The following is a 144,179-nucleotide window of genomic DNA, read 5'->3' on the forward strand; positions in this document are numbered from 1 at the left end:
ACAACACTGGCTATCATCCAGTAAAGGTATTTTCCCATATTTCTCCCGCATTTTTTAGTCTTTCTCTGAAGGATGGTGATAAACCATAAAGAGACGATCCTCCCTATATGCAACCCATACCGCCAAACCACCAGGGGCCGAACCTTGCTCTTAAATGTGAGTCTGTTCTGTGGTTTCGCTTTATTTAGGCATTAAAACACTTTGAATTTGAACTTTGAACACTTTGATTGCCTTTCCTTTTCATTAGAGGTACCGTCACTCCTCCTATGCAGTCCTCAAAACAGTCATGTAGCAGTGCGTGACTGTCAGCTGACACACTCCATAGTGATAAATAGACGCTGTTTCCCAAACAGATTCTGTACACGTGATTTGAAGCGGAGTGAAAGTCTGGGTTTTGGGTGGGTGTTTGAACAGACATATACACATACTTAATAATAACAGCAACATCTAAGCATGTCGATCTTGGTGGGGTTTTTTTTCAAACACGTTAAGATGTGTGTTCAAACGTTGGATGTGTATATATTTTTTTATCTTTAATCTTTAATCAGAATGTGTAAGCTATACAGTAAAGAAACTATGATTTTAATAAACTGAACTATTTGCAAATTTATTTGCTGCTAATGTATACTATTTATTTTTTGTTTTGTAAATAATAACAATAATAAATAAAACATATTACTGATCATTTAACTGTTTATTTACAATTAATAGATCTGTTTGAGATTTTTATTTTTTTAATTGTTTGAAGAAAGCTGAAAACCTGTAACCATTGACTTCCATAGTATGTATTTTACTATGGAAGTCAGTGATTACCAGTTTTCCGGTTTCTTCAAAAGATATTTTGTGTTCAACAGAACTCATAAAGTAGTAGCTTAGTTTAGTAAGCAAGTATTTTGGCCTGAACTATCCCTTTAAATTTATATGCGACACAATTATAATAGAACTATGTCTTATTATACACCTGTCATTTTATCTCAGTCTTCCTTAATACACACAAAGTGCTAATTTGCATGTGAAAGGTGGCATTTTAAGTTAAACAAATAAAGACATTTACATAAAGCTAGGCTAATAAAATCTTGCTTTGTTTCTGAGGCCTCTTTTCCCTTTGTTTCTGTCGAACATTCTTTCCACCTCCTGTCGGCCAGCTTCCGCTCATAGCCTTAAGGAACATCTATATTGTCTCTCTGTCTCAATCATGCACACAGTCTCTTTGTCTCTCTGTCCATCAGGTTCAATTCTGTAGTGAGTGGTACTGACATCTCTGTCTCTCTCTCTCTCTCTCAAAAAAAAAAAAAAAAAACACACACACGCACTCACACTCACAGGTCCTGTCACACTCTAGTGATTCCAAGGAACTGGTTGCAATAAAACTGTCTAAGAGCTCACATATTAATCACTTGTCTTATTTGGGCTTGCTGATTCCTACATCAGTGTAATGAAAAATCAACAATCAGAAATGTATTACATCAGGTAGAATCCAAATAATAAAGATTGAAAAAAACTATTGCTCCTTTTTTATTTTCTAACTCTCATTATTAATATTGTTAAACAGCAAAATCCTCAGACTAAAATTTATTCAGTTTAGATAGTATTTGGTCCCTCTCTAAGTTGAGTTAAAGTTACTCAACAGCAGGGTTAAAGGTGCAGTATGTAAGTTTTTGACTCTTCTAAAGCATAAAAACTCCATAATATGTTTGCAGATATTTAAGAAACATGCCAAGTGAACATTCTTGTTCATCTGAAAAACAATGCTGAAGTCAGATAGTCTGCTTTGCAAATGTGTGTACCGTGCGTTTATGTTCTTTTAACCTGTCCAATGCAACTTTATTTTATTTCTGTCAGATGTCCACAAATGTCAATATGGGATTTATTGATAATTAATTATTTTAGCTAATTACATTTTACAAAAAACAAAACAAAAGACAATGTTTTTTCCCGATTTTAAATTTTTTTTGCCTACTATGACAAGAAAAAAGAGAAATAGGATCAGATTGATTGATACTATATTACAGTAAATAAGTTTAACTTTGCATTTGTTTAAATTATGGTTTATTATATCAGAGAGACATTTCAGTGTTTTTCAAGACAATGGACTTCAGCTGTGGTTTTATAATTATTTTAAACACACTGACTCTGAGCATCTGAATCACTTCACAAATACATACATCAATAATCAGTATATGCATCTCAACAGTGGTTAGAGTTTTTTTTATTTTATTTTGTGAATCATATAACATTCATCCATTGTTCCCAGCATGCACTGCAGCAAAAAAAAAAAAAAACTCACCATGGTTGAGAAGCATACGCTGAATCTTTATGTCTGTGTGTTTTAGATGTTCAATGTGTTTTTTAATAACACGATAAAAGTATTGCTGAGTTCCATTTTTACATGCACAGTGTTACTATTGTTATAAAGCATTATTTAAACTTCATTCATTCATTCAATTATTTTCGTCTTAGTCCCTTTATTAACCCGGGGTCGCCACAGCGGAATGAACCGCCAACTTATATAGCACATATTTACGCAGCGGCTGCCCTACCTATCTCTGGGAAACATCCATGCACACTCATTTACACTCATACACTATCGACAATTTAGCTTACCCAATTCACCTGTACCGCATGTCTTTGGACTGTGGGGGAAACCGAAGCACCTGGAGGAAACCCACGCAAACGCAGGGAGTCCATGCAAACTCCGAGGCTCAAACCAGCGACCTTCTTGCTGTGAGGCCACAGCACTACCTACTGCGCCACTGCGTCTCCCTATTATTCAAACTTAATAGAACAAAATGAATTTTACTGAAGTGACCAGTGACTAAATCACCACAGAATCAATTAGCCTAAGCACAATTGCTCTCTTTATGCAGTTTTTGCTACAACACACTATTTGGCAAACAAAGACAAATTAACATTAGAAATGGAGTCAAAGAGCTAAGCACAGCAACCTAGTTGTAGTTAAACAACTGGGTTGTGTCTTACTAATATCACTATATGGAATTTTGTAGGCACCTCATACGACGTGGTTGGGCAGTGAGTGGCACGTTCGCCAGAAGGTCGCTGCTTCGAGCCTCGATTGGGTCAGTTGGCATTGTCTGTGTGGAGTTTGCATGTTCTCCCCGTGTTTGCCATGGTTTCCTCCGGTTGCTCCGGTTTCCCCCGCATGTCCAAAGACATGAGGTACAGATGAATTGGGTAGGCTAAATTGTCCATAGTGTGTGTGTGTGTGTGTGTGTGTGTGTGTGTGTGTGTGTGTGTGTGTGCGTGTGTGTGTGAGTGAATGAGTGTGTATGGGTGTTTCCCAGTGATGGGTTGCAGCTGGAAGGGCATCCGCTGTGTAAATCATCCGTCTTTCGGATGATACGTTAAAACGAGGTCCTGACTCTCTGTGGTTGTTGAAAATCCCAGGATGTGCTTCGAAAAAGAGTAGGGGTTTCACCCTGGCATCCTGGCCAAATTTGCCCACTGGCCTCTGTCCATCATGGCCTCCTAACCATCCCCATATCATAATTGGCTTCATCACTCTGTCTTGTATCCATCAATCAGCTGGTGTGTGGTGTGCGATCTGGTGCAAAATGGCTGCCGTCGCATCATCCAGGTGGATGCTGCACATTGGTGGTGGATGAGGAGATTCCCCCCTATGTGTAAAGTGCTTTGAGGGGCCAGAAAAGCACTATATAAATGTAAGGAATTATTATTATTATTAAATCATGTGCTGGATAAGTTGGCGGTTCATTCCGCTGTGGCGACCTCAGATTAATCAAGTGACTAAGCCGAAAAGAAAATTAAGGAATGAATTAATTAATTAATAGTGCCTCATAGTAGAAAATGAAAACATAAACATACTGTGAATTTTGTTAACTGAAATAACTATAATTGAATTCTGCTAACCAAAGTGATCACTGATCAGTTCTTTGTCAGAATTCCTGAATCACAAGGTGATTATTGACAAATCATAATGAACAACATGGGTTTTACACAAATGAGTAGAGTTTACCCAGGACGACTTAGCAAACGAAATGAAATCTAAAGCTGAACCCCATAAACGGTGGGAAGGAAGAGGCTCTCACCAGCATCAGATCGTGACCCGCACCAGCGAGGAGCCCTAAACCCTCTACTGTCTCATCAACAGCTATATGACAGGCCTCATCCCACAGAACCACGATTCAGATTGACATCTCAATGAGGGGGCCGGTGCCAGTCTTTTACAAACGCCATTTCACGGCTGTGCTCTTTGTCCTGTCCCCCCACTCCACCCCACCGGGTAGAGCCCAGCCCTTTCTTTTTTCGGAGCAGAGAGAGCTGCAGCGGGCAGATATGGGGAGGGCCTCTCGTCATGCCCCACTGCCCCTCAATCGGTGTCTGAGTCATTGCCCACAAAAACTGGCTTGCTCCATATACCTCGCTTTTGCATATGAATGAACGGCCCATTGTCCGGCCTTAAATGCACATTAAACCTGTCTGGAAACAACCGAGAGGAGGCGCACACTTTTCCCTCATCTTAATAAACTAATTAATTGGACATATGAGATTTAGGAGAGGAAGAACATCTTGGCGCTGTTTATTCCAGCGCTTCCTTAAGCAACGGCAAGTGTCCCTCATAAAGGAAAGGATGTTTATAGTTCTGCCAAGAGTAGCTCAGAGTCTTTGTACGGAGGCCAAACGGAGACCTCTGGCTTTTGTCTGTGAAAGAGGGTTTGAACAGACTCATCCCGCCAGACAGACCGTTGCCGAGGCTAGTCCGTTCCATCTTGCCCTGCAGGTTTGCCCTTTGCTCTGGCCTGGTGTGGAAACACTGGAGATGGGCCGAGTTCAGGCGAACCAGGTCAGCTGAGATCTGAGAGAGAGCAAAGTGCATGTCCAAAAAAGAGTGATTAGAGAGATCAATAGGCATTTCCATTGACTCACGCCATTGACAGCTTGCTTGTGAGTCTTGTTTGACTATGTTGAGCATTGTTGGTTCGCAGAATCTTGTAAGATAGATTATGATTGATGCAAAGGAGTGAAGTTCTACAATCTGTAGTAGAAAAGGCATATGTGATTTGCTTGTTGTTCAAAACTCATTTGTTGTTGTATTGTCTTACAAAAAGGTATGTGAACTGTTTTGTTTGCACATGGAAAGCCAATGTGGTTCAAACGTTTAAACTCCAAACATCCAATCAAATGTGAGCATTGATCAGCATCAGCAAATGGGTCTGTGGTATGCACGTGTCAAACCTCATGGGTATTCACAAGTCACGACATCTGAGGTTTATGTTGCAATTTCAGAAGATGTACAAAACACCAGCTAGTTCATGCTGCATTATACTTAAGAGAGCTTGGATGCTTTAGATGTTATTGTCTTTAATAAAATAGACTAAAAAGCTGAAAGATTCTGTTTTTTTTCTGCAGAATAAAGAAAATCATTTGACATGAGTCAAATCAGAGTGAGAAAATTGTGGAAAGAGTTCTACTTTCGGGTGAACCAACTTTTAAAACATGGTTTCTGAATTATATATCTGTCCTTGACGTGGAAAATGACATGGAAAAGGAATGCTTCAGATTCTTCTGCATACAGTACAAAGCTAAAAAGAGGAACGAGTCTGAAACCATCTAATCTCTGGTTTTCCTGGACCTTTTCTAGGAGTTAGTGGTTTTGCTAAACTGCAGGGACTGTGATGTGACTAGCGAAATAACAGTGCAGTGTGGACATAAAGAATAAAGGTATATTTTGAAAGTGGTTTTGCATCTAAAAATCCAACAAATAGACATTAACCCTGCATTTTTCACCACCTACAGTGCTAAACCTCACTAAAGTCTGCAAAAAACACTCTATGAAGAGATTTCTGTAAAAATGTAAATTGCTAGAGTTGCTAGTCTCCAGCTAATTTTTCTGGCATGCCCCATGTTGGGCTTTGTGTCCTGGCTCCAACTGCTTGGCTCCAACCCACATGCAGAGGTCCTTCAGGGCCAGCGCCCCAGAGGGGGACTCCGTCCTCGGCCTCAAACAGCCGTCAACGGCCCAGTGGGGTTTGTTTGTACTTGGTCCGTGCATGAGCTCCGTAGTTCTACTCACACAATGTCCAGCCCTGCTGATTTGGGGCTCGGGCCAAGGCGCCCTCAGCGTCGTATGGTAAGCAAGTAAGGAGCCCCAGGGCCTCTTCGCTGAGCTCCCGGTGGCCCAGCTGCGCATAAGGTCCCTCATCTTTCGTGCTTATTCTTTTAATTAGAATTAGCTCTCAGAGGGACACCTCCACCTTTTCAAAAAGCCTCCGTTTCTCCCCCTCCACACATGCTTGGAGAGGTGGCAGTCTGCATGTGAGCCCCAAGCTCATATACATAATCTCACCACATACCTCCACCCCCCCACCCTTCCTCATCTCAATAGCGCTCCCCTCCTTTACCCCACAGATACTCAAAAGGAGCCCACACCTCCCATTTCCAGGAGCCTGTGGGCGCAGTGAGAAAATGAAGACCTCTGCGCCCCTCCAAATCCCCAGGAATTTCTCATTAAGAGCAGGTCCTGGGCTCCTGAGGACCCCCGGGTTCCCCTTGCACCCCCTACTCCCTCAAGAAGTCGACCCTCTTGCCCGACTAGAATGAACTACTCCAGTCCACTTTGTGTCGGGCGGCTGTTTCCCAGTACGTGTTATTCATCTTGCTTCCATTCTCCAGGCACAAGAGGCTTTCCCTGCCAATGGTGCTTTGAAAGTCCTCAAGACTTCCTCTTCTTTTCACCACATTTTTTATGTGTGTGCATGTGCGCAAGTCAGTGTCCATAATGAAAGGCCCAAGCTGTGGATAGCACAGAATAGGGGTAATTGAAATGACATTTTTTTAATGGTCTCCCATGACAGGAAGCGGGAGTTGGTTCATCGGGATGGTTGTGTGGTTTTGTGCCTTGCATTCAGCTACAAGCATGTTTTATTGATGGATGAGTGCTTGAGTGATGAGAACAGAAGTGTACTCTAGTGTTCGTAGGACACAGTCAAGAACTGTTACGTTTTTATTGCTCTAGGGCTTACAATCATATTAGTGTTGAATCACAGTACAAGAACAATAGGGTTTAGCATAATATGCTAAGATAAAAGTGGAGATTTCGCTATCAGTAATACAATTTTGAAACACCTTGCCTTGAAAATAATCCTACCCCAGTAACTGTTACCAACTCCTCTTAGTACTATATTGAACACAAACATCACACCTCTTTAAACAAAATGTTCTTTAAAAGAGTTTACATGTAAATCATACTTTATTATCCGAAAAAAAAAAACATTTTTTGCTGTAATTATTTTTTGTGATAGAGTTTCAAGTTTTTGTTTTCCCGTCTTATTATTTCCAATCTGTAACTGAAAAAGCACCTCATTACTGTTTTTTCTGGAGATTAATCATCTACCCAGCAGCCACATGGATATTAACATGACGTCACATTGACGTTGTACCTTGTTGTACGTTGTATCATTTTGTTTGGAAATAAAAATTGGGTTGACATCAGAACCCAACGTCAGGCCAATGTCAATTTCCAACATCCAACCTAAAATCAACCAAATATCAACATCTAATTATGTTGCTGCTTGACATTGTGTGGACGCTACCACTATGATGTTGGATGTAATGTTGGATTTTAGATGGCATACCTGACAAATAAATGTCAGTATTTGATGTCAATATGACGTTAGTTTAAGATGTTGGCTCGAAATTGGATTTTGGTCACTTTCCAACACAACCTAAAATCAACCAAATATCAATGTCATTTAACCTCATTATTGAACGTCAATATAATTTTGTCCTTAGATTCTGACACTGAATTTTGGTCACCTGACGTCACAACCTAAATCTAACCTAATATTAATGTCTTATGATATTGTAAATCTGCTGGGTAATTACACAGACGGTCAACACTCTCATCAAGTAAATAAGTTGTTTCTTAAAAGGTTTATACATCTTAATGTTCAAATTGTAATTTGTTTAATTCTAATTAAGCTCAATTTTGTTTCTAGTTTAACAGAACAAGTGTTACCAGCTCTTTCCAGTTGAAGATGCCTCCACTGGCTGCACAGTACCTTGCCACAGAGATATTACATTTATACGCATTAACAGTCACAAAAAAATATGAAAGTGCAATTAACTGCTACACTCAAAAATATAACTCATTGGATTAACTCAATTTAATTGAGGGCAGGATTTCCTAATAAATTTGTTTAGCACCAACTAAAATAAAAACTATTTACACAAATTAAATTGAGTTGGTCCAACATGATTTTATGAAATAAAAGTTTAAATACATTTGTATTTTTATTTAACTTAAACTCAAAGGTCTGATAACATCAAGTATGTCTTTTATGTGTCATACATTTCAGAGTCTCTTAGTTTTTTTGAAGTAATCCTACATTTTTAAGCACATCACATATACAGTTGATTGAAACTGATCTCAGAACTAATTTTAGGACAGTTATTGCTCACTGAGCAAAGCAACAAACTTCATTAATGCTAATTAAGCTGCTAACACCCAAAGCATGAGTGCTTCTATAAGGTAATAATCTCAAAACTCAAAGCATTACATGAAAATCTTGTAAATTTTCAAACTAAAGTGAAGATTAAACTCTAACAAGTCTTTCTATTAACTTTAAACACCTAAGATTACTTTTATTGTCAACATTTTCCTCTCTTAATTAAATGCCACGCAAAGCTTGCTGGAAACTATAAATCCCTCAACCAGGTAGTTGGACCAACACAATTCTTTCATGTTGTCCTAACACAAAATGCTTAAATTAACTTAATGGTTTACAAATTTAGGTGGACTGAACATAAAACAAATAAATTGGCCAAAGAAATGACATGAATTGTGTTGTTTCGTCTTAATTTAAACAAGTAGTTTGAACAACCAGCAGTAATCTTTTTTCGTGTAGTTTTGGCCTTCATAATCATACTAATGGATGAGGGACATATGTAAGTATAATCTTATTAGCTGTGCATTTCAGATGGTGTTCCACAGGTTCATCATCTGCAGACATAAAAATTCATCTTAGTTAAACAAAAGTTTTTTTTTTTAAAACATCAATATGCATTGATAGTTTATTTAAACACAAAACAGTAGTTATTCACTGCAGAATGATCTTCATAGTGTGTCTATAAATGAAAGAGCAATTGACTCCATCTAGTGGAGAGAATGACTCTCTGCCTCAATGTAAATCCACAGATGGCAGCAGTTTGAAACACATTCTGAATCATAACCCAAGACAAAACAGGACGTAACCCTTCATAATGACCTTAAGACGTCATTCGTCACAGTCTTTTGAATCAAGTGTAGCATGCAAAATACAATTTCCTTATCCACATGAAGTCAAATTACAGGCCTGAACTTGAAATATATCATTAACTATGTATTTTTTTGCTTTAAAACCTACTGTTTACGTTCCTTGGCCACAAAAAGTGAACAGTTTGCTGTGCATTTAGTTTCTGTTAGCTTTTGTGCTGTAAATATACAGTCTTTGTTTGTACAATAAAACTCTGAATGACTCGTTTATTTCTTTAAGTCTTTCTCAGCCACTCATGGTTTTACTTGCCAGTTCATGCTATCATTTCATGACTATTTAAAAGGCTGAGTATAAAGGAGGATGTGGAAAAGGAAGGAAGCGGTGAGCCAGATAGAAAGCAGGAGAGAGCTGTCACAAATGAAGACAGCTGTCAGCTGGGATGGCGAGGGTCAGAGGTTAAGGAGGAAAACAACGGGGGTGGAGAGTGGAATCTCAAACAACAGGAAAAGACTTCTACACACAGACTCAGACATGCAGGCCTCCGGAACTCTCTTTGAGAGATGGTGACAACCAGACTCCTTTGGCAGATTAGCTGCTCTGTATTAGCGTATGGCACTGTGTAGCCTTTACTGAGAACACTCCATAGCCCTTTGCTAAATATTTTTGATTAAAAATTGTACATACACTGTTTAGAGGTAGTCCTGACTTTACATAAAGAATCAGAAAATATGATAAATGTAATGATATGGTGCTTTAAACATGGACACGCATGAGTGAATTCAAATCCTAGTCTGGGACAGGCCCTAGGCAGTGTGGGCTCCCCTGCCTTGTGCTGCCCTCTGCCTGTACTATATGTTACTACATTTCATAGTTTTAAGTTTTAGTAGGCTTATAATTTCATAGTGGGTTCAATTCAGAAGGGCTCATGCTGATCCTTGTACCCTAGTCTCTCCGAAGGGTCCCTCTGAAGGGATTAGAGCAAAGGAATGAGCACCTCCGTATTTAATGCAGTGTGTAACTCCGAACAACTACCTGCAAAAAGGATGATGGTCTGAAGTGTTTATCAGTTGTATCTTTCAAAAATCTTCATTCCAAAGAAACCTTCGAAATTTGCCGGTTTTGAGCACTTCAATAAGGTGGCCATGATTGTTTTTTTTAAATCCAAAGTGCCCTTCAGAGGGCGATATATATAAGCAATATCACACTCATAGCAGTGCGATATGGCTGTATATTAGCACTGGTGAGAGGCGTGCGTTGGCTCAAGGCCACAGGCTGAGTGCCTTAGTGGCCCCCACCAGTGACGATATCCAGCCTTATCACACTGCTATGAGTGTGATATTGCTTCATACAACAGTTCGACAGCATAATCATGTGTATAAAAAAAAATCAAACAAGGTGAGCCTCAAAAACCATTTTGTACGAGGAACTACTTTCTTCCGCCACTCAATTCAATTCAATTCACCTTTATTTGTATAGCGTTTTTACAATGTAGATTGTGTCAAAGCAGCTTCACATAAAAGGTCATAGTAAATTGGAACAGTGTAGTTCAGTTAGTAGTGTTTAAGATCAGTTCAGTTAAGCTCAGTTGAGTGTGGTTTAAAAATCTTACTGAGAGTCCAAACACTGAAGAGCAAATCCAACGATGTGTAGCTCTACCGATCCCAAACCATGCAAGCTAGAGGCGACAGCGGAGAGGGAAAAAAACCTTCACTAATTGGCGAAAGTGAAGAATTAAAAAACCTTGAGAGAAACCAGACTCGGTTGGACACAACCATTTTAATTTCTCCGCTGGCCAAACGTCTTGTGCAAAGCTGCAGTCTCAGCGGCGGAGGCTGGAAGCTGGTCTCAGCGAAGACTCGTCTGTCCCTGGAGCGTCACAGGAATCAGTCTCAGTCTCCACTCCTCCATGACCACCACAGTAGCTGCTCAGGATACGGCCTGGTCCAGGATGTGGAAACCTTCGGATCATCTCGTCGCTGGTCTTGGATCGAATCAGTAACTCTGCATAGTCTGAGGGCCTCGGGAAAAGTATACCCAGGTGAAAATGGAGGATAAAGAGAATAATTAGCGTAGCTGCTGTTCATAGTGTGCATAAACAAGATGCAGAAACGTGTGGAAACCCGCTAAGTCATACACTGAGTGTATGCTTTACTAAACAGATAAGTCTTTAATCTAGTTTTGAATTGGGAGAGTGTGTCTGAGCCTCTGACATTTTCCGGAAGGCTATTCCAGAGATTAGGAGCCATAAATGAGAAGGCTCTACCTCCTTTACTCGACTTTGCTATTCTAGGTACTACCAGAAGCCCTGAGTTTTGAGATCTTAAAGAGCGAGTTGGCATGTAGCGAGACAGAAGGTTGGTTAGATAAACAGGAGCTAAATTATTTAAAGCTTTATGGGTAAGAAGCAATATTTTAAATTTAATACGAAACTTAACAGGCAGCCAGTGTAAGGAGGATAAAATTGGGGTGATATGATCATATTTTCTAGACCTGGTAAGAACCCTGGCTGCAGCATTTTGTACTAATTGAAGTTTGTTGATAGAGGATGCTGGGCAGTCAGCAAACAGAGCATTACAGTAGTCCAGCCTAGAAGTCATAAAAGCATAGACTAGCTTTTCTGCATCTGAGATGGATAGCATACTTCGTAACTTAGCGATATTTCTCAGATGAAAGAAAGCAGTTTTTGTGACATGGGATATATGGTTTTCAAAAGTTAAATTGCTGTCTAATATGACACCCAGATCTTTTATAGTAGAGCTAACGCTAACTTTGTATCCCTCTAATTGTAGATTGAGTTGCGAGATCTTCTGTGTACAGGATTTAGGCCCAATAAGTAATAATTCTGTTTTGTCTGAGTTTAAGAGAAGAAAATTGTTGGTCATCCAGTCTTTAACATCTTTAATACACTCAGTTAGCTTAGATAGTTCAGACATCTCATCAGGTTTAGTTGAAATATATAATTGAGTATCATCTGCATAGCAGTGAAAGCTGATCCCATGTCTTCTAACAATGTCTCCCAGGGGTAGCATGTAAATTGTAAACAGCAAAGGGCCTAAAACTGATCCTTGAGGCACCCCATACTTTACTGGGCTGACTTGTGAAGGCTGTCCATTAATATTCACAAACTGGTAACTGTCAGTTAAGCATGACTTAAATCATTGTAGAGCCTGTCCCTAGACACCTGTAGACTTTAAGCGACTGTGGTCAATGGTGTCAAATGCCGCACTAAGATCGAGTAAAACTAATAGCGAGATGCATCCTTGGTCAGCAGCTAGGAGTAGATCATTGGTTATTTTCACTAATGCAGTTTCTGTACCGTGATGAGCCCTGAAACCTGACTGAAACACTTTAAAAACATTGTTTGTTTGCAGAAAGGAGCATAATTGGGTAGAAACAACTTTTTCTAGCATTTTAAACATAAATGGAAGATTTGAAATAGGCCTATAATTAGCTAAGTTGCTAGGGTCGAGTTGCGGTTTCATAATAATAGGCTTAATAACAGCTAGCTTGTAAGGATTTGGAACATGGCCTAAAGATAAAGAAGAGTTGATAACGTTAAGAAGAGGTTCTCCTCTAACAGGTAGCAGTTCTTTCAGTAATTTTGTTGGAATTGAATCCAACATACACATAGCTGGTTTAGAACTATTTATAATTTTATCTAGCTCTTCCTGTTCTATGATTTTGAAGCACTGTAGGTTATTTTGATTCAGTGGGATGTTTACTGGATCTGAAGTATAGGGTCGTGCAGAAAGTTTAATATCTCCTATTTTCTGTCTGAAGCCTTCTATTTTATCACTGAAAAAATTAATTCACATGCAGCTGACGTCAAAACCGCAGAAGCCGTTACTAATTCACCAACGTCACTTTAGAGCTAGTGTTTGAATGATTTTCTAGCGTAATGTCTAAAGTGATGACAAAACAGGTGATTTTGCTCACATTTTAAGATTTCCCTGTATTTCTCTGTTGCAACCAGGATATCACAATAGTTAACCCCAAAAAAGTCAAAGCAAAGCAAACACTACCAGATTACTATGGTATAAATACAGCACTACAAAATACAAAAGAGAGAGATTGACTCAGAGTCAGCCGTCCCTTTCATTGGTCCTCTTCTCAGACATGCTGATGGCGGCTGATGCACTGAATCTGATGCTCCAAAATTATGAATATTTAAAATAGGCACTATCCTTATAAATGAACTGCAGTTGCAATCTAAACAACTACATTCTCGACTAAAAAAGCCTCAAAAGTACATCATGTTTGTTACGGGAAGCAGACGGACAAACAGGGGTATAAGTATAAATGATGTTTATTACAACAGATGAGCAAATTGGATAATAATTGAGAGTTGAATGGAGTTTGGAAGAAACTGATGATCCTCTTTGCCAGGTGAGAGGATAGACACTGAAGGATGACCGAATGCACACACCAGAGGACTTGCAGGGAAGACAGACTGACGAGACACACAACGCTGACAGGACACCGGGAACACTGGACAGACTGTAAGGAAACAGAGTTAAGGTAAGTATCTTTGATGAGATCGTAGGGGAGTGAAACCTAGGAAGTGGTTCACTCAGAGTCCGCTTCGTAGGAACGAGACCGGACAATGAGTGAAGTGAGGTGTGTGCTTATATAGTGAATGGGAGTGATTGGGTGCAGCTGTGCGTGGTTAATACTCAGGTGAAGGTGCTCGATGCGTGATGTTGGTGGAAGAGCCTGGCAAATCCGTGACATTACCCCCCTCCCCAGGGCCCGCTCCTGAGGGCCTGAACCTCCGACGTCGTGGTGGTCTACCTCGTCCTCGAGGTGCTGGAAATTCTGGGTGATTGGAGTGGAACTCTTCCATAAGTGCGGGATCTAATATATCGGATCTGGGGACCCATGACCTTTCTTCGGGACCGTATCCTTCCCAGTCGACGAGGTATTCAAGCAGACCACCACGACGCCGGGACCGTAGGATGTCCTTGACTTGGTAGATGGCCCTTTCTTCTAACATCAGTGGGGGAGGAGGTTCCTCTTCATGACCAGGCTCTGTGGAGGGAATCAGAGGATCGTGAAAGGGTTTTAGAAGGGACACGTGGAATGTGGGGTGGATTCTGTACTGTGGAGGTAACTGTAGTTTATATGTGACGGGGTTGACCTGTTCCAGGATGGTGAAGGGACCAACAAATCTGGGACTTAGTTTTCGGGAGGGCAGTCGCAAACGGATATCTCGAGTGGAAAGCCAGACCTTCTGCCCTGGAGTATAGATGGGACCTGGAATCCTCCTCTTATCGGATACCTCCTTTGTTCTGCGTACTGCCCTCTGAAGATGGTGATGAGCATCGTCCCAGACTCTCTCGCTCTCCCGGAACCAGTAATCCACTGCGGGGACATCAGATGGTGCGCCATCCCATGGAAAGAGTGGAGGTTGAAACCCTAGGATACATTGGAATGGCGTAAGTCCGGTGGTAGATTGCCGCAGGGAATTCTGGGCGTATTCCGCCCAGCCCAGAAACTGGCTCCAGGAGTTTTGGTGACCGTGACAGAAGGTCCTGAGGAACCGCCCCACTTCCTGAATTTTCCTCTCTGTCTGGCCGTTGGTTTGAGGGTGATAGCCAGACGAGAGGCTTACGGTCACACCTAGGAGTCTGAAGAATGCTTTCCATAGTCTGGATATAAATTGGGGTCCTCGGTCCGAGACTATATCTTCTGGTAACCCAAAATTTCGAAAGACGTGGTTGAACAGGTTTTCGGCGGTCTCTAGGGCTGTGGGTAGACCTTTCAAAGGAATCAAACGACAGAATTTAGAGAATCGATCTATGATGACTAAAATGCAGGTGTTACCTTCAGACAATGGGAGGTCTGTCATGAAGTCAACTCCTAGGTGTGACCAGGGGCGGTTTGGGATGGGCAAGGGATGGAGTTTACCAGTAGGTAGATGGCGAGGACTCTTCGCCATAGCGCATTCTCTGCAGCCTTGGACATATCTTCTCACATCCCTCGCCATGTTCGGCCACCAAAAGCGTTGGGATAGCAGCGAGAGGGTGTTGTTGGCCCCAGGATGTCCTGTGCCCAGAGATGTATGGCTGGAATGAATGAGATCTACCCGTTGATTTTCAGGGATGAAACGTTGATTGGGGGGACAGCCCGGCGGAGTTCTGGATTCTGGAGTGGCGGTTACTGTAGGAGCGGACCATTGGATGGGACAGATAGTGATCTGATCGGGAAGGATCTTGGCCGGTGTCTCAATCTCATGCTGGTCGTGGATTCTGGAAAGTGCGTCTGCTCGGATATTCTTTGATCCTGGTCGATATGAGATAGAGAACTGAAATCTGGAGAAGAACAATGACCAACGGGCCTGACGAGGACAGAGTCTTTTAGCATCTTTTAGGTATTGGAGATTTTTATGATCTGTGATCACCTGGAATGAATGTTTGGCCCCCTCCAACCAGTGTCGCCACTCCTCCAGGGCGAGCTTGATGGCCAGAAGTTCTCGATTTCCGATGTCGTAGTTCCTTTCCGCCGGGCTGAGCTTCCGGGAGAAATAGGCACATGGATGGAGTAATGGAGGAGTACCGTGGTACTGGGACAGAATGGCTCCCACTCCGGTGGTCGATGCATCCACTTCGACTACAAACGGTAATTCAGGATCGGGATGAGTCAGGAGTGGAGCTTGAGTGAAGGAGTCTTTGAGGTTTTGGAAGGCTGCGGCGGCTTCGGGAGGCCAGGGTAGTGTTTTGGGTTTGTTTTTTAACAGGTTGGTGAGTGGGGCGGTGATGAGACTGTAATTATGGATGAAACGTCGATAGAAATTGGCAAATCCTAGGAAACGTTGAAGTTCCTTTATGGTTCTGGGTTCTGGCCAGGAGATGACGGAGGTAACCTTCCCCTCGTCCATACGAACCCCTCTCTGATCTATGATGTACCCCAAGAACTGAACAGATGGTAAGTGGAAGGAGCATTTTTCAGCCTTGAGATACAGATGATGTCTCCTGAGGGTTTTCAGGACCTCCGCAACGTGGTGGCGATGTTCGGCCTCACTCCGGGAGTAAATCAGGATATCATCGATATAGACTATGACGAAGAGATGGAGGAACTCCCGGAGGACTTCGTGGATGAAGTTTTGGAATACGGAGGGGGTGTTAACCAGACCATAGGGCATGACCAGATACTCGTAGTGTCCAGTAGGGGTCACAAACCCAGTCTTCCACTCGTCCCCCTCACGTATTCTCACCAGGTTGTAGGCGCTGCGGAGGTCCAACTTGGTGAAAATTTTGGCGGATCTGAGTTGTTCCAGGGCCGCCGGGACGAGAGGAAGGGGATAGCGGAATTTGACAGTACCTTGGTTAAGGATTCGGTAGTCAATACATGGCCGCAGCCCTCCATCCTTCTTAGCCACGAAGAAGAAACTTGAGGCAGCGGGTGACGTGGAAGGGCGGATATACCCCTGACTCAGAGCCTCCTGAATGTACTCCTCCATGGCCTTTGTTTCCGGAAGGGACAACGGGTAGATCCTACCTCTGGGCATAGGAGCATCTGGAAGCAGGTCAATGGCGCAGTCCCATGGCCGATGTGGAGGTAGCTGGGAAGCTCTCTTGGGGCAAAATACGTCCTCGTATGAGGAGTAGATCTTCGGGATCTGAATGGATCGTTTCTCGACTGGACTTTCGACAGACGTGACGTAGACAGTAAGGGGTCTTTGAATTTGTAAGGGTAGATCGGGAAAACAGCTGGATCTGCATTCTTCACCCCATCTCCTTATTTCTCCTGTGCCCCAAGAGAGGATGGGATCGTGCTTCACCAGCCACGGGCGCCCTAAGATGATATCCATCGATGCACCCTCCAGAACCAGAAATTGAATCTCCTCTTTGTGGAGCAGTCCTACTTGGAGATTGACGGATTCACATTTTCGATGGATACGTGCCTGAGAATGGATATCGTTGGTTATGGGTTGAATCTGGTAGACGTGCGTCGAGGCTTCGGTGTTAAGCTGGAGTCGACGACAGAGGGCGTGCGAGATGAAATTTCCAGCTGACCCGGAGTCGATGAGGGCCGTGACTGAAACTGAGACAGAAGGGGTAGTTAACTGGACATTAGTGGTGAGAGGATGCATTTTTTCAATGGGAGAACTGAACAAACTCACCACAGAGCGTACTGGACGAATGGGACAGTCCAGCCTTCGGCACCACAGTACATGCATAGACCCCGGGTCAGCCTCCTCTGTCGCTCAGTGATCGTGAGTCTACCAGATTCTATGATCATTGGTTCTGGTTCTGGAGGGACGGCTGGCTCTGGCGAACGGAGGAGTGCTTGGGATACTGGTGGAGTATCATGCTGGTAGACCCTCAGACGATCGGAACAGCGTAGAGAGTGTTGGATGAACTTCTCCAACCCCATCGTGTCGTTGAGGGCGGCCAACTGTAACCGGAGGCTGGGCTCTAGTCCGAGCCGGTAGGTTGTGAGGAGGGATCGCTCATTCCATCCGCTCGCAGCAGCCAGAGTTCGGAATCTGAGAGCATACTCCTGAGTGGACATGGCTCCCTGTTTGAGATGGTATAACTGTTCTCCGGCTGCTACTTCAGTATCCGCGCGACCAAAAACCTCCTTGAAATACTGGGTGAATGACTGAATGGAAGTTGTTACCGGCCCAGACTGTTGCCAGATGGTTTCAGCCCACCGAAGAGCCGATCCAGAGAGAAGGGAGATGATGAGAGCGATTTTGGACCGATCTGTAGGGTATAACTCGGGTTGCATAGTGAATACCAGAGAACATTGTAAGAGAAATCCATTGCACTCCTCCGCCCCGCCAGAGTAGGGCGCTGGTCGAGCCATGGGACTGGATGAGTGGGTGGACGGTGAAGAAGTGCTCGGTGCTGGTGGTGCTTCGGGAAGTGGAGCAGATGGTAGTAGCACTCTCTTCAAAGAATCCACCAACTCCTGAAGGGGATCGTGAGTGCTCATGCTGTTGATAGTTGTAGGTCCGGTCTTCTGTTACGGGAAGCAGACGGACAAACAGGGGTATAAGTATAAATGATGTTTATTACAACAGATGAGCAAATTGGATAATAATTGAGAGTTGAATGGAGTTTGGAAGGAACTGATGATCCTCTTTGCCAGGTGAGAGGATAGACACTGAAGGATGACCGAATGCACACACCAGAGGACTTGCAGGGAAGACAGACTGACGAGACACACAACGCTGACAGGACACCGGGAACACTGGACAGACTGGAAGGAAACAGAGTTAAGGTAAGTATCTTTGATGAGATCGTAGGGGAGTGAAACCTAGGAAGTGGTTCACTCAGAGTCCGCTTCGTAGGAACGAGACCGGACAATGAGTGAAGTGAGGTGTGTGCTTATATAGTGAATGGGAGTGATTGGGTGCAGCTGTGCGTGGTTAATACTCAGGTGAAGGTGCTCGATGCGTGATGTTGGTGGAAGAGCCTGGCCAATCCGTGACAATGTTGTCCAACAGGAGCAATAGTTGTCAAACTGTAATGTCCTCTGCTTGTTGCTGTATGTGGGAGGAGGAATACACAAGGGTAAAGGGTGAAGAGGCTGGACGAGTGCCGTTATTTGCAGAATATCACACGGCTATAAGCCAATCAGATTCAAGAACCAGACAGAACTGTTGTATATATATATATATATATATATATATATATATATATATCCCATTTGGAAAACATATAGAATAACACTTTCATATAACAAATAAAAAAATGTAATAATTTGTTTAATCTAAGAGAATAGTCATTCATTCATTCATTCATTCATTCATTTTCTTTTCGGCTTAGCCCCTTTATTAATCTGAGGTCGTCACAGCTGAATGAACCGCCTCTAATGGAATAGTACCGTATAATAAAAAATTGCTTTCAGATTAATTTCAGAGTAAAATTATTTAACCATTATTTAATCACATTTATGCTTGAAATATCGAAGCAATAGTTTTTGTTTACTGTTGTAGCTGAACGCAAAAAAAAGTCTACTAAGTGATTAACAGAAATCTTGTAATCTAATTACTAAATGACAAATAGTCTACTGAACAACTGTTGAAGGGTTAATAGGTCAAGGTTGAAATAAATTTCCACTAGGGGGCGTAAGAAAAAACAGCATGCGATCTGCTGGACATTAGAACATATTACGTAACTTTGGCCCAATCCTAGTTCTACCCCTTAGCCCTTCCCCTTACCCCTACCCCTCGTTTTGTGCATTCGCATGAAGAGGTATGGGGATGTCCCAATTCTCTTTAGCTTGAAGGAGTAGGGCTAAGGGAAAGGGGTAGATACCCCTTTGAATGGAGATTTTCAGGATCACACTCGAAATCAAGGGGTAAGAAAATTTCCCAGAATACAACAGCATAGCAGCACCCTGAAGTAAGCAGATCCACAAATTAGTATTTTCTTTTGTCATTATTGTACATTTTTACAACAAACAAGCAAATGTTTTAATACATTCATAACCATGTTCGTGTTTTTTATCGTCATGCTTTAAAAAAAAAAAAACGCTAAAATAAAAACAGCTAAATTTCACTATCTATAATCCATATTAATAACTCTTGTACAGCAGTCCCACAACATTCTGACACTTAAATACCCTGTCAGAAAAGTCTGGTGGCTGGGAATGCCCTTTTTACAGTGTCTGCTATAATGTTGTTTTCGTGTGTTTACATAGATGAATATGGCCACTGTGTAAAAGCACAGTACAGTTATGAGCTTATTGCCACACTAGATTGTTATGATAACATAATATATGCCTTCAGTGATTTCCTCAGAATAAAAGCAAAAAAATAACAACTGGAATAACTACAGCAGTCGTGATCCTCTGATCTCATATGAAGCAAGAGATCGCGATGACATATGATGATATGTGCAGGTGCTGTAGTGGTGTCCCATTCCCCTTCGCACTCTGTTTCAAGGACCAAGGGAAAAGGAAAAGGGGTAGGGAGACAAAAATAGAATTGGGATTGGGCTTTGTGTAGGCCTAAAATAAGCCTTTACATTAGGATTACATTATGTTTTTTGGCTAAAATGTCATTTTTGCATGTAATTGTGTAACTGTTAATATTGTTGCTTTTGGATAAATCATTTGAATCTGGTTGTATGGATTGTTGACATGATGTTTCATTTTAACTGTCACACATGATAAAAATTAATATAATTAGTATTATCATAATTAAAAATGTAGTAAATGGTTATACATTTCTTCCACTAAGTTCTTATAAACACTGCAGTGTTATTATTTTTACCAATTTTTGAGCCATATCTCAAACCTGTTCTAAGGTGTGACTGACACAAGCATAGTTCAGTAAATTACAGCTCTTATAATTTGAAAAGCAATCTACAAAATCATCGATAAAAAATACATAAGACATAATTTTACAAGTTTTAATAAATTGCAATCTTTTTTTTAATCCATATATTTCTAAAAACATAGGAAATTGATAAATTTTGTCAGTGAAAACAATGCCCTCTGGTGTGACACTATATGCTCATTTTAAATCACATATTCCACTGAAAAATGTTATTATTTGAAGGAACCCTTTCAAGATCATGTGAATGAAGCCCATGATATGTTCACTTTTCATCTCAGAATTTTTCACTTATTTAACTTTTTTGAAACCCCTTCAAAGTTTTGTTGTCCCTTGGTGTGACACCCATATTCAATGAAAATGTTCAACAAGTAATGGAGAAATATATATGATTCTTATATTTTCTCAAACATCTGACTTCAAACTACATAAATATATCAATATTTTACTTTAAAAATTAAAATAAAAAAGTTGGGCTTCAACAACGAATCGATTAAATCGATTACCTCGAACCAGGCTTGAGCTTCTGCAGATTTTGTGTGATTTGGACATTTAGAAATGAAACTTAAGAGACAGTTGTTTAATTTTATTGATGATTACTAATATGAAATTCAATCGTAAGCTTAGGAACGTTTTGGGGAATTTGATGTTTCCCCATTCAAACAGAATGCCTGGGCATACTGCCCTAAGGCATTTCAAAGATGGCCACCGAGTGAATTTACTTGCCTTAAAGGGACTTTGACAAAACTCACTCGATTCAAGATAGAATGTTTTAAACTCAAACTTAAAACGAGTGAAAGGGTTAATACCAGTAGTAGAGCAGCGGTGGTATAGTTGCTTTGCACTTTGCATTGAAGACTAAAGAGTTTTTATTTACTCTCCTTTTTTGGATCATTCATTTTTCCATCTGTTGTCATGTATAGCCGCACTGCAAAAACTTTTTTTACTTAGTCATTTCGTCTCATTTCCAGTCCAAATATCTAAAAAGAATCTTAAATCAAGACAATAAAACTTGTCTTTACTAGACAAGAAAAATGGCAAGAGAAAATTAAGTGATGCTTAAAACTCTTTAATAATCTCATTAAGATTATTTTTCTGACCCCATTGGCAAATAATTTAGCTTGTTTTAGGCAAACAATCGTTTCATTTTGAGGTGTTTTTGAGAAAACAAGACATAATTTCTTATGCATGTGTCTAGTATGTATCTTGATTTAAGATTTTTTATAAAAAAACGAAAAAAAAGATTTGTAACAGGACAAAACTACTAAGTTATTTTTATTATTATTATTATTATTATTATTATTATTATTATAACAGCTCAGGGATGTTCAATGACAACATATTTGTGCACTTTCTAAAGGTTTTAGTTCTGAATAAATTTAGTTCTGTTTTCGAATAAAGGGTTGGGAATTAATACCTTTATTTTTTTTTATTCGATTCATTGATTAATCGGTTGTTAAAATAATCGTTGGTTGCAGGCCTACAGAAAAAGGCATTTTAGTGCCTAGAAGTCAACTACCTATATTTCTCAAGCCTAAATCGCATTCTGTTGTATCTTACGCCCTCTTGTGGCGAGTGATTTCTTTCTTGACCTATCGCCCTTCATTTCTCATCATCATCTGTGTTGTGTCCTGCGCTGTTATACTGTGGAACATCTGTCATGAAAACAAATTCCTTGTATGTGTTGCAGCCCCATGCAATACCTATTCCAACATTTATTTTCCAAAATAAAACTGAATCTAGTGTGTTTGCTTCCCAAAATCGAATTTAATTGTTTCATCTGACCATAGATTCATACCATTTGAAGGTGCAGTAGTGTCTGTCTAGCACCATAATGTGTTGGAGTTTTATGGAGCTAATAACATGCCAAAACAACCTGAATTTGAATTAAGTTAAATTGAATTATTGACAATTGTAATTTAATAAATCTGAATTTTTATATGCTGGGATAGTTTAAAACTTGTTTTGAATTTCATGAAGAAGTGTGTGCATGCAAATATATAATTTACTACAGTTGTAAAATGCTGAGATAGTTTAAAATGCACCTGGAAAGAGCTTGAAAAGTTCTTAAATGTAACTTTGGTAAAGGTGTAAGAGCCCTGTGATTGGCAAAAATGATTAGTTTGACTTTTTAGTGATCGTCTACTCTTCCCTGTTGACCCCTGGCCTACTTTCTGCTGAATCTGAATTTTGCGATCTGAATTTCTGGTTGAATTTTAGAATATTGAATTTGATGATCTGAATTTCTTCATTTGAAAATTTTAAACAGTATTTTTACAAACCCAATATCTGCAGTCTGTGAATTCAGAACACAAAAAACCTGAAGTTTAAAAATACGTCGATAAAAATTCAACATCTAAATAAATTTCAGATGTTCAATATTCAAGTTATGAAATTCAAAACAAGTTTTAACAGCATATAAAAAAATTCAGATTTGTTAAATTACAATTGTCAATAAGTCAAATTAACACAATTCAAATTCAGATTGTTTTGGCATATTATTAGCTCCATAGTGTTTGTTTATGAAGTTGATTTGAAGCAAGATTTTGATTTTTGAATGAAAGATAAAAAGGGTTAACAAAGCAGGTTATGTTTACAGCCATACTTAACATATTAAAGAGTACAAATAATTTTGTCCATGATTTTATGTGCTGTTTAAATAGACTTAGGGTTATATTTTTAATTTCAATATTTTTGTTGTATTGTTTTAAACTTTTAAAATAGCATGCATGTTTTAAAAGTATATATAACAGTAATGATCAATAGTATGCATGATTATAGCATTAGGGAGGCACGATCGCCTCACAGCAAGAGGGTTGCTGGTTTGAGCCTCAGCTGGGTCAGTTGGCATTTCTGTGTGGAGTTTACATGTTCTCCCCGTGTTGGCGTGGATTTCCTCTGGGTGCTCTGGTTTCCCCCACAAGTCCAAACACATGCGCTATAGGTGAATTGAGTAAGCTAAATTGGCTGTAGTGTATGTGTGTGAATGAGTGTGTATTGATGTTGGATGGGTTGCTGCTGGAAGGGGATCTGCTGTGTTAAACATCTGCTGGATGAATTGGCAGTTCATTCTGCTGTGGCGACCCCTGATTACTAAAAGGACTAAGCCGAAAATAAAATTAATTAATTAAAGCATTAATAAAATGCTTTGTAAAAAAATATATATTTGCAGTGAAAATTAAATATTATATTGCCAGCTTTATTTTATTTATCAATTTGACAGGGATGATGCATTGTCACAGTGAAAATGCAAATTAAATCATTTAAATTTATTTTCAATTTTGGCAGATATTTTGCTATTTTTCTTTTATAATAGAAATGATAATCTAAAAATAATGAAGTTGCTAATAAAATAATTTTTATTTTCATAATTTAATAGAATTATTTAAAATTGGCAAAAAAGTACAACAGCACTTTCGTTTAACACCTCACAAATTGTTCTTTATTACACAGTAGGCCAACATTAGATATTCAGTGTTAAAAGTGATTTAAAGTAGAAACAAGGAGACATTATATGACACAAACATTCATTCATTTTCTTTTCGGCTTAGTCTCTATTAATATGGGGTCGCCACAGCGGAATGAACCGCCAACTTATCCAGCGTATGTTTCCCCTCCAGCTGCAACATCACTGGGAAACATCCATACACACTCATACACTACAGACAATTTAGCGGCTCGAACCAGTGACCTTCTTGCTGTGAGGTGATTGTGCTACCCACTACGCCACCGTGCTGCAAGTCATGTTGTTTTTTAAATTAGTACAAAATTAGGTTAAATGTGCTGACATATTTGATTAAAAATTATTTTGCTTTATTTAAATTGAACAGAAACAAAATATTAAGAGTAGCACATGTTTCCATGAGAATATTTAGGTTATAAGTGAGGATGAGTATGTTTCCTACTGTAGCCTTAACTCGGGTGTGTTTTTTTCTGTCAGGTGCGGCGCTGTTCAGGCGAAGCAGAAAGCAGCTGCAGCAGCAGGCCCACAGACAGCGCTGAAACACTTTCTCTCTCAGCTCAACGCCAGTGTTGACATCTTTCGCAGATTTACTTTAAAGATGACAGAGAGAAACATCTTTAACTGCGTAGAGTGGATACGACTACAGTCCCCAAGCCCAAACACGCCCTCCCCTAAAAATAACCCTCACCGGACGCGTAACAGTAAGGTTTTGAGTTATGCAGGATTTGAAACAGACATGTTGCAAACCACCTCAAATACCTGTTATCGCTGTCACTTATTGAAATAGGATCTAAATTAATCTGTCCGTCGCTTTAAATCGCTCAAATGCCAAACTCTCACGATATTAATCCCTGGCACAGTCGTCGGCATAATGTCCGACTCCTCCATTTTCTCTCTCACCAGAATGGTTTTAATAACGGCAGAAGCAGAAAAACAAACACGCGATATACATGTTCACACGTCCAAATATAGTATAACTCGAATGAACAGATTCGATGCCATTTTCGTATGAAGATGTGACTTAATGAGACGGAGAAGCTGCGTTGCTGGCGGTGTTCGTGTTTGTGACTTGTTTATTACACACATCCTGTATTAATGCATAAATATATGCACAAATTTGCCATCATAGCGCAACACTGTAGAACGCATAGCACACGTTGAACGCGAGGCTTGTTATCATTAACACAATGTGAAAAGCGTCGTTGAAAGACGAGTCACAACTTCTTGGATGTATAAAGACTTATTTCAAAATCGAAATTTAACACTTTGTGGCCTGTGCCAGCACACAGACTCCATCTTGAATGACAAAGAGCGCTGAACGTAGAATTAAAAAACGTATTTTAATAATGCTCCGAAGGTTTGTTTTAAATATTTGCGTTTGTTTCAGAATTTTCTCTCCTATCACTTCAATGAAAGATGCTGTCAATTATGAGCAGAAACATCAGCTCGTTATAAAAACACAGTTTCTACCATGTAACTGGGGAAAATGTTAAAAAAGACGCCGAAATACTCGTTTAAAACGGCATTTGAGCGTTTATTGAGATGTGTATTAGGGATAAAGTGAAGCACAGGAGTTGAGGAGAGCTCCTCTCACAGGGGGCTGGGTTGCTGTGCCGATTGGCTGCTGTTCATAGACACATAGTCACGGGCTTGAAACAGAACCAGGGGCAGGTCGACAGCAAAGGAAACCATAATCACTGAAAATGAAAAGTACAACGTCCATATCGTAAAGCGGAGGTACGCTGTGACTCAGACATCGCGCACTGGGAAGCCTGCTCTGTGCGTGAGTGTTTTAATGCATGTCTTTGCTGTGTTTTTATACTGTAGGGCTGGAGAGTGATGGTAGCATGAATGTGTTCTCAGGTTCTCTGGCCTACTACTGCAGCTGCGGCTGGGATTTTCTTGATCCACTTTCACAATTTGGGAAAAGGGGTCATTTCACGCGCACAAACAAAGTGTTTTCAGTATGAATGACACTGGTCAACATGCAAATGGTAAGATTTCAGCGGTGTTTCCTTGGGTATCACATTCTGTCTGTTTTTTTAAACGAAATGTTAGGCGTAACTGTGTGAACTCGCTTATTTACCGGGAGATACATAGTATTAAAATACGAGGATATACTATTTAGATTAGCACGCGTGACAATTAACCCAGCGCTGGGAGTTGCACATGTCATTTCTGAATCTCATACTTCTTCACGTGAATTGTGAAGAATAGTCAGTCAGAGTTCATGCTCGGCTCTGTCATATATGTGCGCCCGCTTTCATTGATTCGCCCCTGTGTTTTGGAGTAAAGCTCGAAATGGCTCTCCATACTGGCCTACTGTAAACCCTCCGAACCTAGTCGTGCAGAAAACTTTGAGGAATTTAGTTTAATTTTTGTGTAAAATTCAGCTACATTGTTAATACATTTCCATACAATTTAATAACTAGATTGAAATGTATAATTAAAAATATTTATAGACAAATTCATTTAGTAGCTTAGTTTATAAAATATTTCACATCCCTACTGAAAAAAAAGCTCAAACCAGCCTAGGCTGGTTGGCTGGTTTTAGCTGGTTGACCAGCCTGGTTTTGGAGGGGTTTTGGCCATTTCCAGCCTGGTCTTAGCTGGTCAGGCTGAAAAATGACCAGCTAAAACCAGCTTGACCAACCTAGCCAGGATGAGAGCCCAGCCAAAACCAGCTAAGTCCAGCTTAAACCAGGCTGGTCAAGCTGAATTTAGCTGGTCATTTTCCAGCCTGACCAGCTAAGACCAGGCTGGAAATGGCTGTAAACCAGCCTGGAAATGGCCAAAACCCCTCTAAAACCAGGCTGGTCAACAAGCCAACCAGCCTAGGCTGGTTTAAGCTGTATTTTTTAGCAGGGAAATGTATCTTTTCAAGTATATAAATGCCAAAGAACACCAGATCATAACAGTTATACAGAGAGTAATTTGAGCGGGTGTTTTAAATAATGAGATGACAATCAGGTGGAATGTTTACCAATGAGAGATTTCTGAGAACATCTGGAAGAACTTGATGTTTGGCAGGTTGGAAAAGGATATGATATTGTTAATATGCAGTCTGGATTTTTTAAAATCTACAAAATACAACTTACAGTAACTTTTAAAGATTTTCAGGACATTGGCTTTAGGCGGGACAGCAAAAAAGGATGCTACTGCTCTTCCAAGAAGAGCATTTCTACCTGTCTAAAATTTGAGATCTTATGGATGTGCAAGAAGACTAATAATGTATTATGGACTAATTTGCTTTTAAATTCGAGATTTAATTCAAGTAAAACAGTTTAATAGTATGGGGGCTCTTTTTTCTGGTCCTAAAATAGTTAAGTCCTGACCTTAGCTCAGCAGAAATGTTAACATTTTTCCTTGTAGAAACATGTACTATTGAATAACTTGGTTTGGTCTTTTTATGTAGTTAAAAGTAAATCTTCATCTAAATAAAAGTATGATCGCAAAATAGGTCAAAGTTGTGTATGACTGCTAACCACAGTTCTGGATGAGTCTTGGCCGCTTTCCTGTATTACTACAACTGAAGAGTTCTAATGCAAAAACCTTTTAAGTGATAACTAAAATTTTCATCTAAAATTTGCTTTTGTCTCAGGCTTCTGTGTGTAGGTTTAGTTATTTCTCTTTTAGGGCAAAGATTTGGTTCTTTTCCCTTTAAAGTGAAATAACTGAACGTAAAGATAGGAGGCTGAGAAAACATGAAGAAAATTTCAGATGGCATAGAAGGTTTTGCATCTGAACTATTATTTACTTCATGAAATTATAAACCAATAATAAAGGATTCAGTCATAAACACAATTTATATATTTGTCTTTCAATATTATTAGCATAAACCTTTAAATCTGATCCTAAAATGGGTATTTTTATCCTTTTACTGGTGTTGCATACTGTTATTAGCATTTAGGTGAATGCTTATATTTCTTTACATTTGTTTTTCAGAAAATGGAACAATGCCAGTGTGATTAGGCAATATGTCCTTACTCTCAGTAAACTCATCCACAGGTGCCAGATTTGCTAGAAAGTAGATGGAAAAGCATCACCTGTCAACAGACAGACACTTGGCTTTGACCCTGACTCCTCCTGTCTCATCTTTCTGTGGGTTAAAATCTAAGCACCGCAGTTACTCACTTATCATTCCTAGAGACGCCTTAGAGATCTGACCCTGGAGGATCAGGACCTGCCTCTGCCTGACAGGGACCCACGAGGCTTATGGAACAATGTGTGTACGAGAAACTCAGATTGGTGTGTGGTAGCCAGAGTTATTGACACATCTGTCTCAAAATGGATGCAGGTCTGTCTGACATCTGCACATCCCCACCAAGCCCTGATTTTAGTCTGGATTCATCCAGTCCGTTTGCAAACGGACTACACTTTGAGTCCATTCTGTTTGAAGATGAGGAAGAGGATGAAGATCCGGTGCCAGTGTCTCAGCCAGAAAGAGACTTGTGTGGGTCCACGAGCGACCTTACAACAAATACAAATTTAAAGACAAAATTGGATGGCAAGTCTAGAAGTAAAAATTCAAAGGCTCACTCATCCCTGGAGCAAGATGTGGTCCTTCAGGATAAGACTAAAAGTGATAGTGGGCTCTCTACTCTTGTGAGCAGGCCTGGTGGGATATTAATGGCAAGTTTTGGTTCTGTTTCTCCATTTCCGTCAAACCATTCTTACTGTTTCACACTGGGTGTCGTAGTTAACGCTTTTTATTTAAACTTCTCGTTGAATTCTGGATCTGTCCAGTTGCATTGGATCCATTGCTTACGGCAGAAGTTGAAAAAGCACCAATGTAGGCCTCAGCCAATCAGATGCTAGTTCAATTCAATTTATATTTTTTGTATAGCACTTTTACAATGCAGATTGTGTCAAAGCAGCTTCACATTGAAGATTATAGTGAATTGAAACAGTGTCAGTTCAGTTTTCAGAGTTTAAGTTCAGTTCAGTTCTAGTCAATCAAGTTCATGCAACACCAGAGAGTAGCAGTATTTCAAAATGGAGGAAAAAAGTATTATAACAGTTTAAATCACCTAGTGCTTTATAATCAATCTTACTATTACTAATATACTACTACTACTTCTGTGTCTTTTTTGTGCTGCAGTCTAAGCTGGATGGGATTGGCTGTCATCAATATGTCAGTTGCGTCAGTCAAGCGTTACCGCCGACACCCCATGTGAATTAGAGTTACATATTCCAATTAAATGTTTATGTAGCTTTAAAAATAAGTCTAAGTTTTAGAAAGTGATGCACTTTAGCAATTTTGAAACTGCACTTATGCTTGTGAAATAATATTGTGTGGTTTTTGTATTTTACAGTAAAAGATTTTTGACTCATGAATGTATAACTATCAGTAATTAATTGTTAAATTATACAAAAATTTATGACATTATCCGTTTAAATGTTAAAACATCGAACCAATTCACATAAAACACAGAATTACCAAAAACATTCATTTGTATTTTAAGCAAAACTCATTTATATGTCTAGAAGCAGAGGAAAAAATCAAAAACAAAGACTCTACCGCCAGTGAAATATTTAGAGGGTGAAGTAATATGGGCTAAATTTAACCGAAGACCATGGTGGCCATGTCAGGTGATTGTTCACCCACTTGAGGGAGTTTATCACAAAATGAAAGGTAAGAACACAGCAACAAAAACATAAATTTCTGCATAATCCACCTGCAAATCTATTGTCCTACCTTAAATTTTAAAAAATGTGTGTTACAGAGCCACCGGATAGGACAACTCGTCAGTATTTCCTCAAGACATTTGGGGAACCTGAAGAACAGGCATGGGTTCCCGAGCGATCTACTCATATATTTGTTGGTGGTTACCAGTTTAACAATCTCCCTTTTGTGAAAGGAAGTGGACACCAAAGAGACAAAAACACCAGGCACTCTGTAATTTTCAAAAAAATCCTTTCAGTTAAATGGATATTGTGACACTTTATAAAAACCCTTGTGAAATTGTTACTCTTGGGTTGCTTTGCAGATACCCAAGCGTTTTCTGAACTCTTGGAGTGTTAGTGTGGTTGCAGCAGAAGCACTTCTACTAGAGAAACCAAGAGTCACTTCTCCATCCCCAGCCTTCAAAACAATTTCAGAAGAAACCATAAATAACACTGAAGTCAAAGTGTCTTTACCAGTGGATTTACCCAACAGCAGTTCTCTTATCAATGGACCAGTTATACAAAAAGACCACTTGAACAACTTACCACATAATCGCAAGTCTAAAAACAAAAAGAAACCAACTATAACACACTTCAGAATATCTGAGGAACTTAATTGCGAAAAGGGTACGATTATGGATGCCCTGGACAGTCCATACTCTGACATTGATTCTGTGCCACAGATCCGCAGATTCCCCAAAAGCAACGAACAGATATCCAATCACTACATTATTAATAGTAAACAATCAAGCTCAACCCCAACTTTGCTTCCCAGTACAAATGACAAAGAAATAAAGAAGAATGTGGAGAACCAAGGTGGCCTTTGGTTCAGCAAAACTGGTAAAGGTCAAGTTAATGGTATTAGTCGTGCTGGAATTAAATCTGTGAATTGTTCTTTTGGGAAGGTATCTTGTAAAATTAAGATGCCAGATTCCGCAAGCATGAAACCCAAGGACAATCACAACACCGGCTTTGAACATCTGTCTACCGAAGCCAAGAAAGCTTTAGATAGGAGAGTGAAGTGCCTTCCAGCAAGTAGTCGCCTTATGACAAGAGCACTGAAGGCAATGGAGGACGCAGACTGGATGAAGAAAGAGTCAAGCTCAGATCTTGAAACAAAAAATTGTGTATCTTGTTTTGATTCTCCATTACTTGAAACATCTGATGTAGACAACAGTATCCCTTTACAGAAGATGCCAACTGCTGCAATCCATGATCTGAGAGAAGACTCCAAAATTAGCACACACGCCAAGCTGTCTTCAGAACTTTTATGTTGTAAAGATGATGAGCATTCAGTCAAATCTGAAGATGAATCTTCTTTAGTATCTCAAGCACCCGTTGCCTTTCATTCATCCAAAAGCAAACAAAAGAGTCACGTTAATGATTTATCCTCCAGTCCTACTCCATCTTTGCACTTAAATCTGGAAGATATGGACGACATGAATGAAATATCCTTCAAGTCACTAGCAAATGAACACAGTGGCCAGCCATTGTCATTTCATCCTGATTCAAACTATAAGTTCAGTACATTCCTGATGATGCTTAAGGATATGCATGATAGCCGGGAAAAAGATGGAACTGCTTTAGTAATAGAACCATTACCCACAACTGAACTTATCAAAGAGGAGCCGTTGCTGAATTCAGATGTGAAGGATGAGAAAGCAACATCCAAGCAGAAGAAGGTAAAACCGAAGACAAATGTGATGCCAGAAAATCACCTAGCCTCTACTAGTTCGAAAACCGCTCAAAGATCTAGCAAAAAAATAAGTTTGAAAAAGAAAACCACTGATGTAAAAGCAAACATCGACTCCAAATCATTTGGCAAACTGATATCTGAACACAGACTTCCTTCAAAAGAAGCAGAAACCAATTTCACAGCCAACGTGCCCAAAAAGCGTTGGCAGAAGTTTGACCAAGTTTGTGAAAAAACGGTACACATTGTCGAAGGTAACTGTGTTCACAAGACAGAAAGAGTATCCTCAGAAAATTGTAACGTTTCAGTGGATGGTACAAACAAGTCTTGTTTTCTTGGACCTGAAACTACAAGCAATGCATTGGAAAGCAATCAAGGCAACTGTCAAAACACTGACGCCCCAGCAGGTAAGGTTGTCAAAGTAATTAATGCTAATGTCATCTAATATTGTCTTTTTATATGGGCTAAAAATTGTTATGCTTTTCACAGAATGCAAACGAATTAGAAAACCTAGTAAACGACTCATTGAATGGACAGAAGAATACGATCAGTTGTTTTCTGCTAAGAAGAAAGCAAAAAAGAAACCTGAGTCAGTTACTAAGGTAGCTCAGTTTATGCTAATCAAGTTTTAATTTTTTCCATAATCTGCTTTTACTTTATGACAAGGATTTTTTTATACTTATGAACAGGTTGAAAACCACAACTGCAGTGCACCAGTGGAGAAAACATATGATGAAGGTATACAGAAGCCTCAGGTAACAGAACAAGATGTTTCAAGACCTCTGCAAGAATTACAAACTCCTCCTCCAGAAGACCAGTCCCAGAGCACTTCTTCAATAAATGGCGCACCATGTCAAGAGAGTCAAGTGTTGTCTGTAGAAACACTGACTCCACCTCCTGAAATAATCCCATCACCATGTGATGATATTTCCAATAGGGACCAGCTTCCAAGACCAAATCCTGTAGCCATTGGTGAGTATTTTTTTCTCAAGTTTTAATTGATGATGATGATGATGCATTTTTTGAAAACAAATAAATAAAAACATAATAAATCACATTGTTTTGCCATATGTGTCCCTGGACCACAAAACAACAAAGTCATAATTGTTTTATATTGAGATTTATACATCACATATGAGCTAAATAAATACACTTTCCATTGATGGATTGTTTGTTGGGATAGGACAATATTTGCAATTAGCAATTAGAAAATCTGAAAATCTGGAAAGGCAGGGGCAACGTGGTGGCGCAGTAGGTAGTGCTGTCACCTCACAGCAAGAAGGTCGCTGTTCGAGTCTCGGCTGGGTCAATTGGCATTTCTGTGTGGAGTTTGCATGTTCTTCCGCATTCGCGTGGGTTGTCTCCGGGTGCTCTGGTTACCCCCATAGTCCAAAGACATGCGATACAGGTGAATTGTGTTAGCTAAATTGTTCTTAGTGTGTGAATGTTTGTGTGAATAGATGTTTTCCAGTGCTGGGTTGTGGCTGGAGAGGCATCCGCTGCGTAAAAACGTGCTGGATAAGTTGGCGGTTCATTCCGCTGTGGCGACCTCAGATTAATAACGGGACTAAGCCGAAAAGAAAATGAATGAAACTAAAGGCTTGTACTCACTGGGACACTTTTCGTTTGCGTTTATCATCAGTGTTTTCCCGAGACGTTTTTCCGGATTCAAACCCAAGTGACTTTCACTGGCGTCTAGCAGAAGAGTATGCAAAATTCCTCCTTAATGTTAGATTGCGCTACACAACTTTAAACTTCTGACACCCGCTTGTAACACAGAAGACGAGAGAAAGTTGACACGCTTGTTGTTAAAGTTACTGGCGATTCGAACAAGCATGGATAGTTCAAGTTGCAGCTCTAGCGATGAAGAAATTATTATTTTTCAGCAGTGCAATAAGCAGCTCCATGTTCATATCGCCTCTGGGGATCTTCTTCAATGTGCGCTTGCATTGACAGTTTTGCGCTCGAGCACCTCCAAGTGCTGTTTACTATAACTTCAGCAACTCCGTGCATGTCAACAAAAGTGCCAATCTGATTGGTGGAGAAGGAAAAAACAAGCATGAGGTGTTTCTTTAAAAATGACGCTTTTACGCCTGTCATTTTGTGCGTTGGGTGTGCACGATCACATTGGCGCCCTTAATTTAGTCAAGAGGCGTTAAACGTCAACGGAAAAAGCAAGCAAAAAGCATCCCGGTGTGCACGGGCCTTAAGGGTTCAAAAAAATCATAATACTGAGAAAATTACTTTGAAAGACCACCTATTTTACCTCTTTTTCAAGATTTAAGAGAAGTCTTTTGTGTCTCAAGAATGTGTCTGTAACAACACTGTAGCTGTTTTTGATGCCTGTGCCTTTAATGCAAATGAGCTGGTTCTCCTATTTCTGCTCACTATTCCGACATGTGTATCAGAGCTATAGAGATCGCTTTGATGGGTGTAGCCTACACCTGCAGTATCTCACGTAGATAAACAGCACAGTGACAGACAAGAATGAAGCAGATCTCCCTTACTACAGTAAGAAGTTTCCCAATGGTTATTTGATGTGTTTGTTGTTGAGTTAATTCAAGCCTTTCTGCCACGATGAGTCAAACACAATGTCTTTATAAAGTTTGTGCACATGCGCGCGCGCGCACACACACACACACACACACACGTTTAGCTTTACACTGTTTACTGACTTTGTTACAAAAGTGCTTACCAATACACATTACTATTTCAAAATGGAGTTTGAGTATATTTACAGTAAGAAATTTACCAAATATAACCAAGAAAAGTGATCTTTACTTAATTTTATAATGTTTTTGGGGAGGCATTTTGACTTCAACATAAAGCTTGTGCAACAAAGGTTTTGTGGTCCAGGGTCCCATATGCGGTGATTATATGAAGATGTACTGCAGAATACCACTAATTTATTTTGTTTGTATTTCATGATCATATTCAATACTTTTAGTATCAGATAAATAACAGTCGAAAGTGATTGATTTTTAATGATTTTTGAATAGGTGACAGTGTGTGTCTAAGCTCAAAAAGACAGCGCAAACCCACAAAAAAGATTCTAGAAAGCTCCATTGAAGCGGAACCAATTCTCGTTCCTAAAAGAAAGGTATTTGCTTAAATTATGACTTCACTTTGGTAGATAACTAGATAAAGAATATTTGTTACCAGAAAAAAATATATTTATTTTAATTCACGTTTGACCTAAAGGATTTTAGCACAAAGCAATATTGGGATAACTGCATTATCATTCACAGATGAAGTCAATGAAGACTTGCTCATCTGGACATTCTACAAATTCAGGTTTGGCAATTGAGAGCTTTCAAAACTATATTTTCTTTTCAATAAAATCTAGTTAAAATTCAGAATGTTTATTTTAGGGACAATGCAAGGTTGCTTTAAAGGTTCTTCTCAGATATTACAGCCACCAACATGACATGTCTGGCACTTAATAACAGATTTTATACAATGCGATGGTTTTATTCAGCACAATATTTATGCTGGGTAGGTACTGATTACATGTATTCTGGTTATCTGTCACACTTTACAATAAGGTTTCATTAGTTGATATTAGTAAATGTATTTACTAGCATGAAGTATTAATAAACAATACTTGAACAGCATTTTTTAATCATATTTTAACAATTACTGATGCATTATTTAAATCCTAATCCATGCTTGTTAACATTAGTAATGCACTGTGAGTTAACATTAGAGGTGTGAACCTACACTGGTCTCACGGTTCGGTTTGGTTACTGTTATCATGCCTTCAATTCGATATCTCGATGCATCAAGGTGCATTGACAATGCTTTCCACACACAATTATATTTTGCTTCACAGCACAACGATTCTTGCATTAAAATGTATAAATATATTAATATATTATTTGTAATACAATTTTGTATTTTAAAACAGTCAGATTTCTCAACTGTACCTTTAAAACGCAAGTACATGCACAGAACGACTAATGTAAATATCCCACTTGCTTTCTGAGTGTTGTCGAGCAAGTTCTTACACCCTTATGATTGGTCACGCGCTCAACAGAAAGGGCTGCTATAGGCTCTAACGCCCCATTCACACGGGGCTTCAGCGTCAACGCTTGACAAAGGGCGTGTCTGAAGTTGGGGCTGACGCGATCGTCGGCTGTCGCTTCCGTCTGCGCTTGAAAAGTTAAGCAAGTCTCAACTTCTGCAGCAAGCAATGCCTCTGTAGCGGCGCCGATGGATCCACAATGCAGTTCAGCAGTGCCTGACGTCACCCATTCAAAGTGAATGGGAAGCGTTGAAGCTAACGCCCCGTGTGAATGGGGCGTAACGCTCTGGCACTGTTCACCGATGAGTGACACTGATAAACGGCAATCACAGCTCATGCATGCTAGACGCAGTGGAGAAAACTCGCTCTGCAGACACATGCTCATGTCTGTATGCAGAAGTATCGATGTAACAGACGAGAAGAGAGGAAAAATTACCTCACATCAGCAGGTCAAATGTCCACAGTGAGAGAGAGAAGCAGAAATGGAGTTTACTTTCACAGGGTGTCCGCGGGGTCTTAAAAAGTATTAAAAGTTGGTAAATCAATTATGAGAAAATGAAGGCCCTTAAAAAATATTTTAAAAAGTCTTATTCCATTTTTACGAGGTCTTAAATTTTGTTCAAGTGTTGTCCAAAGTGTTTGACTCCAAAAAAGCATAAATATATTTATTTTCCTCCTAATATTAACAACGGTGTGCTCAATCCACGCGATAGGTTCGGGCTGGGGTGCGTCCGGCCAAGCTCCTCCATCCGGGTGATGTCACGTTTTTTGCAACAAATGCGGGAAGGTGATGTGACGCTCTCCACATGAAGCGTAACCATAGAGCGAAACAGAAAGCAAAATGGGAAAATGTAAGTTTGCGTACTTCTGGTTGAAGACCAGAAAGACTATTTTACACAGTGGCTGAAGTCTGTTAATGAAAACAGCCACGTAATTTATTATTTCAAGCTTTGTTTCTTCCGAGCTTATCTGAGTTCTGTTGCATGGTTGTGCTCCATTGATTCATTTAACGACGATTGTTTATTAACAACTGTTCATTAGGTTAAAGGTTTGATACTGATTAGAACCTGAAGTGGCGATGAGGTCTTAAAATATTCTGAGAACATCTTAAAAAGGTATTAAAATTACCTTTAGGATTCCTGCATATACCCTGTTTCAGCAGGGGCTTCTGCTGTAACTTCACTATCAGTGAAAGATTGTTCGGCAAACACACACACAAATGAATTGCGCTTAGTTTCTGTGTTAATTAGTAGGAGCATTTTAATCACTCGCCTTCCTTGCCATAGTAAGCTACCTTCATAGTAAGCTGACTTCAGAACGTAATAACCGGTTATCGATACTGAATTGTCCATGTCCAGATCGCGATACACCGAAGAAACAATTCATTTTGACATCCCTAGTTAACATCGTCATCATTTTCATCAACTAATGTTAAAATATACTATAATTAAAGTATTATTCTTTGTTTATGCTAGTAAATACATTAGCTAATGAAATGCAATACTTCACCAAAGTGTTACCGCATTATCTAATCAGATTCCAAAAATTAAGTACTTTAAATTATATTACATTTTAAAATTACTCTCATTTTAAGCTTTTTTTCTGATTTAAAATGATCTGATTCCATTTACTTTTTTTCATTACATGATTACAAACAGCAGTGGGTAGCACGTTTGCCTCACATCAAGAAGGTGGCTGGTTCGAGCCTTGGCATTTCTGTGTGGAGTTTGCATGTTCTCCCCGTGTTCACGTAGATGTCCTCCGTGTGCTCCGGTTTGCCCCACAGACATGTGGGGCAGGTGAATTGGGCATGCTAAAATTGACCATGGTGTGAATGAGCGTGTATGGGTGTTTTCCAGTGATGGGTTGCAGCTGGAAGGGCATCCGCTGCATAAAACATATGCTGGATAAGTTGGGAGTTCATTCCGCAGTGGCGAACCCAGATTAATAAAGGGACTAAGCCAAAAAGAAAATGAATAAATAAATGAATAATTGCAAACCATGATTTATATCATGTCTTCATCATATCTAGTGGTATTTACTAATTAGGGATTATAAACAATTTGACAATCCGGAGGCCTTTGGCCTTGTAATGCTATTTTCATGTTTATTAATCCGTTAATTCCCAAACATGAACTCAAAAACTCCTAGTTTGGGAAAACTTGACAATGTACTGTTTAATATGTTACATGTACATGTTATATAACAAAGAATGATTTTAGATTAATATGGTACAAAATAATGAACCTGAAAGAAAAATTAAACGATGGAATTCATTCATTCATTCATTTTCTTTTTATCTTAGTCCCTTTATTAATCTGGGATTGTCCCAGCGGAATGAACCACCAACTTATCCAGCACATATTTTACGCAACCCATCACTGAGAAACACCCAAACACTCTCATTCACACTCATACACTACGGACAATTTAGTCTACCCAATTCACCTGTACTGCATGTCTTTGGACTATGGGGGAAACCGGAGCACCCCGAGGCAACCCACGCGAACATGGGAAAAACATGCAAACTCCATACAGAAATGACAACTGACCCAGCCGAGGCTTAACTTAAAAGATAAAACTAAAACTTAAAAAAAAATTTTTTTTTTTCTAGATTGTTACCAAATCCAATTGACCCTTAGCTAAGCCATACCTGAAAACCGACACACACCAGTCGTGGCTTAGCAACTGTAGCTACACGCAGGAGGTCTGTCAAGCTTTCGAGCGAGGGAACAAGCCAAAGCGTTGTGCATATGGATTGTGCAAATCTAATACCCGATATGCTAAAAGTTTGGACAGGGTGGTGGAATTTTTTCCCTTTTCAAAACCTAAAACCCAAGGGGATGCCAGTGTGGATCAAGCTCTGTGAGTGGCACTAAAAGAGCGGAGTTAAGCTAGTTTTTTTTTTCGATATTGCTGACACATTCAGTGATAGACAGCAATAACTCAAACACCTCTTACCCTTAAAAGATCTAAACTGTGTTTCCTACAAAAATACAAAGCAGGTTATGTTTCCCAGTTGTCTTTTTATTTTTCGCTCGATATTGTGAGCACTGCTCAGTTTAAGCCCTCGCAATAGTAGTCATACTAATAGCAATCATATTTCCATCTGTTTCAAGCTACAAAAATTTTAAATTGCATATCAACAGAACAAAACTGAGATCTAATCCCAATCTTAGCACTTACAATCAATATAATTCACCCACAGCTGTTTTTCAGTATTTTTTATCCCTCATGTCCATGTCAGAGCCACAATTCACAGATGTTTTCGTCAGTCTTTTGGAGATTTGGTCATTGGTGATGGCGTTATAGCAGGGTAAGTGTCTGCTTTTATATATGGTAACTGATTAATAATTGATGGTAGGGAAAATCTATTTTTTCACATCTGCTATTTATACTTTGATTTACATTTCAATTAATTTATTTTTTCCACTTAACAGCAAATTAGAATAGAAACTGTATAAACAGCACACAAACATACTGATAGTTATAGGTACTGCTCATTGTTATGGGTCAATGATGCTGATATTTGGCACAAATCCATCAATTTCCCCTTTCTGACTGTTCTTCCTATGAATGAATTATGTAGAAGCACTGTCCATGGCTAAAAAAGGGAAATCACGTTTTTTTTTTTATTAAAAATTAACATTTTTAATTTACATTTCACCTCTCCTGCTGTGCATGAACTAAGCTGTTGAATGGTCAGCGTATGAGGCGGCTAGGCTTTAGCTTCAATTTTAATTTATTTTCTAATCGGTTGCGTCTTAAGTCATGAATATATCCCTGTAATGCATACTGCAGTTCTTTTTTTTGTCTGGCTTTTTCAGATATCTCTTCTGTTAACCAAAAATGATTATTTATGTCCCTGGGAATGTCTGACACCGGCACTTACATAATGTAATAGACATGGCAGGCACGAAGGCTTGACAGGCGTAGCAACAGTAACTAAGGAGGGCAGGCAGGCTCAGCGAAGGGTCAATTGTCATTAAGTATTAAACAGTGAATTACATTTTTTATGTAAACTACCAAGCACTGTCAATACTGAAAGTTGCAACAGGCTATAATCAAAAACCTGATCAGTGAGTTATCATAAATTACTGTAAATCCCGTGTTTACCTTCCGTTAATTTTCTGAAGCATGATTCTCCAGCAATATTTGGAAACAAGGTGTTTCAAATCTGTCACTGAACATTTTTGAGAACTGCCATTTGTTTTAGTTTTTATTTGAGTTTAATTGAAGTTCTGTTAATTTCGTCCTGAAAGGAGTGGAACAGCAATCATCGAAAAGTAAGAATAAACTGAGTTCTGAGTCCAGTGATCCACCTTCTGACCCAATGCTAAAAAGCCCAGAGATGGAGATAGAAGTTTCCCCTGCAGTGCCGCAAACAATCAATGCAGAATCAGCAGATGATGGTTCAGATACTCTCAGATGCTCAGGTTCAGAGGTCAGTGAAATGAACTCTTGAAAACAGACACAAACTCTTTAATGGCCACTTTATTAGGTACAGTTAAGGTAGTCTCGCAAATCAGACTGACGGCTGAATCACTGGGAACTTTTGTGAGTTTCCACAATTCTGTATATTTAAGAAAATCAGAGGACAATTCCAAACTTTAAAAATAGATGGTAGGTTGTTGGTGTTTGCCTATAGTTCTTGATGATGTAATCCTTTCTGTGCAAAATGGGTTGTGACGAGGTGTTCTATTAGGTAATATGATGTTCGAATCGAACATTTTATGTGCATGAATGTTTCTTTGTCCTACACCTTCTACAGAATATTAAAATACATATAAATACATTTAATGTAATGATAGCTATCAGGATGTGAGGAGTACGGTTGCCAGAAAGTGCAAAACAACATTACAAACTTTGAAACACTTTAACGAAACTTCAAACACAGACCACACGTAAAGCAAAACCACGTTATGCTGTTCACGTGTTTGCCACAAAACGGACAAAACATCCCTTGACCGCAGTCCATGTTTGGTCACCATAAACCTTATTTATGTCATGTACTCCACAACACGATTTTATCGCGCTCACCACCATTGACAACAGCACTTTTTACTGCGTCACTTCTGGTGATTTTGGTACATTCCCTTTCTGTAAAGAATCTGTCATTGTAAATTTATTTCCGGACTTGTAAAAGTGTTTTACATCTTGTTTTTTTTTCTTTCTAAAAAGTAAATTTGTTTCATCCTTAGTAAAATCTTTTTTTATATATAATTGTGTCTTATAATAGGTAAAAATGTTTTCCAAAATGTAAATTTGTCTTGAGCTTCGTAAAAGTGTTTCACACTTTGTAATGTTGTTTTGCACGTCCCGGCCACCGTAGAAGAGATTTACATCCAGGATAACAAAAATTGTTTCTGAAGACAATCACCTATTTGGACCTGTTGGCCCATTCACACCCCACCAACTAGCTTTTGCAGATTACTGGAGAACACTATCATTCACCCAAACTATGCAACTGCCACTGAACTGAACTACATATCCCATTATGCACTTTACTCACACACAAGTTTCCAGATCAGTCCTCATTACGCTCACACACCTGAAGCTGTTCAGGACTAATTACATGGACTACAGTGCATTCGGAAAGTATTCATAGCGCTTCACTTTTTCCACATTTTTTTGTTACAACCTTCCAAAATGGAATAATAAATTTATTTTCTCAAAATTCTACACACAATACCCCATAATGACAGTGTGAAAAAAGATTTTTTGAAATTGTTGCAAATTTATTAAAAATAAAAAATCTGAAAAATCACATGTACATAAGTATTCACAGTCTTTGCCATGAAGCTCTAAATTGAGTTCAGGTACATTCTGTTTCCACTGATCATTCTTGAGATCAGCTTTATTGAAGTTCACCTGTGGTAAATTCAGTTGATTGGACATGATTTGAAAAGGCATACACCTGTCTATATAAGGTCCCAGGGTTGACAGTGCATGTCAAAACACAAACCAAACATGAAGACAAAGGAATTGTCTGTAGACCTCCGAGACAGGATTGTCTCGAGGCACAAGGCTGGGGAAGGTTGCAGAAAAATTTCTGCTGCTCCGTAAGTGGAAGATGTTTGGAACCACCAGGACACTTCCTAAGGCTGGTCGGCCATCTAAGCTGAGTGATCGGGGGCCTTAGTCAGGGAGGTGATCAATAACCCAATGGTCACTCTGTCTGTGCAGCAATCCACCAATCAGGCCTGTATGGTAGAGTGGCCAGAGGGAAGCCACTCTCCACCTGGAATTTGCCAAAAGGCATCTGAAGGACTCCCAGACCATAAGAAACAAAATTCTCAGGTCTGAGGATACTAAAATTTTACTCTTTGGAGTAAATGCCAGGCATTACAATTGGAGAAAATCAAGCACTGCTCATCACCAGGCTAATACCATGGGGATGTTTTTCAGCAGCAGGAACTGGAAGACTAGTCAGGATAGAGGGAAAGATGAATGCAGCAATGTACAGAGACAACCTGAAGGAAAACCTGCTTCAGAGTACTCTTGACCTCAGACTGGGGCGACGGTTCATCTTCCAGCAGGACAATGACCCGAAACACACAGCCAAAATATCAATTGAGTGGCTTCACAACAACTTGGTGAATGTCCTTGAGTGGCCCAGCCAGAACCCAGACATAAATCATATTGAACATCTCTAGAGAGATCTGAAAATGGCTGTACCCATCCAACCCGATAGAGCTTGAGAGGTATTACAAAGAGGAATGGGCAAAAATTCCCAAAGACAGGTGTGCCAAGCTTGTGGCATCATGTTCAAAAAGACTCGAGGCTGCAATTACTGCCAAAGGTGCATCAACAAAGTATTGAGCAAAGGCTGTGAATACTTATGTTGTACATGTGATTTTTCAGGTTTTTAATTTTAATAAATTTGCAACAGTTTAAAAAAATATTTTTTCACAGTGTCATTATGGGGTATTGTGTGTAGAATTTTGAGGAAATACATTAATTTAGTCCATTTTGGAATAAGGCTGTAACATTAAAAAAATGTGGAAAAAGTGAAGCACTATAAATACTTTCCGAATGCACCATATATACACACCACACACACATCTTGGTTGTGTTTCCCTGTAGTGAGCATCACAAAGCGTTTTTGGATTGTCTAACCATGTTTTAACCTTTGTTTATTGTCTTGTTAATGTGAATTTTGCCACCTACCTTGACCTTTCGCCTGTATCTCTGATTACATTTTGGATCAACTACATGCTCCTGTCTGTTCCTGATCGAACCTTGCCTGTAAAATCTGCAAATTTGGATCCAACCCTTGTTGTCACACCAAGTCATTACAACAGCAAGTCACTTTTCAAACATTTTAGAAATGTAACGGTTTACTCAACACACGATTTTGATTTCAAGATTTGATTTTCTCACAATTTTGTTTTTAACAAAATGAGGTTGAAGATATATACAGTAAATGAAGTCTTCTTTTATAGGCTATTACTGCACATTTTTTCAAAATATAAAATATAACGACTCAATTTGAAAATTTGAAACCCAAATCAAACAAGTTACACAAATTAAACGGCAAACATTAGGTGTTTGCTTGGTTACCGCTGTTAACGAAGTAGCTCTGCGCTTATATGCACTAATGGAATATGTATCTTTAAGAGGCGAGGTGAACAGAAAATACCACATAGCTTGTCTAAAGACAGTTGGCCTCAAAGATTCATTCATATAAACTTCAATTCTAATTGTATCATGATTTGTTTGGCATCTCAACTGATTCGAATTGTCACATATTTAAATTGATCTTCAGCCAGCTTTATACATTCTCCCAAGTGCCTATCAAACAAGTTCACTCTGCAAAAACAAGCAGGGTCATAGTGATCTGTGGTCACAAGTGCCGTTGTAGAAAGTTTTATGCAATAAAGTGGCCACTGATCTAGCTCTGCTTGCCACAGTCTTTTTACTGTACATGTCAGCAATGTGAAATCTGATGAAGTATTTACTACAACGCATTCAGTGAAGACATTTAATTAAACTATAAAAGCTCATTTAATTAACTAACTTGAATTCCTGGCATTTCATTCAGATGACTGAATCGAGTGGCTTGGGTTCTGAAAGAGAAGAAAGTTCACAATCTGACGAAAGACTCTCGGATAGTAAAAGGCTCTCAGAAAAGAAAGGTGGCAGCACTTCAGTCAAGGAAAATGTGTGTCCGGTAGGTGTGTTAAGACTTGCTTACACCAACTTTCATGCTGCTTAAAATGTTTTAGCTGTTTGAAGTCCTGATGCAATCGTGCCACTGTGTTGTTATTATTTACCAATTATTGCTTCCCCCCTCTTTTTTATAAAACATTTATTGTCCCATTTTGGATATTTTATTTGACAATTTAAAAAAACACCGCTATATGAGAAAGAATGAGACTATAAATGAGCCTCTGTTATGAGTTTTTGAAAAATACCTTTCATTCAGTGTGTTACAGTGCATCCAGAAAGTATTCACAGCGCTTCACTTTTTTCCACATTTTTTGTTACAGCCTTATTCCAAAATGGATTAAATTCATTTATCTCCTCAAAATTCTACACACAATACCCCATAATGACAATGTGAATTTAGATTTTTTTAAATTGTTGCAAATTTATTAAAAATAAAAAACCTGAAAAATTACATGTACAAAAGTATTCACAGCCTTTGCTCAATACTTTGTTGATACACCTTCGGCAGCAATTACAGCCTCAAGTCTTTTTAAATATGATGCCACAAGCTTGGCACACCTGTCTTTGGGAATTTTTGCCCATTCCTCTTTGCAATACCTCTCAAGCTCTATCAGGTTGGATGGGTACAGCCATTTTCAGATCTCTCTAGAGATGTTCAATAGGATTTAGGTCTGGGCTCTGGCTGGGCCACTCAAGGATATTCATCAAGTTGTTGTGAAGCCTCTCAATTGATATTTTGGTGGTGTGCTTTGTGTCATTGTCCTGCTGGAAGATGAACCGTCACTCCAGTCTGAGGTCAAGAGCACTCTGAAGAAGCAGGTTTTCCTTCAGGTTGTCTCTCTGTACAGTGCTGAATTCATCTTTCCCTCTATCCTGACTAGTCTTCCAGTTCCTGCTGCTGAAAAACATCCCCACAGCATGATGCTGCCACCATCATGCTTCACTGTAGGGATGGTATTAGCCTGGTGATAAGCGGTGCCTGGTTTTTTCCAAACGTGAGCGTTTTTTCCAAACGCCTGGCATTCACTCCACAGAGTTAAATTTTAGTCTCATCAGACCAGAGAATTTTGTTTCTTATGGTCTGAGAGCCCTTCAGATGCCTTTTGGCAAATTCCAGGCGGACAGTGGCTTCCGTCTGGCCACTATACCATACAAGCCTGATTGGTGGATTGCTGGACAGATGGTTGTCCTTCTGTAAGGTTTTCCTCTCTCCACAGAAGAACGCTGGAGCTCAGACAGAGTGACCATCAGGTTATTGATCACCTCCCTGACTAAGGCTCTTCTTTCCAATCACTCAGCTTAGATGGCCGGCCAGCTCTAGGAAGAGTTCTGGTGGTTTCAAACATCTTACGGATTATGGAGGCCACTGAGCTCATTGGAACTTTCAGAGCAGCAGAACATTTTCTGTGAACTTTCCTAGCCTTGCGCTTCCTATCTCGGAGGTCTACAGAGAATTCTTTTGTCTTCATGCTTGGTTTGTGCTTTGACATGCACTGTCAACCATTATATAGGGACCTTATATAGACAGGTGTATGCCTTTTCAAATCATGTCCAATCAACTGAATTTACCACAGTAAACTCTAATTAAGCTGCTGAAACATCTCAAGAATGATCAGTGGAAACAATGTACCTCAGCTCAATTTAGAGTTTCGCGGCCAAGGCTGTGAATACCTATGTACATGTGATTTTACAGGTTTTTTATTTTTAATAAATTTGCAACAATTTCAAAAAATCCTTTTTCACATTGTCATTATGGGGTATTGTGTGTAGGATTTAGAAGAAATAAATGAACTTATTCCATTTTGGAAAAATGTAACATAAAAAAAATGTGGAAAAGTGAAGCGCTATGAATACTTTGCGGATGCACTGTAGCCCTGCTCTAAGTAAAAGTGCAGTGTATATAAATATATTGTTTCCAAAAGAGTCAACTCACAGATTCAGATTGACAGGATATCAATCTATCCACAACACAAATAGAATTTTTAGTCTGTAAAGGGATCTCTCTCACTGACTTCTCCATCCTGAGATTCAAAATGGTAAAAACATGAGTCAGTCCATCAATATCTTCCTGTTAAGCTGTATAGCTTTTCATTTTTGCATGTGATCAGATCACTTACATTTTTATATGCGAGCTGATCTACACTGATTGTCTTTGTATTTTGCTCTTGGGATCATCCACAAGTCCCGTAACTCATTCAGGATATGCAGCAGGACTTTCCTTAACCTAATGCCCCTAAAAACATGAATTGGCATAAAAACGTGCTATGCATTGTCTCCTAATTGACTAAATATCTCGTCAATGACAGGGAAAGTGTTAATATGTACATTCACTGAATTCATTCGTTGACAGTAGTGTTATTTTAAAAAATAGCCCAATGACCTCTCTTGTTTCTAAAGATGTGTGAGAAGCAGGGAGATCTCCTCTTGTGTGAAGGCCAATGCTGTGAAGCGTTTCACCCACAATGCACTGGCCTAAATGAGGCTCCTGTAGGGAAGTTTTTGTGTCAGGAGTGCACGTCTGGTGAGTGCCGGCATTGTAATTTACACACCAACAGCCAGTAATTTTATATCTTTGACAGCTGGTTTTCTGAATATTTTACTAGGTGTACACTCATGCTTTGCTTGTAAGCGACTGGGTGAAGACGTCAGACGCTGTATGCTTTCCGGATGTGGAAAGTTCTATCATGGGGAGTGTGCTGCCAGCCACGCACCTACAGTACCTCTAAACCGAGCCTTTCGTTGCCCTCTTCATGCCTGCCTGTCATGTTTTATCCTAAACCCTACCAATCCATCTGTAGCTAAAGGTTGGTTTTGCTTACATTTACATTTTTGACAAGGTCATTCACACTTAACGGCCATTAAATAATGTATATCCTGCTAGTACAGGTTACCTTTGCCTTCGAAATTTTTTTTTTATCTTGGTGGCATAGATTAAATAAGGCCCTGAAAATATTCCTCAAAGTTTTTGGCCTGTGTTGACATGAAAGCATCACACTTGCTCCAGATTTGTCATCCACATCCATGAAGGTCTGATGGCTGTGGAGGCCATTTAAGTACAGTAAACTCAGTGTTCAAGAGTTGAGTTGAGCCTTGTGATGTGGTGCATTATTTTTGGGGGAGGAAGTAACCACATGAGTACACTCACTTTCACTATCCCATGTTCTAAAATGATAACCGTTTTGAAATTTCCCTGGTTTAAAGTTATCACGTAGATTGCATTATTAGATTCTGTGTTCCTATTGGTTCGATGCTTGTCGCAGTTGTTGTCACACTGCAGGAAAGTGTCTGAAATCTTCTGACACTGTTAGAACTTTACAGCATTAAAGGTGCAGTAGGTGATTGTCTTCAGAAACATTTTTTGTTGTGCTGGTTGAAAGTCTCTTCACGTTCCAATAGTAATTATTAAAGTGTTTATTTGTTTATGTGTATTTTTATGTTCTGGATAAGGCATAAAACTAAAAAATGTTCATCCAATTAAATATTGTCGGACCGACAGAAAACTCAATTATGACAGGTATCTCAAACTGTCTGTCAACAAATTTAAATTAGAATTTCTGCGCAGCCTCTTTAAGTAGATAGATAAGTCACTCGTGCACACACGTGAAGCACAGATCTACCACTGACAGAGAGACGTCATCAGGCAAACTGCATCAACCTGAACTTCTTTCTGAAATACCAACGTGGCGTTGTATCCATGAAAAGAAAGATTGTTTCTGAAAGGACTTCTGCCAAAAATGCAGAATCAACTTTTCTAAACCCTGAATCAATATCGGAGTTACTTTTGCTGGCTGGAGGGCAATGACGTTATGCAGTTCAAAACAACGATCTGAAGGGTGACACCATGGCTGAAGTATTTCTTTTAGACAAGTATTTTTCTTTTAGTTATGTTTTAAAACTATTTTAGCCATGCAAAGCTTATGTAGATTGTGTTCTTGTTAATGAATGGGTTTATATGTATAGAAGTATTGTTCAGCCACTAAAAATGTCCAGCAAAAGATTTCAAGTTCATGGAGTACCTTTTATAGCATCGATAATATAGTCTGTTAAATAGACCTAAGCATTCGTTTAGTTGTTCAAGTGAAAAAGGAGCTGATAACAAGCGATGTATGAGGATCAGCGAGCACATTTGAAAATGAAAAGTCAATCATTGTCTTGCTAACATAAACATAAGTGTAATGTAAAAAGATGATAGGATATTTCTGTTTTTAGCACTGTTTTTTTTTTCCTATCTGATTTTTATTTAGTTTAACAACACATATGTAAATGTGCTCTTCCGCCTAACCAGCTTTACTAAGGAGAAGTTTGATTTATACACACACATTGAACAGTGACAGCCTGTGACACAGTTTTGGTGAAATATAATTCCTGCACCCGCTGGCCTGTGGAAAAGAAATAAACTCATTTTATATTAATGATTCAAGAGAAAGCAATTTTCTAATTGACTGTAATCAAATTCAACTATTATTTAAGCAGATATGTCCAAAAAAATCGGCTGGTCCTGATAGTCTCTCTGGCTTTTTACTAAAAGTATGCGCAGAAAAACTTTCACCAGTGTGGTGTTGTCATGGATTGGTCAGGCTCTCACGACCCCCACTCACGAAGATCACCATCACCTGACTTCTAATGAGCACACAGCTGCATCACATTCACGAGCACCAGATAAAAGCACAGCACTCCAGTCGCTCATTGTCCGGGCTCGTCTCGACGAAAGCGGACAACTGAGCGACCACTCAGCGTAGTCATCCTCAGCTAAAACAAACGATTTACTTACCTGTTCTCTTTGTATTCCTCCTAGTCTTCCTGGTCCTCCCGAATCGTCCTGTCTTCCAGTCCTTCCAAGTCTGTGTCATCCTCTGTCAGCTGTATCTGGTGTGTGCTGTCCATCCTCGTGTATTCCTGTTACCCAGCCACGGAGGAAAAGACCCCAACATCATTCCTGATCCTCCTGGCTATCCTTCATGTGCTCCTTGTTGTCATTTAATAAACACCCTAACGTTTCCTTACCTCTGTCTCCTGTCCGCTTCATAACAGAAGCCCGGACCGTTAACGACGACAACATGAGCACCCCCGATCACCTTCAAGAGCTGGTGGACCAGTTGAAGCGGATTCTACAGCCACCAGCTCCACTTTCCAACGCACCACCAGCACCGAGCACTTCCGCCTCCACAGTTTCTTCTTCGGCCCTTCCTTCCAGTCCCATGGCCCGACCAGCGCCCTACTCAGGCGGAGCGGGGGAGTGCAATGGTTTTCTGTTACAATGTTCCCTCATATTCGAAATGCAACCTTCTCTATATCCCACAGATAAGTCGAAGATCGCCTACATCGTATCTCTACTCTCTGGACCTGCACTTAAATGGGCTGAGACGATCTGGAACCAAGCCGGGCCGGTCATGAATTCCATCACTACCTTCACGGAGCATTTCAAAGAGGTGTTTGGACGTTCTGATGGGGAAGTAGCCGCTGGAGAGCAGCTGTATCATCTAAAGCAAGGTACTCTATCTACACAGGAATATGCTCTCCGGTTTCGCACTCTAGCAGCTGCAAGTGGATGGAATGAGAGATCGTTGTTGACCACGTACCGGCTCGGCTTGGAACCCACGCTCCGAATCCAACTGGCCACATTAGATGATACAATGGGTCTGGAGAGATTCATCCAACATTCTCTCCGATGTTCCGATCGTCTCCGTTCCTATCAACAGGACACCATCACCCCCTCGTCTGCACTCCTCCAATCGCCTGAGTCAACAGCCTCTCCAGAACCAGAACCCATGATAATAGAGTCTGGAAGACTGACATCAGCGGAACGACAGAGGAGGCTGACCCGGGGTCTGTGTCTATACTGCGGTGTCAGTGGACACACCCGTATGGAGTGTCCCCTTCGTCCCATTCGGACTTCAGTGAGTGTATTCAGTACGAATATTGAACAATGTAAACCACTTACTACCACCGTACAAATAACTACTGCCTCTATTTCTCTCCTTGTCACAGCCCTCATCGACTCCGGGTCAGCAGGGAACTTCATCTCCCAATCCCTCTGTCGTCAACTCCACCTCCGTACTGAGGCGTCCTCGCATATATACCAGATACAACCGATAACCCAGTGCACTCGATCTTCGACCCGTATCCATCGACAATGCGAAGACATCCTTCTTCAAGTGGGGTTGTTACATCAAGAGAGGATTCAATTTCTGGTTCTGGAGGGTGCAAATATGGACATCATTCTAGGGCGCCCGTGGCTGGTGAAGCACGATCCCATCATCTCTTGGGGCACAGGAGAGATAAAGAAATGGGGATCTGGATGTACACCTGCCTGTTTTCCAAATCTCCCTCTTCAAGGTCGGAACCCCATTTCTTTGTTTGCAACATCGGTCGAGAGCCCTCCTGAGAAGCAGTCTATCCACATTCCTAAGGAGTACAGCTCCTTTCATGATGTCTTCTGCCCCAAGAGAGCTTCCCAGCTACCGCCGCATCGGCCATGGGACTGCGCGATCGACCTAGTTCCAGATGCCCAGTTGCCAAGAGGTAGGATCTACCCGCTCTCGCTTCCAGAGAATCAGGCAATGGAAGATTACATAAGGGAGGCTCTGAGTCAGGGGTACATACGTCACTCAAATCACCAGCCGCCTCAAGCTTCTTCTTTGTGGCCAAGAAGGACGGAGGGCTGCGTCCATGCATCGACTACAGGGTCCTAAATAACGGTACAGTAAAATACCGATATCCCCTTCCTCTGGTACCAGCCGCTTTGGAACAGCTCCGAGAAGCTAAAGTCTTCACTAAATTGGACCTCCGCAGCGCGTATAATCTGATAAGAATACGTGAGGGGGACCAATGGAAGACAGCATTCGTGACCCCTACTGGCCACTATGAATATGAGGTCATGCCTTACGGTCTGGTCAACGCCCCCCTCCGTATTCCAAAACTTCATTCATGAAGTCCTCCGGGAGTTTCTTCACCACTGTGTAATAGTGTACATAGATGACATCCTCATTTACTCCCGGAGTGAGGCCGAACATCGCCAACACGTTTGCGGAGGTCCTACACACATTGAGAGAACATCACCTCTACCTCAAAGCGGAGAAATGCTCATTCCACCAGAAGTCGATTCATTTCTTGGGATACATCATTGACCAAACCGGTATACGTATGGATGGGAAGAAAATTGAGGCTGTTCTATCCTGGTCAGAACCCACTTCCATTAAGGAGCTCCAGAGGTTTCTTGGGTTTGCTAACTTTTATAGACGGTTTATCAAGGACTACAGCAGGATTACATCACCTCTCACTAATCTCCTCAAGGGTAAACCCAAAGGACTGGAGTGGACCAAAGAAGCAGCCGCAGCCTTCCGCCTTCTTAAGAAGGAGTTCACAAGGGCCCCACTCCTGACTCATCCTGACCCAAATCTTCCTTTCGTGGTGGAAGTGGACGCATCCACCACCGGCGTCGGGGCAGTATTATCTCAACATCATGATACACCGCCCCGACTGCATCCCTGTGCCTATTTCTCTCGGAAGTTGAGCCCGGCGGAGCAGAATTACAGCATAGGAGACAGGGAGCTTCTAGCAATCAAGCTAGCCTTGGAGGAGTGGCGTCACTGGTTGGAGGGAGCCAAACATCCGTTCCAGGTGATCACAGATCACAAAAACCTCCAATACATCAAAGAGGCCAAGAGACTATGTCCACGTCAAGCCAGATGGTCACTTTTCTTCTCACGTTTTGATTTCTCCATTTCCTATCGTCCAGGACCCAAGAATCTAAGAGCAGACGCTCTCTCTCGTTTACACGAGCATCACGATCATGAAGAACTCCCAACGAAGATTCTTCCCGAACACATCTCCATTTGTCCGATCACCTGGAACGCTCCTCCAGTCGTTGCCACTCCGGAAGCCCCTGCTCCGCCGGGATGCCCTCCTCATCGGCAGTTCATACCACCTGAACACCGGGTAGATCTGATCCACTCCTTACATACCTCGCTAGGCACTGGACATCCAGGGATCAACAATACTCTCTCGCTAGTATCCCAACGATTCTGGTGGCCAAACATGGCAAGGGATGTGAGGCAATATGTTCAGGGCTGTAAGGACTGTGCCAATCCAAGAGCCCACGTCATCTACCCGCTGGAAAGCTCCATCCCTTGCCGATTCCGAACCGTCCCTGGTCACACCTAGGAGTGGACTTTATCACTGACCTCCCTTCGTCAGAAGGTAATACCTGTATTCTAGTCATAGTAGATAGATTCTCAAAGTTTGTCAAACTAATCCCTCTGAAAGGTCTTCCCACAGCCTTTGAAACTGCCGACAATATCTTTAATCAAGTCTTCAGGTCATTTGGTATTCCAGAAGATATTGTGTCGGACAGAGGTCCACAGTTCATCTCACGTCTATGGAAAGCCTTCTTCAAGCTCCTAGGTGTGGCCGTCAGCCTCTCTTCTGGATATCATCCCCAAACCAACGGGCAGACAGAGAGGAAGATTCAGGAGGTGGGACGGTTCCTGAGGACCTTCTGCAGTGGTCACCAGAACTCCTGGAGCCAGTATTTGGGCTGGGCAGAATATGCCCAAAATTCACTGCGGCAACCCTCCACCGGACTCACGCCATTCCAGTGCGTCCTGGGCTTCCAACCACCGCTCTTTCCCTGGGATGGCGAACCATCTGATGTCCCCGCAGTGGATCACTGGTTCCGGGAGAGCGAGAGAGTCTGGGACGAGGCTCATCAACATCTGCAGAGGGCAGTCCGTCGAAGCAAGGTAACCGCCGATAGGAGAAGGTCTGAAGAACCCAGATACACACCCGGACAAAAGGTGTGGCTATCCACCCGGGACATACGCATGCGACTGCCCTCTCGCAAGTTAAGTCCCCGATTTGTTGGTCCCTTCACCATCGTGGAACAGGTTAACCCCGTCACCTACAAACTACAATTACCCTCTCACTACCGTATTCACCCTACATTCCACGTATCACTCCTGAAACCCTATCACGATCCTGTTCTTCCCTCCACAGAGCCTGACCACGAAGAGGAACCCCCTCCTCCACTGCTCCTAGAAGAAGGAGCCGTCTACGCAGTGAAGGAGATCTTGCGTTCCCGACGTCGTGGTGGCCAGTTGGAGTACCTGGTGGACTGGGAAGGGTACGGCCCCGAAGAAAGGACATGGGTTCCCAGAGCTGATATTCTCGATCCTAGTCTCATGGTGGAGTTTCATGAGAGCCACCCTGAGTTCCCAGCGCCTAGAGGCAGAGGGAGACCACCACGGCGTCGGAGGTGTCGGCCCTCAGGAGCGGGCCCTGGGGAGGGGGGTACTGTCATGGATTGGTCAGGCTCTCACGACCCCCACTCACGAAGATCACCATCACCTGACTTCTAATGAGCACACAGCTGCATCACATTCACGAGCACCAGATAAAAGCACAGCACTCCAGTCGCTCATTGTCCGGGCTCGTCTCGACGAAAGCGGACAACTGAGCGACCACTCAGCGTAGTCATCCTCAGCTAAAACAAACGATTTACTTACCTGTTCTCTTTGTATTCCTCCTAGTCTTCCTGGTCCTCCCGAATCGTCCTGTCTTCCAGTCCTTCCAAGTCTGTGTCATCCTCTGTCAGCTGTATCTGGTGTGTGCTGTCCATCCTCGTGTATTCCTGTTACCCAGCCACGGAGGAAAAGACCCCAACATCATTCCTGATCCTCCTGGCTATCCTTCATGTGCTCCTTGTTGTCATTTAATAAACACCCTAACGTTTCCTTACCTCTGTCTCCTGTCCGCTTCATAACAGGTGTTCTTTGTTTAAAAAATCTATTATTTGAAGGTAGTTCCAGCAATCTGGAAAAAATCTCTTATTCCCATGCCTAAAATTGCCCGTCCTGTAGATAACAATGATTTTAGACCAATTGCCCTCACTTCAGTTGTAATGAAATGCTTCGAAAAGTATATGGTGTCAGTGTTAAGAGAGGATATTAGTACTAAACTTGATCCACTTCAGTTTGCAAATAGCAAAGCAGTAGGTACATGTGATGCCATCAATAGTCTGATGCACTTTGTTTTAAATCATTTAGAAGGCCCTGATGCATATGCACGTGTACTTTTCTTTGATTTTAGCTCTGCATTTAACACTGTTCAACCACATGTTTTCATTAGAAAACTAAAAAAGTTAGGAGTAAACTCTACTATTATTGAATGGTATCACTCCTTTTTAACAAATCAAACTCAGGCAGTCAAAGTAAATAATAGTTTGTCCCAAGTCAAATACAGTAGTTCTGGTGTCCCTCAGGGTTGTGTGAGCTCATCACTTCTATTTACTTTATATACTAATTAGTGTTCAAGTAGGCACTCACAGACTCTTATTTTTAAATACTCAGACGATACAGTAATTTTCAGTTTGCTAAACAAACAAGATCCTGTTTCTGTTTATTTTTCAGAAATTGATTCATTTGTTGAGTGGTGCGATGAAAACTTTTTAAAAGTAAATACAAAAAAAACAAAGGAAATAATCTTTGATCCCAAATGTGTTCTCGAGCATTTACCAGTGTTTGTACATAATCAAGAAATCACTCAGGTACAGTCATACAAGTATTTGGGAATTTACATAGACAGGTCTCTAACATGGGACACTCACGTAAACTGGATCTGTGAAAAGCTTCACCAAAGACTGTATTTTCTACGAAGGTTATGGTTTTATGGTGTTGATAAGAAAATCATGTACTTATTTTATCAAGCTGTATTTGAAAGTGTTATCAGGTATGGTCTATCTACATGGTATGGCAATCTTTCTGTAAATCTGAAATCAAAAATTTTCAATATTATCAGAATTGCTACAAGATTAATAGGATCTGAAACTTTCACTAGTATACAAACACTCTACGAGCAATGCACTCTGAATGAAGCGAAAATAATTTTAAGTAACCCATCTCATGTACTCTTTCCATTTTACGATCTTTTACCTTCTGGTAGAAGATACAGAACTTTCTGCTAGAAGCGGAACAGACTGAAGAACTCCTTTATTCCAGTGTCAATCAGACTGTTGAACACTGATCGATAGTGCATATAATTCTTTTGCATGTGACTTATTTTTAATTGTTATTATGTCAGAACCTGTTGTTGTGCTGTGTGATTCCACAGAAAATTTCCCCTTGAGGGACAATAAAGTATACAAACAAACAACAACCACAATGCTTGATGAAGTGTGAGTCTCCATAGAGTTTTCTAACTGGTGAATGACATCAAGTGTTCGTGACTTGAGGAGGCGTGGCTTTGGATGGCAGGGGAGGGTCATAAAATTTCTAAGCTGTTATGCTAATGCTAGCATTTTGGCAGATCACCTACTGCACCTTTAAGTGGCTGTCTATGAACATGTCAAACCAATGATCAAAGATCACAGGTTTTGTCTGGGATTTCAGGAAACTTTTAGGATTACCCAACTTTGTACAACCAAATTCTGGCTGAAATCCCACAGTGTAAACAGGGTCTAAGTCAATGGCTACTGTTTTCCAACATTATTCAGAATATCTTGTTTTGTTTTGCAAGAAAAATATGCTGAGTACATAGAGGATCTCAATGAAGATGTTTATTCAGCTTAGCAGTCTCAATGTACACAGCAGTACCCTGGGTTCAGTGGCGTCAGAATGAAATCTAAACTTTCTTAAAGGGTAAATGAAGCACTCGGTCAAGTTTACATTATTTTGTACATTGGATTCCACTTTAATGAAAATACATATTACAAACTTATTCAGTGTAACCATTTAGCAGAAAACGGCATGTTTTACTATAGCTTTTTGACCTAGGGCGTCGCCATCTTGGTATGCCTCTGTGTCTGATGTCACGGGGTTGCTTCCGTTCTCTCTTCTGAACAAATACAAGCCTAATTTAATCCAGTGCATGAAGTTGTGGATGTGGAGCTGGTGCAAATACAAGCATCAGATGTGTGTCCATTACAAAAAAAAAAAAAAATACTGCAAGGACATTTTTACAGTATGTCTGACAAAATTGTTTCTTCTGGAGAAAGTCTTATTTGTTTTATTTCAGCTAGAATAAAAGCAGTTTTTAATTTTTTTAACACCATTTTAGGGACAAAATTATTAGCCCCTTCAAGCTAGATTTTTTCTTGTCTACAGAACAAGCCATCATTATACAATAACTTGCCTAATTACCCTAACCTGCCTAGTTAACCTAATTAACCTATTTAAGCCTTTAAATGTCACTTTAAGCTGTATAGAAGTGTCTTGAAAAAATATCTAGTCAAATCATTTACTGTCATCATGGCAAAGATAAAATAAATCAGTTATTAGAATAATAATTTAGGGGGGATAATAATTCTGACTTCAACTGTATATATACTCTATTTTTCTTTTTTACCTTTTAATTACCAATCATTTAATGTGCTTTGGTCCACTCTTTGTATTACGCTGCATGACTGTATAGATCTATGAGTGTTTACCATCTCAGAATAGTATTTAAAAGAAATATGCAAATAGTAAAAATATAAATTTTTAATCAATTGTGGCTGATATAACAGTTCTGAACTGTTTAGTCTTTAAAATTGTTAACTAAATCCCTAAAAGTTAAAATGACTTAATTGGGTTTGGTGAATTTGTACATCACATTCTATATTATGAAAAAAATAATATTTTGAGATTGCATTATTGCGAATGTGTTCAACATCTAAAACACATTTTAAAACTGGTTGTTTTTGGAAATGAAATTCATTGTATTTTGTGTCTCAGGCCAGCTAACCCGCTGCATCAGATGCCCTGTTGCATATCACTCCAGTGATTTCTGCATTCCTGCTGGCAGTGTCACACTCACCGACAGCAACATAGTGTGTCCAAATCACTTCACCCCAAGAAAAGGCTGCCGCAACCACGAGCATGTCAACGTCAGCTGGTGCTTTGTCTGCTCAGAAGGTTAATTCAACTACCTGAAACACCTTTACAATTAGCAATTCTCAATATATTAAATGAATGGCTTTAGAAATGACTCATTTAATTCAGCTTAAAATAACATTGTTTCCTTTGTATAATTTTTTTTTTTTTACTTTTTCCATATTTTTCTGCCTATGACACACTGCATTTCCCATTATGGGTTGCACTTCCAGTTTGGGAAACTACAATTCAAAAGTTAAATAAATCACTTCAAATAACAAGGTTTCAAGAGGTCACACTTAGCTGATGATTGATTATAACGCTTGTTTGGCATGCTGTCCCAGGAGAGAGCCCTGAAGTCATAAGATCCTCGAGCCCGGGGCTCCCTCCTATTTGCAAGGCGGGTTTGAGCTAAGGTAGATCTCGCAAACTCCCCTGCTGTAGTAGCTAATGAACAGATAGTGATTGCTCTTAAGAGGTATCTACTTACTTGGAGCATGTCTATGGTGCAGATTTGGATTAGTCAATTAACTTAAGTTGCATGTTTTGGAAGGTGGGAGGAAACCGGGGAACCAGGGGGAAAACCAACGTGAGCACAGGTAGAATGTGTAAACTCCGAAACGTTGGCTGGCTTGGTAAGAACTAGAACCAGTGACGTTCTTACTGTGAGGCAACAGTGCTAACCACTTGGCCACCGTGCCACCCATCTAGGAAAGGAGGAGTAGGGGTGGAAGGGGGAATTCTTCAAAATGAAGATGGCTATTATATGGAACTTAGGGTATTTATAGTGGCTTAGGAATTGTCTGGTGAATCATAAATTAAACAATGCGGGACCAACCGCAAGCAATCATAAGCATGTGATCCTCTCGAAATTAGATTATAAATAAACTTCACTTAACTAGCAAAAAATGAGTGAGAGGTACATTGTGCTTTATTTTTTTATCTGTCATAAAAATAATGCTGGTATCCATGGTATTTTAATTACAGTGACATTAGTATCACAAGCTTATCTTTGGCCAAAGCTCTTTCGAGTTCACGGTGTAAGACAAGGAGAAAATAATCTGTTGAAGCAAAACACAGTACAGTACGATTCAGTATACATCTGTAATGTTGTTGTGGAAAGACTTGCAAAAGTTTTTGGCCATATTTGTGGTCTGCTGAAAGTAAGTTTTAAAATTCTAATAAGTTGCCTTTTATTATTCAATGGCTGAACAGTGAGATTAAGGCCCCAATCTAATTCTACCCCTTAGCCCTAAGGGGTAGATAGCCCTTCGAACTGAGATTTTTCAGGACCACACTCGAAACCAAGGGGTAAGAAAATTTTCCAGAATACACCAGCCACAATGGCAGCATTCCACCCAGGAGTAAAGAGCTCCACAAATTAGTAATTTTTTTGTTATTATTACGAATTTTACAACAAACAAGCACATGTTTTAATATATTCATATCCGTGTTTGTTTTATCATCATCGTTTAAAAACCCGCTATATTTAGCTTAAGTTATTATTAATAATCCATAATAATAACTCCTGTATAGCAGTCCCATAACATTCTGACACTCGATGACACTCGAATACCCTGTCAGAAAAGTCTAATGGCTGGGAATGAGCTTTTTACAGTGTCTGCTATAATGTTAATGTTATTTTTTGTGTGTTTACATAGATGAATATGGGCACTGTGTAAATGCACAGTACAGTTACGATCTTTTTGCCACATTAGATTGTTATGATAACATAATATATGCCTTCAGTGATTTCCTGAATATAAAAACCAAAAAAATAACACAACTGGAATAACTACAGCAGTCGCAATCATCTTATCTCATATGAAGCAAGAGATCGCGATGGCATAGAGTATGATGGCATGATGTAGTGGTGTCCCATTTCTTAGGGGTAAATTTTAAAGCCCTTCACACTTCGTTTTAAGGGGAGGGTGAAGGGTTAGAGGTACAAAATAGAATTGGGATTGGGCCCAATAAACCCCCATTTTTTTTTTACAGTTCTTCTCTGATTGTTTACAATGTAACTAAAGTTACTAACGTTACTATCATAATTTACACAAACCATCATGGGGCATATTAAAAAAAGCTGGAAATGTTTCTCATAAAGAACATTTCCTTATTCAAAACATTTCCCCTTTATGTTTTCTTTTTTTTTACAGGAGGTAGTCTTCTGTGTTGCGAGTCCTGTCCTGCGGCATTTCACAGAGAGTGTTTGAATATCGACATGCCTGAAGGAAGCTGGTACTGCAATGACTGTCGTGCAGGAAAGAAACCGCACTACAAGGAGGTGGTGTGGGTGAAAGTGGGCCGCTACAGGTCAGCAAAATCCACCCATAAGGCTGATTTATACTTCTGCGTCAAGTGCACGTGTATGCTTCGGTGCAGCCTTCGCGCGGTCGCATAGTCCTTGCTGTGGCTGATGCCAACTAGAGGTCTGCATTCCCGCTACTGTTCCGTGGGAGCCACGGGACCCGACCAGTTTTCTTGTGGCACGAGAATAAATTTCAGAATAAAATGTGGTTGCGGGCAGGAACTCTGCTGTTATTTGAACGGAGGGAGAGAGAATGAGAAAGAATGTGCGCTCCCGAGAGAGAGAGAGAGAGAGAGAGAATGGGAGAGAGCCCTACTGCTTTGCACTACTGTCTTGTCTGCACTGCTTTTGCAATACGAATGTACAGTTATTTGTCATGCCAATAAAGCACGTGAATGTGAGAGCGTGTGTGTGTGTGTGTCGCTTGTAATAGGCTGACTGGACTCTGTAACATCCAGCTGGGTGTTTTTGGGAAACATATTTAATCGCTATACATCAGCACTCATGTCTTATCACAAAGGGGCAAACAAAACTGACATTTAGCCTACAATCCCTGCACAACCTACACTTTTATCTGTTATCTCTCTTTTCTTAGTGATCAATTTTAACGTGAGATTTTGAAAACCAGATCTAAATTTAGCAGGAACGGTCGGGGCGGGTAGAAAACAGGGCTGGTCAGGCAGCGGGTGAACAAACATGGGAGTGGCATTAAAATTTCAGTCCGCACAGATCTCAAATGCCAGCTCTGATGAGCACCTCTCAAATAATGTAACTACACGTCGTAACAATGCGTAGCACAACCTCTGTCATTGGGCTGCTTGGAAGCAGTATCGAGTGTGGGCAGGACTGAGAGCTGTGAGCCAGATGGAGTGAGTGTTTACAAGTGTCGAGTCCCGTGAAGGAGCTCCAGATGAAAACTTTTGTTGTGTGTTTAACTAATAACTGAAGTTCTTGCACGTCTACAGATTCCCCCCTCTCAATGAGCGAGTTTAGCTACTTGTACATTAAGGTAGTGTTCAGCAAAAACATAACACCCTAGAAGAAACTTGACACAGAGGAACATAAAAACCCACTGCCAGCTAGTGTTTCGGAAGTGTTATTGTAGAGCAACCCAAACAGCACGCAAGGCAGGCACCGTGGGTCACGGCGATCACTCGACGCAGAAGTATAAACCAGCATTTAAAAGTGCATTAAGCGAATTTTGATAAACACTGTTAATATTTGAAAACACCAAACAAAAGAAGCCTATATATAAACAAGACCTTGCACCCTTTGAAATGTCTGTTATAGGGACAGACACTTCCCTTTCTGCTGATGGGCTGCGAGTGTATTTTTGGACTCTGTCTGACACTTTGGTCAAAGGCGTTTTTCAAATATTGCTTATTGCACGTATTACCACCCAACCTACAGTATAATCTAATCTTTGCTGACTGTTTCTGCTCTACTCATTGTTAGATGGTGGCCAGCTGAGGTTAGCAATCCCAAAGACATTCCCGAGAATATCCTGCGCATGAAGCATGATGTTGGAGAGTTCCCAGTTCTCTTCTTTGGCTCCAATGATTACCTTTGGACTTACCAAGCACGCGTTTTTCCTTACATGGAGGGTGATGCCAACAGTAAAGAGAAAATGGGAAAGGGAGTTGACTCTACCTATAAAAAAGGTATCTTTTTTTTAACAAATTACTGTTACTTGTTTTTAGTACTGCTTATTCTATTGAGCTACTGGTTTGATCAGATTATAATTTTTAGCTCAGGGAACATTTTGGTTATGGATGTAACACTTTTGAGATGTTATGTTGTACAAAGTTAAGGGATTTGCTAGAAGACACTCTGAATTGTATAAAATCAGGACACTAAAATACCTTTTAAATTGGCAAGTGCAATCTGCATGTGCAGCCACTTCCGCAATTAATGGTGTGTAAAGCACACCTGCGAGATAAAGATTCAGCCTCTGTGGCAACGGGACATAACATCTCAATTCCCTTTTTCGTAAACAATAGTTATGTACATAATTTAAATGTTCCCCTTCAGTCAGTCACAAGAAGTTCTGTCATAAGACATTAGGTGAAATGTTTGTAAAGCACCACAGCAGCTGAATCTGTTATATATTGGGGTGATGTATGCCTAGTCGATAGAGTGAATATGTCTAGTAATTTTGTAAAGTCACAGCTCAGCTGTTGTTTTAAGTCTTGAATATGCCTAATGTTGGAGCACATCTAAATTATCTCTGGAATTTGATTTCTTCAGCAAATGGCACAGTTGCTGAATGCAGATTTACCCAGCTTTGAATTCTTAGAATTTCTAATTTACTTGATCCTAATGATCTGAGTGATCAGTTAGGCTTGTATGTAGTGAGCATATTTGCAATATATTGAAGTCCTAGGCAATTTAGTGACTTACCGTATAAAAAAGTTATAATATTTTAAAATCTATTCTAAATGTAACTGGGAGCCAGTGTAAAGACCTGAGGACAGGTGTTTTCTTTTACTGTTCAGAATCCTAGGAAGCAGCATTCTGGATGAACTGTCTAACTGTCTTTTTCCATTACATTACAATCCATTACAATAATCCACCCTACTGGCGATAAAAGCATGAATTATTTTCTTACTGGAAACAAAGCATCTAATTCTTGTAACGTTTTTGAGATGATAATATGCTAATTTTGTTACTGCTTTGATATGACTACTGAAATCAAGATCTGACTCTAGAATCTGACCAAGATCCTTGACTTTGGCCCAGCAAGCATTTTTGAGACCAAGCTAATTTCTTCCAATTGGCCAGTGTTACCAAGTAACCGGAAGGAAACCGTCAACACTCGAAGACTAAAGAATATACACAAGGGCAATGGCATCCAAAATCTAGTGGGCCAACCTCTGTTTGTATACAGCATTTTTCTTATGACTATAACCATAACAGAGAAAAAGATGCTTAGAATTACTTGTATACTGTGTATACCACATAAATGTGCAGTGTGCAAATGGGACACAGCAAAGCTAGGGCTGGGTCTGCTTCCTCCAAAGGCTGTGCTTGGAGGTTCACTACCTGGTCTCTGAAGGGGGTGGTTAAATCCTTGGGCATAGAGCTGGGCAGGAGTCTTAGGACAATGTGTAAATAGCCCATGATTCATTGTAAAATATCTCCAGGTCTCCGACCCTCTTGATTGATGCCAGCACAACCATTGTTGTCTATATGGGAACTCTGACGTGTGTCTGGAAGACATTTTGGGAGGACGCTAGCTGACCAATCACCCTGAAGAGTAAGAAAATGGGCCAATGAATGCCAATGAGTTGGCAGAGCTTGGCACTGCAAGTGACAGTCATTAATCATTAACAGAGTGTATAGCTGGAGTGTGCAGAGCGAGCCTTAGATTTTCACTTCAGAGCCTCACACTAGAGACTGAACAGAACCTCTGCTAGGCTGATTTACTCAAGAAAGCAGTATGCCTACTAGTGCGTGTGATGAAGTGTGACAGTGGCGACTCCTTTTCCGTCCCCTGGACATCTCGCTGGTAGCTGGATGAACAGTTTTTTACTAAAAGAGCAGATCCCTAAGAGAGCAACCGACTGTGCGTTTCTGGATGAGGTGGTTCCTATCTCCGGATGATAGGCACGGGCACTGCATCATAGGTCTTGGAGTCCAGCATGTCGACGCAGTGCTCACGGACAAGCTATCCCTGTTGCTCCCTGTGAAAGTGGTTAGCACGTGTGCAGATCTGAGGATCACAGTGACGGTTTAGTCTGTCGCCTTAGGGCCCATGGACCCCCACTCCTACACAGCGCGCCCTATTCAAGCTTTGAGTGGTTGTGTCGGTTCATTCCCCGGGATGCCTGCACCTCCGCTTGATGACACCAGAGACCAAATGGCCAACGCAACATCGGAGGGCGAGCTGTCATATTCAAGTGACAGACCGGGCTTGATACTACCCTACGTGGTGCAATGCATGGTCAAAGTTCTCAAGTCGAACATAATGCTTCCTCAGGAGAAATTTTTGCTTTGTGTGACTCCATCAGAGTAGATGGAGTGACAAGCAAGCTGTGACATTCAACAGGAGCATACATCCCCAGGTTATTGCTTGCCTTGGAGCTTATCCATGTCTCACTCCCATGGTCCTGCGTAGAGGCTGAGACACGAGAGGAAGGAGCCCATCCTTACTGTTCTTTCACTGCCAAAAACTTCTAGGTAAAGTCTCAAACTGAAGCAATGAGCCCAGCCTTAGAAATAGTAAGTGAGGTTAGCAGTGGTTTGTCTGATGGGTTATCTCTGTCTGTAGTCCTCAGATCTTCCCAATTGTTTCTGATAACAACAGATACCTTGTAACAGCACGAGCTGTCATCTTAGTGCAGCCATAAGGATGCCCTTGGAGTGGGCTTTAACTACCCACAAGCTTTGCATCTACATGTTGGTTAGACATGTAGCAGAGAGATCACGATAATCGTCCGAAGGCAGGGGACCACCATTTCCAGGAAAGCACAGCATCTTGAATAAGCCAGCTGTGTTACTGCTGTAGTGTGTACTGCTAGAGTGTGAAATGTGGATTTTGCCCAGTCAAGTCCCAAGGGACATAACATAAGACCCAGGATCTGAAGCTCCTCTTCTCTACTTTACACAGGAACACAGCTGTCATAGACATGTTGCCTCTGAAGCAAAAGTCTGATTGTATTGCTATTTGTGGGATTAGCTGCACATGCAGATTGCTCTCTAATTTCTTTAGCCAATTTTTATACAATTAGGAGTAATTGGTCTTCAGGGGGTCGCAATCCAGATGCGCCACTTAGCGAAATGCCACGCAACAACGTGCGTTTTAGAATTCTATACATAGATTTCTATCAGAGTAGGCACACAGGCGCTGCAAGTCAGCGGCTGTCTACAGCACCCAGCGATGACGCAGTACACTGTTCATGTTTCTGCCATGCTACAGAGCACCATGTAAATACTTTCATATTAAATAACATGAGAATGTGCACATCCGGTGTGCGTTACTTCCCACTGATGTGCGTGGTGTGGCACTGTGCTGCATCACGCATCCCTTGTGTGACCCCCCCTTCCAAGAAAATCTTTTTATGTTGAATAGCATAACTTGTTGTGACTGATTATGAGGGAATGGGTGTTTAAATTAAAATGGCAAAAATATTAAAGTTCTGATTCTAATGATTTCATGGTATTCCAATTTTTATGCTATGACATTTAAGTTCTGTAATATTTTGTCTGAATTACTATAAAGTATGACACTTAAAATATTTTGTTGATTGGAGTAATTTTTTTCCTTTACAATTTTCAGTAAAAATAAAAAAATGTCCAAATAAACTGCCAAACATTGCTTATTCTGGATAATTACATGATGCTACTAAGTAGACAGGAAATTTTGAACCATCTGAAAAATAGTAGACTATCCGAGAATCGATTTAGGATTGATGGAATGCGAGTTGATTGTAAAACACTTTAAATATCTTTAAAGGTGTATAGCTATGTCTTGGCATCCATCCAAGCACCATTGCAGGAGCAAAATGTAGTTTTTTTACATAGTTCTTGGTGTAGCTCAAAAATATACTCAAATGAAAATGGTATCTCATATGTAATTGTTCAATGTGATTCAGCTTTGGATGAAGCTGCATTAAGGTTCAAAGAACTGCAGGCAGAGAAAGAACTGCGGCAGCTTCAAGAGGACAGACGCAATGACAAGAAACCTCCACCATACAAACAAATTAAGGTACAAGTTCAAGTAAAGTACATTAAATGCTAACTTAGTACACTCACAGGCCACTTTATTAAGTACACATGTTCAGCTGCTTGTTGATGAAAATATGTAATCAGCCAATGAATTGGCAGCAATTCATGTCTTTAGACATGCAGACATGGGGTGTGTCTCAGGCCCTGTTTACACTAATACGTTTTAGTTTTAAAACGGCGTTTTACCCAGCGTTTCTGAACAACACTGCGTCTACATTAAAACGGTGAAAACGCACCTCACGTGACCACACACACTCTGGCATGCACTGCAGTGTGCTTTGAGTACATACCCATATGAGAGCTGTGCGTGTCGGACTGTTCATGTGATATTTAATTCATCTTGTTGTCTATATCTAGCAACAAATTCCCCGACTTTGGTCTTTTGAATCTATTACTTGTTCTCAGGTAACGTGTTTTGGCTGAGCGCTTAGGTTAATATATTCATTAATGTAATCACGAACACTGATTCTGCACATATGACTGATTGCTTGTCTTTATGTATAAAGTTATTGTACGTTATACTTTCATAATGGCCATTATTAATTATTAAAACTGATATTCAATGAAAAAGAGGGTATGTTAATGTTGTCAGCTCCGTTTTGTTATAAATATGCATGAATATGACGATCATATTATGCAGCTACACGACGCCTCATCATTTTTGGTGTCTATTGAGTTGCTAATATTAAAATGAAAAATGACAGTTCCTTATATGTTTTTGTTTTATTGTTAAGATAGTAAAACAGCATAGCCAGGGTGATGTGAATGAGGTTATAAAGCACACGGTCCCTTTGAAGATTTACTGACGATTCCTCAGGAGTTTGTTTTCCATATCAAACTTGCAAAGTCTGAACTTACAAGAAGAGGATGCAGGAATGAACTGTGTGTAGGCTACTTAATATTGAGGAAAAAGTCCCAATCAGATAGGTTAACGTCTGCAGCCCCTCCGTTTTCAGATGTGTTCGTTTTCAGGCCTTTCCAGCGTTTCCAAAACACTCCGTTTTCGGGGCTCGAAAACTCCGCCGTAGTGTGGACGGATGGCGTAACCGTAGCAAAACTTGTGCGTTTTAAAACTAAAACGTAGTAGTGTAAACGGGGCCTCCGTCAGATCTCTGGTTCAGTAGTCAGGACAATGATATACGAGTCAGTTATTTTAATGAGAATGAGAACAAAACTATTTGGTAGTGCTTAAGCTGTAACTTAGTCTCCTTACCTTGCAAATGAGCTAAATTTTCACATGCGCACTGCTGGTGCAACTTGACCCCATTTTTAATGGATGTGTAATTAACAAATTTGCAACAATTGCATGGTCTATATGGACTAATCTCTGCAGAATGTTTTCAACATCCTGTTTACAAAGAATGAAGGTCCAACTGGGTACTAGCAAGGTGCACCTAATAAAGTGTCCAACTTTTCAGTGGTAAATGGTTACAAAAGTCTTAATTTGGTCAATCCCAATAGGTAAACAAACCGATTGGCAAAGTGCTGATAATCTCAGCAGACCTTTCTGAGATTCCTCGCTGCAACTGCAAAGCGACAGACGAGAACCCTTGCGGTATGGATTCAGAGTGCATCAACCGCATGCTGCTGTACGAGTGTCACCCACAGGTGTGTCCCGCAGGTGAGCGCTGCCAGAACCAGTGCTTCATCAAACGCCAGTACTGCCAGGTGGAGACCTTCAGGACACTGTCTCGAGGCTGGGGGCTGCGCTGTGTGCATGACATCAAAAAGGTAAAATGGTTAAACAGCACTTTTCCAAAACCTAATGAGCTGATTTTAGTGTTCTAATGGCCTGTTTCCACTGAGTGGTATGATACAGTTTGATACAGTTTTGGCCGTTTCCACTGTCAAAGGGTACCTAAAAGTGAACCGTACCGTACCACTTTTTGGTCACCCTTTGCAAAAGGTGCCAGGCAGGACAAAGGGTTCCAAAAAAACAGAGCTAGATGCGCAACTGAACGCTATTGGTTTACAGTGATGCATCACTCGCAGAAGCAGGAGAATTAAAACAAAGGAACCGCCATTTTTAAAAACACAGCCGAGACATTACACCATTATAATATACACATAATAACAAGCCATGGTCGACCCGAGCTCAAACAAACCTTGTCGTCGTCTTGATGAACAGCCACCAAGCCAAGAAGAACAAAATCTGCTGTGTCCTGTTGTTGTTTTACAAGCCCGTCTAAAAGTGCGAGCGGTTCCACTTTCTCCAGGGAGCTCGTGATCGCGTCTATATTTGAAATAGCAAACTTCTTGAGTTGATGATAGTAACGTGTACATGGTCATATCCTTTCAGAAACAAACTAACGCGAGAGTAAAGCGCAAAAAAACTAGGGAGCAAGTTGTTTCGGCAACCTGAATCATGAACAAACTGCCATTTTTATCATTGCCTTTTTGGACTGTTATGAACTGGGAATGACGGAATTACTTTTTAACAAAGGTTATGTGTGCTGGCGAAGATTAAAGATACATATGAGTGGTTTGCATGATTCTGGCTAAAATGAGAATCACGATTTTTGTTTAACTTAACTCACGGTTCTGCAACAATAATGATTTTAGGCTTATGTGTAGGTCTACTGTTGGTTAAAAAACTAAATTTTGTATAGACTTGGAATGGTGGACTTGACTAGACTAAAAATGTACTGTTTGTGAATTCACAGTAAAGTGATGACATCAGAAAACAACTATTCAGAATTCTGAAGTTGTCAAGCCCTACTTGACATGTCTAATATGCCAGTAACGTGACTTAAAAATATGATTGTGTGCTGTTTGGTGTGAATGAATGAACAGCAAAATTAAACAGTCAAGTGGATTATATTATTTTTGACCTTTTGAGTATTTAATTGTTTTTCTATCCATGATATTGCATTCTGATGTATTCAGTGTCGTATGATGTCTGTGTCATCCCATGTTTGTAAAAAAGAGTGAAAATCTTTTTGTTTTGTCATCAAATTTGTCATCGTTTTTGTTTTTTATTTTTTTCTTTAATTAATTATTCAAAAACTCTTCTAAAGTAAATTAACCTGGGCATCCATGACTTTTTTTAAAGGGCCAAGAAACCCCCATCTCAGCAGTGTGTTTTCACACCTCTAGTTTGGAAAAAGTCAAGAAAGTGGGTGTGTCTAGCTCTGTTTAGGTGGGAGGGTCGGGGGAGGGAAAGAGGGAAGGTTTTGCATAAAAATGGGAGTTTCTGTTTGGGCACGCGCTGATTTTCACAGAGGCAAAACAAACATACAGACACAGGGGAGAAAGACAGTGACTCTGTTTACATGGACATCAGTAATCGAAATGAATCAAATTATTATTTTGGCGACTTTAACTGCAGTTTGGCACTTTCACTTTCATTCAGGAATATTTTATGCATGCCCCCATGACAAACAAGATATTGGATACAAGGAACCGCTGAAAGAGTGTAGTTTTAATGTAATGTTTGATACCGCACAGCGAATGGAAGTTTGATTAAGGTGTTTACATGTTTACACTCGGGGAGCAGCATTTACCGTGGATCTTTGTCCATGATATTGTAGTGATATGAATGTACTGTAAACTTAGTAACTAAATCATTTTGACTAAGGTATGTCTTTAAACACTGAAAGAGTACTGCTGACGATACAAACTAACTTTGCCATCTAAATAAACAAAGACCACTGATCACACACTTACTAAATCTGTAGAGATAGGACAATCAACACGAATTGGAACCGCGTCTTTTTTAAAAGGAGACGAACGGCAAATCGGGATTTCACCATTTCCAGATGCGAAAAGCTCTCTGCTAAAAATGTTTCTTACAAACTCACGTGAGTCCAGCTGCGCTCTCATAGCAGGAAATAAAAACAAAACCTTCGTTGCAGCACATTTATAAACACAACACTGACGACCCATGTCTCAAAGCTATTCTTGTTCTTCCACTTGTTTTGGCAACACAACGTGGTGTCTCTCTGCAGTCTGAACAGTGTAACAGGTAAAAACAGTCTTCGAAGCAGTCATGCATATTAATGAAGTTACACCTCATTCACAATAGAGCGCGCTAATTGGTTTGAACAAAGTCTTTCTCATGAATTAATGCTGCACACTTAGAGACGTCACAATGTACTGGCCGGTACAGACATCTACATTTCACGCTGGAATACACACAAGGATCTAATTGCCATGATGTAGCTTTAAAAATTTGTTTCAATCAGGAAGAACAAATTTGCTCGAAATAACACAAAAACAACCAATTTTTACCATTTTGTGAAATATATCCTAATAGTGTTTATAGCAGCATGGGACACGTATATGACTGTCAACAGCTCAAAAAATGTGTTTTGGTGTTTCGTGACTTTTTAATGTTGAACTTTTTTTTTCCCATACACATTTCTACAAACTATGTGCCTTCAGAAATCTTGTGTGGATGTGGATATAATTAGCTTTAGATTTTCTGGTCTGATTTCTAAATAAGTGCTTCTTTTAGGGAGGATTTATTAGTGAATATGTTGGAGAGGTGATTGATGAAGAAGAATGCAGAGCCCGGATTAAACATGCTCAGGAGAACAATATTGGCAATTTCTACATGCTTACATTGGACAAGGTGAGATTCTAAAACTACAAAACAACAGTACCGCAAAGTTTCTAAAAGTCTACTTTTATGGGAAGCTGAACGGATTCCTTTGTGTTTTCTGGAAGGATCGAATTATTGATGCCGGGCCCAAGGGAAATGAAGCCCGTTTTATGAACCACTGTTGTCAGCCAAATTGCGAGACCCAAAAATGGACAGTCAATGGAGACACACGTGTTGGGCTTTTTTCACTTACAGATATCCCTGCTGGTAAGTCATCTTTATGTAGATCACATTACGGTTCTTTTAAAGTGTCTTGTATGGGGACTAATATTTATGTACTGATGTTTTCTTCACAGGCACAGAGTTGACATTTAACTATAACCTTGAATGTCTGGGCAATGGGAAGACTGTCTGCAAGTGTGGTGCATCTAATTGCAGTGGATTTCTGGGAGTGAGACCAAAAGTAAGGAGATTATGCACAGAGATTATCTTATCTAAAGTTTAATGTTGCTAGATAAAAATTGATAATTGGTTTGGTCAATCGTTTTCTTAGAATAATAATAATAATAATATCAATAGTAATAATAATAATACCTTTTTTTATTAGAAGAAGTATAGAAAAATATAGATTATTTATTAAACAGTGCTACTACTACTACTACTACTACTACTAATAATAATAATAATAATAATATAAAAGGAAGAATGTTCTTGCAGCGTGGCGTCTCTCTGCCGTCTGAACAGTGTAACAGGTAAAACAGTCATCAAAGCGGTCATGCATATTAATGAAGTTACACCTCAAAGTTACCCCACAATAGAGCGCGCTAATTGGTTTGAACAAAGTCTTTCTCATGAATTAATGCTGCACACTCAGAGACGTTACGATGTACACGATGCAGTACTACTACTAGTAATATTAATATTATAAAAGGAAGAATGTTCTTACAGCGGGGAAATAAGTATTGAACACAAGGTTTTTTCCTAGGAATAATATTTCTAAAGGAGCTGTTGACATGGAATTAAACCAGATTTTGGTAAAAAAAAAAACTACAAAAAAAACACAATACAAACATAACAATAAAATAAAACAAAAAAATTAGTTATGTGTAATAACAATGAAATGACATAAGCAGAAAATACTGAACTACTGAAACGTATTTAATACTTTATATTAACGACTTTTTGGTGATGGCAGCTTAAAGACGCCACTTGTATAGGTGTGAGTTTTTCACAGACTTCAACAGAGTTTAAAAATCTTTATGGTTCTGTTGGTCTTGTCTACCAAATCTGATCTTTAATTTGTATTTTATATTGGATTCAAGTCAGGTGATTTGGCTGGGCTAGTCTACAGCTTGATTTTCTTTCTCTGAAAGCGTTTGAGAGTTTCCTTGGCTGTGTTTTGGATTATTGTCTTGCTGAAATGTCCACTCTGGTTTCATCTTCATCATCCTGGTATTGTAGATATTGGACTAAAGCAGCGAATACAATGCATCTGGAAATAATTCATTGCACTTCACTTTTTCCACATTCTTTTATGTTACAGCCTTATTCCGAAATGGATTAAATTCATTTATTTCCTTAAAATTCTACACACAATACCCCATAATGACGATGTGAAAAAAGTTTTTTTTGACATTGTTGCAAATTTATTAAAAATAAAAAACCTGAAAAATCACATGTACATAAGTATTCACAGCCTTTGCTCAATACTTTGTTGATGCACCTTTGGTAGGAATTAAAGCCTCTTTTTGACCATGATGCCACAAGCTTGGCACACCTGCCTTTGAATTTTTGCCCATTGCTCTTTGCAGTACCTCTCAAGCTCTATCAGGTTGGATGGGAAGCGACAGTGTACAGCCATTTTAAGATCTTTCCAGAGAAGTTCAATAAGATTTTGGTCTAGGCACTGGTTGGGCCACTCAAGGACATTCACCGAGTTGTTGTGAAGCCACTCCATTGATATTTTGGCGTGTGTGCTTTGGGTCATTTGGGTCAAGAGCACTCTAGCAATTTTTATATAGGAGATCTCTGTACATTGCTGCATTCATCTTTCCCTCTATCCTGACTAGTCTTCCAGCTCCTGCTGCTAAAAACATCCCCACAGCATGATGCCACCACCATGCTTCACTGTAGGGATGGTATTAGCCTGGCGATGAGCGGTGCCTGATTTTCTCCAAACGTAACGCCTGGCATTCACTCCAAAGAGTTCCCTTTGGAGAACTCTGGGACCTTAAATAGACAGGTGTATGCCTTTTCATATTATGTCCAATCAACTGAATTTACCACAGGTGAACTCCAATTAAGCTGCTGAAACATCTCAAGAATGATCAGTGAAAACAGAATGTGCCTGAGCTCAATTTAGAGCTTCACGGCAAAGGCTGTGAATACTTATGTACATGTGATTTTTCAGCTTTTTTATTTTAAGTAAATTTGCAACAATTAAAAAAATCTTTTTTCACATTGTCATTATGGGGTATTGTGTGTAGGATTTTGAGGAAATAAATGAATTTAATCGATTTTGGAATAAGGGTTTTAACATAAAAAATGTGGAAAAGTGAAGCACCATGAATACTTTCCGAATGCACCGTATTCATTTACAACGATGAAGGGCAGAGGGTTGCTGAATAACTACTGAGAGATTTCAGCTGCTGTTTGGGCTTTCACTGCCTTTCTACACCTCCCTTTCTTTGCGTGTTTAATACTTTTCCCCTGCGTCATTTCATTTTGTTACGCACGTCTTAATTTCTAAACTAATTAAATTTGTTTTCTTTGTATATATGGATTTCCTTGGGTGTTAGCAATATCCGGGAAAAATTTCAAGTCAACTGCACCTTTAGAAATATGTGAAAAATGTTATCTGATAAACATTGTCATTTTTGATAAGGATTCCTTGATAAATAGAAATTCTTAAAAATTTTTATATTTTATTTAAATTTGAAATAGAATTCCCATTTGATCAGTTTAAACATTTCCTTATTAAAACATACTGTGTATAACCCAATATTTGTGAACGATAATGTACTGTACATGGTTTCCACAAAATATTAGGTACCATAAAAAAAGAGGAACAAAAAAGAGGAACAATATTAATGATAGAGCACCAGTAATAGCTAATAATCAGAGATGTATAGTAACAAAGTAGAACTACTTCACTACTGTACTTAAGTACTAAAAGGATGTATCTGTACTCTACTGGAGTATTGTTTTTCTCCTACTTCAGTAAATATTTTCGATGAGTTTAATACTTTTACTCCAATAGATTTTTTTATGTGCTGCATCATTACACGTTACTAGGGGTGTCAAAATTATTGATATCTGTTCAGTAATAGGTCACAACCGGTTATTACGTACTGACTTCGTTTATCTCCTATGCGCGATGTCGCAGTAGAATACTACGGCGAAGGAGGCGAGGGCGAGTAAATAGCGATCTTACTACAATGAAGGCGACACAGCACACGAGCCGCTATTTCACTACTACGGAGAAATGCTGTAAATCATGCTGCTCCATCTTTACCTCTCTCTCTCACACTTTGGACGATTGAGCCGCTGGCCTGTTTGTGAGGTAACTTTTCCTCTCCTCTTGGCTGTTAAAGCGATACTTGTGGATCCTGACACAAGTGTGCCTGACGTGCAAGTTTTCTTCACTGTGTCTATTATGGATTACCTGTGATAACTGCATATTATGCGCATACAGACTGTAACCGCAGCTGTTCTTCCCGCCATCAGTGAACAGCGCTTTCATTTCTAAAGCCGATAGCAGCCCTTTCTGTTGAGCAGGTGAAGACAATAACCAATCATAGGGGTGTAAGACCTCGCCTGTCAGCACTCAAAAAGCAAGCAGGATAATATTTACATTAGTTTATTTGCTTTAAATGCTCATGCTGTCTTCTGTGCATGTATTGGAGTTTTGTTTGATACATTCAGAAAGAGTATTTTCTTTGAGCACGTCAAATTTAGGGTACAGTTTATATATCTTACTGCTGTATTAAAGAACAAAATTGTATTACAAATAATATATAAATATATTTATAGATCTTATTTTTTAAAATTTTTTGTTTTGTGAAGAAAAAAATCTAATTATGTATGGAAAGCATCATCAATGCACAGAGATATTGAATTGAACCGAATTGATGACATGATAATCGTAACCGAACCAAACCGTGAGACCAGTGTAGTTTCACACCCCACACCCCAACCCAATTATAGACCTTTTTCTTGGCTCCTGCATGGAGGGCGCCATAGGTACCAGCGTCTTCTGGTAGAATGTTTAGAACTTCCGTTTACAGTGTTTACAACCGGTAAATTGCGATCCGAAAATGGGTTTCAATATCGTTTTGAGTGTTTTTGTGACACACAACTTTTAAAGGTGTGTGTTAAAGCTGTTATAATCTGTCACATCTGTAGTTCAAGTGCGAGAGAAAAACATTATCGCAAGCCATGTTTCTTTTCGTTCTGCTTAATCATTTATTTAAAATAAACAACACAATATGACGTCTTTTGACTGCTTTCTTTAACTACATTACACAATACTTTTACTTGCAGTACTTGAGTAGTAAATTTTGATATAAACTACTTGCAATACTTAAGTACAAAAACTGTTGAATACTTTAGTACTTTTACTTAAGTCTGGGTCTCTAGTACTTTATACATCTCTGCTAATAATAAAGAGTTGTGTAACATGAACGATGCTAAAAATTCAGCTTTACTGTATTTTGGATACAGTAAATGCAGTCTTGGTAAATATAACAGACTTCTTTCAAAAGCATTCCACAAAGGAGTAGTTTTAGTTTTTTTTTTTTAAACAAAGCATTCAAATTCAGCAATCGTTTCTGCTTTAATAAGTGATTATGGTTACACATCAACTCTGTCTATCAGAACAACCCTCCATCAGATGATAAAGGCCGTAAGCTGAAGAAGAAGCGCAAATCCCAGCAGGAAGTGATCAAGGAGCGAGAGGATGAGTGTTTCAGCTGTGGAGATGGAGGACAGATTGTGTCCTGCAAGAGACCAGGCTGTCCTAAAGTTTACCACGCAGACTGCCTCAATCTCACCAAGAGACCTGCAGGTCAGACTTTCCATCAATGATGAAGATTTAGCTATAAAGCAACTCCTTTTCCCCTTTTACCCTAGAAAATACTGTAAGGCTTCCCTTCACATTTAATGAAATTATCGCTCATAAAAGTTTGCCGTAAGGATGACAAAAAAATTAGTTTTCAGACAAACGGTATGCTTCTTACTATATCTAGATATGTTTATGTACAAATGATAGCCTAATGTTAAACATAAAAGCCAAACATAGGCCATTTGTAACTGAAAAACATAAGCCTTTGGCCTTTAAATTGGCACTATTTTAAATTCAATAACAAAAATAACAGTATTCACACTGGTTTAGGTTTGAGCCTCAGCTGGGTCAGTTGGCATTTCTGTGTGGAGTTTGCATGGGGGGGGTGTTCGAGGTTTCGTAGGTTGCTAGGCGCCCATCAACCGTTTTCCCAGAGGATGACAAGCTGACAAAACAACTCTGATGCAAGTTTTGTTTATGGAGAAACGTACAAAGCACTGCATTGTTTGTGTGTTCTGTGTTTGACTGAGAAACTAATCTTACCAAATATGAAAATTCCATACAAGCTGAAGCTGATAGGTAAATCTCTCGTCACGTGACTCACGGTGAGTTCGCACAATCCGCGCACCTCCATTGGAAAGAACAAACTTGTGCGAACTCTAGAAATATGCAATATGCCCCTAAAAGGCCGCCGTCATTTGCATCATTTGATTTTCTTGCAGAGCCATGCTGGATTCACCTGATTTGTTGACAACTTGGTTGCGAATCCATTCCTTCGCAGTTGGTGGGTCTACTGAGTCTTTTCCCCTTAGCAAAAACACTTCCTAAAGATGTCTGTTTCTTACTCATTTAGCTACTTGTGGGTTAAATTTGGGTGCTAAAGTGATCGAGACGCAAGCGAGAGTTCGGTCATTTTTCAAAATAAAAGACTTTTCAAAATAAAATATAAATAATAATATATAATAATTCAAAATAATTAATGATTTCTTGTGCGGCCTGGTACCAATTGATCCACAGACCGGTGGTTGAGGACCACTCAGCTAGGGGATAAAATGAACCAAGGCGACATGATCATTCTCCTAATTGTCCACTGCTAAGAAATGTTTAAAATATGAGGCAACCCCCCACAGAGCTCGGGGGACCCCCCTGTTGGGAACCACTGCACTAGGACACTCTACCAGGGTGTCCGCGGGGTCTTAAAAGTATTAAAAGTTGATAAATTATGAGAAAATTAAGGCCCTTAAAAGGTATTAAAAAGTCTTAATTGCGTTTTTAGAAGGTCTTCAGTTTAGTTCAAGCGTTGTCCAAAGTGACTCTAAAAAAGCATAAATATATTTATTTTCCTCCTAATATTAACAACGGCGTGCTCGTGTCCGGCCAAGCTCCTCCGTCCGGGTGATGTCACATAATTTGCGACAAACGTGGGAATGTAATGTGATGTCATGAAGCATAACCATAGATTGAAACAGATGGCAAAACGGGAAAATGTAAGTTTGCGTACTCCTAGTTGGAGAAAGACGAGTTTAAACAGTGGCTGAAGCCTGTCACTGAAGTTCTGTTGCATGGTTGTGCTCCATTGATTTATTTAACTACAACTGTTTATTAACAACTGTTTATTAAGTGTAAGGTTTGAAATATGTAGTCTGAACGTTTAAATGTTTTTGAGCTCTTCATAAGTAAATTAATTTAAGCCATGTGTAGACACATGGTACAATGAGTGCAGTTAGTCAAGCACACAACGTTGTTCTGGATGTTTGGTAAGTTTTGTCACAAAATATACATAAAATAAATACATAAATTTAAAGCTTACCAATCAGGCGTGCGTTTCCGGGTTGGGCAACTAAATTCGCAAGTTGCTTCGTTACAAACATAGTTGGTTGATTTGCCATTTCCCAAATCCATCGTTCCAACAAACATTCGCAAACTTGTATGCTTGCAACTACACCTCTGGAGCTGTAGTTAGAAACATAGTTCCTGGCTGTGTTCAATCCCAGTTATCCCCCTATGCCCTATTTATTTACAAACATTCTAACTTTTAAACTTGGAATTATTTTTTTTTTAAAAAGTCATCTCTCTTAGGAGTAGTTTGCTTTCAAAGCATTTTTAAAGTTTAGTTTTAGCGTTCTTCATGTTTACAGTTGTGCTCCCTTCACAGTTCACTTTGAAAACATTATTGTCATTTTGAACACCGCCGAAACACTCATGACGAAAGCTATAGGTGACCTATTATTTAAAAGCGGAATTTGTTACGTCTCCAAAGCTTGTGAAAACAAAAAACATAGCATACGGTAATGCTTTTAATTTATAGTAGGTTAATCATTAAGTATCTGTACTGTATATGACATGGGCCTGCTGGTTAGAAGATTTCTGCTGTGGTTTGCATGTGTCAAATTGTACAAGTAGACTTTTTAAAAAATAAAAAATAAATGAACAATATCCTACTTAATATTAATAATAATAATAATAATTATCATCATCATTTATATCATTAATATTCGTATTAAAGTAGGATGTTTTTCATTTCCTAATCAATAATAAATATTAAATTAAATTTCTTAATAAATAGCCTCATTATTTATGTAAATGATTTACATATAAGATTATAATACGCGTTAGCTTTTGTAAGTGATTTTATATTCATTTAGTTGTTACGTTACCCCGTTTAGAGCATCATTATGGGTGTTTTACGTTATAACTGTCGTGGTTCAAACAATGGATCTGTGAAAGAGACACTAAGGGTTTTGGGAAACACTCGTCACTACATCATTTTTTTCGAGTTACGTCTTTGTTTGGGAAACGTACGACACGTTGTGAATTTACAACTTAAGGTTTTGTATTAAATGTCTGTGACCACTAGAGCCCAATCTACACTTTATTACTATTTTTTGTTACACATACCATGCATGTGTGTGCTTCTCCTGGCCAGCAGGGGTCAGTGTTTGTTTAATTTCGCTACACAAGCGATAACCCACAAAAATATCTTTGTTCAACTGAGGGTACTTTCTAACTTTTTTGCTCTCGTCTTTGTGGCAATCCACTGTTGCTGTAGCTTGCATGCATTCCAGTCTCTTCTTTTTATGCAATTCTTTTACAGCTACTTATTAAATGACATCTCCAAGGTACGGTTGGCACCTTGTTGAAAAACTATTTACTGCAACAACAAAAAGACTGCAAAAAATAAATAAAATGTGCACAGGCCACAAAAATCCAATGGCTTGCCTACAAATCATGCATACTAATCTGATGATAAAATTTAGTCACACACACTGTACACTGGCCCTTGTTTACACATAAAAGATTAACTGTACTTTAGGCTTAAGCAAACCTGGTGAAAAGTTGCCATTTTCTTTATACTCCAGAATGAATACACCAGTAGTACCAAACTAGAAGTGTGAAACCCTTCAGAATCCATACATCACTTTCACATTACTAACCAGCATTCATCAAATCAGTGAATCCGCTCCAATGAATAACTTGATTATCAATGAATAACTTGTCTTGTATTTCAGGACGTTGGGAGTGTCCTTGGCATCAGTGTGACTTGTGTGGACAGGAAGCTGCTTCCTTCTGTGAGATGTGCCCTAGCTCCTATTGTGTCGAACATCGAGACGGCATGCTTTTCATATCCAAACTGGATGGGCGACTGTCATGCAGTGAGCATGACCCCTGCGGCCCAGAGCCCCTGGAGCCTGGCGAGATTCGGGAATACCCTGGAGAACTAAGGCCAACCTACCCTATAAACATCATCAAATCTGCCAAAAACAAATCCCAGATCCTAAACACCCCTAAGGCTCTCCCGCAGTCTTCTTCTCCCTCTGATGTAGCCCCTCAGGTCTCCTCCAGCCCCTCCTGTAGCCCTCCACCACTCACAATCTCTTTAAATGGTCCATATTCCCCCATTTCGCCGTATGAAGAAAAAAAAGAAGAGGAAGAAAGTGTGACGCTATTAGAAAAGAATGGGGAGAAGAGCGTAACTCTAGATAAATCAGAACGACTGAGGATAAAGAAGAAAACCGAAGTATGAAGGTTGAAACTGTTGACTGATCTGGAGGTTCAGTTTCCCAATAGTCCTCTATACTAGCCATGTTCTTGTTTTTTGCTGAAGGTGTTTCGTGTGCTTTGAGTTCCAGTCATCAACCTTTCATTACAACATACTTGAATATGCTCAAAAACAGTTTGCGCCTCATTCCCTCAATATCTCTTGTAAATTGTACAAGATGAAAATGAGATTTAAGGCACTAATTTCAACACGTATAATGCGGTTCCCACTTTGTGCAGCATCATGGGATGTCAGGATTTTGGCCATTGTAAGGACTCATTCACACAGAACGCGTCTTTGTGTCTAAAAAAAGGCAAATAAGATGCAGTGACAAAGACTGTAGAATACACAAGACATGTCACTTGTATCTTTTTTATTGGGAAAAGTGTAATCATCAATATGGCGAATAAAACCCCGCCTACTAGTACAGGGGCCAATCATCAATCTCTATATGGTGGAAAAAAGCCCGCCTTCTAGTACAGGAGCCAATCATAGACCAATATAGACTGATGATATTCTGGGGGAGGGGCTTGGACCAGACCTGAGTTACTGCAGATTGTGTGATATTGATGTTAGAAATGAAACTAAAGAGACAGATGTTGTTTAATTTTATTGGTGATTCCTAATTTGAAATTCAATTGTAAGCTTTGCACGCAATTTTGATGTTTCCCCATTCAAACGGAATGCCCGAGCATACTGCCCGAGAGGCGCTTCAGAGATGGCGCAAAGTCAAATGACTTGCCTTAAAGGGAATTTGGCAGTGATCAAGAATGATTTTTTAAAAAATCCCAAATGTTTGCCCTTGCCCCAAGCTCTTCTCATTGGACCACTGCTTTGGAACTGATATCGATGAGCAGTGCTGTGTGCAAAATGTAAAATTACTTTAACTTGAACAGCAAAAATGTGTTTACATTGTAAAATAATGGAAAAGTAGTCCACCGGAAGGGAAAAACATGTTCTGTGTGAATGACCCCTAACAATATTTCTTGCTACACTTGGCAAGATGTTGAACATCACTAAAAAGCAACAATGAATAAAAAAATGTAAATACAGTACTAAAGGAAGGGAAATGCCATTGCATTCTTCATCGAGTCAAATACTAATGTCCGGTAGTGTTACCAAAGCACTTGCATTTGTGCTGTAGATTTGCTCTGTGAGCAAATGAAACAGAACTTAAGCTTAGGTTACCCTTTTCTATTGAATAACTGGTTCATATAATAACGTCCAAAGTATACTTCTGTATTTGTGCAAATTCTATATTCACATTTGATCTTTAATCATACGGATCATGTCTATAGACAAAAAAGATGGATGAAGTGTCTTTACTTTCTTCCATGTTTAAGAAGTGAAGCCAAAATAACCCAGGGATGCCACTTTTGAATGATGACCATAAAAGTTCCTCACACAACTATGGGTTATCCCCACTTGCGTATTAACAAGTGTCAATATAATAATGCGCTCACACTAGAGCATGAGCATGCGAAATTCTGTTGTACGGTGCTGTCAAAAGGGGAGTAAACATGATTGGACATTAAAAAAGATGATTGGACATTAAAAAAGTGAGTGATGGGCCCATATTTTAAATTTCTGTACAGAGAGGTCATGCAGTTCATGGAGGAGAGTCAAACTAAGTCAAACTTGTTTCCAGTGTATGTTGGGCTCCGACAGAGCTGCCCTTTGTCACCAATTCTGTTTATAATTTTTATGGACAGAATTTTAAGGTGCAGCCTTGGGCTGGAGGGGGTCCGGTTCGGGGACCACAGGATTTCCTCTCTGTTATTCGCAGATGATGTTGTTCTGTTGGCTATATCAAACATGGACCTTCAGCATGCACTGGGATGGTTTGCTGCCGAGTGTGACGTGGCTGGGATGAGAATCCAAGGCTGGGTTCTCCAAGTCCAAGGCCATGGTGCTCCACTGGAAAAAGGTGGTTTGCCATCTCCAGGTTGGAGGAGAGTCCTTACCACATGTGGAGGAGTTCAAATATCTTGGGGTTTTGGTCATGAGTGAGGGAAGGATGGAACGTGGTATTAACAGGCATTTTGTACATTTGTACGTTCTGCACCTGTGTGATAGAATGTATCTTTGCATACCAGCAGGTGACAGTATCAGTATTATAATTCCACAAAGGGAATCCAGAACTTGTGCTTCTTTGTGTTTCCTCTTGACTTATGTTCTTTGCTTAGTTTAGACTCTTCAGCTTTTATTGTCATGCTCTGATTCATCGCTGAACAACCAATCAGTGCATTCTCTTTCACAGATGGCCAACATGCTGAATGTTTTTCAATTGCCAATGCAGCTTAACATAGAACTTCTAGTAAACTGAAACTGCGTCAGTCCAGTTTTCAGAGTTGTAGTTTAGTTGAGTTCAGTGTGGTTTAGTTTTCACTGCTGAAAGTCTAAACACTGAAGAGCAAATCCATTGATGCGCAGCTCCACAAGTCCCAAAACCAAGCAAGCCAGTGGCGACAGAGGTCAAGGAACAAACTTCACCAATTGACGAAAGTAAAGTAAAAAAAAAACCTTGAAAGAAACCAGGCTCAGTTGGGTACGATCATTTCTCCTCTGGCCAAACTTTCTGTGCGGAGCTGCGCCGGAGGCTGGAGATTATTTTTAAACAAATTTTGAGAAGATTAAGTGCTTATGATTGAACACAGCTGGTGCCGCATCAGTTCCGTATATTGCAGCAATCAGATGAATACCAACACACTAAATAATCAGAGTTTAAATTCCAGTCATCTTTGTCTTGAAGAATCTCCCCTTTCAACCTTACTCCTCCCCTTCTCTGATAGGGTGGCATGGCGGCCCAGTGGTTAGCACTGTTGCCTCACAGCAAGAACGCAGCTGGTTTGGCCCCTCACCAAGCCGGTCGGTGTTTCTGTGCAGAGTTTGCATGTTCTCCCTGTGTTCGCGTGGATTTTCCCCGGGTTTCCCGGTTTAATCCCACTGTCCAAAGATATACACCATAAGTAAATTAACTACTCCAAAATAGCATCTTAAGACAACTCTTAGCCAGATTTATCTCAGCACGTTCTCAAGCAGGGGAGTTCTTGAGACCTACTTGAGCTCAAACTCTCCTCTCGCCCTTCAAACGGTAGGGAGCCCTTGGCTCGAGGATATTCTGAGCTCAGGGCCTTCTCCGGGACAGCATGCCAAACACGCTTCATTATAAATTATCAGCTAAGTGTGAATTCTTGAAAGCAATTAGAATAGGCAATGTGAACTGATTAAGATATGCCGCATAATTAAATGCACCAACCTGATTTTACCAAGTAGGACATGCTCCTGGATTAACATCTATGTTGATCCTGGAACAACATTCCAATCAGAATTAAGGGATACGTTTACAGTTTATGTTAAGTTTAGGCTTATGATTTACAGTTACGGTTAGGATGGTATGGATTACATTTTCCAACAAAAATGATGTTCAAGGATCAACACAAGCCGTGTCTCGTTTCAGAGGCTGCATCCTCTGAAGGATGCATTCGAAGTGCGCTGCGTCATTCATTGTGGCGCAACGAAGGCTGTCTCATTTTTAAAAAAATTCGAAGGCTCCTTTAAACGCAGCCTTCAAATGCATCCTTCGTTTTCCAGGTAATAAAGGACACAACCGGTGGATCGTTCGCGGCCTGGAACGTCCCAAGATTCATTGTGCGTCGATAACAGCAGGACACCTTTTAAAAGAAAAGTCCGGTTGAAATGTAATTAAGTTTAGTTTACTAGGATATCTAAACACATGTTAATAAACAAAAAGAGTTTACATGTTTATGTGTACATAAATGGATCAAAGGAAATATATTTCAAGCTTTTGTAAACCTTGTTTTGCCTTCAGATCACTTACAATAAGTTTTAAAATCACTTTGAAAAAAAAGTCATTACAAATTTTATTACCGCTTATTAAGGGCAGCTGTTACCGTTGCGTGATGACGTGATCTGTCCTGTAGGCTAGATCAGTTCAGATTAATCCAGGATCGCATCGTACTTGGCAAAATCATGATGTGCTAAATGCATATATGCTCCACTACACCACTGAAAGGCAGGTTTATGACCTATACTGCAGCCAGCCACCAGGGGGCGATTAACTTTTTTGGCTTCACTTTTCAATATTTATTTCATTGCGCATACTCCGAATACTCAGCATGGAAATGTGACTTGAGTTTGTTGTTTGGTACACAGGTTGGCCACATCGTGACCTGTTATGAAAAAGGAATACATTGAAAAACAAACTTCTAAAGCCCAAACCTGAATCCAAAAAATGTATTGTTTTGAATGTACTTATTTTGAATGAGTGATTATTTGAATTGCAAAAATGCTAAAAATGTTCTAAATTACTGCAGCATAAATGAAATTCGGACGTACACCACATTGTTACTGATAATGTATGTACAGTAGTAGGCAACTTATCAGTTTTAGAGGGAAACTGTGTTTTATATATTACTTTTTACTCCATACATTTATGCTGTCGTACATGTATGGAGTATATATTTAAAGGCTATGAGCATTTGGTTGTACGTGTAGACTTGCATCAAATCGGAAGTTTACTTTGGACTTAAAAATGCAGTAAATTGTGACAGTAATTAACGATTAAAATCAGTATCTTAATCCTGCATTTTTTGCATCATATTCATAGAGCTGATTATTTAAATGTCTTGAAAACTATCAAATAGATGAAGCACTTTTGTATAATAACCGAAAATGTACAAAATATTTGATTGTAATTTATTTTGTATCATTTAGGACATTTATCAAAATTTTCTTCAGCCAAACTACGGGATCTACGGGAACTTGATTTGCCATCCACAAAAAATACAGATATTATCAGAATTATTTCATGTAAATTAGGCTGTGAATTTAAAGGTGAGATTTTTAACACTTTTGGCATCCAGCAGTTACGAAACACTCAAACTATTAAGTCCTGTCCAAACTTGTACCATTCGTTGAGTCAAAACATACTAAAGCGCATCCATGAGATATATTAACTAGTCAAATCAGTTAGATAAATAAATATTTTCATAAATAAAAGATACTGATATGGCTACTGAGAACAAGCGTTTCTTCCCGCGCAGTAGTGTAATTTGTCACGCGCTGTACTGCGGCTGCAAAGGCTGCCTTTTCATTAAAAAAAAACATTTCTGTGCTTTACACAATAGCCACCAGATGGCGCAAGGAACAACCACTTTTCCATTGACTCAGTTGTCATGCATGTTTAGATGCATGTACAGTATTTGTGTGAGAGAGTGCTCGATTCAGCTCCGTCGATGCCTCGAGTGGCTGGGTTTCTTTATTTATTTTGGAGATAATGTATACATTTGTATTCACATATGAATAGAAAGACAAAAAACTTTACTTACGTGTCCACTTTTGAGGACTCAACACAGTTTTATAGATCTAGATAAAATAGCCTAAGCGATATTGAAATTATTTAAAGATATACAAATATCGGATATAGTAAAAACATGAAATAAACCAATATAAAACAAACAAAAGCTATAATGATTTAGGAATATACATCATAATATAAATCAATTAAACCGTTTTAAGCCATTTTGAATTTTAATTTTACAAAGGCCTATCTAAAAAAGATTTTAACTATTTTCTATAAACAACAAACGAAGTATATTATAATTTATTTATTTTAAAATAAAATTATTTATAAAGTATTTGTATATAAGGATATTAATCAAATTGTGCAAACTTGAGCTTTTTTTAACAAACAGATTGGGATACAACTGCAGGTAAAAAATGTGTTCTATGACATCATACAAGTGTTCATGTTTTTATATAACGTGGTAAAATTTTAAAATGAAATTAATCATCATGAGAAAGTAATCAAATTGTTGCAACATCAAAACCCATCCCTGCAAAGGTGAAACAAATGATGACGGAGAAGTCAAAAAGAGCGAATTTGCGGAGTAGGAAGTCATGCATGGAAAATGGAATAGATGTTCTTGGCTGATGGAAGATAAACAAACAATCCTACACAAAACATGTTAAAGCGCTAAAGCTACAGTGGATTTAAAAAATGTTCCTCCACAAAATCCTTTACAAGCCTAATCTTGGTGAGTAAATGGTTTTTATAACTAAATATTAATTAAATGATAAATACAGACGGAATTGAAAAGTAGTTTCTGATGCTTTTGCTCACCCAAAAAAGTTCTGTTTGCACGATTCTACTAATATTGTGTCCAAAAATATTTCAAAACTCCTCCGTTGTTAATTGTTTTTAGAAAATATCTTTAAAAAAATTCTGATTTGTAAAATGAAAGTTCAAAATGACTTAAAACGGTTTAATTTATTTGTATTGTAAATACCTACATTGTAATAGCTTTTGGTTGTTTTATATTGGTTTATTTAACTTGTTATTTATTTAACTGGTATTATTATATCCGATATATGTAATTCTTTAAAGGATTTCCGTAGCTATAGCTTATTTTATCTAGATCTATGACACTACAAAAGTGGACACGTAGTTTGTAAAGTTTTATGTCTTTCTGTTTTATTCATATAGCCTATTGTATGATCTCCAAAAGAAAGAAAGAAAGAAGCCGCTCATGGTAAAAACAGAGCCGATTCCTCTAGTTTTACTTTATAAGTGATATTTCTTTGCTTAAGAAGGAAAGTCAAATCCTTTGTGTGCAACTAAAACACAATTATTAGCAACAAGACAAAGTCCTCTTACTGACTTGAGAAGCGAATTGTTTAGGACAAATAATTTTACCGTATGTCTACACTCCAGAATTACCAACTAAAATGTTCTGCAAACAGCATTTTTTTAAAACCATATTCATGTATATAATTGCACTTCATAGTTTTACTGCTGCTCCTAGAGTCATTCCATTTCAGACAAATTATCAGGCACGAGGGAAAAAATAACTGTTGCCTTGTCAGAGACCTTAATTGTGCTGTAGTGCTTTGTACAGAATAAACAATACAATTACACACTTGTTGCGTCATTGCTTTTGTCTTACCACCTTTCTGTATTTATTGTAGTGGCTTAAGAAAGCCAATATACTGTTATACTACATAAGTGTATTATTCGTCCGTCTTCCTCTTCTGAGACAAATTTTTATATGAATCTCCTCCTAGATCGTTCATACTACAACCACCAAACTTACTCCAACCCTCTAAACTTGTCTTACTCGGGTTACTATATCTTTTCCAACTGATCAGACTTACGGTTTTTCAAAAACTGACCCAGGAAACTCGGAGAATTCTATATTTATATATACATGTATGGATGTATATGTATATATGTATTTCAATTATTTAAAAAAATAGCTGTGTGTAAAAACAAGGAGAACAGAACTACTGCAATTTATTAAATGCTTTGCTTTAGTAATGACGCTTCAAGACACATCTTCTATGGAGAATGGAGTCGCATGCATTGCTCAGGTGTGATTTTGTCCCCAGATATCAACATAGTAAAAAAAAATTGACTGTTTTGTGGGTCTATCAACTCTGATCTTAAGTTCTTATTTTGGATTTTGGATTCAAGTCATGTGATTGGCTGAGTCATTCTAATGCTGCGTTCACACCAGACGCGGAAAAAACGTCAAGTGCGAGTGATTTACATGTTGTCAATGCAAAGATGTGAACAGACATCCTGCGGCGCGATACACGCAAATGATGCGATTCACGCGAATTGCTCGAGTTGGTAAACCTGAACTTCAGCGGACATTTGCGCAGCGTTGACCAATCAGGAGCTTGCTAACGCAGCTACTGTTGTTGGTGTCCCGGGGGAAAATCCTCCTGCCGACACGGGACAACAGCTCATCAAACTGGGCTCAGCTCAGTCTGAAGCACTGCTGAAAGCTTTCATCCTCCAGGTATAGTTTCTGGAGGAGTTTATGAGCTCACAGATCTGGGTGCACCTCTGAATGGATCTAGTGTACTCAGCGCCAAATGAATCGAGGCTGTTTTTCAGTCTTCCTAAAGTACATATACACAGCTATTCTCTCAATTAAATCCATGTTAGCAAATGAAGCTAGAGTAACAGAAGCCCTGCCCATAAACTCAATGATGGTCTAAAAATCTGCGGAAATCTGCGAATTTCTGCACACGCAGATTTTGTTTGGGCCTAGTCATAAGACACAAGTCACCATATTTTACACCAAAAGCAGCACAAACAAGCTGATTATATTTTAGTCACTATTTTATTTGGGAAAAAATTTTTAATGGCCTACCCCAAAACTATTTTTAAGCCTCAAATAATGTTAAATACATGTAACAAATCTGTGCTTGAATAAATAAAAATATATTTATTTTTCGACAGTTAAACTACATTATATATATATATATATATATATATATATATATATATATATATATATATATATATATATATATATATATATATGTATATATATATATATATGTGTGTGTGTGTGTGTGTGTGTGTGTGTGTGCGTGTGTGTGTGTGTGTGTGTGTGTGTGTGTGTGCGTGTGTGTGTGTGTGTGGGTGTGTGGTGTGTGTGCGTGTGTTGTGTGTGTGTGTGTATTTCTTTCCTACTATTCAATGTTTCTTTCTGTTGTTATCCAGTTGTGTGATCCTCACACATTCCCCTGTTAGTGAAAATGAAAGATAAATTATTATTATTAACTAGCACATCAAGTTCTATCACTGCACCCCAAATGGCACATATGGTAATGCGTCCGGCTGTCAATCAATATTGGTGGGCGGGGGGACCGCACTCCTACGTAAAGTTGCGGTCGATCTGAAAACCGCTCCAATTGGTCCACCATTTTTATGTTGTTAAATTAAAAAAAAAAAGGACTGGGTGTGTTTATTTCACCCCAATATGACAGTTTATACACTATACTTACACACATGTCTGTGCAAACAGCTTTAAAAGAATTTTAATTTGCTGTACAGTGCTGTATATTGTAGAGTTATCAAGTTATATTAATGTAAGACTTGAGATACCACAAATACTTTGATGTCTTTGACAATTCAAATATGAGCTGAATACACCGAGACAATTAGCTCCACAACCCACCAGGTAGGAATGCGGGAAAACTACCTCCCCTCCTTCAATTACATTTGAAACATCTCCCGAAACCCACCTTGGTTACTCAGCCCCTTTTCACTCAACTCACACAGAATGGTCATTTCAAAGTCTGAATGTTCTAAATCAACCCAAGTGACTTTATCTATCATATTTGATATTATTTGAAATTTCTTAAAATGTGCGACTGGTACAATGGTCTCATTCCCTCAGAAATAGACATAATAAAACAATAGATATATAACTTCAGGTATCTGTTGAACCACTGCGAAGGGTGTCCCTTTCCTATAGGCAGAAACTCTTCCACTAAATGCAAATGCCTTTTGTTATCTGACACACCCCTTTCCTCAAGGAGATTCTTGGATTGACTACTTAAGGTAAAGTTTCTAAATGTTTTGGGCCATTCTGTTACCCAGATCAGCCCATAGCGTGGAACTTCATGTTCCATATATTTTGGAGTCAGGTATGCATCTTTTTTTTATGATTATTTTTTAGGGGTTTTCACTTTTATTGTATAGGACAGTAGAGAGTATTGACAGGAAAGCATGGAGAGCAAAGAGAAGGGAAGGATTGGCATAGGACTGCAAGGCAGGAATCGAACTCAGGTCGCCGTGAGCACCGGAGTGCATGTGTCGACGCACTAACCACTACAACACTGAATTTGATGTCTAGTATTGATTGTTTATGTATTGACTAAATGAATTGGCATAATATACATTTACCTGACTAATAAATTATGTTTTGAATTATTCAATCAGAGTTCGTGTTATTATCTCTAGTAGATTACGTAAAATCCATAACACCACAAGCCACTGTACAGGTTAGTAACGGACTAAAACACGATAGACGGAGCAACAGGGCATGTTATACGATGTTCTTAGAGCTCCGACTAACACAATGGCATTAATTCAAGTATACTTAGACTATAAAAGCCCAATAATGGGTTTTCTATTTACAACAACAAAGTATTGTTGAGACCAATCTAAATGTGGGAAGGCCTTCATCTCTGAACTTATAATACTATTTAAATCATATGGTGATTATTATGATATGAAATTTTTTTTTGCTTTTATTTAGTAGATAGCAGATCTATGGCGACCACACAAAAAATATTCTAAACTGAGTAAGTAGGGTTCTGCCTTTTTAGAATTGTGGTTAATCGCCTCTGTTTAATGACCAAGACTGACATGCTTGTGTTTAAGAGATAGTATACTCGGCCGGTACAAGACTCAGGTTGTTTTAGGAATCCAAATGAACAAGAATAATAAAAAATAACGAATCAAAGAGAATATTCAATCATAAGCTAAAATAATATTAATAGAAACAAAATAATCTTATCAATGTTTTATAATTGGAGTCAGATAAAATGAGGATAAATATATTAATATTCTAAACCACCTCATACAAAAATTGGAGTCAGATATGAGTTACATTAAAAGTAAATTAACATTGTGCACTGGAAAGACCGAACATGCAGTGAACCTTCGTCCACCAGTAGACATAGTCATTGGACTAACTGGCTGGACCTTACAATTAATGTGAAATCTCTTGATCTGTTTGAGTTATTTGTATTTGTTCTGTAAATATAAGCTTTTAGCTAACATTAAATGAACAAAAATTAGATAAATGAAGAAATTTGCCAGTTGCTCAGTAGAGTAAAAATTCTGGGTTGCTCAGTCTGATTTACTATTAGTAGTAGGCAACTAATATTACTGTATGTTTGTTATGATTATTGTTTCTGTGATACTTTACAGTAAGGTTTCATTTGTTAGCATTAGTTATGAACTACTGTACATTTTTGAACATGGTGAAAAAATTATTCTAAACCACAACTTAATCATTTAATTAATCAAATTAATTACAACTACTGACTGTAAAAAATATATTAATGTTATTTGATGAAACTTTATTTATAATGCTACCAAAAATTCTGTAACAAAAAACATTGCTAAATTTTAATGTTCATGGTAAAATTTTGTCGTTAGGCAAGGCAAGGCAGGTGTTTTTATATAGCACATTTTATAATTCAATTCAATTCAATTCACCTTTATTTGTATAGCGCTTATACAATGTAGATTGTGTCAAATCAGCTTCACATAAAAGGTCATAGTAAATTGGAACAGTGTAGTTCAGTTTGTAGTGTTTAAATTCAGGTCAGTTTAGCTCAGTTCAGTGTGGTTAAATAATCACAACTGAGAGTCCAAATACTGAAGAGCAAATCCAACGATGCGCAGCTCTATAGATCCCAAACCATGCAAGCTAGTGGTGACAGCGGAGAGGGAAAAATAAACTTCACTAAATAGCGAAAGTGAAGAAAAAAAAACCTTGAGAGAAACCAGGCTCAGTTGGGCACGACTATTTTAATTTCTCCGCTGGCCAAACGTCTTGTGCAGAGCTGCAGTCTCAGTGGCGGAGGCTGGAAGCTGGCCTCAGTGAAGACTCGTCTGTCTCTGGAATGTCACAGGAATCAGTCTCATGCTCTCCACTCCTCCATGACCACTACAGTAGCTGCTCAGGATACGGCCTGGTCCAGGATATGGAAACCTTGGGATCATCTCGTCGCTGGTCTTGGATTGAATCAGTGACTCTGCATAGTCTGAGGGCCTCGGGAAGAGTATCCCCAGGTGGAAATGGAGAATAAAGAAAATAATTAGCGTAGCTGCTGTTCTTAGTGTATATAAACAAGATGCAGAACCTGTGTGGAAGCCCACTAAGTGGTGCATTGAGTGTATGCTTTACTAAACAGATAGGTCTTTAATCTAGTTTTAAATTGGGAGAGTGTGTCTGAGCCTCGGACGTTATCAGGAAGGCTATTCCAGAGTTTAGGAGCTATAAATGAGAAGGCTCGACCTCCTTTACTCGACTTATCTATTCTAGGTACTACCAGAAGCCCTAAGTTTTGAGATCTTAAAGAGCGAGTTGGATTGTATCGAGACAGAAGATTGGTTAGATAAACAGGAGCTAGATTATTTAAAGCTTTATATGTAAGAAGCAATATTTTAAATTCAATACAAAACTTAACAGGCAGCCAGTGTAAGGAGGATAAAATTGGGGTGATGTGATCAAATTTTCTAGACCTGGTAAGAACTCTGGCAGCTGCATTTTATACTAATTGAAGTTTGTTAATAGAGAATGCTGGGTAGCCAGCAAACAGTGCATTACAGTAATCCAGCCTAGAAGTCATAAAAGCATGGACTAGCTTTTCTGCATCTGAGATGGATAGCATACTTCGTAACTTAGCGATATTTCTCAGATGAAAGAAAGCAGTTTTTGTGACATGGGATATATGATTTTTAAAAGTTAAATTGCTGTCTAATATGACACCCAGATCTTTTATAGTAGAGCTAACGCTAACTTTGTATCCCTCTAATCGTAGATCGAGTTGTAAGATCTGCTGTGTACAGGATTTAGGCCCAATAAGTAATAATTCTGTTTTGTCTGAGTTTAAGAGAAGACAATTGTTGGTCATCCAGTCTTTAACATCTTTAATACACTCAGTTAGCTTGGATAGTTTAGAAGTCTTGTCAGGTTTAGTTTAAATATATAATTGAGTATCATCTGCATAGCAGTGAAAGCTGATCCCATGCCTTCTAATAATGTCTCCCGTATTTTACTGGGCTGATTTGTGAAGGCTGTCCATTATTATTCACAAACTGGTAACGGTCAGCTAAGTATGACTTAAACCATTGTAGGGCCTGTCCCTGGACACCTGTAGACTTTAAGCGATTAATGAGGATACTGTGGTCAATGGTGTCAAATGCCGCACTAAGATCGAGTAGAACTAATAGCGAGATGCACCCTTGGTCAGCAGCTAAGAGTAAATCGTTGGTTATTTTCACTAATGCAGTTTCTGTACCGTGATGAGCCCTGAAACCTGACTGAAACACTTCAAAAACATTGTTCGTCTGCAGAAAGCATAATTGAGCAGAAACAACTTTTTCTAGTATTTTAGATATAAATGGAAGATTTGAAATAGGCCTATAATTAGCTAAGTTGCTGGGGTCCAGTTGTGGTTTCTTAATAATAGGTTTAATAACAGCTAACTTGTAAGGATTTGGAACATGGCCTAAAGATAAAGAAGAGTTGATAACGTTAAGAAGAGGTTCTCCTATAACAGGTAGCAATTCTTTCAGTAACTTTGTTGGAATTGGGTCCAATATACACGTAGCTGGTTTAGAGCTATTTATAATTTTGTCTAGCTCTTCCTGTTCTATGATTTTAAAGCACTGTAGGTTATTTTGATTCAGTGGAATGTTTACTGGATCTGAAGTATAAGGCGGTGCAGAAAGTTTAATATGTCCTATTTTCTGTCTAAAGCCTTCTATTTTATCACTGAAAAAATTCATGAAGTCATCACTACTAATTTGCGGTGGAACATTTTGTTCCAAAGATGACCGATTATTTGTTAATTTAGCAATGGTGTTAAATAAGAATCTAGGATTGTTATGATTATTTTCTATCAGTTTGCGGAGGTGCTCAGCCCTGGCAGGTTTTAAAGCCCTCCTATAGCTTGACATACTGTCTTTGTACGCAATTCTAAAGACTTCTAAATTAGTTTTTTTCCATTTACGTTCCAGGGCATGGGTTGCTGATTTTAGAGCGCGGGTATGACTATTATACCATGGTGTAGTTTTATTCTCTCTAGTCTTTTTTAGTTTGATGGGTGCCACAGTATTTAGAGTGCTAGTAAAGATGGCATCCATACTGCTGGTTACTACATCAAGGTCATTTGTGTTTGAGGGTGCATTTCAAAATAGAGAAAGATCAGGTAAGTTATTTATAAATTCATCTTTGGTGGATGGAACAATAGTTAGAATAAACAATGGTGATTCAAAGTGCTTTATATAAACATTTATATTTTTTAAACATATCATTTTACTGTTGTCGTGTAATAGTCATAAAATCCAGAAACAGTCAAATAAACAAAATTAAACTAAAGAAATAATTGTTCTAAAAAGTATGTATATATGTTTGACTCTTAACTAATGTAAAATTACATTGAAGTTGTATTTGCATATTATTGTATTCAGTCTCTGCTGAACTGCTAAAACCAAAACCATACATGTGTTCCATTAAGCGGTCAGAGGATGATTAAAGACAAACAGCATTCTTCACCTCTGTCCAACTGAAGGTTTATCCAGAATCTGAAAGTCAAAGCCTTTATACAGTTATGTCTGTCAGTTCTCATAGTTTTCTGACGCTCAAATGGAAACAAAAGAGGACTGGCACATAACTCATTCTTTATTCTTCATGAATCATTCAGTCTTTCTCAGAGACTTGTGTTTGGAGTGAAATCTAACAATGTGTTTCACTTTTTTGTTACAGATAATCTGTTGTCAAGCTGCAGTATTATATTTAGTAAGCAATTTAAACTCAAATGTGACCATTAATCTTGACTTTAAAGAAAAAAGTTTACTGGTATTTACTGAAAGCTCTAGATCCTCCAACAGCGATTCTCTGATCAGACACAACACTACACCTTATTACCTTAAAAACACATTCAGAAAGAGGTTTTTATTTCAGTTTCACTCTTGTTCCTATTTTCACATTTTTGTCACTCAGCCAGTGGGTCTGGTGAAGGGTGAGGGTGTTAGAGAGGGGCTTAATTCAACACAGTCAAACATTTTATGTTAAAATACTCAACAGATATTTACTTTATCCCATTACATACCAAAATTAACAGCAAATATGTTAATATGAATTGCTACTGTTTTTTTAAATGTAAAAAAAATAATAAAATCAATAATATTCAAGAAACATTTTACAAATGTTCAAATTAAGCAAGGTTTTTTTTAACAATTATGAAAAAGTTATGAAAGTTCAACCCTTTCACGTCAGTTTAGGACACATAATGAATACAGTAACTCTGTTAGTCCACATCAGTCAACATTTGGATCAAGACATTTCTTCAAAGTTGTCTTAAAACTATTGAACAACAACAAAATTGTCCTAAGACAACAGCAGAATTTTTTTTTATTGATCCACTTTATATGTTGACTGTACACCACACATCAGCCCTACTGAACACAATGCCTTTACCGAACCAGAGTTTGACTGTTTAACATAAATTATATGCTAGAATAACGATGATCTCACTTACACCTCACTCTCCTGCAAGACATGCATATTGTACTCCAACAGCATCCCACCTATACCAAATTCACACTTGGCAAAGATCTGAGGTAGTTTTCAGTTACTGCTGTTCACACTGCATGATAGATTGCAGAAAAGCCATACAGAGCCTTTATTTATGAAAGGAAGAATCTGTGACAAATCCAGCCTAACTCCTCCCTAAATTTCCTGCCACTTGTATCTTGCATTGTCATTGGCTATAATTCATTGTACATGCAAGTATTGAGTAGGTTTCCTATATACATGGTTTTTATACTGTACAGACTGTATAGTCTATCCTCCTTCCCAACCCTACCCTAAACCCAACCATTACAGAAAACCGCAGATGTTCAATCACAAAATACTTAATTCTAAATGATTTATGAGCCATTTTCCTCACTAGGACCAACAATGTCCAAATGCCCAAAAATTATTCACTTTATTTGAGGCAGCATTTGGTCCCCACTATGGAGTAAATCCCAGGACAAGGTCGAAAGGGATAAGGGATAAGTTAAGGTACACAGAGTCTCACGGACCTGAACATAACACAAGTGTTAAACATCATCTGGTTATTAATAATGTCACTGCTGATGAAGTAGGAGCTTATTACTGTATGCCCACAGACACACAGCAATAATTACTGTACATTACTTTTTTACTTCTTTTTTCTTTTTTCCTTATTTACTATATTTATTGATGACTCATTCATAAATAAACAAATATTGAATATTGTTTTTTTTTATTGTTGCTAAATATCATTGCTGTAAATTGTAATCATTATTAAGGGTTGTTGAAGTCAATTCAATACAATTATTGTAGTTATTCGTTTGGGTTCATTTATGAGCTGCATCTGAATGTTAATATTGTTTTCATTGTTATGAATGTAGCCCATTGTGTAATGTCATTATTTAGTTCACTGAGATAGAAAATATGCAATATTCTATGTTTGAAAATAACATTTTAAAATACTGAGTAAAAATTCTAAATTATCTTTCTTTATGGTGTCATTTATTAGCATTGAAACAGGACTCAGCTATAGCTTCCAGAAAAGGCAACATTATTGAATATTTAATTTAAATATGAGTACTTCTGATGTTCTGTTGGCATAATTACTTTTAGATTTTGATTTGTTTCAGCGAGAACATGCATTTGTTTGTACTTACCAATAAGTTTAAAATGTTTTTTCATCCTCCAGGAAAAATCCTGTGTGGTTCAACTTAACTCAAAGTGCTGCTAAACCAAAACAAAACATTTGTTCCACTTGGTCAGAAACCAAACCTGCTTCAATGATTATGAAACGTAATTATGATTAAGACTATCAATATATGATCATACAGTATGACCACATATAAACAATCATTTTTGCATGCTGTAGGTCAGTATGTTTTCACTTTTCAAATGGACATACAGAAATAAACAAGCAGGTAATCCTCTGCTGCCCTCTACGAGCCTCTTTTCAACTTTTCTTACGTAAAAGCAATCCTTTGATGTAGTACTGGCTTAAATGGAGAAAACCAAAAAACTTCTTATTTTTTAAACCATGACAACAACACCAAAATCACAGCTTTATTTCTGTGAGTTATATCACATTTAATGGTAAAAAGAAAGAAAGAAATTTTACCTTCGGTGGAATGACATACAGTATCATCATATAACACATGAGAAACGAGTCATTTGTTTAGATAGAAATAAATTCACGTTTACATAAATTTTAGCCACAAAAGGCTATCAAAGATCAAAGACAAATGAGGCGACATTTAAACCCTTGAGCTTTAACCCTTTCAAGATATTAAAACTTTAGTTATCCTGGTCGGTTCACATCGAAGATAATGCAATAAATAAATATTTGTCATTTATTTCCTATAGACTAAATAGTGCTTGTGCTCACAAAACAAAAAAATTTCCTGGCTTCAGCTGATAACAACACAAGATGGGGAGCAGCTTCGGTCACTGAGCCTGAGGTGCTTCTTAAAGAGCCACAGTCATTTTGAAAATACATTACATCTCACCTCCTCATCAAAAACGTACAAACTCAGTCAATACAATTACAATATAGTATATATAAATGTTGAACACCTGAAAGCTATTTTCCTAGTCTCCTTTATTATTATTATTATTAATATTATTATTAATATTATTATTATTATTTATTTTTTTATTACTAATATTATTTTCTTTTTAGATAACACAAAACACGGAAGAATTCGCTACCAAAGGCGTTGGCACACATTCTATGATGATTTAGTCAATTATGCATGTTAAACTAACAATAAACCAACAAGCATCATTTCTTTTATCTAGGAAGAATAGGTTTTCAGCACGTCACTTCCACAAGGTGTCTTTACCACACCTTTCCCTGACTATAAGCAGAGGATGTCTGGAGGCTTCACAACCATGCCATGTCCTGTGACATACTGTGTGCCATGTCTAGTGACATACTGTCTCTTTAGGCAGTGATTGGGGCAAACTGGGGTGAACTACAGATTCTTGCTCTTCACCACCAAATGCCTCTGACATTTCCATCCAACTTTTGTTGACAGGGCTGTGACGGGCCTCATTGGCTTTTGCTGTGCTCCTGCAAAGACGCTGAACATTGCGACGGTACTCTTTACCTCCAGAATCAATAACATAGGACCTTGGAGCACAATGTTTTCTCACTATGACACCAGGAGACCACATGTAATTTCCAGGATATGGTTGCATCCTTACTTCATCTCCATCATTCAGAGCAGATCAAGGACGACTTGCTCTTTTGCGATTGTAGTAGAACTTTTGGGTGCTTTTACTTTCATCCATTCAACGTTTTACTTTAAACGAGTCATAACCACTTGATGATAGCAACTGCCGAGCAGCAGGCAGGTTGTTACAGGGCCTTCTGCCCGTTAGCAGTTGTGCTGGTCACAGGCCTTCTAACTCAATTGATGTTTGTTCTGTAGTCAAGTAGAGCAAGATGTTTGTCTGTAGCCTTGCGCCAGAGCCTCTTAATGGTCTGTACTGCTTGTTCTCCTTCGCCATTAGAGTGTGGCATGTGGGGGGATGCCGTTTTATGCGTGACTCTATAGCTTTTCCACTACAGCACTGTAATAAAGACTTCTCAACCTGTCCACTTCAATGAATTTTGAATAGTAATCTACCAACAGAACATAATGTTTACCTTCAAACTAAAACAGATCTGAGGCAAAGTCTATAGAATAAACAAGACATGTCACTTGTATACTTTTGAATGGGAAAAGTGTAACTGTCAATATGGCAAATGAAGCCCCTTCTAGTACAGGAGCCAATCAGCGATCGCTATATGGAGAATAAAGCGTGCCTTCTAGTAAAGTAGCTAATCAGCAATTGCTATAGAATGACAATAGACATTTTTCACAGCAGAATTGAATACAGGAAGCACCCTCCGAAGCAATGTTTCACTTTTTCCGGTTTCGCTAGCAGTTGCAGAAACATGACAGCCTCGGGACATTGGATGACATTTTCCCTGTCAACTTTGCTGTAATTTGTACAAGAACATGTTGTTCGCTTGGTTAATGTGTAAAACGGACGTAGCCTAAATAAATCAGCATTTAAAAGAAATTGTGCAGAAAATGTGTCATTCACTAATCGTTTGCAACGTTAGGTTACAGTAAGGTGCGCAGCCAACAGCATAAGATCTGCTAACTCAAACCATTCGTTAGCTAAAATAACTACTAAACATCCAGCAGGATTAGTTTTATGTTAGTAGTTGTCCGTAACCTGTGCTAAACCCCTTCTTCCTTTGTATTCAGGGTCAGATACGGGCGAGTTGCTATCGGTCAATGCGAAAGAACGAGGAGCCCCATAATGACAAGTGCTTAATGCTCGAAAGGTTTACTCACGTCTGGAAACATAATGTAGCTCCAACTCGCCGGAAAAAATAAAGATATTTGTTGTTGTGTTCAGTGTTTGAATACGATTCTATTAAAGCACTTCAGTTTTCCACTAATTACTCAATTTGTACATTTTAAAGCAAATATCTTCAAAACAGTCAGTATGTAGCGTATAGAGTGTGTTTCTGAATCTTCAGGTTAAAGTTTTTTGCTTTGAATGTTTTTATTATTTATTTAAAAAAACAGCAAACAACATTTTACAACACAAAAAATATACATGCCAGGGGGTGATTATAAATAAAATACAAATATACAAAATGTACATATTAAATAAATACATTATAGAGTTTTTTTAAAGTGGGTATGCTTCCTTGTTTAAAGAGTCTCTGATGCTGGTAATATACAAGCATATTTCAGTAATCAATACCTTAAAATTTGGTTGCTTATTAGTAAATTTACATTTATGAATGTACAAGTTTGTTAACAATAAAAGTATATTAAATAAAAACTATTTTCCTCTTGATAAGGATAGACAGTAATGCCAAAAAGTACATTTTCCCACAATGATAAAAGAGGTTTTGAACACTGAAAATTGTTGTTAATTTTTGCACCTCTTCCTTTTGACTGAGTATGTACAATGCCAAAATAATTGTAAAACCATCTCCTCATATTCATTACAGAAATACAATTTACATCAATTCCACTTTTAAATTTTTGTAAATATTGCTTTGCTGGATAAAATCTGTGGAGAAGTTTATAGGATATTTCTTTAATTTTGATATTTCTGTGGTAACAGCCACACTTTTTTTCAGCAAATCAAGTCACCCTTTAATAAAGATATCCAATAAAATTGTATATGAGGAACAGTAGTGATTTCTTTTTGGTAAAGAGTTGGAAAAGCTCTGTTATTACTCTTGGTATTTACTGTAAAACAAGTTTTGCCAACATAAGATTTAGTTAAATCAAAAGACGATGGTCTTGATTAATACCACTAAATAACATATGGGTCTCTGAAAAAATTGAACCAATAACAGTTGAAAACTTGCAGGGTTATTGAGAGACTGTAATGAGAAAGGAATTCATTGTAAGAAAAGTATACCATATTTATTATAAAGCTGACTAACCAAATTAATTTTGTTGTAAAAAAATTGCACTTGTATTAGTTGTCTATTATTCCAATATGGGGAAAAATTGTGCATATATATTAATGACCTTGATAGGAGCACTTGTTTGTGGAAGGCAAATAACTTAACTGGAATTTTGTCTATATTATAATTTCACATCATAATAAAACTAAGACCACCATATTTGATAAAACATAATGATCTTCACTTTGAAGTGCATGCTGCATATAAGCGTACTCTGGCACATAACTTGAAACAAAGGACATTCATTCTGTCTAATTAATTTCACCCATGATTTCCTTTGTCTTTTCGTGGAAATTGAGGATGTTGTTGTTTTTTTAAGCTGGAGCAGCTGGGAACGCTGCAATAACAGCGACGAGACGACTCTGCCATTCTATCTTACTCTGTTGCAATGGAGCCAGATGTTGTGATACGCCGTTTCGCTTACCGGAAGCAGGAAGTGTGAAAAAGGCCTATTCTCTGAGGTAGGGGCTCGGACCAGATGTAAGTTTCTGTAGATTTTGTGTGATGCAAACATTTAGAATTGAAAATAAATAGACAGTTGTTGTTAATTTTTATTGATTATTCGTAATATAAGATGTAATCGTAAGCTTGGCAAGTAGTTTTGGAGAATTTGATGTTTCCCTATTCAGACAGAATGCCCGAGCATACTGTCCAAGAGGCGTTTCAAAGATGACCTTTGAGTGAAATGACTTGCCTTAAAGGGACTTTGTCTGAGGCTACTTCTTCAAATGGCAATTCAGGAGTTTCTGTTGGCTTAAGTGGCTCTCTGGGTAGCCGATTTTGGAAATCAGCACACTTACAATAGTTCTTTACCATTTCCTCTATTTCGGCACTCATACCTGCCAGTATAGGACCTCACAAGCTCTTTGCTTGTTTTTCACTATACCCAAGTGGGACTGGTGTATAATTTTCAGCATATGATCTTGCATAGAAGGAGGTGCTACAATACGGAGACCCCTGTAGATCACGCCTTCTACAATAGCAAGCTGACTTTTAGAGTCCCAATATGGTTGGACTATTAAAGGTACGTCCAGTCTGTGGTTTGGCCATCCTTGTCATTTACTTCTAATAGGAAACTTTAAGTGTGTATTCACAACAAAAAACAAAAGCAAAAGACAAAAGCTGTTAAAAAGTAGTTCAATACTGGTTTTGTAAACAGTAAACAGAGGTTAACGGAATTTTTTTTTAAATAAAATTACAGATATATTTTTATTTTTTTACAGAGGTATTACATTACAGCATACAGCAACTGGATATTGGCAAAGTTTCTCTCACACACAAATATTAGGGGTGCAGTGGTTCAATCTACTCATGGTTTGGTATATCATGGTTTTAGGGTCATGGTTTTGGTACGCTATGGTATGTGCTATGTTTAGAAAAAAATGGCTTCAGAAAAATTTAAAGAACAATATACATATTTATTGCACTCAAAAAATAACTTTTACTGCTTGTGCAAATGAGCTTTTTGGGGGACAACTTAATTTTTTATGTTAAATCCACTTAAAATTAAATTGACTAAATCAGTTTGTGTTGGGACAACATGGAGCAATTGTGTGGAATCCAGAATTTTTTACAGTGTGGGTAACAAACACCTAAAAATGCAACCGGCTTCACACATCTACGACTGTAGATTTGCATTTTCTTTCATTAATTAAAATAATACGGCATCTTTGAAATTTGTATGTTGAAATAAAATGCTTAAGAAAAACAAAGGGAGCGACAGAATGGCTCAGTGGTTAGCAATGTCGCTTCACAGCAAGAAAGTCGCTGGTTCAAGTCCCGGCTGGGTCAGCTGGCATTTCTGTGTAGAGTTTGCATGTTCTCCCTGTGTTAAAGTGAATCTAATAAACTAAAATTGGCTGTAGTGTATGTTTGTGAATGAGTGTATATGGATGTTTCTCAGTACTGGGTTGCAACTGGAAGGGTATCTGCTGTGTAAAACATATGCTGGATAAGTTGGCAGTTCATTCCGTTGTGGCGACCCCTGATGAATAAAGGGACTGAGCCGAAGGAAAATTAATAAATTAAAATAAAGGGATTAAAACCTTAAATTTACGTTTTTCTGTTTTACATCTTGACTCAACAGTCAAGGCGACAATGCATTTTTATTAACATTCATTCCTGAGAGCTCCATTATCAGAAGGATGGTGGACCATGGTGAATGAAACTGCACAGAATGCAAAAATTAAGCAAAAAGAGAGCATTTACCTCCCCTCTCTCTCTCGCTCTCTCTCTCTCTCTTAATTAAGCCTAAGCATTCGGTCGGGATAAAAACTTTTCTAATCAGAGAGTGGGTAAACGGAGTGAATAAATAGTGGGAGCAATCGGGTGTGGAAACACCCAGAGAGACCGAGACTGAAAAACAGACCTTTGCAACTTTTATAGGATGAATTTCTAAATTACCATCAAAAAATACCCTGAAATTTCCCAATTAGTCACATCAATAGGATGCATCCTTCATCGCTACAAACAGCTCTTCATTAATGATTTGTTAAATTGCTAACATAAGTTGAAATTTGTTTATAGTGAGACTGTTGGGTGGATTCTGTGAGTAGTGGTGTTAATAGTAAATCACTCTGTCGTGTTTTAAACATTTACCAACACACAAAAAAGTATGTTTCACTGTAAAAGTGATTTTGTTAATAAGTCATGAGCACATTTTTTGTTGTTGTTGTTTTTAACCTAATCTTGTTAGAGTAAGTTATTCAGGTAATCAGAAATTGTAAAGGTAATTTAATTCAACCTAAAAAAAAATGTAAGCAATAACAAATATAGCATTTATACAAATAGAAATTTAAGAGTTTATTTGTAAAAACGAATAATAAAAAATAACTGTATTAATAACTGTAAAATAATAAAAATAACAGTGACCTGAACAGTACAACAGCTCTAGCCTATAAACAAGGATAACTGTGAAAATTGCAGTATAATGATGTATAAACACAGTTTAACTACAACACAATAAAGTTCAACAGCAGTAAAAGCGGCAGTACAATTGAAGTAACATTAAATAAATTGAGAGAGGCAATATGGTGATATATAATTTATTGCACTTGGGTGCATAATTAGTATTAAAAGTGCAGTTTAGTTTTATTATGTATTGCAGTATTGTAGATCCATTTCTGTAGTTACTTATACTTCTGAAAAGTGCAATGCAATATATTATGGTAGTACTTCACAAATACAACTGAAGTACTGAAACCTCATTTGGAAACCATTGTCCACCGAGCAGGAAAAGTAGAAGTTGTACTGCAGCTGTATTGTAGAAGTACTTCAGTAGTATTGCAATTGAGGTATGGCAGTTGTACTGTAGTAGTATTTCAGTTGTATTGCAGTAGCAGTACTGCATTATAGTAGTTGTGGTATTATTGTACCATTGCATTAGTCGTACTGCAGCTGTACTGTAGTAGTACTTCAGTTGTATTGCAGTAACACTGCAATATACTCAAATAATGCAGTTTTTTCGTGTCCAAAAACCTGCACTTTTCAGAATTTATATAACACTTCAGTAGTCCTTTAAAAACTGCAGACTTCTTTAAAAAACTACAGTAATTTTTTGTAAGGAATTGTAAAAAAAAAAAAAAGTGCAATCTTATACTGCATTTTTGTGAATTTACAACACACAAATGTGGATGCCTCTGCAGAAGTCAGCCACATTATAACTGCCTCTTCTGCAAATTACCAATTTTAGGAAAACCTGAGTTTCTTAACCATTTAGGACTCTGCAAACAAAAGCAACAATTATCAACGCCTCACACTAACGCTACCATATCTCTTCCTGCCACACACGTGCCTCCCTCCACTGCCACGGCTTTGCCTGCCACACATGTGCCTCTCTCCACTGCCATGGCTTAGCCCGCCACACATGTGCGTCCCGCCACTTCCACGTCTCTGCCTGCCGCACATGCGCTTCGCTCCAATCCAACTGCTCTGCCTGCCACACATGTGCTTCCCCCACTGCCATGGCTCTGCCTGCCATACATGTGCCTCTCTTCACTGTCACGGCTCTGCCTGCCACACGCGTGTCTCTCTCCACTGCCACGGCTTTGCCTACCACACATGTACCTCTCTCCAATGCCACTGCTCAGCCTGCCACACTTGTGCTTCCCTCTACTGCCACGACTTTGCCTGCCACACATATACCTCTCTCCATTGCCACGGCTCTGCCCACCACACATGTGCCTCCCTTCACTGACACATATGTGCCTCTCTCCAATGCCACAGCTCTGCCTACCACACATGTGCTTCCCTCCAATGCCATGGCTCTGCCTGCCACACATGTGCTTCCCTCCACTGCAACAGCTCTGCCTGCCTCAAATGTGCTTCGCTCCAATGCCACGGCTCCGCCTGCCAAAAATGTGCCTCCCTCCACTGCCACGGCTCTGCCTGCCACAAATGTACCTCCCTCCAATGCCACGGCTTTTTTTGCCACATATGTCTCTCTCTCCACTGCCACGGCTTTGCCTGCCACAAATGTGCCTCTCATTACTGCCATGGCACTGCCCGCCACACATGTGCTTCCCTCCACTGCCACAGCTCTGCCTGCCACACATGTGCCTCTCTCCACTGCCACGGCTCTGCCTGCTACACATGTACCTCTCTCTACTGCCATGGCACTGCCAGCCACACATGTGCCTCTTTCCAGTGCTACTGCTTTGCCTGCCACACATGTGCCTCCCTCCTCTGCCATGGCTCTGCCTGCCACACATATGCTTCCATATAATGCTACGACTCTGCCTGCCACACATGTGCTTCCCTTCACTGCCACGGCTTTGCCTGCCACACATATGCTTCCATATAAGGCTACGACTCTGCCTGCCACACATGTGCTTCCCTCCAATGCCACGGCTCTGCCTGCCACACATATGCCTCTCTCCACTGCCATGACTCTGCCTGCTACACATGTGCTTCCCTCCATTGCCACCTCTTTGCCTGCCACACATGTGCCTCTCTCTACTGTCATGGCTTTGCCTGCCACACATGTGCCTCTCTCCATTTCCACGGCTCTGCCTGCCACAAATGTGCTTCCTTCCAATGCCACGGCTCTGCCTGCCACAAATGTGCCTCCCTCCACTGCCACGTCTCTGCCTGCCACAAATGTGCCTCCCTCCAATGGCACTGCTTTTTTGCCACATATGTCTCTCTCTGCACTGCCACGGCTCTGCCTGCCACACATGTGCCTCTCTCCAATGCCACAGCTCTGCCTGCCACAAGTACTTCCCTCCACTGCCACGGCTCTGCCTGCCACACATGTGCTTCCTCCACTGCCATGGTTTGGCCAGCTCTTGCATTCTGGGCTCATGAGGGCCCCTTGCCTTTCACCTACAGCTCTTCTCACCCCAGCAAGCATTCTATGGGGCCAGACACTCTCCCTGGGCTTGCAGTTTGGGCTCTTGAGTGCCCCTTGCACTCCACCCCAAGGCTCTCTGGCCCAGCGAGCTGTCCCTGGGGCCAGCCACTCTCCCTGGGCTTGCTGTCTGGGTTCCTAAGGGACCCCTTTCCTTCCATCTACAGGATCTCTGACCCCAACAAGCTGTCCCAGGGGCCAGCCACTCTCCCTGGGCTTGAAGTCTGGGCTCCTGATGGCCTCTTGCCTACCATCTCAAGGCTCTCTCCCAGCGAACTGCACCAGGGGCCAGCCACTCTCCCTGGGCTTGCAGTTTGGGCTCTTGAGGGCCCCTTGCCCTCCAGCTCGAGGGTCTCTGACTCCAGCGGGTTGCCCCAGGGGCCAGCCACTACCCCTGGACTTGCAGGTTGGGCTCTTGATGGCCCTTTGCCTTCCAGTTTCTGTGGCTCTGACCCCAGCGGGCTGCCTCAGGGGCCAGCCACTCTTCCTGGGCTTGCAGTTTTGGCTCTTGAGGGCACGTTGCCTTTCCCCTACAGGGCCTCTGACCCCAGCAAGCTGTTCCTGGGGCCAGAGACTCTCCCTGGGCTTGCAGTTCGGGCTCTTGAGTGCCACTTGCCCTCCACCTTAAGGCTCTATGGCTCAGCGAGCTTTCTTGAGGCCAGCCACTCTCCCTAGGCTTGCAGTCTGGGTTCTTGAGTGCCCCTTGCCCTCCACCTCAAAGCTCTCTGGCTCATCGAGCTGCCCCAGAGGCCAGCCACTCTCCCTGTTTGCAGTTTGGGCTCTTGAGGGCCACTTGCCCTCCACCTTAAGGCTCTCTGGCTCAGCAAGCTGTCTTAGGGGCCAGCCACTCTCCCTGTGCTTGCAGTTTGCGCTCTTGAGAGCCCCTTGCGCTCCAGCTCGAGTCTCTGACCCAGCGGGTTGCCCCAGGGGCCAGCCATTCTCTCTGGGCTTGCAATCTGGCCTCCTGAGTTTCCCTTGCCTTCCACCTACAAGGCCTCTGACCCCAGCAAGTTGTCCAATGGGCCAGCCACTCTCCTTGAGCTTGCAGTTTGGGCTCTTGAGGGCACTTTGCCCTCCAGCTTCAGGGTCTCTGACTCCAGTGGGCTGCCTCAGGGGCCAGCCACTCTTCCTGTGCTTGCAGTTCTGGCTCTTGAGGGCACGTTGCCTTCCCCCTACAGGGCCTCTGACCCCAGCAAGCTGTTCCTGGGGCCAGAGACTCTCCCTGGGCTTGCAGTCCGGGCTCTTGAGTGCCACTTGCCCTCCACCTTAAGGCTCTCTGGCTCAGCGAGCTTCCTTGGGGCCAGCCACTCTCCCTAGGCCTGCAGTCTGGGTTCTTGAGTGCCCCTTGCCCTCCACCTCAAAGCTCTCTGGCTCATCGAGCTGCCCCAGGGGCCAGCCACTCTCCCTGTTTGCAGTTTGGGCTCTTGAGGGCCACTTGCCCTCCACCTTAAGGCTCTCTGGCTCAGCAAGCTGTCTTAGGGGCCAGCCACTCTCCCTGTTCTTGCAGTTTGGGCTCTTGAGAGCCCCTTGCGCTCCAGCTCGAGTCTCTGACCCCAGCGGGTTGCCCCAGGGGCCAGCCATTCTCTCTGGGCTTGCAATCTGGCCTCCTGAGTTTCCCTTGCCTTCACCTACAAGGCCTCTGACCCCAGCAAGCTGTCCAATGGGCCAGCCACTCTCCTTGGGCTTGCAGTTTGGGCTCTTGAAGGCACTTTGCCCTCCAGCTTCAGGGTCTCTGACTCCAGTGGGCTGCCTCAGGGGCCAGCCACTCTTCCTGGGCTTGCAGTTTTGGCTCTTGAGGGCACGTTGCCTACCCCCTACAGGGCCTCTGATCCCAGCAAGCTGTTCCTGGGGCCAGAGACTCTCCCTGGGCTTGCAGTCCGGGCTCTTGAGTGCCACTTGCCCTCCACCTCAAAGCTCTCTGGCTCATCGAGCTGCCCCAGGGGCCAGCCACTGTCCCTGTTTGCAGTTTGGGCTCTTGAGGGTCACTTGCCCTCCACCTTAAGGCTCTCTGGCTCAGCAAGCTGTCTTAGGGGCCAGCCACTCTCCCTGCTTGCAGTTTGGGCTCTTGAGAGCCCCTTGCGCTCCAGCTCGAGTCTCTGACCCCAGAGGGTTGCCCCAGGGCCCAGCCATTCTCTCTGGGCTTGCAATCTGGCCTCCTGAGTTTCCCTTGCCTTCCACCTACAAAGCCTCTGACCCCAGCAAGCTGTCCAATGGGCCAGCCACTCTCCTTGGGCTTGCAGTTTGGGCTCTTGAGGGCACTTTGCCCTCCAGCTTCAGGGTCTCTGACTCCAGTGGGCTGCCCCAGGGGCCAGCCACTCTCCCTGGGCTTGCAGTTCTGGCTCTTGAGGGCACTTTGCCCTCCAGCTTCAGGGTCTCTGATCCCAGTGGGCTGCCCCAGCGGCCAGCCACTCTCCCTGGGCTTGCAGTCCGCACTCTTGAGTGCCACTTGCCCTCCACCTTAAGGTTCTCTGGCCCAGCGAGCTGTCCCTGGGGCCAGCCACTCTCCATGAGCTTGCAGTCTGGGCTGCTGAGGGCCCCTTGCCTTCCACCTACAGGGCCTCTGACCCCAGCGGGCTGTCACTGGGGCCACACATTGTCCCTGGGCTTGCAGTCCAGAATCTTGAGTGCCCCTTGCCCTCCACCTCAAGTCTCTCTGGCCCAGCGAGCTGTCCCTGGGGCCAGGCACTCTTCCTGGACTTGCAGTTAAGGCTCTTGAGGGCCCATTGCCCTCCAGTTCCAGCGTCTCTGACCCCAGCAGGCTGCCCCAGGGGCCAGCCACTTTCCCTGGGCTTGCTGTCTGGGCTCTTAAGTGCCCCTTGACTTCCACCTCAAGGCTCCCTGGCCAAGCGAACTGCCCCAAGGACCAGCCACTCTCCCTGGGTTACAGTTTGAGCTCTTGAGGGCCCCTTGCCGACCCAGCTGCAGGGTCTCTGACCCCAGCAGGTTGTCCCAGGGGCCAGCCACTCTCCTTGGGCTTATGGTTTGGGCTCTTGAGGGCCCCTTGCCTTCCACCTAGAGGGCCCCTGAGCCCAGCAAGCTGTCCCTGGGGCCAGGGATTCTCCCTTGGCTTGCAGTCCGGGCAACTTGAGTGCCCCTTGCCCTTCTACTTAAGACTCTGCCCCAGCAAGCTGTCCCAGGGGCCATCCACTCTCCCTGGTATTGCAGTCTGGCCTTCTGAGGGCCCCTTGCCTTCCACCTACAGGGCTTCTGACCCCAGTAAGGTGTCCTTGGGGCAAGAGACTCTCCTTGGGCTTGCTGTCCAGGTTCTTGAGTGCCCCCTGCCCTCCATTTCAAGGCTCTCTGGCCCAGCGAGCTGCCCCAGGGGCCAGCCACTCTCCCTGGGTTGCAGTTTGGGATTCAGAGAGCCCCTTGCCCTTCACCTCCAGGGGCTCTGACCCCCGAAAGCTTTCCCAGGGGCCAGCCACTCTCCCTAGGCTTTCTGTCTGGGCTCTTGAAGGCCCCTTGCCCTCCAGATCCAAAGTCTCTGAGCCCAACGGGTTGCCCCAGGGGCCAGACACTCTCCCTGGGCATGCAGTTTGGGCTCATGAGGGCCTTTTGCCCTCCAGCTCCAGGCTCTCTGACCGCAGCGGGCTGCCACAGGATCCAGACACTCTCCCTGGGCTTGATGTTTGGGCTCTTGAGGGCCCCTTTCCCTCCAACTTAAGGCTCTCTGGCCCAGCGAGCTGCCCCAGGGGCCAGCCACTCCCCCTGGGCTTGCAGCTTGGGCTCTTGAAGGCCCTTTGCCTTCCAGCTCCAGGATCTCTGGTTCCAGCGGGGTGCCCCAGGGGCCAGCCACTCTCCCTGGGCTTGCAGTCTAGGCTCCTGAGTTCTTCTTGGCTTCCACCTACAGGGCCTATGACCCCAGCAAGCTGTCTTTGGGGCCAGAGACTCTCCCTGGGCTTGCAGTGTGGGCCCTGGAGTGCCCCTTGCCCCCCACCTCAAGGCTCTCTGGCCCAGCGAGCTGCCCCAAGGGCCAGCCACTGTCTTTGGGTTGCAGTTTGGGCTCTTGAGGGCCCTTTGCCCTCCAGCTCTAGGGTCTCTGACCGCAGCGGGCTGCCCCAGGATCCAGACACTCTCCCTGGGCTTGATGTTTGGGCTCTTGAGGGCCCCTTTCCCTCCAACTTAGGGCTCTCTGGCCCAGCGAGCTGCCCCAGGGTCCAGCCACTCCCCCTGGGCTTGCAGCTTGGGCTCTTGAAGGCCCTTTGCCTTCCAGCTCTAGGATCTCTGGTTCCAGCGGGGTGCCCCAGGGGCCAGCCACTCTCCCTGGGCTTGCAGTCTAGGCTCCTGAGTTCTCCTTGGCTTCCACCTACAGGGCATATGACCACAGCAAGCTGTCTTTTGGGCCAGAGACTCTCCCTGGGCTTGCAGTGTGGGCCCTGGAGTGTCCCTTGCCCCTCACCTCAAGGCTCTCTGGCCCAGTGAGCTGCCTCAAGGACCACAGTTTGCGATTATGCCGCCAGGGGGCACAAAGGGACGGGATGCAAACAAAATCTTGTTAACAACCTTTATTATCATTGTAAACTTGTTAAGTGAAATGACTACTGACTCAGCTCCGCTCCCTCTGCAGTCACTTCCTGTTTGTGCTGTATTTCAGCAAGAGCTCAGCAATTTAGCAATTTACTCATTAATGTCTCATCCTAAACCCTTTAATAAACTTCTGCATATGGATTCTAATACTGTCTCAGACTTCACGTTACAGTATATTAAATAGTCTATGTTATATATTAACATCATCAAAAAAAAAAAAATTAGCAACTGAGAAATAAATAAAAGTTACCATTAATAATGGTATAACCTACATATTTTTCAGCCAGTTTAAATGTGATTTCGTTCTCTACGAGTATATGCCCAAAGTTTTTCTGAGTCGTTTATATTAAAGAATATATTATTTACCTTTTCTCTCGGTATAGCGGCTGTGCATGTGCTGTCAGGCGTAAATTGAACCTAAAAAAGCAGCTAGCCTGCACGCTGATATTTATTATTTTTTTCCAATAACCAATTTCAACCAAGAGGAGATACCGACAGCTTGATGTGCAATATTTTATAAAATGTTATTTTGCGCGGAATAAAAACATTTATTCATTCATTCATTTTCTTGTCGGCTTAGTCCCTTTATTAATCCGGGGTCGCCACAGCAGAATGAACCGCCAACTTATGCAGTAAGTTTTTACACAGCGGATGCCCTTTCAGCCGCCACCCATCTCTGGGAAACATCCACAGACACACACTCATTCACTATGGACAATTTAGCTTACCCAATTCACCTGTAATGCATGTCTTTGGACTGTGGGGGCAACCGGAGCACCTGGAATAAAAACAACTTACTAAAATTCTTTAAAATAAAAGATTGGATTGAATTAGCCTATTTCACATTAGAAATAATAATTAGACTGAAATAGATTCTCCTTCATTAGGAAATAAAAAATGAAAGCCTTCACACTTAGCTGATGATTTATCATAAGCTTGTTTGGCATGCAGTCCCAGGAGAGACCCCTGAGCTCAAGGGATCCTTGAGCCCAAGGCTCCCTCCCATTCGCAGAGCGAGAGGGGAGATTGAGCTCAGGTAGAACCGGAGAAACTGGAAAACCATGCGAATATAGGGAGAACTTACAATCTCCGCACAGAAACACCCACTGGCCCAGTGAGGACCAGAGTCGGCAGTGTTCTTGCTGTGGGGACAACAGTGCTAACCACTGGGCCGCCCTGCCACCCAATCTATGAGAAAAAAGGAGGAGAAGGGAGAGGAAGGGGGCTTTCTTCCAGAAGAAGACATATGTAGAATGAAGACTGTAGTTATTTAAAGTAACTTAGGAATGATATGATTGGGGGATCATGATTAGCTAATGTAGGATCGGCTGTGGTCAATCATAAGCATGTGATACAAAATTAGTTTATAAATAAACTTCATATAAAATATACAAAGCTAGAACACAAAAAACATGTCAGAAATATCCAAAACAAGAACACAAGTTACTGGGGAGACTAACAAGGGTTGTCCTGTGAGATAATCAGGGTGTGTTAAGTTCAAAATTCTCTGTGTGTACTGTAGTTTATATAAAGTGACTCTCAAAAATCATAATGTCCGGTCTAATGTATGCTGTGGAGACTAATATAAATATTATAATAATCTAAATCATCCATATCAGAGATTTAGAAGAGGGCACAGTACTTTCTATATCTACAAGCATATTAAGTGGAAAGTCAGACTTAAGGGTGAATAACACCCTGAATAAAATTTGGCCTGGGTGTCTGTCAGTGAACAGAAATGAAGACATTTGGCACTTCAGTATACTACAGTTGAAACAAATTTACAGTTATCAGAAATGAAAGATGTACTTAAAGCAGGTCTCAGGAAGATCTGTCAGGAAAGGTGGAATTAAGGAAATCAAGGACGTTATTTATAAAAAAAATCTAAGACAGGAGTGATTTTGCCAACAGAGGGGAATATGTTAATTATATCCAGACTATAAATTGTACATTCTGCTCTTTCAAAATCACTAACGTGTGTATGGGCACTGTGACATCCGTGAACTCTCGGAAACTGTAAGATGTATTGTTCAGTAAGAATTCAAATGAAAGAACAGCTGAAATCTGATGGATCAATCCATCAGTTAAATTATTATATATTCATTATTAAATTAATTAGTAATGAATATATTTATTATTTATTGTTAAATTCATGAGTTTTATTACATGAACAAATAATACCCCATAATAACAATGTGAAAGACGTCTGTTTGAAATCTTAGCAAATGTATTACATGTGCAGTATGTCTGTTTTGAATGTGCTTTTCTCAAAAGTGCCTTTGTCCTGCCACTCAAAATAGTTCGGACTACTAGTGTGGCTAAACTTATATTGAAATAATATGTTATATTGAAATGATTACATTAATGAAATAATATAATATAAATATCGAAAATTATTTTGCACTTCTGGTATTATACAACCCCAAATCAGAAAAAGTTGGAACAAAATTACTTTTACTTGTATTTCATTGTAGACAATACAACAAGCATTATTTAAAGAGCCCCTATTAAGGGTTTTTGAGAATGACCTTCCATGTAGTGCGTAACACAGCTTTAAGTGAAGTGAAATATCCAGCTAAGGCTTAAATCTGAAAGTGGACAGTGTTTAAAACTATTTATTCATTTATAAAAGAATCAACTCCTAGTACTACAAATGAATCGTCTTGATAACAAGTCTTTAGCCATTTTGGCATGCCTAGATACGAAACTTAAGCCCCGCCTAGTTGTTGCGCGCAAACCCGGGAAAATTGAAATCTGCGGCACCGGCCTCTAGAAAATAGGCTAGACACACACTGTAGCAGACGTTGGTTGAGACAACGCTGTGCTCAGCTGGATATTATTGGAAGTATGCGGGGAAAGTTGGTGTTATTTTCCCCACCCAAAGATGAAACTGTGAAGAGTCAGTGGTTGAGGTTTATTTTTGCATTATAGCCCAGCTTTGTGCAGTTCGAGTGCTTCTGGAATCTACACGCTTACGACGGGGTATTCATCGGCCGTTTGTAAAAGGAAGGATCAGAAAAGACTATTGATGTGAGGGATTATGTCAGTACATGGATCAGTGGATCATGGTTCAGTTTCTTCCTCCATTTCACAAGTGTAAGTGCGATTAAAATGGTTGCCTCCTTGTTTTATCTAGCTTGCAAATTACATATTTAATTGCGTTTTGTTACTTGTAACCGCTTATACTGTATCAGGTTAACTCTTTATATTCTCATATTGCATCTAATGCCTCATTGAAAATGCGATGTGTGCTGCTTTGTTTATGGATTTAAATGCATTTGTGAGCTCGCGTTCCACTGCCGTTTGTCGGCTATGGCCCATAGTCAGCAATTCTTACAAACTTGCAGCAGTCAAGTTTTAAAATAGTTCAGCTTTTGCCACTGTGTGGATTAATACTGAATGTGTGTCATGGTTAAGAATAGAGCATTATGCTGGTGTTTAACTGCACACACATGCCTGCCAACATCTATCCCTGAAAATCCGGGAGACCGGGGGGGTTGGGTTTGGGGTGAGGTGTCTGAATAACACTCAGGGCCAGAGCAAGCTGAACTGGCACACTAGGCAAACGGCGATCACGCCGCCCTCAACCCAAAAGTGAAAAAGAAAGTGACCGGTTCAAGGATGAAAGTGAGGACCCCGGGGTTTGCAGACGCCACCCTCACTATTCTGCCGACCACTATCTCTTTGGACGCGCTGGCCCTGATTACACTGGTGAGAACCGGGTACTGTGTACTATGGTGTTAGTAACTATAATGAAGCGTGTATGCACTCTGACTACTTCTGTTATGTTGATAAGCTGTGCTAGGCAGTTCACTCTGTCTTGCGCTGAATGCTGTCAGTGTCGACCAATCGCAACAGGCTGTCATCGTTCCAATAAGTGCAGATTAGTTTCGCGCTAAGGAGGGGTTTGAGAACAAATGAATCGCTGACCGATTCATATGGGAGTCGCTGGGATAATTAGCTAAAAATAAATGCATATTATAAGACCATGAAAGTGTTTTTTGACCTTAAAATTAGATGCATATGCATATTAGACTATTGTTGGAGACCCTTAGAACCAAAATTTGACCCTATTTAATGTATGATAGGGGCTCTTTAATGTGTTCCTCATGATTTTTAGAGCTAGTAATCAGATAAATTGGTTAAATAATGATTTAAAACAGGTGGTGTCAACGGGTGATTGTTATTATGATTTGACACAAAAGCAACATCCAACAAAGGTCTAGTCCTTTAGGAGCAAAGATTAGATTAGATTTTAGATTAGATTCAATTTATTGTCATCACACATGTACAAGTACAAGGCAACGAAATGCAGGTAAATGGAACCCCCCGACCGTGCACAGACATCACAACTCCAGGGAAGACAGGTCACAGGAGGTGGAACAGGAAATAAAATACAATCAGGAGAGAGAGGCAAAAAAAAAACTCCCTCTCACCTTGCTCTTAAGTTAGAGCAATGTGAGATCAGGTAGAAGAAAAAGCCCCAGCAATCTAGCACAAAAACACACCGATAAGACATAACATTGCCACAGGGGATGGAAACAGGGGGTGTGGATATAGTCCGGTAAGGGCAGGCAGCCATCAGGTCCTGCAGCCATGGAGGCGCTGGTCACAGACCTGCCTACCCCCTCCAGTGGGTGAAAGCATACGAAGGCGTTGGTTTGGGGCCAGGAAGTGTCGTGCTGTGTATCTGTGTGTGTGTGTGCATAAGCCTGTATAGTCCAACAGGTGTCCTTGACAGGGAGCAGGAATTTCAGAGCGTCTCCTTATCTTGCTATCCAGGAGAAGTTGTTTTCCTCCAGCCGAGGCCGTCTGGCAGGAGAAAAGAAAACACAGGGAAGCCGAAAGAGTAGAAAGATACTTCAACTTTAGGTCAATACCTGCCAATTTCACAGATATGTAATGTCCATCACTCGTCTCCAGATCTGGCTAAATTTTGTTGCAAAGCTGCTAACTTCACCCCGATGTTTTCCAGTTTGCTATCTAATATTGCAGTCTGATTATTAGCAAGCCTGCCCATCAGCGCTTCAATCAAGCCGGCCAGCCTGGTGGGGTTTTGAGCAGCACTGACCGCTTTCATCATTCATCGATACGCCAGGGCCCCGCATAAGCCCATCAGCAGAAACCCTGTTATCAAAGTTCTGAATAGGTAAATGTCTTCAATGGGCTGAGGATCACAAGTTTGCCAACAAATATGTGAGAAAATTGTTGAAATATTTCTCAAAGAAAGATAGGAAGACATTTGAATAGTTCACCTTTAACAGTGCATACCATAATTAAAAGATTAAAAGAATCTAGAGGAATTTCAGTGCATAAAGGACAAGGGCACAAGCCTAAACTTAATAACTGTGATCTCTGATCCCTCGTTGTGGCACTGCATTAAGAATCCTCATTCATCTAAAAGCAATATCACCACATGGGCTCAGGACCACTTTGCCAAACCTTTGACAAGTACCATAATATGTAGTAACAACCACAAATGCCAGTTAAAACTGTACTGTGCCAAAAGGAAGCCCTATGTTAATTACTTCTCTGGGCTCTGAGGCATCTGGGATGGACCATCACACAGTGGAAACATGTACTGTGGTCAGATGAATCAGTATTTCAGGTATTTTATGGGTGAAATGGACACCGTGTGCTCCGGACCAAAAAGAAAAGGATCATCCAGACCAGCAAAAAGTCCAAAAGCCCGGTTCTGTCATGGTCAAGTGCCCTTGGCAAAGGTAACTTGCACTTCTGTGATGATATCTTTAATACTGAAAAGTACATAGGGATTTTGGAGCACAATATGCTGCCTTCTTTTCAAGGGACACCCATGTATATTTCAACAAGACAATGCAAAACCACATTCTGCACAAATTGCAAAGTCCTGGTTGTGGAGGAAAATCATACAGGTACTTGACTGGCCTACCTGCAGTCCCGACCTTTCTCCAATAGAGAATGTGTGGCGCATTTTGAAGCGCAATATGACAACAAAGACACCGAACTGTTGCCCACCTTAAGACTTGTTTGCAGAAAAAATGGGACAAAGTTCTACCTGGAACACTTCATCACATGTCTTCAGTTCCTAAACGTCTTTCAATGTTGTAAAAAGGAATGGCAACATTACAAAGTGGTAAATACTTTACTGTTCCAACTTATTTTTAAATTCGTTGCAAATTAAATAAACTCAAATGAACTTAAAATAAATAAATAAAACTCATGAGGAACACATTAAATAATGTGATGTTGTATTGTCTGCAATGAAAGACAAGTCAAAGTAAATTTTGAAATCACTGCTTTCTTTTTTTTAATTTGCGTTTTCCATACTGTCCCAACTTTTTCTGATTTGGGGTTGTATTTTTTTTTAGAATACTTTTTCCAATCTGGCAACATTGGACGCCACTGTGAAGGGTCACACAGCAGTCCAGCCTGTTCTGTACCTTTTAGCTCCAACTTAAACACATGAAACAGCTAGACAAGATCTTCAGACTCACTATAAACCTGCAAGGAAGTGTGTTGGATCTAGTCGCAGTCAATCACTGCAGGATGCCGCCCACCGGGGGTCAGGTTTGGACAGCCCTGATTATATTAATGACAAATCAATCTCCTTGATTGTATAAGCGATCAAAGAAAATCTAGGAAAAACTTTTCCCGGCAAATTCTTGGTTTGTTTAAATCAGTAAAACATATTCCAGGATTTAACTGGAGGCAGTAGCTATATTCTTTGTGAAGATGCCCTGAATTGCAGTGTGAAAAAGAAATGCACAAAACGAATCACATACAGTAGCACATTACTGAGGTTTTTCATTATGCATTTGCTCTTTTTTTTCTTTTATTAAAATGTTCCTTTTTTCCTTTTGTATTTTATCTTATTTTAGAAGTAAACACATGAAAACAGAATTCAAACTAACTACCCAACAAGCATTTTTGCCCAATTTTAATAGATTTCTAAACATAGGCATCCTAGCCAAAATAATGCTAAATATATAATATAACATGTACTGTACTATAATATAGTATATTTTATATACTATACAGATTAGTTATCAATCGTTCATACCAGTCTATTTTATGACTATATTATTAAACTATTGTTACATACTGACATTTTCACTGACAGACAAAAAATTTTTGTTTTAGTGAAGATATTTATTAACTTGCTTGGTGGATATTACATTTTTTAGCCACTAAGAACCAATAGCAGTAAATCTCATATTTCTAATGCAAATCTTAATCAAGACAAAACTTGTATACATTGTAAGAAAGATTTCTTTACAGTAAAAACAAGAGCAGTACTGTAACAGTACAGCTATATAATTATTAATACAATAATTATTATTAATAAACTACTTACAGTAGTAACTGACAAAAGTAAAAATCAATCACTGAGCCACCATTCAACCAGCAGAGGTCAGTAGAACTTTTCAAATTGAGAATGAGAGAGCTCTTGGAGCGTTTCCCTATTTAAAGTGACAGTTTACCAAAATAAAAAATATATTGTCATCCCCTTCCAGTTGTTCCAAACATGTTTGAGTTTGTCTCTTTTGTAGAAAAGACATTTTGAAGAATGCTACCAGCCAGTGGTTACTGAATTCCATAGTTTTTCCTACTATGTATGTTAATGGTGACCGTTTACCAACATTCTTCAAAATATCTTCTTTTATGTTCAACAGAAGAAACTCAAACAGGTTTGCAACCACTTAATGGTGAGTAAATTCTAATTTGTTATATAAAGATTATACACTACCTGACAAAAGTCTTGTCGCCTATCCAAGTTTTAGTAACAACAAATAATAACTTCTAGTGGATCATTTGGTATCAGAAGTGGCTTATATGAAAGGCAAAGACCTTTATATTACACTTATTTTACCAAAATAAAATATGATCATGCCTTGATTTTTAATTATTTAATTAGGACAGTAATGTCTGACTTTACTTAGACAAAAGTCTTGTCACTTAACAGAAATAATGTACAGTATAGAAAATAAAGTCATGGTGCAGCAGAAAAAACATTAATATTGCGTATAATATTGGACTCCAATGAGCTTGGAGGACTTGATCTATCCATCTCTGCAATGACTCAAATAACTTATTGATGAAGTCATCTGGAATGGCTAAGAAAGCATTCTTGCAGGACTCCCAGAGTTCAGCAAGATGCTTTGGATTTATCCTCAATGCCTCCTCTTTCATCTTACTCCAGACATGCTCAATAATGTTTATGTCTGATGACTGGGCTGGCCAATCCTGGAGCACTTGACCTTCATTGTTTTCAGGAACTTTGATGTGGAGGCTGAAATATGAGAAGGAGTGTTATCCTGCTGAAGAATTTGCCCTTTCCTGTGGTTTGTAATGTAATGGGCAGCACAAATGTCTTGATACCTCAGACTGTTGATGTTGCCATCCACTCTGCAGATCTCTCGCACACCCCCATACTGAATGTTACCCCAAACCATGATTGTTCCATCACCAAACTTGTTTCTGATTTCTATGTTAGACTGATTTCTATGAGAATCTTGGATCCATGCGGGTTCCAATAGGTTTTCTGCAGTATTTTTGATGATTTGGATGCAGTTCAACAGATGATTCAACAGAAAAATCTGTCTTCTGCTACTTTTCCAAATGATCAACTAGAAGTCAAGTTATTATTTGTAGTACTTTGTGGTCAAACTTTTATTTTAATCTCACTTGTGATTATCTATAAATTAAAATATTTAGACAATATCTTTCTTTGTGTTTTTGTTATTCAGGTGTTTGTTAGTTTAATTTTAGTTGTTAATTTGACCCAAAATTGGGTTAAAACATCCTAGGCAGCATTTTTTTAAATTTTACTCTTATCCTCTTCCAGAGACTTCTCTCTTAATGATCATTCCTTCTAAGAGTAGATTGTAAAGTGCATGTGCATGAGAGAGCAAGTCTGGAGCCAGACACTATTGTTCACTTTTAACAGCCATGACTTGTTACAGTGAGAATGACAGAGACAGAAACACAATTAACTGAATTAACTGTCTCACTTCCCACAAAATGTCTAAAACTTTACCATTTTCTTTATCTGAACAATTGCCTCTGTTACACATAAATGTCTGATCTAATATGATGCATGTTTATACTCTGTAATAGCAAGAATTAATTCATATAGTACTAGAGTGTTATTTAATATAATGAAGTGGTCCTGTTTTTAAACACAGAATAAGAAAATCTCTAATTTTTAATTAGCAATAAGATTAATCCAATCATATGGCCATTGTTGTCCTTGAACAAACAGGTCAACAGATATGTCTGCCAAAATAACTGTTGTGCTGATTGAATAAGGTGTTAGAGTAATAAATCACTTCACTCACCACTTGCCACTCTATAAATACACTGTAGACCGTTCGCTCGTCAGTAATAAACTTAGTCAGCACTTCAAGCACATACTCAACAGGTTACGGTCCACAAGCAAAAATGGTACCGTTTCTCAGAGGCACGTCCGAAACGTTAGGCATTTAGTGGGCAGATTATCCCAATTACCTGCCAAAGTAAATCAGCAGCTAGATTTAACCTCATACAAAACCACATCGGCACCCTGGAGCACCACCAGTTTCAGGGAAGTGTGATGAAATTTAAACCGACAGAGCAATATTCAGGTGCACTGCCAGGAAAAATGACAGTAAGTCAGTGGCTGTTATTTCTTTGGATTAAATAATTGCAATTCAAGTGTTCCAATGAAACTGTGATTTCTTTGGACGTGGTATTTTAAAATGCTATGTGAAGTGAAATTTAAATATTTAAGAATTTGAAGATTTTTCATTTTTCCTCTCAAATTTGTTTCCACTTAAGGGATGTTAGCCAAGAAAGAATGGGAAAGCTATATATGAATGAATTCAAATAATAAATATGAATAAATCTGACAGTATTTCTTTTATCCCTTATCTTCAAATGTAGTACCCTTTTGTTTTGTTAGGGATGAAAACATCCACTGAATTAAACTGCATCAGAATTATTATTTTTTTTTTATTTATTTATTTTATTTTATTTTTTGCATAAATCTGTCAATAATTTAAATTTTATTTAAAAAAAATTTAAATCCATTCCACAATTTATTTTTATATTTAAAATACACCATTTTGTGTGCATTTTTTTCACCAAATCAGTGACATAATTTATGAATTTGGCAATTAAAGAGTTCAAAAGTTTTTAATTCAAAAGTTTCAAAATCCTGTAATTTGCTAAGCAATTTAGTAGTTTTGCACAGGACTGAGGTTGATTAACAGATTTATGCAATAAAAGGAAAAGAATATTTATCTCATACATTTTTACAGCAGTTTAATTTAGTGGATGTTTTCATCCCGAACATAACAAAAGGGTAGTACATTTGCCCAGAGTGTATCGTTAAGATTTTTTTTTTAAGATTTCAAAGTATTTTTCTAAATATTCAATTCAATTCAAGTTTATTTTTATTGCACTTTAACAATGTAGATTGTGTCAAAGCAGCTTAACATAGTTCTAGTAAAGTCCAGATTTCAGAGTTGAAGTTCAGTTCAGTGTGGTTTAATTTTCACTGCTGAAAGTCCAAACACTGAAGAGCAAATCCATCGATGCACAGCTCCAAAAGTCCCAATCCAAGCAAGAAAGTGGCGACAGTGGTGAGGAACAAAACTTCACCAATTGATGAAGTGAAAGAAAAAAGAACCTCGAGAGAAACCAGGCTCAGTTGGGCACGACCATCATTCTTCTGGCCAAACTTCCTGTGTGGAGATGCAGTCTAGGCGCCAGAGGTTGGAGAAGCTGGACGTCCATCGTGAAGAACTGCAGGTGCGATTAAGGCACCGGCAGGAGGTCAGGCTGGCCCACAGGATTAATGCGGGGACTCGTTTGTCATTGTGGTATTTCAGGAATCAGTCTCATGGACTCCATTCCTCCATGACCACCCCAGCATTAGCTCAGGATACTGCCTGGTCCAGAATTATGGATACCTTGGCATCATTTCTTGGATCACATCAATGGCGCTGCATAGTCTCTAGGGTCCTCGGGATGAGTATCCCCTGGTGGAAATAGAGAATAAAGACAATAATTAGCTAAGCTGCTGTTAGTGTATTTAAACTAGATCCAAAAATGAAGAGTTATAAATGAAAATAGCAGTTATATAAGCAAACATAGAAACAAACATGTGAAGCATATGAGTTTTTAATACAATGTCTGGTGTATTAAGTCAGGAGGAGTGTGTCCTGCAGGTGGTTGTCAAGCCAGCTCACCTGCGTGGAGCACATTCATGCATCATACTGTTGTGCGATGCATTGTGTGGATGCTTTACTAAAAAAATAGGTCTTTAATTTACTTTTGAACTGAGAGAGTGTGTCTGAACCTCAGACATTAACAGGAAGGCTATTCCAGAGTTTAGGAGCCATAAAAGAGAAGGCTCGACCTCCTTTACCTGACTTTGCTATTCTAGATACTACCAAAAGCCCTGAGTTTTGAGATCTTAAAGAGCGAGTTGGATTGTAGCAAGACAGAAGGTTAGATAAACAGGAGCTAGATTATTTAAAGCTTTATAGGTAAGCAGCAATATTTTATAATCAATACAGAACTTAACAGGCAGCCAGTGTAAGGAGGATAACATTGGGGTGATATGATCATATTTTCTTGACCTGATAAGAACTCTGGCAGCTGCTATTTGTACTAGCTGAAGTTTATAAATAGAGGATAGTGGTCCTAATCCAGTCTACAAGTCATAAAAGCATGAACTAGCTTTTCTGCATCTGAGATGGATAGCACACTTCGTAACTTAGCGATATTTCTCAGATGAAAGAAGGCATTTTTTGTGAAACGGGAGATATGATTTTCATAAGTTAAGTGGCTGTCTAACATAACACCCATATCTATTACAGTAGAGCTAATGCCAATTTTGTATTCCTCTAATTGCAGGTCGAGTTGGGAGATCTGCTGTGTATATGATTTATTTACATATTTTAAATATGGGTCAAAATAAGATTTGTCACCAAAAATAATAAATTTTGCTAGCTGAAACACAAAAAAACTATGGCCAAATTAAGACATCAGCAACATGAAAACAAAATGAAAACATCCCCAACAGCATAAGGGTTAAAGCAGGATGACATTTAGTGTCAGATCAGGTGAAGTTTAGTAACATCTAGACCAGAGGTGCCCAAACTTTTTCTTCTGAAGGGCCAAAAACTGATTGAGGGTGGTGGGCCCAAGGTAATTATACCAAACTGTAAAGTTGTCAATTTCCTAATTTCTTATTATAGTTCATTATATAATTTAATTAATACTAGAATTTATTACATTTAAAATACTTAAATTTTATTAATGATTATATATTTTTGTATATTTTTTAATTAACATCTTACAATAAAAAAACATGAACAATCCCATTTATAACACTTAAAAATACACTTTGCCTTGATTTGCTTGCTTCTGCAATCTCCGCTATACATCAAGTGACTGTATTTAATTTTTTTAAAAATCTGATTCATTCACAACATTTAATTAAAACATTTAATTTCACTTTACCTTTTTGTAAATAAACTGTTACAAAACAAAAGTTATGTTAAATTAGAAGTGACAATCTCTGTTAAAGGCATTCCCATGAAAATTCCCCATCATTCTCCTAGGTAGTTGGCCCATGGGCCCTAGTTTGGGCATCTCTGATCTAGACAAAAGTGCATGAATAAGATCACAGTCCATTCATCAGTACAGTAAGATAGCTAATATTTGAAGTTTACTGTCCGCAATCCTACCCATGTGTCTTTTTAAGCCTGGAGTGTATTGAAGAGCAGGTGCAGAGTTAAATGAGCCCCATTATCTGATCGGTAGCGAGTGTGTGAAAATACCCTGTAGGTCTAGGTCAGCTGCCGCAGGCATGAAAGCAGCTATGCAACTATGGAAAGAAGACAGCACCTCATAGTGCTCTAAATTCAGTGACAGGTTTTTTCATATCCACAAGCAGTGCTCTCTAGTTTTCCAGGAAAATAAAATGGGCTTCTGGAGCAAATCATGAGTTATGTCATGACAAGTAGCTTCATTCGCTTTCAGGGAAAGTTCTGGGCATGCAAAAGGGTGGTCAGTTTGATTGACGTATTCCTAGAAGCAGCACTGCGGGTGGAAATGATTCTGGCTGTTAACGCTTAATGTCACTTGAGGCATTATAATTACCTCAAATAATAAATATATTGAATGAAGGCTTACGCGTTTAAGTGGGTTAAATGGCAGGCTGAATAGACATGCCAATGTGTTTAATAACATGATGACTGAATGTAGAAAATGGAAATGTAAAAAAATATATTATAACTAAGTAATATACGTGTAGTTTATTATATATGTAGCGAGTGGAGCAGGGCTGAGAGCTGTAAGAGTATAGTGAGGCTGTTGGCATGAGTGTTAATGAGCATCACCTGTGTGCCACAACGGTCTTGAGTCCTACAGGGAGGAGCTCTGGAAGGATAAAAGAAGGAGCGATGACAATGGAAGATGAGAAAGGACCAGGCCTGGGACACTTTAGCTACAGTACCTATTGCGCCAAAACCATTTTCAGAACAGTCAGGTACAGTTCTTGTTATATTTACAATCTGGTAATGTTTACAATCTGCCTGGTATGGCACGATTAATGTTCTCAGGCCAAAATTCTAGGTATAATTAAACAACTGTGATGAACTATGCTGTACTGGTAGAGTGGATGAAGACGCCACTCTGTAGCTTGACTGCCAGTTTCTCTACTCTCAAAAAATTATGTTGGTTGTTTGTTCAAACTACTTATATAAAATGAGCTGAAACAACACACTTCTTAAGTTTTTTCATGGACAACTTAATTGTTTTATGTTCTATCTACTTAAATTTGTAAAAATAAGCTAACCAAATTCCTTCATGTTGTCCCAACACAAAACAACATTTTTTATGATGTAGGTGGAAGCTCGCTATTTATTTATTTATTTATTTTAATTATTATTCAACAAAGTAAATATCTAATAATAAAAGGAGTGCCTTAGACAGAAATATCTGATAATCATCCATATCACTGTTTACTATACAGTTGCAGTCCTAAAAAAACTCAAGAATTGTGTTGATTTTGCTTATTTTAAATAAACAGTTTGAACAAGCAGCGAAAATATTTTTTGAGTGTACACAGAAGTTCGTTATTTATTTATTTAATTTGCTTATTTTATTTTTCAACAAAGTAAATATCAGAAAAAAAGGAATCCCTAAGACAGAAATATCTGATCATCATACATTTCACTGTTTACGCTATGTTACGTTACTCTTTTGCTAAGGCAACAACTGAAGCATTTGTATTACATTCCAAAAGAGTTTTATTATCATGGTGGAAATTGAAACTGCTCACTTTTTGACTGGACCAGATTGGCCCATGGAATGGAACATTTAAGTTTTTTTATGTTCAATCCACATAAATTTGTTAAAAGTGTTAAGTTAACTTAATCAATTTGTGTTGGGACAACATGAAAGAATTGTGTGGAACCCTGCATTTTTACAGTGTATTAAGCTGTAACTGTTAACTTTTATTAAAACATTTAATTTGCAATTTTACAGTTTAATGCTATAATAGCCAAAAAAAGCCCTATAAATACAACTTTGTTCACTGTAAAATACGCAGGATTCCACAAAATTCTTTCATGTTGTCCCAACACTAATCGATTTAGTTAACAAATTTGAGTTAAATGAACATAAAACATATAAGTCTCAAAGTGTAAAATTCTTAAGAATTGTGTTGTTTCAGCTCACTTGAAATAAGTAGTTTGAAGAAGCAGCAAAAAATAAAAAAATAAAAAAATAAATAAATCGCTTTTTTTTTTGTGTGTTCCTGTAGAAAATGCTCACTCTGGTCTGATGTGACAGACACAGGCAAACAAAGGGTTTTTTTATACAAAGTGCTGTTGAAACTTTGTATTATTAGAGTTAAAACACCGAAGTCACAAGGAAGGTCTTGAGAATGTTTTTGTTTCTTTGTTTGGACTCTAAATGTCTCAGGTTCATTGCTGAGTTAGATGAAAACTTTCTCAGATTTCATCTAAAATTTCTTAATTTCTGTTTTTAACCTAATTCTGTTGAACCTAATTAACCTAGTTATGCCTTTAAATGTCACTTCAATCTGAATACCAGAGTCATGAAAAATATCTAGTAAAATATTATGTACTGTCATCATGGCAAAGATAAAATAAATCAGTAATTAGAAATGAGTTATTAAAACTATTATGTTAAGAAATGTGTTGAAAATATCTTCTTTCCATTAAACAGAAATTGGGGAAAAAAATAAATAGGGGGGCTAATAATTCTTACTTCAACTGTATGTTCTTTGTGGTGGGTGTCAGATCATTGAGGGTGACGTGTGCTAGTGAAATATAGAAGCATTTTGATTTATTGAGGTGTCAGTATCAGCATGCCACTCCAACTATTGCTGCCATCCTGGGCAGCTATATTGAATAAGAGAAGGCTTTCTGAGATTTGTGAATTGCACGGCAGGTTTGGGCTCCATGGGCACACTGCTTGAGCTCATACCTAATGGCCTTTTATTGCTCAGCCAGGGCAAAGAAACTGGCAGTTTTCAAAATTTGGGATATTAAAGCAACCAGAAAATTCTCTAAAAACAGACTTTCAATGGTAGAATTTGGTCAGATCTGCCAGTCAGGTATTTTTCAATCATCTGAAATTGTACAGCGGTCACTTATTCTGTGTGCTGTCCACTAGACTCCACTACACATAGTATTTATTTTAAAAAGGTTTAAATATCTACTCCGCATATCATTTTAAACTTGTTTTAACCTTAAACTTGTGTGTCTGTCCCTTTTAGTGTAGATATTTCTGTCTGAGACTGCGTCATGTGGAGCTTGTGTCATTCTTCAGTAGCTGTGATTGTTGTGTCTGTTGAGGATGGGTCAGATGTGCATTTTCAAAGTAACACCTCACTGACCCCTGGGACAGGGATCATTCCCCAGTCATGGTCAAACAAGTGCTTGTCTTTCAGTCTCTGTTTATTACCATTCTCAGAAGTATCTCACACACATTCAGACTAGAAGACTCAGGTTTCACCCAGCAACCCTATTGGGGAGTAACTTGTACAAAACACAAGCTAATCATTATTCATACTTACTTAAAGGAATTGTTCACCAAAAAACATGAAAATTACCCCATTATTTACTCACCCTCAAGCTATTCTCTGTTTATTCAGTTCATTAAAAAATTTCAAAAAATTTATTCAGTTGTAGTAGCATGTCTCTGTGAAGTGAAACAAAATGTTTTTGTAGAAAAAATAGTTGCAACTTTTAAATTAAAAACTCCAATCACTGACTTTCACTAGTAGATAAATCCACAGCAATCGTGACAGTTGTGTAGTGAATTAGCTCAAAGTGAATTAAAGATTAATTTGAAGGGGACATCAAAAAAATCGACTCTTTAAAGCCGAACAAACGAATCGTCCAGCGATCAGTCGAACAGACAGTTGACTTCAACTATGGCTATTGCTATCAAAAATAAAAACCCATTTTGTTTAAGCAGGTTAATAAGATCAAAGTTTAAGGCATTAGATTCATAAATATGCACAGGCACCTTTCTGTATACAAAATGAAACGTTATTGACTAACAGAAACTAACACCTAACACAAACACACATTCATACAGGTTGTAGAAAAGAGTAAAGGAAGAAAAATAAGAGTTTGAGAGAGTGTAATAATGTAAAAACTTCAGATTTTGTAAGATCAAACCAAGGGAACCAAAAATAATCAGTTTAACACTTCTATGGTCTCTTTAGGGTTACATTCAATTTACACCAGTTCAGTGATAATCTGGAGACCTTACTTGCATTCCTCGTGTCCTCACTCTGTTGAGCTAATGCTCCCACGTGATTAGCTGGTGGTCGGCTCTTTGTCGTGTGAGACTTGGAGTGGGGTGGAGTCTGTCGTTTCAAGTTTTCAGGTGGCAAAAGGGCTAGTCGTGTTGACTTCTGGTTTCGCGACGCACTAAACTTAATTAGACTCTCGAAGGAAAATAAAGAAAGAAAGGTATTGGAGATGGGAATGTCCGAGCTGTGTGGTTAACCAATTTTTGTCAGGGTCCAAGTCTGTTCAATGGACCCAAAGAGAAGCTGTCCTGAGCTGGAATGAAACAACTTGCTTCCCTGGGGTCTGTGTCGGTTCTCTTCTGGAGTTCTCTGGGTGTTCTCTGGGGTTCTCTGGGGCCTGACCTTAGTCACTAGCTTTTATAAGGCCACGTTTACACTGAAGTTTTGCGATGGTTATGCCATCCATCCACACTATGCCGGAGTTTTCGATCACCGAAAACAGAGCGTTTTGCAAACGCTGAAGAGGCTGTTTTCATTCTAAAACGCTGCTGCTCCCTCTCGGTGTGGATGGGGGAAAACAGAGGCATCTGAAAATGGAGGCTTAGCTGCAGACATTCGCCTATTTGATTTGATCATTTGCTGTTAGAGCCGGAAAGAGAATTGATCCGTTCATCTCTCGAGTCCTCTATTGCGTTTGAGCCATTCGTTCCTCACGGGCCAATCATGTGCATTTAGAGCCGGAAAGAGATTTGATCCGTTCACCTCTCAAGTCCTCGATCTGAAGCTGCGGTCACACTGGGCTTTTCCTCATATAGACTTCCATTCATACACACGCAAATGTGTCGGACCTGAAACGCAGGGTCATGCGCTAAGTTTCGCAGTTCGCTGCGGTGCAAAGTTCAAGCTTGGGGAACTCTGACCTGCGAAATCGCATCACTTGACTGCGTAAGACCAATCGAGGATCAAAACATGACCTCTCTGGACAGAAATTTAAAACATGGAGCAATCGTTCGCTTTTTTAATGTCTAATCATCTTGTTTAATTCTGCCCCTTTTCGCAGCGCCGTACGACAGAATCACGTGAAAGACAGAAACCAATCGTATGCATTTAGAGCCGGTAAGAGATTTGATCCATTCACCTCTCCTCGGGTTTGAGTCATTCTATCACGTGATGATCGAACGACTCAAGATAGAACCAGAAGACTCAAAAGGTGAACTAATCATCATGGCTCCTATCGGCTCAGACTATGTACATTGGTTAAGATTATATGTGACTGTCAGTGTAACGTGACCGAACCACTGACATTTGAAGACATGAAGAGGTGAGCTGAGCAAAGAGGCAAAAATACCTTCATAGACAAAAGAGCAGATAAACAATGAATTATTATTTTCTCCTTCTTATAGTATTCTATTTATGACTTATTTGTCGTGAGATCAACCTTTTGGGCTCGTTGTAGGTGTGTTTGGAAGCAATTCGTAACATTTTAAAGAGCCCCTATTATACATGAAATAGGGTCATATTTTGGTTGTAAAGGTCTCCAACAACAGTCTAATGTGCATGCAAGGTCAAAAAACACTTTCATGGTCTTATAATTTGCATTTATTTTTACCTAATTATCCCAGCAACTCCCATATGAATCGTTCAGTGATTCATTTGTTCCCAAACCCTCCTCAGCGCGAAGCTAATCTGCGCTGATTGGACCGATGACAGCCTGCTGCGATTGGTCGACACTGACCGCCTTCAGTGCGAGACAGAGTGAAATGCCCAGCAGCTAATCAACAATATAAAAGTAGTCAGAGTGCATACAGGCGTGGATTTTGGCTGCCAGTGGGTGAATGTAAATACAGACGATGGACTTGAAAATACAGACGACTAACTATTTTATTGAGCAAAAACTCCAAGAACTGGCGAGGAGATCTCCTAGCCCGTCACAGTCTACCTGCTCTTTTCACACACACACACACACACACAAACACACACACACACATTACCCTCACCGTTCGCCTAGAGCGCCAGTTCAGCTTGCTTGGGTGCAATTTAGACACCTCACCTTGAACCTGAGCTGAAATATTTTGAAACTTGACCGTTGCATTTGTGTAGGAACAGCTGACGATCCGTAAACAAAGCGGCACGCGTCACGTTTTCAACGTGGATTTACACGCAATATGAGAATATAAAGAGTTAATCTGATATAGTACACGCAGTTACAAGTAACAAAACACAGCTAAATACATAACGTGCAAGTTAGAGTAAACGAGGAAACAATTATAATCGGACGTACTTACACTGGTGAAATGAGGGAAGAAACTGATCCATGATGCACTGATCCATGACAGTCTTTACTGATCCTTCCTTTAACAAACGGCCGATGAAGTCTTCTTTGTAAGCATGTAGTTTCCAGAAGCACTCGAACTGCTCAACGCTGGGCTATACTGCTGAGGTTTCATCTTTGGGTAGACTGTCAATAATCTCCATCTGCACAGCGTGACTTCATTCGATCGGTGTCTGTGTGTGTGGCTTTTTTCTGTGTTAGTGGGCGGGGCCACAGGTATCAAATGTCCCGGGTTTGCACGCACAACTACTTGTGTTTCGTAGCCACGTCATCACGATACACCTAATGACTCATTATCAAGACGACTTGTTTGAAGCACTATGAGTCGACTCTTTAATAGATGAATCAATAGTTTTAAACACTGTACACTTACAGATTTAAGCCTTAGCTGGATATTTCACTTCACTTAGAGCTGTGTTACACACTCCATAAGGGCATTTTCAAAAACCCATAATATGGGCTCTTTAATAATATTTTGGCAAATTGAAATGACTCGAAAAAAGATTCGTTCATTTTGATGAACGAGACTCAAAGATCGGAGTAAGTAAAATGATCCAAACTTCCCATCACTTTTTTTTTATGCATTTTCAACAGTGTATTACAACAAATACAGATACAAAACTAAACTAAAAGAAATATAGTACAATCAATAGATCAATAAAATCAATAATATAAATTATAAATAGAATAATTACATAATTACAATAGGATCAATTATAATCAATAAAATATTACTTTTTGGTAACAAGAGGATTATAACAATTTTAAAACAAATATAATATAGGTAAAGCAAAGACAAAGAGAGAGAAAATGAAACAAAAAAATAAATAAATAAATACTTGAGGGCACATGAACTTCCCATCACTACAAACTAAAGGTTATTTACAACTTCTTTACTTTTATCTTTAACTTTTTTAACTGCTTTATTCTGCCTTAACACGGACACGAGAGTAGGCTATATTAACAGTGGAGATAGCCTTCTGTAACTATTAGAATTACGATACTTGTAATTCTGACCATTCTAATATAAAACGTCAAATTGTCTTATCATATTTACATTCAAAACTTCTATTGAGATATTAAAATTAAGCTCTGAATATCTCTCATCATATTTGATGACACCATTATCCTAAAAATATTATCTTTTTTTGATAATACAACCTATAAACATGTAGTTTAGAAACTAGAACACACAAAGGTCTGGCCTCGCTTTCATTTTCACTTTCGAACAGGAGCTATTTCCCGGCACAGAATATGCTGTTTTGAAAGATATATCTGAAGTAAATTTATGTTTTTCTATCAGAAAGTTATGTTTATGTTAGCAGGAGGTTGCTAGGCAAAAAAAAAATGTGTGCATATTTAAAGTCACAGTGAAAAGTGGCAGACATGCATGCAGTCATATTGACCAATATGGTAATTAAAGGTAGAAATGCTCAGTTCTTTACTGTTTTGTAATTTAAAAAATAACAATGTTAGAAAGAAATACACAGATATTTATTAACCATCAGGGTGTTATAAATATGTTAGTTTTATTTCAAAGAGTTATTAAATTACAAATATTAATAAAAACTCTCTGCATATCAATCTACTCGAACCTTGCCACCACCCTCTTGAGGATCATTTACATAGTGTCACATAGTGTGAACACCACAGCGATGAAAAGACACAGAATCAAGTCATGTAGTGTGAACAGCACAGCGATCTGCTGATGTTTAAAATCCTGTAGTGTGAACTAGGCTTAACTGTGCGTACACACCGAAACATCCCACCGCTGCCACCAAACCATTACAAAATTGGCGACGAGGATGCTACTCAATGTGAACTGAATTGAGCTGAAGATGGCTGCAGTTGCTTCATTTCCTACACCATTCCTGTCATGTTCTGGTGTGCCTTCAATACCTTTTGATGTTTAGCTGAAGATGTTTAAGAATTACTTACTGGTTGTGAATGCATCTGGAGATGAATGGCCTGCTGAAAGGAAAAGAGCTTTATTTCTTCACTGTCTGGGGACAGAAGGTCAGAGATTATTTTACACTTTACCAAATCAAGGAGAGACAATGGAAGAAGCTTTTGAGGCTGTAGAAGTTTACTTTGTTCCTCGAAGGAATGTAATGGCAGAACGGCATGCTTTCAGAAAACGTACTCAAACATCCGGTGAAACAGTTTAACAGTATTTAACTTCACATCGAGATTTAGCAACCACATGTGAGTTCGGATCCAATCTTGATGAAATGCTACGTGATCAATTAGTGGAAAATGTGGCCAACAATCGAATTAGAGAGAGACTTTTGTTGGAGACTGAATTGACTGTCAGTAAAGCCATCACAATTGCTACTTAAATTGAAGCGGCTGGTGAGCAAGTTAAACCATTTCAGATCAAAGTTTAGTGCCTGTTTAAGCAGTTCAAGGGAAATCTATAGCTGTTGGTCAGTATAAAGCTAAATTCTCTGCATCCACTAAGCCTTTTAGGTCTTCAAAAACATTTACAACTTCTAAAAATGCTAAGATGTCTTCATCAGTTCGTGCATGTTATCGCTGTGGATCCACAAAACATCTTGCAAATGATCCTAGATGCCCAGCTACTGCAGAAAAGTGCCATAGTTGTCAAAAGATGGGACATTTTTCAAGAGTGTGCCGCTCTCAAAAAACACGTTCTGTTCGTGAAATTGAGTTGCCTGAGGTTCAGATTTTGTACATGCAAATGTGCTAACTGATCAAATAAAGTGTACTGCTACAATTGCAACTGCTTCTGCTTCGGTGCCTGTGGAGTTGATAGTTGATTCTGGGTCATCTGTTTCCATCCTGCCAAAGTCTGTGTATGAGACACATTTTAAAAAAGACTCTTTGCTGCCTCCCTCTGTTAAATTGGTGACGTATTCCCGTGATCCAATACCAGTGCTTGGTTGTTTACCTGTTACTGTCACCAAGAATGATGTTAACTGCAAGACATCAATATTTATAGTTGAATTTGGCACTGCTCTTCTTGGAATGGATTTAATTAATGGCCTGCACCTTCACTTTGGAGGTTCTTCTTCCGTTTTGACAGAATCTGCTCAATCTTCAGCACCAGTGATGGACCTTTCTGCTTCAGCACCTGTGGATAAACTGGGATGTGCAAAAGGGTTCCTGTATAAGGTAAAGATTTCTCCTAATGTTGTCCCAGAAGCAAATAAAGCTGTGATCATCGACAGTTATCCTCTTCCTCATATCGATGAGTTGTTGTCTAAGTTATGTGGAGCTACTGTCTTTACTAAAATTGACTTGGAGAATGCTTACTTTCAACTTCCACTACATGAAGAGAGCCGTGATTTAACTGCATTTATCACGCACGATGGCCTATTTAGGTTTTGCCGAGTACCCTTTGGCCTAGCTTCGGCACCTTCAGCATTCCAGAAAATGCTATCTACTGTACTGCAAGGATTGACAAATATAGCTAACTGGATGATATATCTGGATGATATCATTGTTTGGGGTTGTACACAGAGTGAACATGATAGCATGTTTAACAAAGTTGTCCAGCTTTTGCAGAGTGCAGGACTTCAGTTGAACACTTCGAAATGCCAGTTCAGCAAGACAAGTTTAAGTTTCTTGGGCCATACTGTGTCTGCACAAGGTGTTCATCCAAATGAAGATCATCTTAATGCCATGCTTCATGCACCAATTCCTACAGATGCACATCAGCTTCAGTCTTTTCTTGGACTAATTTCATGGTACAACAAGTTTATTCCAAGTTTTGCCACTGTAGTGGAGCCATTGCGTGCTTGTATCAGGAAAGGAGTTGATTTTAGTTGGTCAGCAGAAGCACAGAAAAGTTTTGACACTGTGAAGGAGTTGCTGATCAAAAGTCCTGCATTGGCGTTATTTGATCCTAATTTACCGATTGTGGTGAACTGATGCATCAAGCTATGGAGTAGGAGCTGTACTGGCTCAAGTTCATGAAGATAAATCTGAACGCATCGTTGCCTTTGCTTCGAGAACACTATCACCTTCTGAACGCAAGTATTCAACAATTGAAAAGGAAGCCTTAGCCTGTGTCTGGGCTGTTGAAAAATGGAGAATTTATCTTTGGGGATGGAATTTTTTCTTGCGCACTGATCATCAAGCTTTAACGGTGCTTCTTTCTTCAAAAGGTGCAGATCGTGCTGGAATGAGAATTGCACGTTGGGGAGCACGACTCTTGTGTTTTAATTATGAGGTAATTTACCGTTCTGGTTCTCAAAATCACACTGCTGATTGTTTGTCTCGATTGCCTTTGCCAGTTACTGAGGAGGATCTGGTTGATGCAGAACCTGAATTCGTTGCAGTTTTGACATCTGAGATGTCTGCTGTGACTCCAGCTGAGTTTGTTGCTGCCTCTGCATCATGTCCAGAATTAACTGCATTATGTGCACAGATTGACCATGGATGGCCTTCATCATCAGTGGTTGTGGCCAAAGATCTACGTCCCTATTTCCACGTAAGAAATGAGTTGAGCGTTCAAAACAACTATGTTTTCAGAGGATCATGTCTTCTTGTTCCTGTTTCATTAAGGCACGTTTTGGTGAATCTGGCCCATGATGGTCATCAAGGAATTGTCCGTACAAAACAACGTCTCCGGGAACTCTATTGGTGGCCAGGTATGGATTCTTTGGTCAGTCAGATGATTAAAAACTGTCAAGTTTGTGCTTCCTTCGATAAGACGGCTGTTTAGCTCTGAAGCTAATAAAACTTCTTGATCATGAAATCTTCTTGACTCCTTATGCTTGAGTGTCCAAGGGCGCTTTGGTCGCCCTGGCAACAACGCTGTCTGCCTCCAGCTCCGGCAGCAAGAGCGTCAAAATTCGCTACATTGATCTCGTATTTAAAGGGGCCGTATCAGTTACATTCCTGCATAAAAAATGTTGCGCACTTCTTAAATTCATTTAACAATGGAAGATCACGTTGCATGTGGTGTGGCTTTGCTCCACTTAATTATCCAATATGTGTCCATATGTCTGAAATATTCTGAAGCAGCAACACTGTTTTGTACTGTCGCATGAGATTCCCGCTTTTTTAAAGATAAATATATAACGTTACAACATTAAGGCAGATCGGTAACTTATTTAATGCATGTTCCTGTAAGAAAACATTGTAAATAATAAAAAAAATACGTCGACTGTAATAATCAAACTCTTGGTATTCAAAGTTTACAGGTCTGTGTTCTCTGAACTCCTCTCAAGTGGTGGACTTCTTCATTCTCAAAGCTCATTATCATAAAGTTGACTTGATTTCAACTCTTCTGGACGCTCCGGCAAAGACGCGCCGCGCTGGTTCTCACCGCTTATCGCCGCCGGCTCTCAAGGTTGTCAAAACGATGTCATTATGTTGCCATTTAAACATCACGAGGGCTGCATGCTTTAGGTTGTGCTTAGGTGATGTGGACGACGGCTGTACAACATTTACTCGTCACAGCTGACTTAAATTTCAACAAGCCGTTGTCTCATTCATCAACGACCGAGGAGACGTGAGTATTGCTTTATTTCTTCTTACTAAATAAGATATGTAAATTGTGAATATTAAAACAAGCCAACTAGGACAACAATCTGTTCCAACATTACACACACAAAAAAGCCATAATAAAGTTATTACGAGCTAGTAACTTTCAGCAATCCGTTCACGGACGGCGACAACATTAAAATCATTATGTTAAATCTCTCGATAAAACATTTCCTGAGAATTTACCTACCCCTTGTCTTTAGTCGAATGGACAATAATGTTTTTGAAGTTGTACCCTGTAAATAATAAGTGATTCCAAACCTTTAAGTTTCTTTATTCTGTTGAACACTAAAGACAGTCTTTTAAAGAAATGATCTGAAATCTGTATTTGCTTTTATAGCAGGAAAAACACTGTGGAAGTCAATAGTTACAGTTTTCCAGTTTTATTCAATAAATCTGCTTTTTATTGTTCAGCAGAAAAAAAGCTAAACAAGTTTGGAAAAAGTAAAGGATGAGGCTAAATGACAGAATATTCAGTTTTGGGTGATCTATCCCTATAAATGAAAGTATATAAGTTGATGTTAATATGCCTAGTTAATACTGAGACCATTAAAAAGATCTGCTAGTCTAAATTGCTTTTTTGATTGGTCTTTTGATGTTTGAATTTAAAATCCACATTTTTTCTTTGCTCAACAGGCTATTTTCACATCGAGATAATCTCCTATTGATAATTTCTGGATTTTAATTATGTGTAAGTTGCATAAAACTCTGTTGTTTAACCACTCACTGTTGTTTTCAAATTACTTATTTAACTTGTCTTTTAGAATGTATTCAGTTGTTGAATTCACCTCAGATCACAGTGTTGCTGTAATTCCTGATTTGTGGAAAGAATTAGATGAGGTAAGGAGTATACTACTCTACTATATTTACTATCATATTAAATGCGGTTATGTTACCTAAAACACAGTATGTCCATAATGTGGAAAATAGATCATGCTTATAATTGAAATATTACTTTATTATTTTGTACAGCTGTTATTGACACTATGACACTAAGTTTAACATTCCATTTTATTTAACATTAAATTAATATTCAGTTTTAGTTATTTAATATATTTATATATATATATATATATATATATATATATATATATATATATATATATATATATATATATATATATATATATATATATCATTTTGACCCTACCCCATGGGTCTCAAACTGGATTCCTGGAGGGCCACAGCTCTGCACAGTTTTCCTCCAACCCTAATCAAATACAGCTGATCCAACTAATCAAGATGTGTAAGAGTACTAGAGACTACTAAGCAGGTGTTAGTTGGGGGTGGTTGGAGCTAAAATCTCCAGAGCTGTGGCCCTCCAGGAATTGAGTTTGAGACCATGCCCTACGTCATAATTTTGCCACGTAAAATATGGTCCTAAACAAATAACTTTTGCTGATCCTGGAACAACATTCCTCTCCTAAAATAAGTGGGAAATGACTGGTAAACTGGGAGGTGCCGAGTGCAGAGGCTCTTATCCCTTCTTTTAAGCCTAGACTTGACATTACTCTCTAATCTCACAGGTCATATTTGGGATTGTGCCATTTTCTAATTTCTGGAAGCTCTAAACATGTCGTTGTTGGTTTTGGGCAAGAAATTCTTCCTTTAAATGAAAAAATAGATTGCTTTTGATTAAAATGTTCCATTGTCACAATTAGGAGTAGAACACATCGTTCAATTGTTAACTAATGACTCTAACTGTAGCAAAGGTCAGCTAGTGAAGTGCTGTGCATGTAAACCTCTGACCTCTTAGAGCAACCAACACCCATGTGGAAGGTCGCTGGTTCGATCCCAGCTCAGAGTGGGTTGGGTGCAGTAGAACTGGCAGGGTTACATTGGTGCCGTGACCCGGATTTGGGTGAGTGTAGCAGAGGCCAGCTATTGAAGTACCGTGCAGGTAAAGTTCACTCCTCTGACCTTAATAGGTGCTGTAGCGACAGACACTACAGGCTATGGTCTTTCGCCTCCTTGTTAGAGCAACTGTCTCCCATGTGGAAGGTTTCCGGTACGATCCCAGCCCAGAACGGGTTTGGTGGTGTAGGACCTATGCTGTTCAAGCTTGTTCAGGAGCTTAGTTTTTGACATATGATAGTAGTGTTGTGATGACGTAGTATTTTCCCACTAAAGAGGAGCAGTTTGAGGCAGATTTTGATAAAGAGAATGGGTGCCATACATCAGGTATTTTTAATAATGTTATTTGTGTATTATTATTATTATTATTATTATTATTATTATTATTATTAGGCAATATTACTCATTTCTACACTTTTTTTCCATCAGACCTCACATTAAATCAGGGATGAAACAAGAGATGTCGTCCTCTGTTGCTGGTCTTTCTGTATGAAAAAGATGAAGAGCTCATCCAGGAGTGCAACGTAAGTGTCTCAAACCGTTTCAGATATTTATGGTATTCAGGAAACTGCATTTTATATTTTTGCATGCTTACAAAAAATATATAGCCCAAGCATTACATTGTTGAATGCACTATTCCTTGTATAAACATGGTTTGTTTTTATAAATTTCTGTACACTAGCATACATTTTAAACACCCTGTCCATTATAAGTCAAAATACTTGTGTACTTGTGTCAGTCAGCTACGTCTACTCAAACATTTTGAAGAATTACTATTCACAGAGATACAAAGAAATGGTTTGTTTCCGTAATAGATTTCCTTAATGTGTTTTAGTAAACCTTAAACATTTAAAATGTACAACTGCATAATTTCAATATAATAAACGTAATGTTTATTTTACAGTGTGGGAATGCAGAGAATTGCTGTCTGTCAGAGGGATGACCAACCATGAGGACTTCTGCATTGTCTTGGAGGATAAGTGAGTCATGGCTAGCTTGGAAAATCTAGAATTGCTGAACTGGATTTATCCAAATATTCCCCAAATTAAAATCACTTACAAAGAAACGTATATTAAGTTTCTGACACAAATTCATTGCTACAACCTTTTGGGGAAATTTCACTGCATTGACTGATTGATTGCGTTGCTAATATTTTGAGATATAGCTTTTATACTGGTTTTATATGTTATGCAATACACAAATTGTGTCTAAAATGTGATTATTCCTACAAAAGAAAGTTGACAGAACATTTTTTCCATGACATGGATAAAGGAATTTTTATCAAAGATTAACATTGCTGTAAATTTTATATAGATTTGTTTAATATATTGTACCATTATGTTATCATTGTAACATGTAATAAATGATATTTGGCCAAAATGTATTGTGTATGTATTTCATTATACATTATATATTTTAGCAGACAAAATAAAACTAGGATTTAACAACTCAATGTCCCAAAAGGATAAAATGGCTAAATAATAAAAATTCTTTACATGTGCCACAGTCATTATTGGATTAGTTAAACGTTCATGTAATCATAAAAATTTGTGAATCCTACTCCACAAAGACTGTATGTCAGAAATGTCCTTTCATCATGGTGTTAGTATTTTGGAGTGTGTGTGTGTGTGTATGGAACGATACTGAAAGTGATTTGTTTACATGTGGTGACCTCTACAGCAGAAGGATCTGGACAGGTGGGATGTGTTTGTTCAGAAATAATGGTGTTAATCTAGTTCCTACAAATGGACACATGAACCTCTCATATGCTGTCAGCAGCAATTGTCACAGGTGTTTCCTGCACACAAACACACATGTCTGCGCACAACGTCTGTCCTTATGTACCTACATGTACATACAATCCAAACCAATTCCAAATGGCTTGTGCTATAGGCATGTGCATTGTGCTATAATTCAACTTTTCAGGCCATAGATAGGGATATTATTGATGATCAGTCCATCACAGAGTTATCATACACTCACAAAAATACAGTCATTTACACTCACAATCAGTTTTACACACAAAATGGTATTAAAAAAAAGTGATTTGAGATTCTTGTGTTGCATTGTCTTCTGTAGATTGTCTTCTCCCTTAAAGCAATGAGGTCCACTGAAAAATATAGCACTTAGACCTAGATTGTGTTTCTTTTTCAGCCATTCATACCAAAATGTTTCATGCTTACCACTAGAGGTCCCCATCTTCACAATATCAATCACACCTATGGTTTGTTTACTTAGATTAGTTCAATCTGCCTGGTTAATCTTTTTTTGTTTACCAAGTGAAGCAATGCAAAATGCAACGTCAACTGTCTCATATAAAACACTGTTAACTTTAAATTTTGAGTTTACATCAATATACACTCACTGCTACTTGATGCTGGATTAGCTGGCTAGCCTGTTAAGATTCAGTTTAGTTTGCAACAATCCTGGGTTTAAGGTACCTTGGTGCCATGGTTTCTGACTAACCTGAATCGGGACAGGTCATGCTCTGGTTTAGAGATGACAAACTGAGATTAAACTAAAATCAGCTCTCTTATTTAGTCAATCACAGTATCTTTATGTTTCAAAGCATGTAATTGGCTGGTGGCTATACACGCATGAACGCCTGAGTTTATAGAGAAATGACAGTGTGTAACACGGGGAGTGACAGAGACAACATTAGGATCCAAGTGCAGGTTTATTTCTTAGTCAGGCAAGCAAGGGTCAACACAGGTGCAAACAGATGAATAAAGGCAAAACCAGAATCGTAGTTACTATAACAGGTGAGAGGTCGAAAGGCAGGCAGTGAACAGGGACAAACAGACAAAGGTCAAAACAAGACTTAGGAAACCGTGTTGAATTGTCACTTTACAGGTAAACAAGACTTTGCAATTGAAATGAGTGTGTGCTGCTTAAGTAGTGTGTGTAATCAGTCTGACAATCCTCAGGTGGTGCTAGTGTAATCAGTAGAGACTTGGAGCAGGTGTGTGTGTGTGTGTGGCATGACTGAACATGTAGTCCAAGCATATTTGTAGTCCATAAGGTTTGTGAGTGAGATCCAACGATCGCTGGTGATCGTGACACAGTGAATGCTGATTCCATATAAAAAACTAATAGTCCTCATTTCATTTCTGGAGTCATTACATACAAAAATGTTGTCAAAATCTGTGAAGATAATTTTTATAAAAAATCTTTTTTTTTCTTGAAAACATCTTCTAAACTGAATAATTTCATGAATGATTTAGATACCTATGTATGTTGTAGGATCAGTTCCAATATGTACTGCAATATTGTTTACAGTTGTGCAGAGCTCTACCCAAAGGAAATTTATGTTTGTTGTAAATAAGGGTGTATTTATTCTTTTGAACAATACTGTGAATGAATTGGAATAGCAAAGAGCATATGCAGTAACAATGTGAAACACACATATTCAGTGTCTTGTTGTCAGATACCTCATTAAATGCAGTAATGTCTAACTTTACTATAGTTTTCAAATGGCTGTGCAAATAATATATAATGCTGTCTTGAGCATTTTCAGGAAGTGTCACCAAAATCTGACTTTTATTGCATTGGAAAAAATGTACAGAGTAAACTGACATAATGAAAACATGACAAAGCCATCTAATCTTGTTCATAAACAATGGTGTCAGGACTTTTCATCTTGATAACACTGACACTTTCATTGACATGAATACTTGCTTTTGAGGAATGAGCTATCAATTTTGAGCAAGTGATGCACTTTTGCAGGTTACCAGCTAGGTTTTGCAGTTTGTACTAATTGTTTTGAGAAATGCATTTACTGTTGTGCAAATGTAAATAGTGTTGTGAGAAATGCACCAAAGCCACTGAGAAAAAAACTGTAATATCATTAGTTAAGATACTGATCAGGGTGACGTGGTGGCGCAGTGGGTAGCACGTTTTACCTCACAGCAAGAAGGTCGCTGGTTCAAGCCTCGGCTGAGTCAGTTGGCATTTCTGTGTGGAGTTTGCATGTTCTCCCCATGTTTGCGTGGGTTTCCTTCGGGTGCTCTGGTTTTCCAGTCCAAAGACATGCAGTACAGGTGAATTGGGTAAAGTTGACTGTAGTATATGAGTGTGTGTGTGAATGAGTGTGTATGGATGTTTCCCAGTAATGGGTTTTGGCTGGAAGGGCATCCCCTGCATAAAACATGTGCTGGATAAGTTGGCGGTTCATTCCTCTGTGGCGACCCTAGATTAATAAAAGGACTAAGCCAAAAAGAAAATGAAAGAATGAATGATGCTGATCAGTGCAAACTATTCTCTACTATATAAAGAGCAACAAGAAGACATGGTTTCATCTTTCCGTATCAGGATGAATAGTGGAGGATAATTTCTTGGCATACTTCAGCCTGTTACCAACTGAGTATTTTATGCAACAGTCTGAGTTTTTTGCTGACCAGGTCCATTCTTTTATGACACTGTGAATCCAACAGGATAACACACAAATCACAAAACTCCAATCATCTTAAACTGGTCTCTTGAACATGACTTTCTTTTATCTGTGTAACAAAAAACATTCAGAAAATTTTTCAGTCTGTTCTTGTACAGACAATGAAAGTCACCAAAGCCCATTGTTGGACTCCAATGATTAAAATTACATGAACAAAAAGTGCATTCTTGAAAAATAAGAAGAAAAACATGGAATAACATAAGGGTCCGTAGAAGGGATAGCTTGGACTAAAATATCCTATTAAATAAATAAGGTGCAGTTGAAGTCAGAAGTATTAGCCCCTCTAAATTATTAGCCCCCCTGATTTTTCAACACATTTCTAACTATAATAGTTTGTTCTGTATAATATTGAAAAAATGTATAGCTTAAAGGGGCTAACAATACTGACCTTGAAATGGCAGAAATAAAAAACTGCTTTTGTTCTAGCTGAAATAAAATAAATAAGACTTTCTCCAGGGGAAAAAATATTATCAGACATACTGTGAAAATTTCTTTGCTCTGTTAAACATAATTTGGGAAACATTTAAAAAATAAAAAATAAAAATTCAAAGGTGGGCTAATAATTCTGACTTCAACTGTAAACCACTCCATTCACCTTCATGTTTGACAGTAACAATAGGAAACAATTGAACAAACAGAGCAATCCTATGCATGTGATGAATGGTTTCTCCCTTAGCATATCCTGTTTTATTTACAAGAGGACAAACCTAATCTTCATAACACTGGTAGTATTTGCGTACATTTCCTGGCCAACACTGTCTAAAACAGGCCACTCATTAATCATAATAATTTTTAACTGTACTTATAATACAGTTACTTTTCCTTCTCTGTTTTCTAGTCAAACTAAAACCAATTTACATTAGAATGGGGACATTCCTGAGCCCTTTATGTTGGTCTTGAACATACATGAAAGTCTTGCACACTTGGAGACATATATTTACTTCTGGTCTAAATGGAGGTTGCCATAGCGCTTAACAAATTACTGCAATTATGCTTACTGGGCTAATTGCCCGTGGGCACCAGCTGGGCAGCAGTGGTTAGGAAAGGAGGTATAATTCCATTTGAATGGCAGTCAGAGGGTGGGTTGAGAGAGAGGAGGCTAGAATGGATGTGTGATCAGTCGCTCAAGGAAAAGTGTTTCAGTCACAGTGGTTAGTCCAGTCTAGCTTAGACAGACAGACAGACAGACAGATGGTCAAGATGGTCAAGATGGACAGATTTACAAGATGGTGATTCTAAAGTGTATGAAACCCTCGGAGACCAAGTAGTCCAGATGAATCTCAATTCAAAGTTACGACTTAAGTCATAACAAGAAACGTTGGCTTGACTTCCTCTGTTTGAATAAAAACTCTGGTGCATCCATGGAAATACTTCAGCAGCATGACCGCGAACGAAGCACGTAAAAAGTACAGCACTTTAGTGAACGCATGCCCTATACTGACACTGAAGAGAAGAAACTGTTGAATAAAGATGTTTCTGAAGCATACGGTATGTTTTGAGGATGTTTTTTGGTATTTTTCTGGACGAGTCAGGGAGGATGAGGGAGCTCTCTGATTTTATCTAAAATACCTTTATTTGGGTTCAGAAGATGAACAAGGGTCTCGTGGCACAATTAATAAGAATTATCATTTTTGGGTGAACTAAGCCTTTAAGGCTGGTCATGCTTTTCAAAACACTGTGGGTTGGGTTGAAGGTAGTGGGTGGGTCAATCGGTGCTTTTTAAAACACTATCGGTTGGGTTTACAACAGGGGGTGGGTGAGGGTATTGGTCGATTGGTCAGTCAGTCAGTCGACAGCACCCTCTGGTGGATTTACTTGAGAAAACAGGCACGAATGGCACTCGCGAGAAAAATTTGAGATCTCAAAAATATACAAAAATTCGCGAAAACAAAAACTGCTAAAAAATTTACCTCCTGGCACATATTTGGCATTCTTTAGAAATATAGGGCTAGGTTTTCAGAATGAGGCTGGGTTGTTGTTCACAATTTCAGCTCTGAAAAAAAAAAATGTATGTCGGCATACAATGTCTCCATGTTTAAGAGAATCTGGACTGAAAGACCTGCAGTGTCCAAACCTCTAATCATCAGAAAGAAACAGAAGTCTGTACTAACCCTGAGGGGCATGTTGTGTAGACAGAAAACTGGTGTCATGTTTTTATACTGTAGAAGAAGACTCAAACAGTTTTGAAACCAGAGCCACAAAACCTAGAAATTCTTTATATAATCTGAAGATAAATTTTATGCTTAGCATGTAGTCCAAATTTTATCCACCAAAGATGATTGTCAACAACTACCCGATGAGGGAGTGTTTTAAAATCCTAAATGAGCTAGCCCCGTTTTTGTCATTTCCATCACCATCACACTGACAGACAGAAAAGGCTTTAAAAGAGCCGTATTAACTAAGCCTGGCAGAGCAGAGAAGCCCTAACCTCGCACACTTCACACTCTCAGGTAATCACACTAGAGTCGTTTTGAGTGCTGCAGCTGATTGACTTGCTATCACTGATTTTCAAAGGCTAGCAATCACTTTTACAATGACTCCATATCAGAGCTATGGTGTAATTTGTTACAATGGAGACTGACATAGAACACAGCACGACTGGGGAAGGAGAAGGTAGGAGAGCGAGGGAGAGGGTGAGAAGGAGATTTATTCTTGTGGGGAACAATTGCATAAAGGTGGTAAGGTGCTGACCTGTGACCTGAGAAATGACCAGCTGAAATGACACACAGAGTCTTGTCTTTCAGTTTTAAGAAGCGTAGCAATAAAAAAAATTTAGAGACTCCAAGATCACAAATTGTATAATTTGATAATATTCAGATGATCACCATTTGGTCCATTTTGACTGTTTACCAATCAAACTCCTTATTTCAAACGTAAACATTTAGATGTAATCGCTCTGCTTTTATGTGAGCGAGAACGTGAACGATACATGGTGTGATGCCAAATTATAAATTTGCTTTGCTCTGTTTGCTATGACAAGCTCAATAGTTTCAGCACAGCAGGAGTCACATCAGAATTCAAATGACTCTAGAGGCACCGCTGAGAAACTGAGCGTGAGCTGGAGAACATGAGCAAGGGACCCAATAGCGAAAAGAGGAAACTGAAAATGCAGCTTCAAGGCAATCAGAATTTAAAATACAGCTGCGATTCTGACCAATCAAAAACAAATGAATACACATAAAATATACATAAGCGGTCTATATGTGGAACTGTAGAATATGAAAAAGAGAAAGATAGAATCTAACATATGTCTTATATGAGATATAAAACATATGACAATCATTGAAGGTTTCAATATACTTTAAGCGAAATTGAAAAGCAAACTGGTGTCGTCATTTGCAGTCATGCCAAAAGTTTGTTCAGAGTTTGAAATAGCTAAAATTTTGCAATTTTCTGATTAAACACCTTTGTTAAAAACCTTTAAACTCCCATTGGTCCATGGTGATGGTGTAATATTCAATTCAATTCACCTTTATTTGTATAGCGCTTATACAATGTAGATTGTGTCAAAGCAGCTTCACATAAAAGGTCATAGTAAATTGGAACAGTGTAGTTCAGTTCAGTTTAGCTCAGTTCAGTGTGGTTTAATAATCACTACTGAGAGTCCAAACACTTAAGAGCAAATCCAACGATGCGCAGCTCTATAGATCCCGAACCATGCAAGCCAGTGGCGACAGAAGAGAGGGAAAAAAAACTTCACTAAATGGCGGAAGTGAAGAAAAAAAAAACCTTGAGAGAAACCAGGCTCAGTTGGGCACGATCATTTTAATTTCTCCACTGGCCAAACGTCTTGTGCAGAGCTGCAGTCTCAGTGGCAGAGGCTGGAAGCTGGCCTCAGTGAAGACTCGTCTGTCTCTGGAGCGTCACAGGAATCAGTCTCATGTTCTCCACTCTTCCATGACCACCACAGTAGCTGCTCAGGATACGGCCTGGTCCAGGATATGGAAACCTTGGGATCATCTCGTCGTTGGTCTTGGATCGAATCAGTGAATCTGCATAGTCTGAGGGCCTCGGGAAGAGTATCCCCAGGTGGAAATGGAGAATAAAGAAAATAATTAGCGTAGCTGCTGTTCATAGTGTATATAAACTAGATGCAGATCCTGTGTGGAAGCCCCCTAAGTGGTGCACTAAGTGTATGCTTTACTGAACAGATAGGTCTTTAATCTAGTTTTGAATTGGGAGAGTGTGTCTGAGCCTCGGACATTATCAGGAAGGCTATTCCAGAGTTTAGGAGCTATAAATGAGAAGGCTCGACCTCCTTTACTCGACTTTGCTATTCTAGGTACTACCAGAAGCCCTAAGTTTTGAGACCTTAAAGAGCGAGTTGGATTGTAGCGAGACAAACATTAGATAAACAGGAGCTAGATTATTTAAAGCTTTATATGTAAGAAGCAATATTTTAAATTCAATACGAAACTTAACAGGCAGCCAGTGTAAGGAGGATAAAATTGGGGTGATGTGATCAAATTTTCTAGACCTGGTAAGAACTCTTGCAGCTGCATTTTGTACTAATTGAAGTTTGTTGATAGAGGATGCTGGGCAGCCAGCAAACAGTGCATTACAGTAGTCCAGCCTAGAAGTCATAAAAGCATGGACTAGCTTTTCTGCATCTGAGATGGATAGCATACTTCATAACTTAGCGATATTTCTCAGATGAAAGAAAGCAGTTTTTGTGACATGGGATATATGATTTTTAAAAGTTAAATTGCTGTCTAATATGACACCCAGATTTTTTATAGTAGAGCTAACGCTAACTTTGTATCCCTCTAATTGTAGGTCGAGTTGTGAGATCTGCTGTGTACAGGATTTAGGCCCAATAAGTAATAATTCTGTTTTGTCTGAGTTTAAGAGAAGATAATTGTTGGTCATCCAGTCTTTAACATCTTTAATACACTCAGTTAGCTTGGACAGTTTAGACGTCTCGTCAGGTTTAGTTAAAATATATAATTGAGTATCATCTGCATAGCAGTGAAAGCTGATCCCATGTCTTCTAATAATGTCTCCCAGGGGTAGCATGTATATTGTAAACAGCAAAGGGCCTAAAACTGATCCTTGAGGCACCCCGTATTTTACTGGGCTGATTTGTGAAGGCTGTCCATTAATATTCACAAACTGGTAACGGTCAGCTAAGTATGGCTTAAACCATTGTAGAGCCTGTCCCTGGACACCTGTAGACTTTAAGCGATTAATGAGGATACTGTGGTCAATG

General features: G+C 39.5%; 1 protein-coding gene across 1 annotated transcript; it reads left to right on the forward strand.

Annotated features, from left to right (window-relative positions):
* Positions 1-25,663: 25,663 nt before the first annotated feature.
* On the forward strand, positions 25,664-83,633 carry nsd1b (nuclear receptor binding SET domain protein 1b). Its single transcript, XM_056445956.1, has 24 exons — positions 25,664-25,769; positions 25,850-25,980; positions 27,932-28,618; positions 29,474-29,621; positions 29,713-29,885; positions 29,977-31,753; positions 31,836-31,948; positions 32,036-32,318; positions 34,346-34,446; positions 34,595-34,640; positions 39,633-39,814; positions 43,415-43,543; positions 45,940-46,063; positions 46,146-46,346; positions 56,250-56,429; positions 58,547-58,703; positions 60,154-60,359; positions 64,293-64,405; positions 65,887-66,156; positions 68,882-68,998; positions 69,094-69,235; positions 69,325-69,431; positions 73,844-74,033; positions 77,540-83,633. The coding sequence occupies exons 3-24, from the start codon at positions 28,274-28,276 to the stop codon at positions 78,052-78,054; spliced, it is 5,619 nt and encodes a 1,872-aa protein (XP_056301931.1). The 5' UTR covers positions 25,664-25,769; positions 25,850-25,980; positions 27,932-28,273; the 3' UTR covers positions 78,055-83,633.
* Positions 83,634-144,179: the final 60,546 nt, after the last annotated feature.

The sequence above is a fragment of the Danio aesculapii genome, chromosome 21 (genome assembly GCF_903798145.1).
Source record: "Danio aesculapii chromosome 21, fDanAes4.1, whole genome shotgun sequence".
NCBI lineage: Eukaryota > Metazoa > Chordata > Actinopteri > Cypriniformes > Danionidae > Danio > Danio aesculapii.

Excerpts from the sequence above, each read along its gene's own strand:
- nsd1b (XM_056445956.1), top strand. The coding sequence starts at position 28,274 with ATGGATGCAGGTCTGTCTGACATCTGCACATCCCCACCAAGCCCTGAT. Across the intron at positions 29,622-29,712 it reads AGTTTATCACAAAATGAAAG|AGCCACCGGATAGGACAACT; the intron begins GTAAGAACACAG and ends TGTGTGTTACAG. Across the intron at positions 60,360-64,292 it reads TGACTCTACCTATAAAAAAG|CTTTGGATGAAGCTGCATTA; the intron begins GTATCTTTTTTT and ends AATGTGATTCAG.